Source organism: Microcaecilia unicolor, chromosome 3, assembly GCF_901765095.1.
Source record: "Microcaecilia unicolor chromosome 3, aMicUni1.1, whole genome shotgun sequence".
Classification (NCBI taxonomy): domain Eukaryota; kingdom Metazoa; phylum Chordata; class Amphibia; order Gymnophiona; family Siphonopidae; genus Microcaecilia; species Microcaecilia unicolor.
In genome coordinates, this window is record NC_044033.1 from 222670382 (window position 1) to 222814560 (window position 144179).

Here is a 144179-nt window from a genome sequence, read left to right on the forward strand (position 1 = left end):
TTTCCTGCCCGGAGCGCTGCCTGCCCTTGCCTACATCCTTCTCGGTCTCAGCTGGGGATTCAAAATGGCCGCCGAGAGTTGAAGTCTCGCGAGGCCGCTTCAACTCTCGGCGGCCATTTTGAATCCCCAGCTGAGACCGAGAAGGATGTAGGCAAAGGCAGGCAGCGTTCCGGGCAGGAAAGAGGGGGCTCTTTCCTGCCCCGAAGACGTCACTAGACCACCAGGGAAGATGGTAAGGAAGGGGAGGGGAGCATGTGATGGGGGGTGGGGAGTATGTGATGGGGGCGCGGGGGAGGGGACTATGTGACGGGGGAAAGGGGGTGGAATGAGGATCTGAAAGGGGTGTGGTAGTTGGCGTGGTGGGGGCAGGCAGGGGGCGTGCCATGTGTCCTCTTACAAAATGGTAACCCTACTTAATACCACCCACTGAGGTGGAAGTAAGGGCTCATGCACTAACCCAGCAGTAATCAAGTAGACAATTGTCCTTGGCAAATCTTTTTTTATATTCTTCCATTTCAATAATAGTAACTGGATGAGAAGTATCCCAATAACGATCACCAGGGACACCCTCAACTTCTGTTCTTTGTTTAAAAAATACTGCATCTCTCATGCTGATGGATTACTGGAATTTTTTCTATAATCTTTGAAATTTTACCCTGAAAAAAAGTTGTAAAAGTTTCAGCTGTAACATCTAGATCCAGTTGTTTAATAGGCAGAGTTGTTAGGTGTTTAACCGATCTATGCAAAATCTTTATTTATTTAGCAACTTATATTCCACTTAATATTCATTTATTGAGATTTATTAACTGCCTTTATGAAGAGATTCACCCAAGGTGGTTACAGCAGGTACAGTTTAACATAAAACTTACAATTTTGTTAACAACATAACAATATTAAAATGACCAAGTATAAATATAAATACAATGAATGAGATGAACATGAAAACAGTAAACTGAAAACTAATAACAGGACTACCATGAAACAGTATCAAAAATATACACATTTAACAGCAATGAAACTCAAATAACAGAGATATAATACAATGTCAGCATAATACTAATGAAATATCTAATACACTCACAATTAGAACTGTCAAATAACATTGCTATGATACTAATGTTTTTCTACTATACAGCTTATCATATAGCTGAGGAGCCAAGTGCAGATATATGGATGTGGGCAAGATGGGTGGTTCAGAGTCAGTTGGGATAAATAGATGGGTGGCTAAACTCGAGGCAAGTTCTTTGTACAGTTAAACAAGATATAAGGAACTGATTTAAGTTACAGTGAGTGTAGCAAGTTAGTCCAGGTGCAGAATGAACGTATAGCCAGTCCCCCTACGTATTAAAGGCTTGGAAGAAGAGCCAGAGTTTTACCTGATTTCTGAAGTAGAGGTAGTCTCAAGTTACATGTAGCCACTCAGAGTAAATTCCAGAGCGTGGGAGCTACTCCTGAGAAGGCTCACTGGCGGGTATCACATTGTACAATTTCTTTTAATGAGGGGACAGATAAAGATTATCATTAAGAGAATCTTACAAGTTAAATAGCTGCATAGGAATGGGGATAGCAGGAATCCCACATGGATCCTCTCCAGGATTATGGGACTCCCGCAGGGATCCTCTCCAGGTCCATGTGAATCTCACAGGCATTCCTTCCATGTATGTGGAGATCCCATGGGGATACAGTCCAGTAGAGTTTCATGGAAGTGTAGTGCCAGGCCAGCTTGCCTATCATTTCCTTGTTTTTCTAAGTTAGCTCAGCAATTATAATAGAACTAATAAATTAAGGAGTATGGTTGACAGCATTGAAATCTTCATATGCACTGAGAGGAGAAGTTCTCAACATGGGCTACTGCTAAGTTGGGTTATTTTATCATGTCATATTATTTTAGTACGGGGATGGGCGAGGATGGAGGAGATTACTTGTAGGCGGCAACTCCGGGGGGGGGGGAGGGGCGGCGGCGACCTATCCGGGGGGGGGGGGCTTTCAACCCCCCCCTTCCTTTACTAGCCCGTTTTTACGGGCTCAACGGCTAGTGATATTATGATCCACAGCTTCGAAGGCTGCTGAGAAATCCAGCAACTCTGGTATCAAGGCAGATCCTCAGTCACAGTTTTTGTGCAGATCATCAAGAAGAGACACAATAACTCTCTTTGCTCCGTACTCAAGTCTGAAGCCAGACTGACATGGGTCTAGCCAGTTACTTTCAATTAGCCAGCCATTGAGTTGAATGCAGATGATGTTATGGCTTCAGCAATCCTAGAATTAGCTATATGGACCACAAGCAGTTTCTGTGCTGATGTGCAGACTTTGGCCAATACAGACTAAATTTCATGCTGAATTGAAGTCTTGTCCAAAATGTGGATTATAAAAGGTTGTCAGCCAAGCTCAGTTTGTAGGCAGGAGTCTAACCCCCACATTATCTATCCCACCAGGATATCTATCCTATTGTATATTTTGGTATCATTCACAAAGAGGTAAACCTTACCAGACATTTGCTAAGCAGACTTTTAGGGTCTGTGTGCTGCAAATGTCAGGATGGATTCGGATAGGCTGGAGTGGCCTTCGATGGAACCTCCAGTAGCTGGAACGTAAGGACAGTGCCAAGTGACTTCTATGGTTTATGTCCCAGAATGAATTAATTGATGAGTGACTGTTGGGAAGGTTAGCTAGACCATTCAGGTCTTTACCTCTTGTCATTTACTACGTTACTATGTTTAACACTTCCTCTATATCACTCACAAAAAATGATAAAGAGAGCCAAACCAAGAGCCAATCCTTGCATCACACCACCAATGAAATGACTTGGAGTAGAGATTCAGAAGATAGAGGGGGATCCACTTGAATTTATTGCTATGTGATACAGATTTCATCACCACCTCAATTTTTGTCTATTGCTCATTTTTTGTTATTTCATTATTTTAATTGCACTTAAAATAATCTTCGGTATGGTAGACAAAAACATGTCACAAAAACACACTAGAACAATAATTTCACGCATCTAATGAACTTTGTAAGGGAGGGGTGATCATATTTTCAATCATCAATATAAAATGTATAACTATAAATGAACAATATCCAGCCAATGTATTACTTATCTAATGATATAGAGCAGGATTCAAATTCCTACATGGCACCAATTTTGCTCACCTGCCAAAAGCTCTTTTTGCCCAGCAACAATGTGTCTCAGGACTATCCACTTGCTTTCATGATGTTCTCAAATGGGGCAGCCCCTGTTCTCTTAGACCTTGTCTTTTATTTATTTGTTACATTTGTACCCCACATTTTCCCACCTATTTGCAGGCTCCATGTGGCTTGCACAGTACTGTCAAGGTGTTTGCCAAGTCGGTTAAGAACAAATACAAAGTTGTATAGTGATCGAATGAGGTAGTTGTGAAGGGTCAGGAGGGATGAAGATTGAATCCTCCCTCTCGCAAATGAGTCTTTGAGTTGGCATTAATGAAAGTGATCGCCGGGCATCTTCCGACATAAATCGGGAGATGGCCGGCGATCTCTCAAAAGTGGCAAAATCGGTATAATCGAAAGCTGCTTTTTTGACACCATCGCCGCTTTCCCGTCGCCGAGTCAGCAAAAGTTCAAGGGGGCATGTCGGCGGTGTAGTGAAGGCGGAACATAGGCGGGCATGGGCGTGGCTACCAGATGGCCGGCTTTCGCGGATAATGGAATAAAAAAAAGCGGTGTTAATCAGTATTTTGCTGAGTTTACTTGGTCCTTTTATTTTCATGACCAAGCCTCAAAAGGTGCCCCAACTCACCAGATGACCACCGGAGGGAATAGGGGATTACCTCCCTGTACTCCCCCAGTGGGAGTACAGGGAGGTAATCCCCTCCCTGTACTCCCACCAAGCCGCTCCCACACTAAAAAAATAAAAATAAAAACCTTTTTTGCCAACCTGTATGCCAGCCTCAAATGTCATACCCAGCTCCCTGACAGCAGTATGCAAGTCCCTGGAGCAGTTATTAATGGGTGCAGTGCACTTCAGGCAGGCAGATCCAGGTCCATCCCCCCCCCCTACCTGTTACACTTGTGGTGCTGTTGAGCCCTCCAACCCCCCCCCCCCAAAACCCACTGTACCCGCATGTAGGTGCCCCCCTTCACCTATAAGGGCTATGGTAATGGTTTAGAGTTGTATGGAGTAGGTTTGGGGGGATTTGGGGGGGCTCAGCACCCAAGGTAAGGGAGCTATGCACCTGGGAGCTATTTGTGTATTTTAAAAAATTTTTTGGAAGTGCTCCCTATGGTGCCCAGTTGGTGTCTTGGCATGTCAGGGGGACCAGTGTACTACAAATGCTGGCTCCTCCCATGACCAAATGCCTTGGATTTCGCCAGGTTTGAGATGGCCGGCATTTTTTTCCATTATCGCTGAAAAACAAAACCGACAATCTCAAACCCGGCGAACTCTGGCATTTGGCCGGGCCAAACCGTATTATCGAAAGAAAAGATGGCCGGCCATCTTTTTCGATAATACGGTTACAGCCAGCTGTTGCGTTGCCGCCAAAATAGATCGCCGGCGATCTATTTCGCTGGTGCCGTTCGATTATGCCCCTCCAAGCATCACAGCTAATAGTTATCTAGTGCATCTTGCCACAAAGAGAAGACCAAGGCACATTGCATACATCTCAGACTGGCTATAGAAGACAACATCAGTGAACTTTCGTCAGTACAATCAATACTAAGTCAGCAGAAGAAAGGGGGTGTTGATGCCCCTGTATAAGTCATTGGTGAGGCCCCACCTAGAGTATTGTGTTCAGTTTTGGAGGCCATACCTTGCGAAGGATGTAAAAAGAATTGAAGCGGTGCAAAGAAAAGCTACGAGAATGGTAAGGGATTTGCGTTACAAGACGTATGAGGAGAGGCTTGATGACCTGAACATGTATACTCTGGAAGAAAGGAGAAACAGGGGTGATATGATACAGACGTTCAAATATTTGAAAAGTATTAATCCGCAAACAAACTTTTTCCGGAGATGCGAAGGAGGTAGAATGAGAAGACATGAAATGAGAGTGAAGGGGGGCAGACTGAAGAAAAATGTCAGGAAGTATTTTTTCACGGGGAGAGTAGTGGATGCTTGGAATGCCCTCCTGCGGGAGGTGGTGGAAATTAAAACGGTAACAGAATTCAAGCACGCGTGGGATAAACATAAAGGAATCCTGTTCAGAAGGAATGGATCCTAATGAGCTTAGCCGAGATTGGGTGGCAGAGCCGGTGGTGGGAGGCGGGGCTGGTGGTTGGGAGGCGGGGATAGTGCTGGGTAGACTTACATGGTCTGAGCCCTGAAAAGGACAGGTACAAATCAAGGTAAGGTATACACAAAAAGTAGTACATATGAGTTTATCTTGTTGGGCAGACTGTATGGACCATGAAGGTCGTTTTCTGCCGTCATCTACTATGTTACTATATGTTACACTGGTTCTGCCACAAAACAGGTTTCTCATAGCCATACAAACCCTGAAAAGCATCAGTAAAAGAATACACTATAACAACCTTCAGGGAGGTCTGAAACTCTACTGCAATTATGCCTACATGCACATCTGTAATGTCATCAACTGGTGAGTTGTGGGGACATGTAAGTTGCTATGCCAAGGGGAACCATCAACCCTTCCTACAACAGCCTGCACAACATTCAGCCAATGAATCAATTATCCAATGATATTAAGCAGGCAGAGTGCACACTCATGTACAGCATCACTGTTGCTCACCTGCCAAGGAACAAGGTGTATTCTTCAGACCAAAAGCTCTCTTTGTACAGCAGTCAGGGTGACCCTGGATGGTCCACCTCCTTGCAGGTGTTCAGATCATGGCAGTCCCAGTTCTTTTGGATTTTGTCATTTTAATTCTGTCTCTCATAAATACATTGTTGGATCTGCATTATTTTATTTATTTATTTAGGATTTATTTACCGCCTTTTTGAATGAATTCACTCAAGGCGGTGTACAGTAAGAATAGATCAAACAGGAGAAGGAGGCAATTAGAGCATCACATATAATATGTGACTCAGCATCACATATAATACCAATCTAGTGCACCTTACCACAGTTAACAGACCAAAGCATACCTCTAAGACTGGCTACATAAGACAAAATTAGTGAAATGTCAATCTGCGATAATCCATACCAATAAAGTTGATATTGAGGGGCATAATCGAACGGGGCGCCCAAGTTTTCCTGAGGGCGTCCTCCCAGGACGTCTCTGTGAAGGGGCAGGGAAACCCGTATTATCGAAATAAGGTGAGCGTCCATCTTTCGTTTCGATAATACGGTCGGGGATGCCCAAATCTCAGCATTTAGGTTGACCTTAGAGATGGTTGTCCTTAGAGATGGTCGTTCCCGGTTTTCAGCGATCATGGAAACCGAGGACGCCCATCTCAGAAACGACCAAATCCAAGCCATTTGGTTGTGGGAGGAGCCAACATTCATAGTGCACTGATCCCCCTCACATGCCAGGACACCAACCAGTCACCCTATGGGGCACTGCAGTTTACTTCAGAAATTGCTCAGAGGTGCATAGCTCCCTTACCTTGTGTTCTGAGCCCCCCCAAACCCCACTCCCCACAACTGTACAACACTACTATAGCCCTAAGGGGTTAAGGGGGGGCACCTACATGTGGGTACAGTGGGTTTCGGGTGGGTTTCGAAGGGCTCAAATTTACCACCACAAGTGTAAGAGGTGTGGGGGGGGGGGGGGGATGGATGGGCCTTGGTCCACCTGCCTGAAGTGCACTGCAGTACCCACTAAAATTGCTCCAGGGACCTGCATACTGCTGTCAGGGAGCTGGGTAAGACATTTGAGGCTGGCAAAAATATTTTTAAAGGTTTTTTTTTTTTTAAGGGTGGGAGGAGGTTAGTGGCCACTGGGGGAGTAAGGGGAGGTCATCACCTATTCCCTCTGGTGGTCATCTGGTCAGTTCGGGCACCTTTTTGAGGCTTGGTCGTAAGAAAAAATGAACCAAGTAAAGTTGGCCAAGTGTTCATCAGGGATGCCCATCGTTTTTCCATTATCGGCCGAGGACACCCATGTGTTAAGCATGTCCCAGTCCCGCCTTCGCTATGCTTCCAACATGCCTCCGGGAACTTTGGTCATCCCCGCGATGGAAAGCAGTTAGGGCAGCCCAAAATTGTTTTTTGATTATGCCAATTTGGGCGACTCTGTGAGAATGATGCCCATCTTGATTTGTGTCGAAAGATGGGCATCCTTCTCTTTTGAAAATAAGCCTGATTATGACAGCGACTCTGGCCCCATCACAACACTACTTCCTTATGGCCATGGTGCTGAAACAAACCTGAAGAGGTGCCTAGCCTTCACAAGCAGAATGCAGCTATACAACCTTCAGGGGTCACGTGGAGGGGCATAATCGAACGGGGACGACCATCTCTTAGGGCGCCCATCTCTGAGGACATCCAGGGAAAGGGGCGGGGAAACCCGTATTATTGAAACAAGATGGGCGTCCATCTTTCGTTTTGATAATACGTTTGGGGACGCCCAAATCCCAACATTTAGGTTGACCTTAGAGATAGTTGTCCTTAGGTCGTCCTAAGAGATGGTCGTTCCCGGTTTTCGGCGATAATGGAAACCGAGGACGCCCATCTCAGGAACGACCAAATCCAAGCCATTTGGTCGTGGGAGGAGCCGGCATTCGTAGTGCACTGGTACCCCTCACATGCCAGGGCACCAACCGGGCACCTAGGGGGCACTGAAGTGGACTTCAGAAATTGCTCCCATGTGCATAGCTCCCTTAGCTTGGGTGCTGAGCCCCCCCCCCCAAAACCCACTCCCCACTACTGTACAACACTACCATAGCCCTAAGGGGTGAAGGGGGCACCTACATGTGGGTACAGTGGATTTCAGGTGGGTTTTGAAGGGCTCCCATTTACCACCACAAGTGTAGCAGGTAGGGGGGGATGGGCCTGGGTCCACCTGGCTGAAGTGCAGTGCCCCCACTTAAACTGCTCCATGGACCTGCATACTGCTGTCAGGGAGCTGGGTATGACTTTGAGGCTGGAATAGAGGCTGGCAAAAAAAAAATTAAGTTTTTTTGAGGGTGGGAGGTGGTTGGTGACTACTGGGGGAGTAAGGGGAGGTCATCCCCGATTCCATCCGTTGGTCATCTGGTCAGTTCGGGCATCTTTTTGAGGCTTGGTTGTGAAAAAATATGGACCAAGTAAAGTCGGCCAAGTGTTCGTCAGGGACGCCCTTCTTTTTTCCATTATCGGCCGAGGACACCCATCTGTCAAGCACGCCCCAGTCCCGCCTTCACTACGCCTCCAACACCCCCCCAAGAACTTTGGTCATCCCTGTGATGGAAAGCAGTTGTGGGCGCCCAAAATCGGCTTTCGATTATGCCGATTTGGGTGACCCTCAGAGAAGGACGCCCATCTCCCAATTTGTGTTGGAAGATGGGCGCCCTTCTCTTTTGAAAATAAGCCTGATAGTCAACCTTCTATTGGGGGAGGAGATTGGTGGCCATGTAGATAATGAGGGAATTGAAGGGGTTGGCATGAACAGGGAGACCTCAGGCCTTATCACAATTGGTCCCATATGCACATCCTTGGTAGATACTGTCTGAATCTAGAGCTTTCCTCACACCTATTAATGGTTGCAAGTATCTATACCTACTCTGGAAGAACACATTTTAGCAACAACGGTCAAGGCAGCCACCTTACCACTCATTATGTTTGCTAAACAAGCACCTACTCAGATACCAATGACATCAAAGATTATGTCCAAGCAGAACGGCGGAATGGAACCACCACTAGGGCATCCTCCTTGGATGGGCTGTGTGGGCTGCTATGGTCTGACTGTAGCTTCCTCCATCCTCGAAGCACAACGCTGACTGCTGACTTTGACCCCAGGATTACAATACAGTCCTGCCATTCCTGAAACCTACTTACAACTGTTATTGCCCAGGACGACGAACTCGCCAGGCAGAACGGCGGAGTGAAACCATCACGAGGACATCCTCTTTTGGACGGGTCATGTGAGTCGCTATGATCTGACCGTAGCTTCTCCCGTCCTCGAAGCACAACGCTGACCGCTTGACTTTGACCCCAGGATTACAATACTGGCCTACCAGTCCTGAATCCCACTTGCATCCAGATCGTCGGCAGCCTCCAATTAGCACCGAGAGGAAAGCTTGATGGCTGGATGAGAGGCAGGTGCCGTGCACGCGTTCGAGGTGTGAGGTAATACAACTGAACAGTGTGGTCGACCGACGGCGACTTTTGGGGTGTGCGGTGAACTGGGAAGGGAGACAGGAATACCGAACCGAAGAAGAACAGCTGAGGGAGCACCGAAGAGCAAGGCTGCGGAGTAGTAAAGATTTAAAACAGCTGAACAGTGTGGCTCGACTGGCGGCGACTCTTGCAGCGTGCGGCGAACTGAGAAAGGAGCCGGGAGCACCGAAACGAGTAAGAACAGCTGAAGAAGCACTGAAGAGCGAGGCTGCGGAGCATCAAAGGTTTGTTAAGCGGAGCAGGCTCGGACCAGCTACGGTAACGATACCTAGAGCGTGCAATCCTTAGCCTGAATGACTCGTGCCAGATAACACATTCACGCGTTCCTTAACCAATATAAACTCCTTGTCATTTTATACTGTAAAATTTAGCACCAACGTAAACTACATCTAAACATCTATTTTGTTTTCTATTGCCATTATCATTATCATGGATTCCTGTTATATTCCACTATAATGATGTTATGCTTTCTACATGTCACTGTTCTTAACTACATCATTGCAGCCTCGTAGCAGCCATCTTAGATAATAACACAGCTTAATTACACTTTATTTCAATCGTATTACCAGCAGTATTACCATCAGAAGTACTAATTTGGTACTATACAGCACTGTTTTCATCTTAAAGCCAAACTTAAAAACTGCCGATTGGGTACATCCAAAATTATTATTTGCTTTAATTACAGACATCTACACTTAGCTGATGTAACTTCTAGGCAATCATCTCACAGTTAAACTTAAAGACTGCTGATTAAATATATCTAAAAATTGTCATTTGCTTTAACTGCAGACTGCATTTAGCTGAAGTACTTTCTAGGCAGTCAATTTATTGGATTTCATAACACTGCTGATTGTGTACATCTAAAAAAAATTGTTGTTTTAACTGCAGCAACTACATTTAGTTGATGAAATTTTAGGCAGTCAATATACTGCTTTTATAATTACTGTTAAAGGCTTAGTAGTGTCACTATTATAGACCCTCTACAAGAAAACTATCGGTATTATTAGATACTGTCTAATCTGAACAACTATTTCTACGACTGTGTCGAATATGACACCCCATTGCACCTATTTAATGGTACTGCAGTATTAAGTGAACGTGAGTGAGTCAATATCCTGAAGATCAATTATGAAATAATCCTCCTCGTTAAATCATTCTTCGCTACTAATTTGTCTTCATTAACATTAAAGTTCAACAAATATTAACCTCTACTCTTTGAAATTTTTTTTTTCTCAATCGCCCATTTTTGTGCAATATTACTGTTTGAATTATAATGGACCCAATATTCACAAGAAATAATATCAAGATGAATATTACAAATCTATTCTTCATTATCTACTCACTCACCCTAATTCACCACATGCTTTCCACCCCCCTACCAGAAACTAACAGTATTCCTACAATTTCCATGCCTTACCGACCATCCAAATACAATACTCACCGCCATAATAATAATAACAACCAAAACAATGGAATCATCACCTCACCTGAACAACATCAAAACAAAGGAAATAATGATCATAGTAAACCTCTACAACAAGTCAATAGACAACTAAAAATCAACATAATCCCTAACTTATCTGATCCCTTTCAAAAAATCCAAATTGGATACACAAACACTAGATCAGCTGTTAACAAGTCAACAATATTATCAGATTGGATCATTGATGATAACCTGGATTTTTTAATTATTAATGAAACCTGGATTCATTTCCAAAATGATCCAATATTAAAAGATCTTTGCCTCCAGGTTTCTCTCTCTCTCTCCTGTGACCTTGTCCACTGTACTTTGTACTGTTGTTTGCTTATTAATTATTGTACATCACATTGAGCCTGCCCATGGGCGGGAATATTGTGGGATATAAATGTCATAAATAAATAAATAAATAAAAATAACCCACTGGCCTAGAATTGGAAAGAGAGGAGGAGGCATTGCACTAAAATATATAAACCCCACTTCATAGTAACAACTATAGCAGAATCCATTACTCCTCAACTCGAAATTGCCTCACTTAATATCAACCATCCTACATTACTCGACCATCTAAACATTATTCTGTTTTATAGACCTCCAGGAAACCGGCAAGAATGTCAACAACATCTTATGGATTTCATCTCAAATGCTTGCTTATCTAATTCTAATCTGCTCATACTAGGAGACATACACTTGCACCTAGAAGACTACAATGCAAAGAACACACAAAAATGCAAAGAATTTTTCCAACTCTGGGATTTCAATTGGATAAATACTCAAACAACCCATATCAAAGGTCATGCGCTTGACCTCATCACACACAAATTCTCCCCTGATCAAATCCTTACAATAACAGATATAATTTGGACACAAGTACCTTGGTCAGATCATTTTAAACTAAAGATATCCATGCAATGGAGGAAGAAAAACTAGATTCCAATCAATACCTTTTAAACTGGGACATGAGATGCAAGAGCATACTTGATACAATAGAACCAATACAAACAAGAACATCGCGAAGAAATAACTCACTCCCTTGGTTTAACGACGACCTGAAAAAACTAAAAACCCAGACAAGGAGACTTGAACATGCATGGAATAAAAAGAAAGATGAACAAACATTCACTGCATGGAAACTAATGTTAAGAAAATATAAATATACCATCAGACAATCTAAAAGGTCATATTATAATTCCAAAATAGGACAAAACTATAAAGATTTACACAAGTTATTCCAATTTGTACATAATCTTTTAGACACCACATCAGTCACCTTAACTAATATGGATACCCCATCAGCAGATGATCTAGCTACTTACTTTAATGAGAAAATTGTCAAACTAAGATCCACCTTACCAACTAACTCCTCCGACTATGTAAAATTCATTGACTGCTTAGACCCAACAATCAATGAATATCCAGCAGACTGAATATGGACACATTTTTATTCACTAACGGAAGATACTGTCGCTCAAGTGATCAACAAACTCACCAAATCCCACTGCAAACTGGATGCATGCCCCAACTATTTAATAAAATCTGCCCCCGGCGTTTGATAGCAGATCTCACCTCCTACCTATATCATATGCTTCAACATGGATCCTTTCCTACGGATAAAGGCAATATCCTACTCACACCAATTCCCAAAGACCAGAAGAAAAAACTAAATGATATAACTAATTACCGACCAGTGGCATCCATCCCTCTGGTAGTCAAGTTAATGGAAAGTCTGGTACCTAAACAACTTACCAACTACTTGAGCAATTTCTCAGTATTACACCCATCCCAATCTGGATTCCATAATAATCACAGCACCGAAACAGTTCTTACAACACTCATGACCAAATTCAAACAAATTATTGCAACTGGTAATAATGTTCTTCTTTTACAATTCGACATGTCCAGCACGTTTGACATGGTTAACCATGGTATTCTATTAAACATTCTAGAATATTTTGGAATTGGAGGAAATATACTAAATTGGTTTCATAGTTTCCTAACGACAAGAACATACCGGGTTATATCTAAATCGATCATATCAGCGCCATGGAGACCTGAATGTGGTGTGCCTCAAGGATCTCCACTTTCACCGATTCTCTTTAAGCTAATGATGTTACCATTGGCCAGATCACTAAATCCAAATATCTATGCTGATGATGTGACGATATACATTTTGTTCAAAAACAACATCAGAAATTGCAGACAAAATTAATCTCATCTTCCAAATTATGAACTCATGGGCGGATGCTTTCCAACTAAAGCTCAACGCAGAAAAGACACAATGCCTTATACTATCATCACAGTATAATAAAATTAACTATACCAATATAAATACACCAAACCATATTCTTCCTGTTGCGGACACCCTGAAACTCCTAGGCGTAACAATTGACCGAAATCTTAACCTAGATAACCATGCGAAAAATGTTATAAAGAAAATGTTCTATGCAATGTGGAGACATAGAGGAGTGAAACCTTTCTTTCCAAGGGAGACATTCCGCAAACTAGTGCAATCATTGGTACTGAGTAATTTGGACTATTGTAATTCCTTATATGCAGGATGCAAGGCACAAACCATTAAGAAACTCCAGACTGCCCAGAACACCGCAGCCAGACTGATATTCGGAAAGGCGAAACATGAAAGTGCCAGACCCCTTAGAGAAAAATTGCATTGGCTCTCACTAAAAGATTGAATTGCATTCAAAATTTGCACCTTAGTTCGTAAAATTATTTATGGAGACGCCCTATCTTACATGTCAGACCTAATAGACTTACCAGAGAGAAACAACAAAAGTTCATCACGTACTCTCTTAAACCTCCATTACCCCAACTGCAGAGGACTTAAATACAAATCTATACATACATCTAGCTTCTCATACATTTGCACACAACTATGGAATGAATTACCGATCACCATAAAAACAACACGCGACTTGACAACCTTCCGGAAATTACTGAAGACTTACTTGTTCAAAAAGACGTACAAAAAAGATCCTCCATAATGAATTGACTCCTAAACTACATCAGATACAACTATTATGGAACTCTTCTAAATTGTTTATTTTAATTACATCCTCATTACTGAATATTATATCTTGTCCTGATATCATTATGTTATGTTTTATCTAATTACCCACTTCTAATCCTTTATGATATTCTTATTTGTAACAATTCTAAAACTCTTACTCCGTTTATTTGATTGCCATGATATTCTTATGGACCTTATCTGTATCTATATTCTATTGTAAGCCACATTGAGCCTGCAAATAAGTGGGGAAATGTGGGATACAAATGTAGCAAAATAAATAAATAAATAAAAAATGCTGTGGCTACCCGTGCCCATATAAAGACTGAGTAGGGGTCTAATTTGTCAGACCACACACCACCATGATGTAGGCTAAATGACTTACTACAATAATAAGTAACAGATAATCACACTCTATTTATGAAATGAGCCATTCACATCACAGAATTCCTATGAGTAAACCTGAGCCTGACTTAACACATGTAGGCTAGTAGCAAACTGTGAAAAATACCTACTGACCAGGTAAACCAAGATTTCTCCAGTGATTCTGCTGCATACTAACCATGGAGGCCAAAAGTCCAAAAGAGATTTCACTACTTACTGACCAAGAATCCTGAAGTGATTCCACCATTTACCGACAATATAGGCTGAAGGTTTCTCCAACAACAAGCCTCTAATGGTCCGGTTGCATCCTCAAAACCTCTCTCCTCCCAGGAAGAGAAATTTAACTTACTGGGTTCCCTGGCTCCTGTAAATAACTGTCACAAATTGAATGCAGTGAAAAACAGGTTCAGGCTTTCTAAGTAAACTAGGCCTGTAAAATCATAGCATCTCTCAGTACTGATACTTCACTGAAGAAATGTGACAGTCTGATTAAGTTAATGAAGCTTGGCAGAGTTACAAAGTTGGGAAGGATTGTGTACAGCTGGACATAGGCATTCTGAGAAACTATAAAAAATAATTGGGCCAGGTGCAGAAAAGTTAAATTTAAGGATGAGCGAAGCTTGGAGATAAGCAAACTTGCTAAGATTGAAACTTGGTCCTAATTGGATGAGAGATAAGAAAACTTACTAAGGTTGAAACTTGGTCATAATTAGATGAGAGATAAGAAAGTTGGAACTTGGGCATAATTGGATGTATGTGGCAAATTTGATGAAATTGCAGGTGGCTCATAGAGATCTATGGGACCAAAAAAAGTATGAAAGGTCTGCTACCTAAGCAGTGCCTCGGAGAAGCCAGTAACCCGTGAAGGCACATGCCATGTGTCACGAAGTGCTGCTCTCCCCACCTCTGAATGCCTGCATACTAGCTGTACTGTGATGTCTTCCTATGTTGTTAAGCTTGCCTTTGGTAAGTATGAAGTAAACTTAAGAAAACCAATCTAGTGTGTCTTTCTGATTATGGAGCTCGAGGTCAGAGTAATTAGTGGGAACACGCTAATTATTTACACTCCATCACACCAACCCATACTGACAGATTTATTAAACAGACACATGTCATAAGAATCTCTCTCTTCTTCTCAACTCTTACCATATCTCTAAAACTCTGGTGCTAAAATCAGAAATTCAATACCAGGCCTTGAGTAGGCTTTGTCATTGAATTTCCTGTTTTTGTAATGCCAGCAAGCAAATGACCAGTTAAGACAATATTCAGACTAAACCGGTCATGGGTTAGCAGATAAAGATAGGACTGCTATTTATGCGGTACTATTTATCCACTTATCCTAGTTAGTTTAGTTCTGAATATTCTACTTTAACCAGTCACACCCACAAAACTACCCCAGAATGCCCATGACATAGCCTTCTTTAAGATCACTAAACAGACATTTTCAGCGGTGACAAGCACTTAAGTGCTGCTGAAAATGACCAGTTAGCCACCAACAAGTGAGTTAACCAGTTGGCAGCCGTTCCCGGCCAGTTAACTTGTTTTGAATATCTGTTTGTCTATGTCCAATGTTTTCCAGTTTATTGTTTTGTCCATCTTGAAGGCTGAAATACATATTCTTTTGTTTAAAACTGTAGGAACATGTAAAGGAAGATAAATACAACCCAAAAGAATACTTTCACTGATTACCATTATTTTCTTCCTCACTAAGACATCCTATAAGTCTTTGCTTGCAATGGGGTAAAACCCAGGACAGGATCAACCCTGTCGGGCAAATCTGGATCCAGTTGGCCACCCTAAACTAGTGTAAGGGCTCATACCTAAGAGTACACACACTCACCATTAGAGACAAAGAAAGAATGCATTGGCTGTTCTATAGAATGGCACTATAACAAATGCATTATCCTCACCCTTATCATTCCATATAAGTGGAGGCGTAGCCTTGTGGTTAGTGCAGTGGACTTTGATCCTGGAGAAATGAGTTTGATTCCCACTGCAGTTCCTTGTGACTCTGGGCAAGTCACTTAACCCTCCATTGCCCCTGGTACAAAATAAGTACCTGAATATATGTAAACCACTGTGAATGTAGTTGCAAAGACCTCAGAAAGGCAGTATATCAAGTCCCCTTTCCCCTTCCCTTTTGGGGTTCAAATTGGCTTCCATTTTGGCAAGCACATCTGTGCATTGGATTTGGATTGCATTTTCAGCAAGTGGGACTGGGATTGAAATCAGTATTAATTCTGCAAGCAGAACTGTGGACATGGTATTCCTCTGCCTACACTTTTAAGTAGGCAGTGCAGGACAACATACAATATGCCCCCTGGTATATTGCAATCCCTCAATATCTTTAATTTTGGATGTAAAAGAGCAATATGTAATAACAATCTGTTACCTATTGAACTGAACTATAGTCAGTAATTTTTTTTTAGAACTACTTTTATCAGTTTTACCTGAGCTGATCTTTAACTCATCCTTGGAGTTCTTTTTTTTCCATTTTCCACTGCTAACTCCCGGCTCCGTTCCTTCTATCTCGCTGCTCCCTATGCCTGGAATAGACTCCCTGAGCCAGTACGTCAGGCTCAGTCTCTGGCTGTCTTCAAGTCTAGGCTTAAAGCCCACCTCTTTGCTACTGCTTTCAACTCCTAACCATGACTCTCTTACTCAACACCCTCACTTATCACCCCTACCACTGCAATTCCCCACCCCTAGCTGTCTGTTCATCTGTCCAATTTAGATTGTAAGCTCTGGTGAGCAAGGACTGTCTTTTCATGTTAATTTGTACAGTGCTGCATAAGTCTAGTAGCACTATAGAAATGTTTAATAGTAGTAGTAGAACAGCTTTTATCAGTTTTACCTGAACTGATCTTTAACTCATCCTTGGAGTTCTTTTTTTTTCCATTTGGAGTTATATTGGCTAACTTCCAGCAATTAGATATTGCAACTGTTTTAAATAATTTATTTATTTGTTACATTTGTATCCCACATTTTCCCACCTATTTGCAGGCTCAATGTGGCTTACATATTATTGGAAAGGTGATTGCCGATTCCGGTAAGACAAATCCGGTGAGAAAAACAAATACAAAGTAATGTTGGGTAGTATAGATTGGAGTGGAACAAACACAGTTATGGCATCCTTGAGTGGAAGAGTTATGTTTTGTCGATTTCGTGCTTTGGGTTCGTTGTGTTGCAAAGTCCGGGCTTTGGGTTCGTTGTGTTGCAGAATCCGGGCAATTAGGTTGGGTCGGTAGGGTAGGCCTTTTTGAACAGGTTGCTACTAATATATTTAAATTCTTTTAGAACTTTGAAGTCAATACCATCTGGTCCTGATGATGTACACTTATATAGAGGTGTATTTTCAGAGCACATTGACTTACAAGTTACATGGAGAGGCATTTTTGAAAGAAACCTCCACGTTGCGATTTGGATGTCTTTGTAAAATGTCCAAATCCGGGGGAGGGGAAAACCATATTGTCGAAAAAAGATGGACATCCATCTTTCATTTTGAAAATACCGTCAAAGATATCCAAATCCAAGGACGTCCTTAAATTTCGACGTCTCTAGATTTGGATGTCCTTGGATTTGGACATCTTTGACTTTCGGTGATTTTTTAAACTAAAGACGTCCAAGCCATTTGGACATGGGAGGAGCCAGCATTTCTAGAGCACTGGTACCCCTGACATGCCAGGGCACCCTAGGGGTCACTGCAGTGGACTTAATAAAATGCTTCCAGGAACATAGCTCCCTTAATTTGTGTGCGGAGCACCCCAAACCCACTACCCACAACTGTACACCACTACCACAGCGCTTACGGGTGAAGGGGGCACCTATATGTGGGTACAGTGGGTTAGTGGTGGATTTTGGAGAGCTCGCTGTTTCTTCCACAAATGTAACAGGTTGGGTGGGGGGGTATGGGCCTGGGTCCGCCTGTCTGAAGTACACTGCAGTACCCACTAAAACTGCTCCTGGGACCTTCATGCGCTGTCATGGATCTGAGTATGACATCTGAGGCTGGCATGAAATATTTTTACAGATGTTTTTTTGAGGGTGGGAGGGGGTTAGTGACCACTGGGGGAGTAACGGGAGGTCATCCCCGATTCTCTCCAGTTGTCACCTGGTCATTTCGGGCACCTACTTGTGCCTTCCTCGTAATAAAAACAGATCCGGGTGAAAACATCCAAGTGCTCGTCAGGGACGTCCTTGTTTTTTTGATTATGGGTAAAGGACATCCAAATATTAGGCATACCCAAGTCCCGCCTTCACTACGCCTCTGACACGCCCCCTTGAACTTTGGCCGTCCTTGCAACGGAGTGCAGTTGGGGATGTCCAAAATCGGCTTTTGAATACACCGATTTGGACGTTTCTGGGAGAAGGAAGGTCATCTTCCGATTTATGTCGAAATATGGGCGTCCTTCTCTTTCGAAAATGGGCCCAATAGAGGCTGTAAAGGGGTTCTAATATGTCAGACTACATGCCAATTTGATGCTGACTAAGGGACCTGACACTATAAAGGTAAGTAAAAGATAAACAGTTTATTCAAGAGATGAACCATTAAAAGAATAGAGACCTCTTGTGATCAGATCTGAACCTAACTTAACACTTATCTGGTCAATAGCAAGCCCATGCTGACAACCTCCTTAGTCTGGCCCAAGACCAGACGGGCACAAGGTTGTTTTGGTTTGGTTTGCAGAAAAGTTGTGATTTCTATTTCTGTCTGAATCTCTCTTTGTAGTTGTCAAGTATATTGTTTTATCCATCATGAAGTTTACATGACAACCACACTACTTTATAAAAACAATATGAAGGAATATGTAAAGGAAGAAAAATGCCAAAAAACCCACAAAGATTGATTATAATTATTTCTTCTAAGACTTTGTATATAATTAATAATTTTCTAATGAATGTGCAATTTATATAGACTATATTAAGAAAGCAAAAACCACAAATCACAACCTACATTTAATGCTAAACACACATAGCTGGAGAAGACATCCCTAGAGGCTGATCTTTCAGGAGCTGGACTCTATAAAGATTTAACAGTGCCTTCACCACCTGCTGAATCACAGCTAACAATACAGACTTTGCTGTTTTTCCTCAACCTCATATGTGTCTTTCACAGATTTACTGGTGTGCAGTTTGAAAATTCTTTTTCATAATATGACTTTTTCTGCACTTTATTTTAATATCCAAGACCTCTGAAACTTCCTCCCTAATACCTCAACTGTAGAGAAGGGCAAGCAGGAGTTTGTTTCATAAGAAAAGGTGAATTACGACCTCAAAGATGGCAGCAATTCTGGTCTTGATTTTGATACCTTGCTACATCCAATGGAAGACCACTGAGGGCCAGTATACACCAATGAAATATGGACATGTAAAACCAGGATACCACAAGGATGGAGACATCAGTGATTGGGGGAATTGTTACAATAAGCAATTTAATAATCTCAGTACCCCTGTCCTATACAGCTTTTCCCACATGGAGAAATACGTATGTGTAAGTAGCAGAGTGGCTTAGTTTACATGGCGACACAGTAACATAGTAAATGACGGCAGATAAAGACCTGTGCTGTCCATCCAGTCTGCCCAACAAGATAAACTCATTTTACATGGTATGTGATATTTTATACCCGAGTTTGATTTGTCCTTGCTATCTCAGGGCACAGACCGTAGACGTCTACCCAGCAGAACTACTTGTACTAAGTTCTGAAGCTAACATCGAAACCCCATAAAATTTACACTCCAGCCCATCCTTATCTATTCAGTCACAATCAGGGAGTAGACCGTAGAAGTCTGCCCAGCACCGGTTTTGATTCCCAATTACCGGAGTCACCACCTAATTTCTGCTAAGATTCCATGGATCCATTCCTTCTAAACAGGATTCCTTTATGTTTATCCCACGCACGTTTGAATTCCATTACCATTTTCATCTCATGATTCATATGTTTAGGATGGACTCTGACTTGAATTGCAAATTTGATTTGTATCTTAATGAAGGATCTTTAGATAAGGGAGTCCTTCTTGGGATTTTACATTTGTCTATCTGTATTCAATGCGATGCTAAGAATTTAATCATGATCTGAGGGTTTGCAGTTATAACTCAGGGTCTGTCAGAAAATTAATTGCCTTTTCCAAAACACACAGAAATAGATATTCAAAATGATTTAAACAGCTAATGTCTGGTTTAACCACATTAGTTTTTTTTCTTTAATTTGGGGCTAGCAAACTGGTAAATTAGGTCAGATATCAAGATATCTTCTCTGAATTATATGTATGAAAGGAGATGACAACAGAATTCTTCCCAGGGCTTAGCTTCAATTCAGCTGGACAGTAGCGATATTCATCCCCTTTAGATGCATACAGATAAAAACCACTGACGTTTAGGACTACATATAGATAGTGTGATTGAAACAAGTGGAAAGGGAAAGGTGATGGGACATGATATACTGCATACCTCTACCTTCATTCATACATTTTGTACCTCTAGAGTTAGCAGTAAAATTACCCATCTTAATGGTAGCCCACATTGATAACTTCCTCCATTAGTATCCATGTAGCCATTGAGTGGGTTATTTACTTGCTGAAGAGAGAGAAAGTAAAAGACATCTATTTTGAACTATATAGAGAGTAACATTTCATAAGTACATAAGTATTGCCATACTGGGACAGACTGAAGGTCCATCAAGCCCAGCATCCTGTTTCTAACAGTGGCAAATCCAGGTCACAACTAACTGGCAAGATCCCAAAAAATGCTTCTTATCCTAGAAATAAGCAGTGGATTTTCCTCAAGTCCATTTTAATAATGATATTTGGACTTTTCCTTTAGGAAGTCATCCAAACCTTTTATAAACGCCACTAAGTTAACTGCTTTTACTACATTCTCTGGCAACAAATTCCAGAGTTCAGTGAAGAAATATTTTCTCCGATTCATTTACTACTTTGTAGCTTCATTGTGTACCCCCTAGTCCTAGTATTTTCAGAAAGAGCAAACAAGCGATTCACAACCTTTTACTTGTTATCAGATGGAAGTACAGTATCTACATATTTCTCTAAAGACTTGTAGATCAATTTTCAGAAGGATTTATGTGATTTCCAACAGTAGGCAACCACATAAATTCTCTCTCCGTATAATTTCAATACAGCATACAGATAGTAGGTGTTGAATATCTGCCTGATCGGCCTCATGACATCTATATAACCTGGGGGCGAGAGAAAGACTGAGGCAGGGCAGTTATAATACTTATCCTTATGCTGGAAAATTCTATAAACAAAGCGCCAAGTTTAGGTAACAAATATGCATGTAAGTGATTAGCGTATTGGCATATTCAGTCATATGTTCATACATAAATGCCAATATTCTTTAATAGTGCATTGTTTAAAAGTAGCACATGAGTGGAGTCTGGGTGGTTCACAGGCAGGGCTCACATTTATACATAGGGATAGGTTCAATATATGATGGGTATTCTATAAGCTGGGTCTAAGGTTAGGTGTGGTTAATAGAATTTGTGCTTATAGCCGGGAATCATGCCTATTTTAAGGCGTGGCCATTTACACCAAATGAAATGTGGTGCCAATCATCACACTTAAATTAGGCATGCATACCCCTTATTATATAAATTTCACATGGATCCTGTGCCTAAATTTATGCATGAACGTTTTAATTAAAACTACTACTAATTGCTTGCTTGTTAGCATGCCAATTATCTGCACTAATTGGATCATTATTCAGGTAAAATGTGTGTCCAAATTGGATGGATGAATGATTTTTAGCACTTTTTACAGAATTAGAGAGATAACTTATAAACTACTACTTCTATTATAAATCATTTCTATAGCGCTACCAGTCGTATGCAGCGTTTCACAATTGAACATGAAGAAAAGACAGTCCCTGCTCAAAAGAGCTTGCAATCTAAACCAGGACAGACAGACAGGACCAATAAGGATAAGGGTAGGACAGACAGAAGGACACATAGAAGGGAATAATCGAACGTCGCCGGCGAAATAGGTTGCCGGCGATCTATTTTGGCGGCGGCGCAACAGCTGGCCGGAACCGTACTTTCAAAAAAGATGGCCGGCCATCTTTTTTTTTGATAATACGGTGTGGGCCGACGAAATGCCTTGGATTTCGCCGGGTTTGAGATCGCCAGATTTGTTTTTCCGCGATAATGGAAAAAAACTGCCGGCGAAATTCAAGGCATTTGGCCGTGGGAGGAGCCAGCATTTGTAGTGCAATGGTCCCCATCACATGCCAGGACACCAACCGGGCACCCTAGGGGGCACTTCAAACATCTTTTATATCAACCAAATTAGCTTCCAGGTGCATAGCACCCTTCCCTTGTGTGCTGAGTCCCCCAAAATCCCCCCCAAAACCCACTGTCGACAAGTGTGCACCATTACCCTAGCCCTAAGGGCTGAAGGGGGGCACCTACATGTGGGTACAGTGGGTTTTGGGGGGTTTGGGAGGGCTCAACATTACCCACCACAAGTGGAACAAGTAGGGGGGATGGGTCTGGCTCTGCCTTTCTGCAGTCCACTGCAACCAACAACAACTGTTCCAGGGACCTGCATACTGCTGTCAGGGTGCTGGGTATGACATTTGAGGCTGGCATACAGGCTGGCAAAAAAGGTTTGTATTTTAATAATTTTAGTGTGGGAGGGGGTTGGCGACCGCTGGGGGAGTAAGGGGATGTCATCCCCCATTCCATCCGTTGGTCATCTGGTCAGTTGGGGCACCTTTTTGAGGCTTGGTCGTGAAAATAAAAGGACCAAGTAAACCCGGCGAAATACTGCTTATCTCCGGGTTTTATTTTTCCATTATCTATAAAAGCCGGCCATCTGGTAGCCACGCCCAAGCCTGCCCATGTACCGCCTTCGCTTTGCCGCCAACATGCCCCTTTGAACTTTCGCCGGCAAGGCGAAGGGAAAGCAGCGAAGCTATCACAAATGTGGCTTTCGATTAAACGCTTTTCGCCGCTTTTGCTAAATCGCCGGCCATATCCCGATTTGTGTCGGGAAATAGCCGGCGATTACTTTCGATTATAAGCTGGATAGGGAAAGGGACTATTTTGAAGAGAGGAAGACAAAATAAAAGTTACGAGCAAGTGACAAGTTAGAAGTCAAAAGCAGCATCAAACAGGTAGGCCTTTAGCCCGGATTTGAAGGCAGCCAGGGATGGAGCTAGACGTAACGGCTAAGGAAGCCCATTCCAGGCATAAGGTGCGGCGAGACAAAAGGAACGGAGTCTGGAACTAAAGGAGAGTTTTCCCTCAGATTTAAAATATGCAGCACTTTGTCCTATTCTTAAGAAACCCACTTTTAACTTCCATAGGGCAGAGAATTAGCAGCCAATTTCTAAGCATCCTTTCATAGGGAAGATAATCAAGAAAGTGGTGGCTACTCAATTATTGGAGTTTTTTGATACGGGTTTTGATGACAAATGATTGCTGGCTAGACAGAGGATTTTGTGTTATTAAATACATTTATTTACAACATCAAGGCTATCAACCATTCTATACTGTTGCAAGTGCTAGATGAAGTGTGTCCATAAAAGGAGAGCAGCATGGAGTCAGTTTTGCTGTTTTTAATGTGGAGGTTGCAGTGGGTATGGCTTGTTCCCATGCACGGCCGTTATTGTGTAGGGTTATGCAAAGCTCATTGTTGTCCCTTTGTTTAATCTGTATTTGGCTCCACTATGCTTATGCATTTTTATATGCATGATGACAATATTCAGGTACTTGCTCTAGATGCTAAGGGAAGTGCTGTTTTACATGAGGTAGTTAGGTCAAGGATGTCTTTGGTGCAGGGCTGGGTTTCTGATTTACAACTTAAACACTGAATATCGGGAGGTCCGGATTTTTATAGTTCAGTAATCCAGAGCCAGTACCTGCCTTGACACAAGTAGTTGGAACTCAGGGAACGTTTAAGCAACTGGGCCATAGATATTTGGGATCTAGGTCTTTCAAAAATACAAAGAATGATTCAACATTCTTTTGCCACCTTGTAAATGATTTGTCGGCTAAAGTTGTTTTTAGATCATGATGATTTGGAGTCAGTAATATATGCCTTTTCAGTTCAAGGAGCTAGATCAGTGGTTCCCAAACCTGGTCCTGGAGGCACACCAGCCAGTCTTCCGTATATCCACAATGAAACTACAGTGCATATCTCCAGAGGCGTAGCTAGGTTTTGACGTCTGGGGGAGCAGACTTTTGTAAAATAGGCGCCAGAAGGGTAGGCCGGCCATAGCATCCCACAGTAGAGAAGGTACAACTAGACATTCCTAGAAATGTCAAGGCACTGCTAATGCGCCCCAAGCCTAGGGTCACTGGTGGCTGCTTTAGAGTCTGCTGCTAGTGTTGTCAGTTTCATGAATGAAGAGTGCAGCATTGGGGCCACTGGAGCTGACCCCTCTGCTGTGTTTCAGCAGCAGACCTGTGCTCATCAACCACGATTCTAGCAACACCAGCAGCAGGAGTGCATGCTGCTGGTCCACAACACACTTCCTTGGTTAAGAACCATTGGTCTAGGCACATGCAGAAACACACACACCCAAAATGATGGAAACAAACTTCTTGAGTGGCTAAAATCACTTTTGTGTGGGCCCTTTTCTGTATATACTTCCCATAGTCTCACAGGCTGCACAAAATTAAATAGTAGATTACTACTGCTACTATTTAGCATTTCTATAGTGCTACAAGGCGTACGCAGCGCTACACAAACATAGAAGAAAGACAGTCCCTGCTCAAAGAGCTTACAATCTAATAGACAAAAATAAAGTAAGCAACTCAAATCAATTAATGTGTACAGGAAGGAGGAGAGGAGGGTAGGTGGAGGCGAGTGGTTACAATTGGTTATGGGTCAAAAGCAATGTTAAAGAGGTGGGCTTTTAGTCTTGATTTAAAGGTGGCCAAGGATGGGGCAAGACGTAGGGGCTCAGGAAGTTTATTCCAGGCGTAGGGTGCAGTGAGACAGAAGGCGCGAAGTCTGGAGTTGGCAGTAGTGGAGAAGGGAACAGATAAGAAGGATTTATCCATGGAGCGGAGTGCACAGGAAGGGGTGTAGGGAAGGACGAGTGTGGAGAGATACTGGGGAGCAGCAGAGTGAGTAAATTTATAGGTTAGTAGAAGAAGTTTGAACAGGATACAAAAACGGATAGGGAGCCAGTGAAGCGACCTCAGGAGAGGGGTAGTATGAGTAAAGCGACCCTGGCGGAAGACGAGACGGGCAGCAGAGTTTTGAACTGATTGGAGAGGGGAGAGGTGACTAAGTGGGAGGCCAGCAAGAAGCAGATTGCAGTAGTCTAAACGAGAGGTGACAAGGGTGTAGATGAGGGTTTTGGTAGAGTGCTCGGAAAGAAAGGGGCGGATTTTACGGATGTTGTAAAGAAAGAAACGACAGGTCTTGGCGATCTACTGGATATGAGCAGAGAAGGAGAGAGAAGAGTCAAAGATGACCCCAAGGTTTCGAGCTGAGGAGACAGGGAGAATGAGACTGCCATCAACAGAAATAGAAAACGGAGGGAGCGGGGAGGTGGGTATGGGGGGAAAAATGAGAAGCTCGGTTTTGGTCATGTTTAATTTCAGGTGGCGTTGAGACATCCAGACAGCAATGTCAGACAAGCACGCTGAAACTTTGGTTTGGATGCAAGGTGAGATATCAGGGGTAGAAAGGCAGATTTGGGAGTCATCAGGTTGCCCACCCTGGGATAGTAACGCAATATAAACCTCAGATTCTTTTCCACTTTATTGTGCAATGTGTCAGTTTGAGTCTTCTCCAAAATATTGTCCAGGTTGCCCCACCTATGCAGACTCCTTGTTTCCCTTGCCTCCTCCTAGGAGTCCTATCCCCTCAAGTCCGACATCAAGAAGGCTGTAGGGACTCCCCCTCACACCCTGTATTTGTGCAGAGATGTTTTCACCTAGTAAAGAGTCACCAAAACAGACTTCAGATGCAGATATGATTCCATGTGTCACAATGAAAGAAGAGTTTAATTTTACTTTCATTTAATTTCAGCATATTCCATCTTTATAGCACTGGGCGTCCCAAAGGCAGATTACAGCAACAGTTAAGATCAAGAAACAGGATATTATCACTGAAATTTTGCCATCTCTGTATAGTATAGAACAGTGTAGAAAAATTAGCACAAAATACAGATATTATAACTGCGGTTTCTACCAGCTATAATAATTTTTAAAATGTTTTAGTGATGTTCAATTTTTATTTCATGATTATATCTAAATATGGGAAGCTTTCAAATAAATTAAAAAGCTATCAAATAAGTAAAAAACAAACAAAGTCTTTGCCCTCCATCTTTTAAGGCACTGCCTATCCAACTGGAACTAGATAGGAACGCCAGACACGTCAGAATTGTAGCATAGCGAGTGGATTTGAATCATTTGATATGTTCTGAGAATATATCAAATGATTCATTCTGGGTTGCCATGTGAAGCGGGGGAATTGGGATATCTTTAACAAAACAAACAACAGCTAGTGCCACGGAGGAAGAACCAAATTCCTTCCATCCCCAGGCTGACAGAGGCCCAGTCCAGAATGATGATGGTCATTGTCCCTCACAAAGACGAAGAGCTCAGCTGAAGCTGAGGCCGAGAGAGGCAGGCTCCGTGTGAGTGTCGTCGACAGCTGGGCTCAGACTCTCTGCTCTGCTCACTGCCTGGTGCCTGCCAAACACCGCGCCAACCTGCACAACTGCACTGTGTGCGTGGAGGGGGGGGGGGGGAGTGGACGAACCGGCTGAGGAGGAAGACGTAGGATCATACGACGTGATGTCGACAGCTTTCTCCCTCCCTGCGTCCTCCTCTGCGGTTTGCTGTGTTGTTCCCTACTTCCCTTCCCGGCGGACGGACGGCGCTCACAGCGGAACAGAGGCAGCTGAGCAGCAGCAGGGCAGGCACTGACTCTAAGCATCAGTCTACCGTCTGGCAGCGGCGCAGACTCCTCAGAGTCAGCATCGGACTCTGCGCGGGAAGGAAGGCAGGACTCAGAGCAGAAGCATTCATGCGCATAGGCGCCATATTTCTAGAAATCCACTTGGGGGAGCGACCGCTCCCCCTGCGCTCCACCTAGCTAGGCTTCTGCATATCTCCACAATTTAGGTGTGAGTATTTTCCCCGGCTCTGTGAATGAAGTATGTGCACATAAAAGTAAATACTCACTTATGCTAGTTTTCTATAAAGGAGGGCAGGCGACTACCAGTAGCCCTCCAGTCATCTATGTTCAGGGTCTGCTTTATAGAATTGCTCCTATAGTGGTGATATTCATCCTGTATACAGATAGTCTGTGCATTTAAGTTTAGGCCTAAAAGTATAAGGATAATGGCTGACAGCCTGAGATTAATCTGTATATTCAGTGTCACTGCCTATCCATATAGCAGTACTTAATATATTTATTTTTCAAACTCTGCAGCTGGCTTTTAAAAACACACACTGACCACTGGCTTTGAAAATAGCTCCACAGCTTTCTTTCCATCTTTCAGTGAGTGATTAATTGTCTGATCTTTGTTGTCCTTACAGTTATTATGAAGAAAACTATTTTGACTACCTGGCATTTGTTTCTGCAGTGGAGGAGATTAACAATAGCTCAGAGCTCTTACCCAACATCACCCTAGGGTTTCATCTTTATGAATCTTACCGCAATTCATTCTTTGCTTTGGGGGCTGCCATAAATATATTTACTGGTATGGACATATGGGTTCCTAATTATCGCTGCAAAACATCTGGCACATTGGCCGCTATCATTGAAGGTCTTCAATCAGAGGAATCAAGACAGATGTCCAATATGTTCAGGATGTACCACTATCCACAGGTAAAGGGCCTGTTCTGTTTTCTTTTACTGTAAAATCCATTAGGAAAGAGTGAAGGATGGTGAACCTGTGATGCATCAGTTTGAATTAAAAAGACCATTGGGAGGAGGCAGTGTGGCTAATTGCATTTAGGTCTTCTTTTCAGTGCCTACGTTTGGCTTACCAAGGGGCCCTTTACTAAGCTGTGTTACAAAGTGGCGTTAAAATGCTCTTGCATGAATTTTTCCTGTGTGCTAAGGTCAATTCTGGTCACCGCATCTCAAAAAAGATATGGTGGAATTAGAGAAGGTGCAGAGAAGGGCGACAAAAATGATAAAGGATGACTTTCCTACGAGGAAAGGCTAAAGCGGCTAGGGCTGTTCAGCTTGGAGAAAAGGCAGCTGAGGGGAGATATGATATACATAGTAGATGACGGCAGAAAAAGACCTGCACAGTCCATCCAGTCTGCCCAACAAGATAACTCATATTTGCTGCTTTTTGTGTATACCCTACTTTGATTTGTACCTATGCTCTTCAGGGCACAGCCCGTATAAGTCTGCCCCGCACTATCCCCGCCTCCCAACCACCAGCCCCACCTCCCACCCACTGGCTCTGGCACAGGCACAGACCGCATAAGTCTGCCCAGCACTATCCTCACCTCCCCAGCCCTGCCTCCCAACCCCGGCTCTGGCACAGACCGTACAAGTCTGTCCAGCACTATCCCCACCTCCCAACCACCAGTCCCGCTTCCCACCACCGGCTCTGGCACAGACCGTATAAGTCTGCCCAGCCCTATCCCCGCCTCCCAACCTCCAGCCCCGCCTCCCGATCATGACTAAGCTCCTGAGGATCCATTCCTTCGGCACAGGATTCCTTTATGCTTATCCCACGCATGTTTGAATTCCGTTACCATTTTCATTTCCACCACCTCCCGCGGGAGGGCATTCCAAGCATCCACTACTCTCTCCGTGAAAAAATACTTCCTGACATTTTTCTTGAGTCTGCCCCCCTTCAATCTCATTTCATGTCCTCTCGTTCTACCACCTTCCCATCTCCGGAAAAGATTCGTTTGCGGATTAATACCTTTCAAATATTTGAACGTCTGTATCATATCACCCCTGTTTCTCCTTTCCTCCAGGGTATACATGTTTAGTTCAGCAAGTCTCTCCTCATACGTCTTGTAACGCAAATCCCATACCATTCTCATAGCTTTTCTTTGCACCGCTTCAATTCTTTTTACATCCTTAACAAGATACGGCCTCCAAAACTGATCACAATACTCCAGGTGGGGTCTCACCAACGACTTATACAGGGGCATCAACACCCCCTTTCTTCTGCTGGTCACACCTCTCTTTATATAGCCTAACAACCTTCTAGCTACTGCCACCGCCTTGTCACACTGTTTCGTCGCCTTCAAATCCTCAGATACTATCACCCCAAGATCCCTCTCTCCGCCCGTACCTATCAGACTCTCCCCACCTAACACATAGAGGTCTAGGGGGCATGCGATGAAGCTACAATGTAGTAAATTTAAAACAAATAGCAGAAAATGTTTATTCACTCAATGTGTAATTAAACTCTGGAATTCGTTGCCAGAGAATGTGGTAAAGGCGGTCAGCTTTGCAGTGTTTAAAAAAGGTGTGGACGGCTTCCTAAAGGAAAAGTCTTTAGACCATTATTAAATGGACTTGGGGAAAATCCACTATTTCTGGCATAAGCAGTATAAAATATTTTGTACTTTTTTGGGATCTTGCCAGGTATTTGTGACCTGGATTGGCTACTGGTGGAAACAGGATGCTGGGCTTGATGGACTTTTACCACAGTCATAAAATGGCCTTTTTCTAATTTTTGCATTAATGACCATGCATTGATGTTGTCATTAGTGTGCAGCGTTTAAAAAATTAGGATTTAAGAACTCACATGCAACTGGCTTGGCCACTGTTTGGAAAACAGGATACTGGGCTAGATGGACCATTGATCTGACCCAGTATGGCTACTCTTATGTTCTTATGCTATTCCTGCGCTAATCAATAAGGAGGTAATACAAAAAATAGCACTAAAATTTTGGGGGTGATAAAAGTGAGAACTATGCACAGACAGTGGATAAAGCGGTCTCTCAGATTCTCAAACCAGATGTATCCAGGATGCAGGACCCCACACTGGGGCAAGCTGGAACAGGCATCCACATCAATGTATGATGTCAGAAGGCAGTGTATAAAGCGGTCTCACAGGTTCTCCCTAATTTGCAGGTCCTTTTACCAGCACTAGAGGCGGGCTCCAGGTAAAAAAGGCTGAAGATAGCCATGACCATGTGTTAAGACTGCTCTTACTGTGTGGCCATGCGAGGGGAATCATTTCCTGCCACCCACTGAAGTGGCAGTAAGGGCCCTCGCGCTATCCCAGCAGTAACCAAGTACCATGTGGCACTGCCCAATTTCTTCTGGGTTAGCGCTGCTAAAAAATACTGCCCTATTTTCCCCAGCGTGGGAAATGGCATACGCTGGGCTAGAGCTATTGCTGCTGCTCCCGTTGGGCCGGCAGTAGCTCCAAATTTGCATGGGGTAAGGCCATGGTGGGCTTTCTGCCGCTTTGTGAAAGGACTCATTAGGTTCGTAACATTTTAACCTAGTTTTAGTGAAATATAGAATCCTAATGTTTCTGCTGAAAAGTCACCTAAATATAGGAGCTTAAAAACTTATAGAAATTATTTAAAATGCGATCTCAACGTGGTAAAGATGATGTTGCATTAAGTATTCTCTTTCCTATTTATATGTTCCATCTTTACTTATATCCTACGATGTCAATTTTAATGTTCTATTTCATATTATGTTGACATTGTAAGTAGTATACCACTCCATACTTTGTTATATGAATATTTTACTGCTGTAATTGTCTATTACTTATGTTTGATTTATTCTTACTGTACACTGCCTTGAATGAATTCTTTCAAAAAGGCGGAAAAGAAATCCTAATAAATAAATAAATAAATATTATTATTAATTTATTTTTATTTACAGATCAGTTTCATCTCACAGAGTCTTTTAATGAGTGACACATTTAAGTTTCCTTTTTTCTACCGAACTGTCCCCAGTGAACTGCACATTTGTGCTGGGATTGTCAGCTTATTGAAGCATTTTGGTTGGACCTGGGTTGGTATCATTGCATCTGAGGATGAAAACAACCTGAGGATGATTCAAATCCTGAGAGAAGAGATTGAGCAAAATGGTGGCTGTACTGCGTTCATTGAAACCTTCAGTCAGAGCAATTCAATGACATTGAAGAAAATACATAAAATAGTAATGGACATGCCATCAATGAATGTGATCATTCTCTGTTCTAATGAAGAAAATATATTCTATCTACCCCTTCTTGTGTTGAACCCTGGGAAGATATGGATCACCAAAACTGAACTGAATTTTCTCTTGAAAGGTATAGAAAAAGTTAATATAACCATCTTATCATTTGCAATTGTAAAGAAAAAGATACCAAGCTTTACAAAATTTATCCAGGAGGTGAACTTTACCCTGCTTCCAAGTGATCATCACACTAAGATGTGGTGGACAGGCCTATGTGACAGCCAGTGTTCAAAAGACATAAAAAGATCCTGCAGTCCTGATGTAAAATTGTCATTTGTCCGACCCTGTAACACCAACTACACTGGGAAGAGCATTAGTGTATATAACGCTGTGTACGCCCTGGCACACGCACTGCATGACATGCTCATGTCTGGCTCTAGAAACACCACCTCAAGGACTACAGAAATGTGGAAATTACCTGATTACTTGCCATGGAAGGTAACATCATTTGTTGTGTTGTTCAGAAGAAAGAAAAAGTGAGACAAAACAAAATGTGAAAGGAAAGACTTTGATGAAAAGGAGACTGTATGATCTCAGAAAGGCACTGAAACCCCACGATCACAGAATGTTTTTTCATGATACGGTTCTTTATAAGAAGAATAGATAAAGAAGTGGGGAAAGTATACAAAGCATGGCTAACGGAATTCTTTTCACCTTTTCTACACATATATTCCTAATTCTATAAAAGGAGTGCACATCTCTGCCAATTTGCACCAAGAATGGGCTTTTTAACATGCAATTATTGGTGCTAATTGGAATCAATCAAGATGTATGCTCATGAATTTAGGTGCATGATCTCTGCCTAAATTTTATGCATGTCCTGGAAAAGGGGTCACAAAAATGGGAGGTTAATGGGAGGTTCAGGGTAGAGTGTGGGTGTAGATTTGGGTTATGCGTTTAATTATAGAAAACTAGTAAAAAAGGCCCGTTTCTGACACAAATGAAACGGGCGCTAGCAAGGTTTTCCTCGGAGTGTGTATGTTTGGGAGAGTGTATGTGAGAGTGACTGTGTGAGAGACAGAGTGAAAGTGTGAGTGTGTGTGTGTGAGAGAGAGAGTGAGTCTGGGTGTGAATGTGTTTGTGAGAGTGTGTGTGTGAGAATGAGAGTGTGTGCAAGTGTGTATGTGAGACACAGTGTGAGAGAGTGTGTGTGTGTGTGTGTGTGTGTGTGCGAGAGAGAGTGTGTGTGAGACACAGATTCTCTGTGAGAGTGAGTATATGAGACCAAGCGAGTGTGTGAGTGACTGTGTGGCACATAGAGAGTGAATGTGATACAGTGTGAGACAGAGTGTGTGAGAGTGTGAGTCAGAAAGACATTGTATATGAGAGAGAGTGTGAGCCCTGCCCTCCCAATCCATGCCCATCTGTCCCCTACCCCCTCCATTCATCCTTTTCCAGCAATTCCCCTCTCTCCCTGAGCCCTGCCCTCCCAATCCATGCCCATCCATGCTCCTCTGTCACCTGCCCCCTCCATTCATCCCTATCCAGCAATTCCCCTCTGTCCCGGAGCCCTGCCCTGCAATCCATATCCATCCATGCCCATCTGTCCCCTCCATTCATCCCTATCCAGCAATTCCCCTCTCTCCCTGAGGCCTGCCCTCCCAATCCATGCCCATCCATGCTCCTCTGTCCCCTGCCCCCTCCATTCATCCCTTTCCAGCAATTCCCCTCTCTCCCTGAGCCCTGCCCTCCCAATCCATGGCCATCCATGCTCCTATGTCCCCTGCCCCCTCCATTCATCCCTTTCCAGCAATTCCCCTCTCTCCCTGAGCCCTGCCCTCCCAATCCATGCCCATCCATGCTCCTCTGTCCCCTGCCCCCTCCATTCATCCTTTTCCAGCAATTCCCCTGTCTCCCTTCCATGTCCCCCCCCTCGCATCCATGCTCCTCTCTCTCCCATGTCCCAGCCTGGCCCGGCCTCTTCTCCCCCCCCCTTCACATCCATGCCCCCCCCCTTCGCATCCATGCTGTCGTTTCTCCCCTGCCCTCCCGCTCCCATTGTTCAACTTTACTGCCCACCCTCTTCTCTCCCCCCAACATCGCTTTTTTTTTTTTTTTTCTTTTTAAATTTACCTCCGTGGCGGTTCCGGCAGCGCAGCGTCAGGGAAGGAGGCGGCGCTCCCGACGTCTAGCCTTCCCTTCGCTGTGTTCCGCCTTCTTCTGACGTCATCCTTGACGTCAGAAGAAGGCGGAACACAGCGAAGGGAAGGCTAGAGACGTCAGGAGCGCCGCCTCCTTCCCTGACGCTCTGCCCTCGACGTCAAGTTTGACGCGTGGGCGGGGCAGACACAAAGCGATCTCACCCCCTTCACTTTTGGAACGTTGGGTAAGTGAGGCTTCATTCGAACGTTGGAGGTGCGTTTTATATAGAGAGATGCTATGAATTGGACAGACCTCTCACACACAGACACACTAGGAAACATGTCTTCCTTCATCAGGATCTTCCGTTGCTCTCCTCTAACTGTCACTAAGCAGATCTCTAACAAAAACAGTGCAACCAATCAGAAAGCTATATTCTAGCTCAGATTTCCATACAGAGATTCTATTAGATATTTTAGAATAAAAACCATATATAAAACCTTTGTTTTGGATTCAAACTTCACAGTATAGATTATAGTCATGCCCTGATGTTTACTCTATAAAATTTTTCATGAAAATTGAACCTCAACTGCCCAAACTAGAACCTTTCAAAAATGGACTGATTTGCATGCCAACTAAGCTTCATTAACCTTATAGCAAACAAGTATCAGTATCAGGCAGCTAACTTCCACCACTAAAACCCATGCAAATAATTTTAAAATGTATTTTCAGTAGTTTTAAACTTGCTAGTGTCAGTGCAGGTCTCCATTGACACTACTGCGCATGTGTCCGAATTCGCGCCATTTTCCCCATTACCATGGCAACTAAGGACACTTCAAACACGCCCCTGCACTCCCAGCGTTTTTTAGGACATTTTTAATTAAAATTGCTCAACATGCACGAGCGTTGCTCGTGCGCAATTACAAACATCCCCCAATTCCATCCGCTGTTTTGATTTTTATATCTGACCCTTTTTAAGGGATATCCCAAACTTCACAACACTATTTTAATTAAAACATTTGTGGCTAAGTGTTTCCCATTTCTCCAAATTATAAACGGGACCATTGGTATACAACGGAACTTCACTCCTATGCGATTGACGTCAATGATGATGTCATTGCGCATCCACACGCTGCAGACCCGATTTCAGCGGCCTCCTACGTCCCCAAGGATCTCAGAGCTTTTCCTTCAGGCCTGTCCTGTTGCTGACTCACCAAAGGCGATCCCGGAATGATGTGGATTGCGGCGAAATCGCAATCCTGTGACGGACCCGCCCTCTGGCAGAAAATGCAGCCCAGAGCCTTTCCCCAGCTCAATGGCTCTAATGCTAGGTAAAAATAACTTTTTTTCCATACTGGTTACATTAAGTCTCCTGTTTTGTATAATTGGCTAACTCTATCATTGCTGCCATTGACTCATCAATTGTTCTACTTTATATTCCGTTTCATCGATACAATTAAAAGGATACTGTAAGAATCATATACATATTTCATAACTGAATACAATCAAGCTTCACATGTTTTCATCTTCTATCTACTGGCCACTATGATGGACTACACTGTGTTAGACTCAGTAATCTGTTACTATGTTAACACTAAATAAATAGAGAGGACTATAAAAGAAACAGAGAGAATTAACGAAAAAGAAAAACAGAGAAATGAGAAAGAAAGGGAAAGAAAAAGAGGGATCAATCTGGAGATATTGATGGTGATTGTCAAAGCAATTTACCAGGTTAAATAGTAATTTACTTTGGTATAATAGCTCAACAAAAAATCAATCTACTCTGCTTTGCTAGGGAGCTTGACCCAGACATCATTATGAGATCCTCTGAACAGACAATTATCCTAGAAAAATTGCTGGATTTTTTTCACAAAACATACTAACAAATAAGATCCCTTCTTTTCTATCATGATTGAGTCCAAGAACTCTAAATCTGAAGATCCAGTCCTTATTGAGATACAGCTGCTTAAGGACATTCTTAAATGTAGTTAGAGCTCACCAGAGATATTTATTTATTTATTTATTGCATTTGTATCCCACCTCTTTGCAGGCTCAATGTGGCTTACACTACATCATGGGTACTGGAAATAGGAGTGCATATACATTAGGTTTACAAAAGATTTGTGTTGCATGGTGGTGAATTATAGAATGGTGTTAAAGCAAAAGACATTATAAGATACAAAAAGAGCTAAAAACATAAACAAAAACTAAATATTTCTCATCATAAATTAGATGATCTGGAACACAAAACTGCCAAGTTCAGCATGCAACTCATTAAGAAATAAAAGAACATTGATCAGAAAATTACAACTAGACCTGGAAGAGCTTTCAATCAGATGCAGAAGAAGTAGTATGAGAATCTTGAGTTTACCAGCAATATCTGAGGGAAATGATATGATTACATTTCTAATCACATGGTTACCGAAAATTCTGGAACTCTCCTTTGAACCTGAACTGGAAATAGAAAGAGCACATTTAGTTCCCTCTAGGTTGCTTACAGGAAATAGATATCGAAGATCCATAGTGAAAAAAGTCCTGCAATACCAGCACACTTGAAGGATTTTAACAATGGCTAAAAATAAAAAAAAAACAAAAATCTGTTGCTGTTTCAAGATAAGACGATATTGATTGCACCTGATCTTGCTAAGACAATCACTCTGAATCGGAAATCTTTTTTATATATGAGAGCTAATCTAAGGGATCTGGGTGCAAATTTTGGGTTGCTTTATCCAACGAGAATGCTTGTGACTACTTTATATTCGGTTTCATTGATACAATCAATAGGATATTATAAGAACCATCGATGAATTTCATAACTGAATACAATCAAGCTTTTCACGTTTCCATCTTCTAACTACTGCACACTATGCTGGATTGCACTGCAATAGACTCGGCATTCTGATACTCTCTATGTTAACACTAGACTTAAATCTGGGCCTTAGAAAAAACAAATCTAGTCTAATTTATGTTCTAATACTTCTCTCCCGTTTACTAAGCTGTTTTACATGAATTGGCTGTGTCAGCATTAGCATAGTACCAGCCACTAGATCAGCTTAATAAACAGGGGGGTACTGTTTTCTATATAAATTTAGCGTATAAATGACGGGGATTACAGAGAATGCAATAGCCAGGGAGCTAAATAAGGAGAAAACAAAACAAAACCAACTGCAAGCAGGTTTCGCAGTCAAACAACAGACCATAATCTCTTCCAGCCTTATACAGCAGAGGCAGTGGATAGTGGAGCTATTCCCTCAGAAGCAAATTTCTTAACATTCAGAAACGATCTAAGTCTTCTGAGGGATGAAAAAAATATTGTATATAATCATATTTCACCAAACATTTTCAAGGAAATCGAAATTGAAACACTGCACTATAGGCACATAAGGGCCTACACATGTGTAGCGCATGTCAAATCGACATTACCACCTGGCTAGCCCGTACGCCTGACGTTAATTCTGCATTTGGTGCATGCCAAAAACCCATCTATAGTATACTTATAGTATGTTACATAAGTCAGTTTCAAAGCAAGGTAGATATTACACATAAACATTCACAGTGACCTCCAGTTTGAGTTGACAGTATTGAGGGTCATATATCACTGAAAATTAAAGTCCAGCTATTCAACAAAGAAAATCATTAAAGTCTTCCAACAGAGTGTATAGATGTGGGCATAAAATATTGTTTGGATAATAAACACAGACCACATATTGAGTACATGCTCTTCTTAAAGTGCTAGGAAGGTATATAGTGTATATTGAAATGATTCATCTTTGTCTCCTGAGGTAGTTGCACATGTTGGTTCATCTTAATGGCAGCGAAAATGATGCCAGAAAACCAGATTTAGTAGTAAAAGAGGAAAACAATAGAATGGCAATGATTTAGAGGTGCCGGTCCCAAGTGATTACTTGGTGAATGTTGGAGAGAGAGGGGAGATCCTCAAGTATCAAGAAATGCAGTCTGAAAAGAAGAAAACGTGGCAGAAAGATACAGACGTATTTCCCATTGTTTTGGGTGCCTACGGCTTGATCAAAAAGAACTTCTAAGTGCACTTGGATAAGTTGCCTATACATGCTACGTCTTATAAGCTCCAGAAAGAAGGTTTCTTTGGTTTAGTATTGAGGTTCATTCCTGTCTTGGTATGCGCAAAACTAATCCACTTGGAGAAATTGCTGCAGAGAAAGTAGACAAAGCATTGCAATATAGATGTAGCACATTACATCTATACATTTTTGTAGTTCTTCTGGATCTACTGTACATACAAGGTAGTTTTGTTAACATAAGTCACAAGCATTCCAAATCCAGCAATTTTCTAGCAAAATTGTCTCTGTGAACTTTTAGTAAGGCAGAAACTGACTGTTTATCCTGGTAAATTGCTTTGACAATCACCCTCAATATCACTAGCTTTTATCCCTCTCTTTCTTTCCCTTTCTTTCTGTTTTTCTTTTTTCTTTCATTCTCTCCATTTTTTCAGACTATGAAATCTAATCAGATTTTAAATATATATTTCTTCTATAGCCCTCTCTCATTAGTTTTTAAAAAATATTTTCGTAATAATCATACGGTTACCCGGTATCAATAGGTAGGTGATTCATGCCTGCCTGTCCTATTTTTCAAACATTGTTCAGTCTGGTATATTATGTGCTAAGGGATTTAACAATACAAATGGACAAGTTCCTAGCACATATAAAACAAGATTTAACAGTGGTTTTAAGATAAGAAAAAGCAGGTATGAATCGCTGAGTGACAGAAGAGCTGAAGAGAAATGTCTGTAGAGGAAAAAGGCAACAGTAATGGCAGTAGTAATCAACACCTTTGGTGCAACCCCCAATAATCTGGACCAGTATCTAAACACATTAGGCTAGGGGTGGGCAACCACATTCCTCGAGGACCACAACCCAGTCGGGTTTTCATGAATTCCACAACAAATATACATATGATCTATTTGCATACAGTGGAACCAGTGGACTGGTTTGTGGACCTCAAGGACTGTGGTTGTCCTCCCTTGTGTTATTTATTAATATATTTATTTATGCATTCTTGTATCCCACTATTTTCCAAAAACTGGTTTCAGTTCAAAGTGGCTCTCAGTTTTACGGTTAGATGAAGTTACAGTAGTGTCAACTTCAAACAGCAGCACTACTGATGATACCTAAGAACTAGGTCAGACCAATGGTCCATCTAGTCCAGTATCCTGTTTCCAACAGTGGTCAATTCAGTTCACAAGTACAAGGCAAAAACACAAATAGTAGCAACATTCCATGTTACCATTCCTGGGGCAAGCAGTGGCTTCCCCATGTCTGTCTCAGTAGCAGAGTATGAACTTTTCCAAACTTTTTTTAAACCCAGATATCTAACCACTATGACCACATTCTCTAGCAATGAGTACCAGAGCTTAACTATTTGCCAAGTGAAAAAATATGTTGTTGGAAGTTAACAACAATTAAGTTCACTATTGAAATTCTAATTTTTAGCTTCATCATTATCTGAAGAACGTCCACTTTAAGAACAATCTGGATGAAGAGATCTTTTTTAATGAGAATAGAGAACTGAACACTGACTACAATATTATAAATCTGGTCCATCTACCCAATGGAGAGCAGCATCGTGAAATTGTTGGAAGTTATAATCCTTATGCTTCCCAAGGGCAGGATTTCATCATCAATGAGAAGGCAATTGTATGGGACAGTACATTCACCCAGGTCAGATTGAAGAAATATTAGAGCATGAAGGAAGACGCTGGACCATGTTGCATCATATTTGTTGTTAACTGTATTATCACAATTTTACCTGGTGCAAAAATAATAGAGCATTAGACCTTGCAATTAGTTTTTGAATTGATAAAGAACAATTCTGGATGAGGATATTAGAAAAGTTCAAAAAGAGACTAGATTAGAGAGGAGAAGATCAGTTTTCAACGGATTTATTTGTCTAAGATTTAGCTAGATAGACAAAAGTCTATGAAAATTGCATCAGATATGGCGGTCTTTTATGGATCTAAGGGGTAAGGTTCTGAATGGTTAAAGTGGTATAGAAAGATGGTCTGGACTAAAGGGGATAGATTTACAAAGTGTTGCTTTAACTCATTTTTAATATCCAAGCAATGGGTTTCACTCCAGGTATTAACATTTAAAAATATGCTAATGTGGTCATTTGGTATTCTCCGGCCAAGGGAAACTTTTCACCAGGTCTGGGGCAGCATAGAAGAGTTGGTTGAGAAGATCATTGTCTAACAGCACCCCTTCTTTCTGTACAACCTGACTACCATTCTCTGGACTGCTTCATGTACCAGTCAAAACCCTATCTAAACAATCCCCTTCCCCAGCTTAACAATGACTCCAACCTGACCTAACCCTCCTTCCAATAGCATTAAAAAATTGCCCTGGTGATCTAATGGCCCCTATCCCTCCCATCCTCCACCTCCTCACACACAAATTCCCTGGTAGTCTAGTAGTCCGTGAGAGAGTAGCCCATTGTGCTGTGGCAGCTGCAGTGGCTAGTTGACCTCTTAGAAAGATTGCACATTTTTTTCCAATAGCATGGACATGAATGAAACATGGTGCATGTGTCAACCATTGCACATGTAAAACATTTTCAGGCGTGTACATTCTTTCTGAAATACTATGCCATCTTTGCATTTTGTGCCCATTCTTTGGAAAGAAGGTACACTATTTAAAAAAACATACACACAAACAATATGTTTTGAGCTGTCCATCCCTACAGACAGTTGAAGGGGAGGAGGAGAATATCATTTAAATAGGCAGTTGCTCTTGGCCTCTGCCTAATTCTTGTCACTATTATAAGTACTGAAATGTCAAGTAAACTTGCCAGTTCAGAACTAACTTGGGACTGTTCTGAATTATTGAAAGGAATAAGGGTGCAGCATGAGTGGATGTGAGGAGGGGCTTCAATTTTAAATGTAACTGTCACAAAATGCCTAGCCACCCACCTGGGGTTACAACACTGCCACTTACATACACAAGTACCTGGCAGAAACCCAAATGGTGGCAACACTCCATACTACAAATCCCAGGGCAAGCAGATGCTTTCCCATATCTGTCTCAATAGCAGACTATGGACTTTTTCTCCAGGAATTTGTCCAAACCTTTTTCAAACCCAGGTAAGCTAACCACACATGGCATTTCTATTCATAATGATTCCATGCTGCTGACTGCATCATTTGGAATGTTTACTTTATTTGACTTAATTCCCTCTTTAACATATTGTGCAATCCCCCTCCAATTTGATCCTCTCTATCATTGTGACACAATTTGTACCCTGTTAACACAGTGTGCCATTGATTGTCCTCTTTCCACCAAGTCTCTGAGATGCCTATTATATCTACCTCAGCATTTAGTGTTATATATTCTATCTCTCCCATCTTATTTTTTTGGCTTCTAGCATTTGTATTCAGGCACTCCAAATTGTGTTTTTTCCTTTGATCTACAAGCTGCTTAGGAGTTGAAAGGGACAATGTGCATATTTTTTTCCTGCTCTCTCATTATGCTCAAGTCCACCTGCAGCTGTCACTTATACTCTAAACTAGCACCCTCCTTCCACCAACTGTCTCACAACCACATTTGGGCGAGTCTCCCACTCTCAAATTATCCCCAGTGATTTATAGGTTCCTGAAGCGTCACTCCTAGTGGTTCCACAGTTCCCAGAAAACACTCACAGATCCAAAACACAAACCAAAAGGATTCATTATCAGTACAGGCAAGCAGGGTGAACAAACAATTGTGTTTATTCTATAAAAAATATATATTTAGGAAGTACTTGGGGAGATCAGGATATATAGCTGCTCACCAGTTATCAAATATAGCAGTTTTACAGGGCTTCAGCAAAGAGCCTTCTCTCTCTCGTCTCCTGAGTTGAGACTGGGGGAAAAACTGTTGCAGGAATTGATGCATGAATTTATGATACTTCAGGAGTCAGACAGCACACCAGAATGAGAGAGAAATCTTCTTTATTTGCCAGCAAACAAAGTAGAACATCAGCATTAAGTCTCTTCTTCTCTTTCTCAGCTCTCTTTGTCTCTCTCTCAGCTCTCTTTGTCTTTCTCTCAGCTCTCTGTCTCAGCTGCTTCTCTTCTTATGCTGTCTTCTCCTTCTTCTGTCTGTTCCTTCTGTCCTTCTTTCTCTTCTGAGCTCCTTCTGACGTAAACTGCTTCTTCTCCCACTTAAATACAGTTCTATCTAGCCTAGCCTAGCCCCCTTACTCTCCAATTGGTTAAGGAATAGATTGATTACCTTGCCTCAACCAATCAGCTCCATACAAATATCAGTTACATAGGTTCCAGACATCCTAAACTGACCTGTGACCTGGGGCCCCTTACACCAGACATTTGGGCTCCAGTCTCTTACATGTTATTATGATTGATTTCTCATATTCCTAGTACTAACTGCTAACTAAACTCTGGTATTCATTAAAGGGGTCAAGGGCCAATCTTACTTAATAGCATACATATCAGGTTATTACTTTCAAGACCATTTCTACATTTTACCTATAATTAATCAAGGAGAAGAGAGCTGACTAGTCCTGACCTCTTTCACCTATCAGCTTATACATTGAACCAGCCAGAACTGCAGATAACTTAAAACACATGTTGGCCTCTTCACTGCAGTCCTTGCTTGACCTCTTAAACAGCAGACAAAGAGTAATACAGAATTTAACAGACATTCTACACAGAAACAAAACTTATTAATTTACACAGAATACAGCATATTCTAAAGTAAGCATCCTTATAAGACATATTCTACATACTTATAATGGTCTCTATATATATATCTAAGCTATCTCCTTATAACAAAATCTACATATCAAGAACTTCTGAAATTATTTCAGCCTATTCTACAATATGTCATATGTCTGGCTCATGCCTGCTTACAAAACTACAGTATGCCTAACAGTATACAGATGTTGAGCTAGCATTCATCATTCACAAGGGTGAAAGAAATTCCTGTCTCTGACCTTTCTAACCTTTGGCTTAGCCAAGCTAGACATTGAGTAATTAACCTGAACCATCTGGCATTCCTTCACTGTACTTGCAAAACTGAGAATTTAAAATAGTATTTGAGCACCTTTAACCAAAATTAACCCTTAATATGATTTCTCAGAATTAATCAATTTCTTTGTCCACTGCCTCAAAACCACTACAATCCAAATGAAAAAAGCTTCTGGGCCAGTCAGAGCCCAGTCTGGAAGTTTTAAAAATATACTGCAGACTACCTTTCCAAAAGGCTTAAACAAAGAGATTAGCCATGGATCTGTAGCAGCTTCGAAATATAAACATGCACCACCTGCTGGACAAAATAGAGAAATACACTGCAGGAAATACCCTGTACATTTTACAAGCATTTTACACACTGCTCTGTCACAGTAACCTGTAAAATAAGAAAGATCAATACACATGACACTTCCACTTCAAGCTAAATTTCAGATTCCAGATGCTTGAAAGCATGAATTGTTCCATAGGTGGGCAGATATAGCAACCTGCATTTTAACAATCATTGGTGAAGGTTATGTCAAATTACCCAGAATTTCTTTCAATATTCAGACACCTCCTGAAGCAAAATGCAGTGAGAGCTGCCCTCCTGGCTTCATGAAATTAACCAGGAAAGGAGAGCCCATCTGCTGCTTTGACTGTATTCCATGTCCACAGGGAGAAATCTCAAACCAAAGTGGTGAGTGATATCATGTGGCATGTCAGTGACTGTGGATTATTTGCTATGGTGTTCATTTTCAAAAGAGAAAAACTTCTCAAAAGTGGCACAAAGTGGTAGATGGACCATTTTCTCATCAAAATATCTAAATCATGATTTTCAATGTTTCATTCTGCAGTTCATCTAAATTGCATGGGGGCATCTTGGAGGTGTGCTTTAGCTGAGACTTGGGTTGGCTTTACATCTGGATATTTTTCTTCTATAATAGAACAGAAAAAAAGGTCCAGGGCAGAATAGAAATACGTTATTATCTAGACTTTTTCTAGTCATGAATAAGTCTGAAAAAGTTGCCTTAAATGATCAACTGAACATTGTAGGGATGAAAGCTTGACTCCCCCTAAATCCTCCAATAGTCACTCCCATCCCCCAAATATGTGACAGTAACAGTAAATACATGGCTCTGTGACAGCTGTGTGATATATATATAGTAGGGACACCCATTGATTAAAATTCTCAATCGCACGATTTGGATTTAGTTGGCATCTTTCTCAGTAGTAGCTGTAGGTGAGCTACATTCATGTACACTACGTATTTCCCTATCCCCTGGCAGCTCTGAGTGGCAGCACTAATTGTGCAGCCCTGCCAAAATAATATGTATTTTTTAGTACCTTTATTATCTGGTGATTTTATTTTATCATCTTCCTTTCCTTGCCGTCCTCTCCTCTCCATTCTATGGGCACCATGTCCTCCCTTCCCATGAACTAAGTCCAGATTTAATGTGTCAGTAATTAGAGCTTTTAAATGTATATTTAGGACTGTACATCAATTAAAAGTTTCAATCGTATAATTTAGTGCAAATAATTTTTTTCTTTGCACAATTTATCGCATCATATGAATGGGCACCATCTCCCTTCCTCCCTTCTCCCTCCCTGGGCACCATCTCATCCTTTCCCTTGCCTTCCATTCCATAGGCATCATCTCCTTCCCCGCCCCTCCAAGGGCACCAAATCATCCCTTCCCTTACACTCCCCTCACTTAAATGGGCGCCATCTCCTCCCTTATCTCCTTTCATGATCACCATTGTTTCCCTTCCATTTCCTTCCCTCCCCTATTTCCAGCATCCTTCCCTGCCCCCCACATCTCTCTCTTTCCTATTCTCCCGCCCCCTCCCCGGTTCATATATTTCTCTCTGTCATCTTTTTCTGCTTCCTCTTTATCCCATGGCACCTGATGTGGTCCCCATCTTTCTGTCTTTTATCTGCTTCCTCTTTCTTCCGTACCCCTCCCCACCCTGTCTGAATCTTTCTTTGTCTTCTTTTCTTTTTCTGCTTCCTCTTTCTCCCATGTCCCCCGCCCTGGTCTTAATATTTCTATCTGTCTTTTATCTGCTTCCTCATTCTTCTATGCCCCCCCCCCCCCCCCGCTGTGGTCGCATTCTGTCTTTGGCACCACTTATTACGTCTCCCAGCAAGGCACTCCAACAGGCCCCCCTCTCCTCTGCGGCTCCTTCTCCCTCCTCCTCACCCTTGCAGGCTGCTCAGATAACAGTGCTGCTTCTCACAGTGGCGTACCAAGGGGGGGGGGGCGGTGGGGGCAGTCCGCCCCGCGTGTCAGTGGGTGGGGGGGTGCTCCGCTGACGCTGGCGGCGCTGCAGTCAGCAGCACTCATCTCCTGCAAGCAAGCGGCGTGGCAGGCAGCCTGCCCTGCTTGTAAACGAACGAAGTAAATCTCCTCGTCATCGACTCGTCGGGCCTTCCCTCACTGGGTTCCGCCCTCCGCAATGGCTGGACCCAGTGAGGGAAGGCCCGACGAGTCAACGACTAAGAGAGATTTTCTTTGTTCGTTTACAAGCAGCGCACTGGGCACAGACGTGAGGCGTGGCCGCGGGACAACTGTGAGGGAAGGGCCTGAAGGTTGTGACCTTGGTCTTTGGGAAATGCAGCCTGTGTGAAGTGAACCGAGCCGTACTGGAATTTTTTTCCCCCCTGAATTTGAATAGATGGCTTGCAGGGGGGAAAAAAAAGTATTGTGTGTTAACCGTTTCTGAACTTTACACTTTCTTAGCGTGTACTGCACAGCCTATTCTTTCGTATGTTTGCGTCAGTGCTCTGTTGTATTAGTGTGTAATTAAACGGCACTGATGAAACTTAGGTGATGGGTGAATGGAAGTGATTTATACGCTGAAGAGCATAACGTGTTTTAATCTTTGCAAACACGCCTGTCTCTGAAAATCATAATATGAGGGCAGGTGGTGCTCCACTGAATTGAAAGTTTAAATGTATAAACAGTGATATAGGTACTAAACCAGTGTTACCCAATTTTTGCTGTTCAATTTGAAAAGGCATGGGATAAGCATGTGGTGTTGCTTAGCGAAAGGAAGAGTAAGGGTTTACAGGGGATGGACAGACTGGATGGGTCATATGGCCTTTATCTGCCTGCATGTTTCTATGTAGATGGGAGAGGGAGGGAAGGAGTTTCAGATGGGAGAGGGGGGTTTCAGATGGGAGGGGGGAAGGGGTTTCAGATGGGAGGGGGGTTTCTGATGGGAGAGGGAAGGAGTTTCAGATGGGAGAGGGAGGAAAAGAGTTTCAGATGGGAGAGGGGGGTTCAGTGGAGCTGAAACTGGAGGCTGAAAGGGGGGGCAGGTGGGAGATGTGGGCTGGGGCTAGAACTAGGGGCAGGTGGGATAAGGGGGCTGGAACTGGGGGCTGAAAAAAGGGGCAGAGAGAGATCCTGGATGGATGGATGGATGGATGGATGGATGGGGGGAAGGGAGGGAGGGCAGACCCTGGATGGATGGATGGGGGGGAGAGGGAGGGCAAATTTTGGATTGAAGCGGGGGAGAGGGAATACAGACTGTGGATGGATGGATGGATGGAGGGCAAATGGTGGATTGAAGGGGCAGAGAGAAAGGGCAGACAGTGGATGGAAGGAATAGAAAGGGCAGACGGTGAATGGAAGGGGGAGACAGGGCAGATGGTGGATTGAAGGGGCAGAGAGAAAGGGCAGACAGTGGATGGAAGGGATAGAAAGGGCAGGCATGAATGGAAGGGGGAGAGAGAGAGAGGTTAGACAGGGGCAGATGGTGGATGGAAGGGGCAGAGAGACAGGGCAGACATTGGATGGAGGGATCAGCAGAGAGGGCAGACACTGGATGGCAGAGAGAGACCGGAGACTGATGCTGGATGGAAGGAAGACAATAAAAAGAAGATGAGGAAAGCAGAAGCCAGAGACAACAAACTGTAAATAAAATATATTTTTACCTTTTTTTTCTTTAGGATAAAGTAGTATTGTAGCTGTGTTAATAAATGTTTGTAATAGAACATGTAAATAAGGTAATCTTTTTATTGGACTAATTTTAATAAATTTTGACTAACTTTCGGAGAGCAAAACCCCCTTCCTCAGGTCAGGATAGGATACTGTAACAGCACTATACTGTATTGACCTGAGGAAGAAGGCTTTGGCCTCTGACAGCTAAATGTATTAGTCCAATAAAATGGTATTTTATTTTCTATATTTGTTTTATTTCTATTTGTTAATTTGTAAAGTGGTGATTGGTATTTGTTAGTTTTTTTCAAATTTACATCTGCTGTCTTTATATTTTACACAGTACTAGGGGACATTTTCTGTTTCTGTGGTGTTGTATTGCATGCAGAGTCTGGCATCTTGGGGGTTCAGTTTAATTTTTCTCTAAATAGAAAGTTTATGATTACTTATTCTATAGTGGATTAGGGTGTATCTGTGTTTGTGAAAAAGACATGGCTTTCAGTTGGCATTGACTGTGCAGGATCGAGGATCTGTACTATTCTGTCTGGTTTCGTTTTACAATAGGTGATTTGATGTTCTGGTGCTCACTGTAGTGTTTAAGATGCTTTCGTTTTCCTTGCGTGACTCGTAGAAATGACTGCTAATGGTATGGTAGAATTGCTCTATAGGTCCTGAGTGTTTTGTATTCTCGGTATGCCTAGTAGTGGATTTTGGAGGGGGATGTTAAAAAATGACCGGCCCCGGGTGTCATCTACCCTAGGTATGCCACTGGCTTCTCACCCATCCCAAAGCATCTCTCTGCAACAGGAAGAGCTGGGGCGGAACTTCCTATTACAGAGAGACACTGCGGGCAGGGTGAGAAGCAGCACTATTTTTACTGTAGTGGTGAGGAAGTGGTGGACCTTTAAGTACAGTAGGTTTTCTCTGTTCCTGGAAGGTTCACTATACAATATGAAAAGGCTTATGTGGGAATTGTACCTGGATCCCTTTATGTGAAGTTCACTGCACTGACCACTAGGCTGCCTCTCTGCACTGCTGGGATGTCTGTGTGGTCAGTTCAGTGGGAATGCTGCCGGACAGACCTCCCTATGGCTTGTTTTTCTATGTTTTTTCCTGGAACATTTTTTTTTTTTTTTCAAAAATGGTGTTTACAGATGGATGTATTGAGACTGAAAACATCAAAGCCATAATCGAACCAGAAATTTAGATGCTTTTCTCATTTATGCCTGTGTGTTAGACATTAATTGAAATATTTTCAGAAAAACGTCTGGATGTTACATCGAAAATGACGCTCCTTCAGCTCCTGCTGTGTGAAACTCAGAAGTATGCAAAAAATTATGAAAAATAAGAAATCTGTATAAGCCATACTCATCCATTTTTCTTGTTGAGATCATTCTTATTTTGTAGTTTGAGGAAAATTGCCCTAGATAATAATTCCCACAGCACAGGACTTAACAAAGATCTGTTTTTTAAAAATCCCATTATAAACCATGAAATTCTTATGCTATGTTACCCTCCTATCAACCATCCATCTCTCCTTGTCTCTCTCGATGGGAATGAAAATGAATGTCTGCATCAGAGGATTAAAAGCAGGCAAATGCTAACAAATCTGAAACCCTGTCAACAATAGCAAGAGGCAGTCGTATATTGTTTAGTAATATTGAATGGTGCAGTTTAAAATCATTACCAATGCTCAGTTTAGTAAAAGACCCCCCCCCCCCCTTCAAACCCACTTATCATCACTAATTGGACTTAATTAATTCTAATAGGTGCAGCCAACATGGGGGGTGTGGTCAGAGAAGGAGCTTTGGGTGTCTCTGTTCCATCAATTAAATTTACGTGTGTTGTTATATTATTCAGGCCTATGCACGTAGATTTAAGCGCAGGCATTTACACCAGCTTTGCACTAGCGTAAAAGCCACACATAAATCTATACACATCCACCCAGCCTAAGCGTATTCTATAAACCGCATCTGAATTTAAGACGTGCCTAGATATAATGTGTCACATATAGAATCGGGTCCAGTGCTTAGTTAGGTGCCATTTAGAGAATAGCGCTTTGTGGAAAGATATGTAACTACATTTAGGCGTGACCATTTACACCAATAAAAACTTGTTATAAATCCCTGTGCCTAAATTAAGTATGGACCCTCTTTAATGCATAATAATGCATATAAATTAAAGGAACACCCCTGATCCTCCCATGACCCTCCTATAGCCGTGCCCCCTTTTTGGAGCCACTAATTAGCCAGTGCCACTGAATATTAGCAGATAGCCCTGCACAAATGAATTAACCATCCAGAAGCCTTTTACGGCTGGTTAAATCATTTTGGATATCAATCTTACAGTGTTAATGTTGCTCACTTTCTAGAAAATAGATGAAAAACAAAAGAAAAAAAGGAGTAAGATATAGAGGAAACAATAGCAGCTATGTATTTTTTATTTAGTGAGATGAGTTGAATTAGCAAAGTGTCTGTCTACTGTACATACCGATTCCAATTTGTAACTGGTTCATAGGCAGTCGGTGGCCCAACTGTTTGGGGAGGCTAAAGGGGGCGGGGTTAGGATGGGGCCAGGGGTGGAGCTTAAATCCATAATTGTCTGATAACACACAGAAAAAATAAATAAATAAAAATAAAAGTCACAATTAATACCTTTTATTAAATTTAGATATTAGATATGTCAAAGAATAAAGTGGTTGCTCAAAGCATATTCTAAGCACAATCGCTCAACTGCAAAACACTATGCACAACTTTGTGCAAAAACACACTCAGAACCTTACTGTACCATAAATATTACACTGGGCAGAACCTAATACACCAATATACCACCTATACGGAAAATGCAGACCGTCAACAATATGAAACAAGGGATCATATCATCAAAATTCTCATGTAGAGCCACAAAACACCCTAATTCATGTTTAATGTGGGATAAAATGCCATAAATAAGTAAATAAATATAAACTTTTAATGTTGAGCACCTGATTCTCAAAGTGGACATATTCCAAACACTATAATGAAAATACAATGATCTTTTCTACCTTTGTTGTCTGGTGACTTTTTCTGATCATGCTGGCCCAGTATCCGATTCTACTGCTATCTGTCCTCAGTGCAGGTCAGGAAGTCATCCTCATTAAATATCTCCCTGGCAACCCAGGACACCTCCAGCCAAACCCCCCTGCTCTCCCAGCAGTAAAGTAAACAAATTAAACCATAAACCAATTTCTACAGCTGGTTAAACAAGGCTAGAGGACTTTCACTGCAGCTCCTGCTGTGAGGATAGAGGTAAATCCAGGGCCATGCTAACACGGTAACCGAGGTAAGCATGGCAGGGGGGCGCTTCCCTCTGGGGGGCGCCGCCGCACCATGCTCACCTCGCTCGCCCTCCCGCAACGTCCCTTTTCCTTTTTTTCTTTTTAAATTTACCTCCGTGGTGGCGGTTCCGGCAGCGCAGCGTGAGGGAAGGAGGCGGTGCTCCCGATGTCTCTAGCCTTCCCTTCGCTGTGTTCCGCCTTCTTCTGACATCAAGGATAACGTCAGAAGAAGGCGGAACACAGCGAAGGGAAGGCTAGACTTCGGGAGCGCCGCCTCCTTCCCTGTCGCTGCGCTGCCGGAAACGCCACCATGGAGGTAAATTTAAAAAGAAAAAAAAGAAAAGGGATGTTGGGGGGAGAGAAGAGGGTGGGCAGTTGAACAATGGGAGCGAGAGGGCCGGGAGAAACAAGAGCATGGATGCGAAGAGGGGGGCATGGATGCGAAGGGGGGGGGGAGAAGAGGGTGGGCCAGGCTGGGACATGGGAGAGAGAGGAGCATGGATGCGAGGGGGGGTCATGGAAGGGAGAGAGGGGAATTGCTGGATAGGGATTAATGGAGGGGGCAGGGGGCAGAGGAGCACGGATGGGCATGGATTGGGAGGGCAGGGCTCAGGGAGAGAGGGGAATTGCTGGAAAGGGATGAATGGAGGGGGCAGGGGACAGAGGCGCATGGATGGGCATGATTGGGAGGGCAGGGCTCAGGGAGAGAGGGGACTTGCTGAATAGGGATGAATGGAGGGGACAGAGGCGCATGGATGGGCATGGATTGGGAGGGCAGGGCTCAGGGAGAGAGGGGAATTGCTGGATAGGGATGAATGGAGGGGACAGATGGGCATGGATGGATATGGATTGCAGGGCAGGGCTCAGGGAGAGAGGGGAATTGCTGGATAGGGATGAATGGAGGGGGCAGGGGACAGAGGAGCATGGATGGGCATGGATTGGGAGGGCAGGGCTCAGGGAGAGAGGGGAATTGCTGGATAGGGATGAATGGAGGGGACAGATGGGCATGGATGGATATGGATTGCAGGGCAGGGCTCAGGGAGAGAGGGGAATTGCTGGATAGGGATGAATGGAGGGGGCAGGTGACAGAGGAGCATGGATGGGCATGGATTGGGAGGGCAGGGCTCAGGGAGAGAGGGGAATTGCTGGAATGGGATGAATGGAGGGGGCAGGGGACAGAGGAGCATGGATGGGCATGGATTGGGAGGGCAGGGCTCAGGGAGAGAGGGGAATTGCTGGAAAGGGGTGAATGGAGGGGGCAGGGGACAGAGGAGCATGGATGGGCATGGATTGGGAGGGCAGGGCTCAGGGAAAGAGGAGAAATTGCTGGACATAGAGGGGAGGGAAGAGAGATGAAGGAGATGAAATGAGGGAAAAGGAAGAGAGAAGAAAAACTGCACATGGATGAAGAAAATAGGCAGAAGCTGAGGACCTGAAATGAAGAAGAAAGGAGGAAAGGAAAGAAATAAATGGAAAGGAAGCCCTGGAAACGGAGTTAAGAGGACAGATAGCAGCAGAATCAGATACTGGGCCAGCATGATCAGAAAAAGAAAGTCACCAGACAACAAAGGTAGAAAAAAAATCATTTTATTTTCATTTTAGTGTTTGGAATATGTCCACTTTGATAATTTACATCTGCTATCTTATTTTGCAATGTATAGCAATTTGTTTCTAAGAATATTGCTGACAATTCCTGTCAGTGTGGTAAGTGGTGAGCGATCATTTTCACGGGGGGGGGGCCCTCCGCCGCCGCCAACTGATAGTCTGCAGGGGGGGCGCCAACTGATAGTCTGCAGGGGCCGCCAGAGACCCTAGGCACGGCCCTGGGTAATCAACAATTTAAACCCCTCAGAGCACAGCAGGGGAGGCTTAGCCTCTCCAAGCCTCTTATACCGGGCGCCTATGAACTGGTTGATGTGCATCAAAACTGCTTCACCATTTTAAACATTAAGATATTATAGGACAACATTATCTGCTGTAGTCTGAAGTATAGAGTATTAATTTAATGGTCATGCACTATCCATAAACCAATGCTGTTTATGAGATATTAAAACAATATTCATCTTCCTCAGATATGGACAACTGTATGAAATGTCAAGAAGACCATTGGTCCAATCACAAGAGAGATACCTGTATCCCTAAATTGATAATTTTCCTGTCCGATGAAGAAGCTCTGGGGATGGCTTTGACTACCAGCAGCATTTTCTTCTCCCTTATCAATGCAATTATTCTGGGAATCCTCATTCATTACAGAGACACACCTATTGTGAGAGCCAATAACCGAGGCATCAGCTATATCCTCCTCATCTCCCTTATGATCTGCTTTCTATGCTCTTTGATTTTCATTGGCCGTCCTGAACCCGTGACCTGCATTCTCCGTCAGACTACCTTTGGGATGATTTTCTCTATCTCACTGTCTTCCATACTGGCAAAAACCATCACTGTGGTTATGGCCTTTCATGCAACAAAGCCTGGAAGCAAGCTCCGGAAATTGATGGGTTCCAGGATCTCATATACTATAATACTTTCCTGCTCTCTTTTTCAATTTACTCTCTGTCTCATCTGGTTGTTTACTGCTCCCCCATTCCCATATCATAACATGCAATCAGAAACTGGGGCAATAGTAATTGAATGTAATGAAGGATCAATTATTGCATTTTACTGTGTTCTGGGTTTCCTGGGATTTCTGGCTGGTATCTGCTTCATCACTGCGTTCTTATCAAGAAATCTACCTGACAGTTTCAATGAGGCCAAGTACATTACTTTCAGCATGTTGGTGTTCTGCAGTGTTTGGTTGACTTTTATCCCAACATATTTGAGCACAAGAGGAAAATACATGGTAGCAGTGGAGATATTTGCCATACAAGCTTCCAGTGCTGGACTGTTGGGATGTATCTTTATGCCCAAATGTTGCATTATCCTATTGAGGCCCGATATGAATAGCAGGAAATATCTTACAAAAAACAACTGAAATGAATGTTTTTTTGAAATTCTATGGAAGATAAAGCTGTGTTCATTCAAATTTGTAATCAATAGAAATAAAGCAAAATAAAACATGGAAAAGAAAATAAGATGATACATTTCTTGATTAGCTTTCGAAGGTTGTATTAAGTTATGTCCATTAAAAAAGGTATCATCTTATTTTCTTGTCCATGTTTTATTTTGTTTTATTTCTATTGATTACCTTTAAAAGTGGACTAACACGGCTACCACACCTCTCTATTCAAATTTGTGGAACTGTCTTTGATTTAGATCTTTAATTCATATGATAATTAATGCTATCCCTTAGTCCTGCATTCACTCCTAGATCCCTACTACTCAAAGAGCCCGATATTCAAAGCAATTTAAATGGGTTGAAGAATCTCCTGCCCTCTTAAATCCCTTTGGACCACATATCACCCGAAATTCAGTGGCACTAAACCAGAAAGTACCGCTGATTATTTCCTCTGATTGTCAATAAAACAAGTTACAGGTCAAGGATAGTATGGGAGGAGGAATTAGGCGGCAGCCCGGTGTTATGTGGGTGCCTTTAATAGTCAATTCTATCACCCTCATTGCTCAGTGGCCTAATTTAGGCCAACTCAAAAGCTGTCATATATTAGGCCACTAAGAGATGAAGGTGCCAGCGCTGAATATTGGCCAGCGATTAGATTAATTTTTTTCACTATGTTGTGATGAACCAATATCTCCATATTTTCTTAAACGTCATTCATTATCTGTGGTAACGAGGTCTTATTTTAAATTGTGCTCTACTGTCTTTTAGTCCTTTTATGAGGTACTCCATCCCACTTTATTGGGTTGTTTGCTCTTTTAAATAGGCAACTAGTATGAGGTCAAGTTAAAATTTCCTTCAGTTGGTTCAGTTAAGTCTATTAGACAGTTATGTGCATCCATGTCTTATAAAGCTACCTAAGTTTGGAATTCCTTTCCTATTTCAGTTCATGCTCTTAAGGACTACTTAAGTTTTTTAAAACATCTACAAACTTCAAATGTATATCTCTCATTATGATGTAGATTGTAATTCCTGGATTATTGTTTGGGTTATTGTTATTGTGATCCACACAGAACTATACAGACTTTTGAGGAGAATAAATCTGATATATAATGCAATGTAATGTAAACTCTCCTGGAAGGGATTTCCATAATTCAGCCCCGATACCCAATAATGTCTATTGTTCTGTTCCTACCATTCGACAGACATTTCTTGATGGTCTAATTAGTTTGAAATCATGAACTGAGCATAAATTTCTGTGAGGGGTATATATTACCATAAAAACTTTCAGTTAGCCCTGATTTAAACCATAAAGAATTTTAAAAATAAAAATTAAAACTTTAATTTCAGTTTTGGCTAGTTATGGCAACTAGTAAGTTGAATCAGACAAGGCATCCCATGGTCATACTTTGTTCCCACCCACCCTAAAATCAACTTGGTCACTGCATTTTGAACTGCTTTATCCTATCTAGTTGCTTTTGAGGAAGATCAATAACAATTACAATTGAAGTAATCTAGAATAGCAAGAATTAGTGAACTGTTGTTGAAAATGATTCACTTCTAAGTATCGTTTCAGCCTTCGTCACATCTTCAATTTAAAAAACATTTCTGCTCTGTACTACTGAAGTGAGACCCCATAGTTAACCCAGAATGAAGAGACATTCCTAGAACTTTTATTTCTGATTTAATTAATACCTCAGAACCGGATAATATTGGATTCAGTAGGGGCATAGGCAGTTTGCTATTCTCCATCCACAAGATATTTGTTTTATCTGTTAACTTTAAGAGGATCCTTTTACCAAGCTGCGGTAAAAGGGGCCTTATGGTATCAGTTGCAGCCATTTTTGACATTCGCTGAGGGCCTTTTTACTATAGCGGGTAAAAAGGCTGAAAAAAGACATGGTCATGTGGTAAAAGTTCACTTACCATATTGGCTAGCTGGGGATTTCCCTGGATATGTCCTCTTTTTGAGGGCATGTCCGAGGCGTCTGGCGGGTTTTGCCCGCATGCACGTTTGTCTGGATTTCTGGACAAACGTGCGTGCGGGAGGGCATCCGTGCGGTTGCGCGATCCATCAGCCCTGTGGCTCTCCCCTCCCCTTCCTTATCATCTTCCCTGGTAGTCTAGTGACGTCTGCGGGGCAGGAAAGAGCCCCCTCTTTCCTGCCCGGAGCGCTGCCTTGCCCATCCTCCTTCTCGGTCTTGGCTGGGGATTCAATATGGCCACCGAGAGCTGAAGTCTCGCGAGGCCGCTTCAACTCTTGGTGGCCATTTTGAATCCCCAGCCGAGACCGAGAAGGATGTAGGCAAGGGCAGGCAGCGCTCTGGGCAGGAAAGAGGGGGCTCTTTCCTGCCCCGAAGACGTCACTAGACCACCAGGGAAGATGGTAAGGAAGGGGAGGGGAGTATGTGATGGGGGGTCGTGGGGGAGGGGACTATGTGACAGGGGAGGGGAAGGAGTGGAATGAGGATCTGAAAGGGGTGTGGCAGTGGGCGTGGCGGGGGCATGACATGTGTCCTCTTTTTCAGAAGACACAAAATGGTAACCCTACTTAATACCACCCACTGAGGTGGCGGTAAGGGCTCATGCACTAACCCAGCAGTAATCAAGTAGACAATTGTCCTTGGCAAATCTTTTTTTATATTCTTCCATTTCAATAATAGTAACTGGATAAGAAGTATCCCAATAACGATCACCAGGGACACCCTCAACTTCTGTTCTTTGTTTAAAAAATACTGCAGCTCTGATGCTGATGGATTACTGGAATTTTTTCTAAAATCTTTGAAATTTTACCCTGAAAAAAAGTTGTAAAAGTTTCAGCTGTAACATCTAGATCCAGTTGTTTAATAGGCAGAGTTGTTAGGTGTTTAACCAATCTATGCAAATCTTTATTTATTTAGCAACTTATATTCCACTTAATATTCATTTATTGAGATTTATTAACTGCCTTTATGAAGAGATTCACCCAAGGTGGTTACAGCAGGTACAGTTTAACATAAAACTTATAATTTTGTTAACAACATAACAATAGTAAAATGACCAAGTATAAATATAAATACAGTGAATGAGATGAACATAAAAACAGTAAACTGAAACCTAATAACAGGACTACCATGAAAAAGTATCAAAAATATACACATTTAACAGCAATGAAATTCAAATAACAGAGATATAATACAATGTCAGCATAATACTAATGAAATATCTAATAAACTCACAATTAGAACTGTCAAATAACATTGCTATGATACTAATGTTTTTCTACTATACAGCTTATCATATAGCTGAGGAGCCAAGTGCAGATATATGGATGTGGGCAAGATGGGTGGTTCAGAGTCAGTTGGGATAAATAGATGGGTGGCTAAACTCGAGGCAAGTTCTTTGTACAGTTAAAAAAGATATAAGGAACTGATTTAAGTTACAGTGAGTGTAGCAAGCTAGTCCAGGTGCAGAATGAACGTATAGCCAGTCCCCCTACGAATTAAAGGCTTGGAAGAAGAGCCTGAGTTTTACCTGATTTCTGAAGTAGAGGTAGTCTCAAGTTACATGTAGCCACTCAGAGTAAATTCCAGAGCATGGGGGCTACTCCTGAGAAGGCTCACTGGCGGGTATCACATTGTACAATTTCTTTTAACGAGGGGACAGTATGGTTGACAGCATTGAAATCTTCATATGCACTGAGAGGAGAAGTTCTCAACATGGACTACTGCTAAGTTGGGTTATTTTATCACATCATATTATTTTAGTACGGGGATGGGCGAGGATGGAGGAGATTACTTGTAGGAACGGGAGGGAATGGAGGTGATTCCAGTGGGGATGGGCGGAGATGGGTTAGTGTGGACAGGTGGAGAAGGGTCAAATTTCTGTCCTGTACAACTCTCTATTAGAGGTCTCAAAGGTGTCTGAGGGCCTTGAAAACCAAACAGAATTTTAAATTTAGCCCTGAAAAGTACTGTTAGCCAGTGTAGTTTTTGCAGGAAAGATGTGACGTGGTCATGCTTCTTGCAGCCTTCTAGCAGTCGTGCTGCAGAATCCTTGAATTAGTTGGAGCTGATGCAAACTCTTTTTGGTTTGACCAGTGTATAGGACATTACAGTAGTCTAGTCGTGATATTATCATGGCATGGACCAGACATTAGAGTAGTCTAGTCGTGATATTATCATGGCATGGACCAGACATTACAGTAGTCTAGTCGTGATGTTATCATGGCATGGACCACTTTGGTCAGATTTGTCTTTTCAATATATGGAGAGAGATTTTGTAGCTGCCATAGTTGGTAGAATAGAGACAATTTTTCAAGGTTGCTTGAATTTGCGGGATCAAAGTGAGTGATGAGTCTGGCAGTATTATGAGATTCCTGATTTTAGGGGTAGTTCATATTTCCAAAAAGGTATTTTGAAGTCAGGTGTTTGTCCTCGTGTGATAGATAACCAAAGAATCTCTTTTTTTGCTTGAGTTCAGACAGAGTTTATTGTTTGCCCATTCCTGAGTTGCAGTTAGGCAGGCGGACAGTTTACTCAGAGCTGTAGGTAGATCTAGTTCAATGGGTATGAGTAGTTGCACATCATCTGCACAGATGTACAATTTTGTGTCTATTGACTGAAGCAGATCAGCCAGAGACTTGAGGTAGATACTAAATAAAATGGGAGACAATATGGATCCCTGTGGCACCCCACAGCTTAGTGCCCAAGTTAATGATGTGCTGTTGCTGAACAGAATTGATTGTTGTCTGTCTGACAAATAGGATTTGAACCACATGAGTACTTTACCACTGTTACTTGTTTCTGCCAGTCTTGTAAGCATGATATTATGATCCAGAGCTTCGAAGGCTGCTGAGAAATCCTGCAACTCTGATATAGAGGCAGATCCTCTGTCACAGTTTTTGTGCAGATCATCAAGAACAGACACAATAACTCTCTTTGTTTCGTACTTAAGACTGAAGCCAGACTGACATGGGTCTAGCCAGTTACTTTCAATTAGCCAGCCACTGAGTTGAATGCAGATGATGTTATGGCTTCAGCAATCCTAGCATTAGCTATGTGGACCACAAGTAGTTTCTGTGCTGATGTGCAGACTTTGGCCAATATAGACTAAATTTTATGCTGAATTGAAGTCTTGTCCAAAATGTGGATTATAAAAGGTTGTCAGCCAAGCTCGGTTTGTAGGCAGGAGTCTAACCCCCACATTATTTATCCCACCAGGATATCTATCCTATTGTATATTTTGGTATCATTCACAAAGAGGTAAACCTTACCAGACATTTGCTAAGCAGACTTTTAGGGTCTGTGTGCTGCAAATGTCAGGATGGATTCGGACGGATAGGCTGGAGTGGCCTTTGATGGAACCTCCAGTAGTTGGAATGTAAGGACAGTGCCAAGTGACTTCTATGGTCTATGTCCCAGAAATGCCAAAAAAAGACCACATAGACATCACATTTAATCATGAATTAATTGATTAGAGTGACTGTTGGGAAGGTTGGCTAGACCATTCAGGTCTTTATCTGTTGTCATTTACTACGTTACTATGTTTAACACTTCCTCAATATCACTCACAAAAAGTGATAAAGAGAGTCAAACCAAGAGTCAATCCTTGCATCACACCACCAATGAAATGACTTGGAGTAGAGATGCGGAAGATGGAGGGGGATCCACTTGAATTTATTGCTATGTGATACAGATTTCATCATCACCTCAATTTTTGTCTATTGCTCATTTTTTAAATTTTATTATTTTAATTGCACTTTAAAAATCTTCAGTATGGTAGACAAAAACATGTCACAAAAAACAGAACACAATAATAATTTCACGTATCTAATGAACTTTGTAAGGGAGGGGTGATCATATTTTCAACCATCAATATAAAATGTATAACTATAATAAACAATATCCAGCCGATGTATTACTTATCTAATGATATAGAGCAGGATTCAAATTCCTATATGGCACCACTTTTGCTCACCTGTCAAAAGCTCTTTTTGCCCAGCAACAATGTGTCTCAGGATTGTCCACTTGCTTTCATGATGCTCTACAATGAGGCAGCCCCTGTTCTCTTAGATCTTGTCTTTTGAATCCTCCCTCTCTCAAATGAGTCTTTGAGTTGGCATTAGTGACCAAGCATCACAGCTAATAGCTATCTAGTGCATCTTGCCACAAAGAGAAGACCAAGGCACATTGCATACATCTCAGACTGGCTATAGAAGACAACATCAGTGAAATTTTATCAGTACAATCAATAGTGAGTCAGCTACACTGGTTCTACCACAATACAGGTTTCTCATAGCTATTGTGCTCATACAATCCCTGACAGGCATCACTAAAAGAATACACTATAGTGACCTTCAGGGAGGTATGAAGCCCTATTGCAATTATGCCTACAAGCACATCTGTAATGTCATCACCTGGTGAGTTGTGGGGACATGTAAGATGCTATGCCAAGGGGATCCATTAACTCTCCCTACAACAGCCTGCACAGCATTCAGCCAATGTATCAATTATCCAATGACATTCAGCAGGCAGAGTGCACACTCATGTACAGCAGCACTGTTGCTCACCTGCCAAGGAACAAGGTGTATTCTTCAGACCAAAAGCTTGCTTTGTACAGCAGTCAGGGTGACCCTGGATGGTCCACCTCCTTGCAGGTGTTCAGATCATGGCAGCCCCAGTTCTCTTGGACTTTGTCATTTTTAATTCACTCTCTCATAAATACATCGTTGGATCTGCATTAGTGACCCAGCATCACATATAATAGCAATCTACTGCACCTTACCACAATTAACAGACCAAAGCATACCTCCAAGACTGGCTACATAAGACAAAATTAGTGAAATGTCAATCTGCGATAATCCATACCAATAAAGTTGATATTGTGACAGCGACTCTGGCACCATCACAACACTGCTTCCTTATGGCCATGGTGCTGAAACAAACCTAAAGAGGTGCCTCGCCTTCACAAGCAGAATGCAGCTATACAACCTTCACGGGTCACATGGAGGGGCATAATCAAATGGGATGCCCAAGTTTTCCTGAGGGCGTCCTCGCAGGACGTCCCCATGAAGGGATGGGGAAACCCGTATTATCAAAAAGATGGGCGGCTATCTTTCATTTCAATAATACGGTCGGGACAGCCCAAATCTCAACATTTAGGTCAACCTTAGAGATGGTCGTCCCCGATTTTCGGCGATAATGTAAACCGAGAACGCCCATCTCAGAAATGACCAACTCCAAGCCATTTGGTCGTGGGAGGAGCCAGCATTCGTAGTGCACTGGTCCCCCTGACATGCCAGGACAGTAACTGGGCACCCTAATGGGACACTGCAGTGGACTTCAGAAAAAGCTCCCAGGTGCATAGCTCCCTTACCTTGTGTGCTGAGCCCCCTAAAACCCACTCCCAACAACTGTACACCACTAACATAGCCCTTAGGGATGAAGGGGGGCACCTAGATGTGGGTACAGTGGGTTTGTGGTGGGTTTTGGAGGGCTCACAGTTACCACCACAAGTTTAACAGGCAGCCACCTTACCACTCATTATGTTTGCTAAACAAGCACCTACTCAAATACCAATGACATCAAAGATTATAATGCTGTAGCTACCTGTGCCCATATAAAGACTGAAAAGGGGTCTAATTTGTCTGACCACACACCAACGTGATGTAGGCTATCCAGCTTATAATCGAACGAGAAAAACGCCCAAGGTCCGACCTAAATCGGGAGATGGGCGTTTATCTCACAAAAACGAATAACGCGGTATAATCAAAAGCCGAATTTGGGACGCTTTCAACTGCACTCCGTCGCGGATGCGGACAAAGTGGACGGGGGCGTGTCGAAGGCGTGTCGAAGGCGGAACTGGGGCGTGGTTATCACCCGGACAGAGATGGGCGCCCTTCGCCGATAATGGATGCGTTTGTAGCTAGAATTTAGGGCACTTTTCCTGGACCCTGTTTTTTGACGAATAAGGCCCCCAAAAGTGCCCTAAATGACCAGATTACCCCCAGAGGGAATCGGGGATGACCTCCCCTGACTCCCCCAGTGGTCACTAACCCCCTCCCACCACACAAAAATGATGTTTCACAACTTTTTATTTTCACCCTCAAATGTCATACCCTCCTCCCAGGCAGCAGTATGCAGGTCCCTGGAGCAGTTGTTAGGGGGTGCAGTGGACGTCAGGCAGGTGGACCCAGGCCCATCCCCCCTACCTGTTACAATTGTGCTGCTTAATGCTTATTAGTCGTCCAACCCCCCCAAACCCACTGTACCCACATGTAGGTGCCCCCCTTCACCCCTTAGGGTTATAGTAATGGTGTAGACTTGTGGGCAGTGGGTTTTGAGGGGGATTTGGGGGGGCTCAACACACAATGGAAGGGTGCTATGCACCTGGGAGCTCTTTTACCTGTTTTTTTGTTTTTGTAAAAGTGCCCCCTAGGGTGCCCGGTTGGTGTCCTGGCATGTGAGGGGGACCAGTGCACTACGAATCCTGGCCCCTCCCACGAACAAATGCCTTGGAGTTATTCGTTTTTGAGCTGGGCGCTTTCATTTTCCGTTATCGCTGAAAAGCAAAAACGCCCAGCTCACACATTGGCGAATAAAACATGGGCGTCTATTTTTTTCGTAAATACAGTTTGGTCCGCCCCTTCACGGACCCGTTCTCGGAGATTAACGCCCATGGAGATAGGCGTTTCTGTTCCATTATGCCCCTCTATATGACTTAACACAATAATATGTAAAAGATAATCACACTCTATTTATGAAATGAGCCATTCACATCACAGAACTCCTATGAGTAAACCTGAACCTGACTTAACACATGAAGGCCAGTAGCAAACTGTGAAAAATACCTACTGACCAGGTAAACCAAAATTTCTCCAGTGATTCTGCTGCATACTGACCATGGAGGCCAAAAGTCCAAAAGAGATTTCACTGCTTACTGACCACGTAGGCCAAGAATCCTGAAGTGATTCCACCATCTACCGAAAATATAGGCTGAAAGTTTCTCCAACAACAAGCCTCTAAAGGTCTGGTTGCATCCCCAAAACCTCTCTCCTCCCAGGAAGAGAAATTGGACTTTAACTTACTAGGTTCCCTGGCTCCATCACACCAACCCATACTGGCAGATTTATTAAACAGACACATGTCATAAAAATCTCTCTTTTCTTCTAAACTCTCACCATGTCTCTAAAACTCTGGTGGTAAAATCAGAAATTCAATTCCAGCAGGCCTTGAGTAGGCCACGTCATTGAGTTTCCTGCTTTTGTAATGCCAGCAAGCAAATGACCAGTTAAGACAATATTCAGACTTAACTGGTCATGGGTTAGCAGATAAAGATAGGACTGCTATTTATGTGGTACTATTTATCCACTTATCCTAGTTAGTTAAGTTCTGAATATTCTACTTCAACCAGTCACACCCACAAAACTACCCCAGAGTGCCCATGACATAGCCTTCTTTAAGATCACTAAACAGACATTTTCAGCGGTGATAAGCAGTTAAGTGCTGCTGAAAATGACCAGTTAGCCACCAACAAGTGAGTTAACCAGTCGGCAGCCGTTCCCGGCCAGTTAACTTGTTTTGAATATCGGTTTGTCTATGTCCAATGTTTTCCAGTTTATTGTTTTGTCCATCTTGAAGACTGAAATATATATTCTTTTGTTTACAACTGAGGAATATGTAAAGGAAGATACATACAACCCAAAAGAACACTTTCACTGATTACCATTATTTTCTTCCTCACTAAGACATCCTATAAGCCTCTGCATGCAATGGGGTAAACCCAGGACAGGATCAACTCTGTCGGGCAAATCTGGATCCAGTTGGCAACCCTAAACTAGTGTAAGGGCTCATACCTAAGAGTACACACACTCACTATTTGTCACTAATGCATTTGTTATACTGCCATTCTGTAGAACAACCAATGCATTCTTTCTTTGGTTGTTCTACAGAATGGCAGTATAACAAATGCATTATTCTCACCCTTATCATTCCATATGAGTGTAGGAGTAGCCTAGTGGTTAGTGCAGTGGACTCTGATCCTGAGGAACTGAGTTTGATTCTCACTGCAGCTTCTTGTGACTCTGGGCAAGTCACTTAACCCTCCATTGCCCCTGGTACAAAGTAAGTACCTGAATATTTGTAAACCACTTTGAATGTAGTTGCAAAAACCTCAGAAAGGCAGTATATCAAGTCCCATTTCCCTTTTCCTTTCCCTATATACCTGGTTCAGCTATATTCAGTTTGGAAGCTGTATTCTGCAACAACTGTAGTTTGGATAAAAATTTAACCTAAATCCCACTGCACAACAAATTACAATAATTGAAAGGGGGATAGGAACAGCCTGAGCCACAATTCTAAAGTTGTCTTGGGTCAGAAATGATCGAATACTGTGTGACTGACACAGCTTAAATCTTCTTAAGACTATTTTGGCCTCAGAAGTCAAATTAGAATCTAGTATAATACTAAGCACCCTCGATTGGAAGTCTATTGAAAGAATCTTATCTGTTCCTAATACATTATTATTCAAATTTGCCATGACCTAACTACTTTCCCTGATCTGCTCATAATTTGGCCAACTAAATTTAGCTAGGAAAAATAGATGCAAGTGCACCACAGGAAAACATGATTAAAACAGAGTGCAAACAGAAGAAATCAACTGAGCTCTGTGTTTCTATAGTGAAAACCATTTATTCAGGGACAAACAACATAACATGTTTCGCAAAGAGTCTGATTCAGGGGTTATTGAATTATACACAAAAGCTGTGTGGCAGTTCTTTTGATAATAGAACATTGCTGTTGATTTTATAGAATTTTTTGTACATGTTTGAAAGGACAATTATATAATTTATTGATTTATGTTACAAGAACCCCTGAAGCAGCCTAGATTCATTTGCATGAGATCTGCATGGACAACTTATATGAGGAACTTTGAGGGTTGACAAAAGAATCTGGGAGTTTCTGAGAAAGATGCTGGAAGTCAGAGAAACTGTTGGTACCCTTGGGGGTTTCTCTCCTGGCCAGTAGATGAGGAACATTTGGATTGTATCTCCCTCACCCTGAGAGGAAAGGCAGTGGTGATAGAGGACTCTGTCCACAGGAAGCCAAAAGAGAGGAATAGCCAAGTGGTTAGTGCAGTGGACTTTGATCCTGGGGAAATGAGTTTGATTCCCACTGCAGTTCCTTGTGACTCTGGGCAAGTCATTTAATCCTCCATTGTTCCTGGTATAAAATAAGTACCTAAATATACATAAACCACTGTGAATGTAGTTGCAAAGACCTCAGAAAGGCGGTATATCAAGTCCCCTTTTGCGGTTCAAATTGGCTTGCATTTTGGCAAGCACATCTGTGGATTGGATTTGGATTGCATTTTCAGCAAGTGGGACTGGGATTGAAATCAGTATTAATTCTGCAAGCAGAACTGAGGACATGGTATTCTTCTGCCTACACTTTCAAGTAGGCAGTGCAGGACAACATACAATATGCCCCCTGGTATATTACAATCCCTCAATATCTTTAATTTTGGATGTAAAAGAGCAATATGTAATAACAATCTGTTACCTATTGAACTTAACTATAAACAGTAATTTATTTTTTTTAGAACAGCTTTTATCAGTTTTACCTGAGCTGATCTTTAACTCATCCTTGGAGTTCTTTTTTTTTCCATTTGGGGTTATATTGGCTAACTTCCAGCAATTAGATATTGTGACTGTTTTAAATAATTTATTTATTTATTACATTTCTATCCCACATTTTCCCACCTATTTGCAGGCTCAATGTGGCTTTCGTATTATTGGAAAGGCGATTGCCGATTCCAGTAAGAAAGACAAATCCGGTAAGAAAAACAAATACAAAGTAATGTTGGGTAGTATAGATTGGAGTGGAACATACACAGTTATGGCATCTTTGAGCGGAAGAGTTATGTTATGTCCATTTCGTGCTTTGGGTTCGTTGTGTTGCAGAGTCCGGGCTTTGTTTTTTTTTTTTTTTTGTTACATTTGTACCCCGCGCTTTCCCACTCATGGCAGGCTCAATGCGGCTTACATGTTGTGTTGCAGAGTCCGGGCAATTAGGTTGGGTCAGTAGGGTAGGCCTTTTTGAACAGGTTGCTACTAATATATTTGAATTCTTTTAGAACTCTGAAGTCAATACCATCTGGTCCTGATGATATACACTTATACAGAGGTGTATTTTCAGAGCACCTTGACTTACAAAGTTACGTGGAGAGGCATTTTCAAAAGAAACATCCAAGTTACGATTTGGATGTCTTTGTAAAATGTCCAAATCCGCGGGGAAAACTGTATTGTCGAAAAAAGATGGACATCCATCTTTCATTTCAAAAATACCATCAAAGACGTCCAAATCCAAGGACGTCCTTAAATTTGGACGTCCCTAGATTTGGATGTCCTTGGATTGGACATCTTTGACTTTCGGTGATTTTTTAAACCAAAGACGTCCAAGTCAAAAACGTCCAAATGCAAGCCATTTGGACATGGGAGGAGACAGCATTTCTAGTGCACTGGTGGTACCCCTGACATGCCAGGGCACCCTAGGGGGCACTGCAGTGGACTTAATAGTTCCCTTACCTTGTGTGCAGAGCACCCCAAAACTCACTACCCATAACTGTACACTACTACCACAGCCCTTATGTGTGAAGGGGGCACTTATATGTGGGTACAGTGGGTTAGTGGTGGATTTTGGAGAGCTCGCTGTTTCTTCCACAAATGTAACAGGTGGGGGGGGGGGGGGTATGAGCCTGGGTCTGCCTGTCTGAAGTACACTGCAGTACCCACTAAAACTGCTCCTGGGACATTCTTGCTCTGTCATGGACCTGAGTATGACATCTGAGGCTGGCATGAAATATTTTTACAGATTTTTTTTAAGGGTGGGAGGGGGTTAGTGACCACTTGGGGAGTAACAGGAGGTCATCCTTGATTCTCTCCGGTGGTCATCTGGTCATTTCGGGCACCTATTTGTGCCTTCATCGTAATAAAAACAGGTCCGGGTGAAAACGTCCAAGTGCTCATCAGGGACGTCCTTGTTTTTTCGATTATGGGTAAAGGACGTCCAAAAATGTTAGGTATACCCAAGTCCCGCCTTTGCTACACCTCCGACACGCCCCCTTGAACTTTGGCCGTCCTTGCAACGGAGTGCAGCTGGGGATGTCCAAAATTGGCTTTTGATTACACCGATTTGGACGTTTCTGGGAGAAGGAAGTCCATCTTCCGATATGTCGAAAGATGGGCATCCTACTCTTTCGAAAATGAGCCCAATAGAGGCTGTAATTGGGTTCTAATATGTCAGACTACATGTCAATTTGATGCTGACTAAGGGACCTGACACTATAAAGATAAGTAAAAGATAACCAGTTTATTCATGAGATGAACCATTAAAAGAATAGAGACCTCCTGTAATCAGATCTGAACCTACCTTAACACTTATCTGGTCAATAGCAAGCCCATGCTGGCAACCTGCTTAGTCTGGCCCAAGACCAGACGGGCACAAGGTTGTTTTGGTTTGGTTTGCAGAAAAGTTGTGATTTCTATTTCTGTCTGAATCTCTCTTTGTAGTTGTCAAGTATATTGTTTTATTCATCATGAAGTTTACATGATGTGGATACTGAAAAGAGTAAAACCATTCCTCCCACAGAAAACTTTCCGCAATCTAGTACAATCCACAGTGCTCACCCATGCCGACTACTGCAACAACATCTTCATAGGTTGCACAGCCCAAATTATGAAAAAACTCCAAACTGCCCAAAACACAGCAGCTAGACTCATTTTTGGCAAATCACGATTCGAAAGCGCAGCACCACTACATGAAAAACTTTACTGGCTCCCCATCAAGGAACGCTTAAACTTCAAAGCCCACACAATGATCCACAAGATCCTCCATGGCGAATCTCCAAGCTACATGTCCAACCTAATCGATCTACCACCCAGGAACTGGCTCAAATCTTCACAAACATATCTCAATCTTCATCTTCCCAACTGCAAAGGCTTCAAATACAAAACCTACTACGCATCCAACTTTTCTGTTATAGGTAGCCAACTCTGGAATGCCATACCTCGACACATCAGGAAAACCAGCGAACACCTACCCTTCCAGAAACTGCTGAAGACTTACCTCTTCAAACAAGCCTACCCAAATGAACCATCCTAACTCTCGAACCTAACTCCACAACACTAGTATTACCCAATCACCAATCCTTTCCCCACATCTCTCATTATTGTTCTACTCTATGTAATAATGTCATTTCTGATACTTTGTTTCATACATTGTATTAGTTCTGTGATACTTGTACCATACTCTATGTAACTATCCAGCTTATAATCGAAACTTTTCCCTGGCGATCTTCCGACACAAATTGGGAGATTGCCGGCAATTTCACAAAAGCGGCGAAAAGCGTATAATCGAAAGCTGGCTTTTTAACAGCATCGCCGCTTTCCCTTCGCATCGCCGGCGAAAGTTCAAGGGGGCATGTCGCCAGCGAAGCGAAGGCGGGACATGGGCGGGCATGGGCGTGGCTACCAGATGGCCGGCTTTCGTGGATAATGGAAAAATAAAACCCGGCGATAATCAGCATTTCGCCGGGTTTACTTGGTCCTTTCATTTTCACGACCAAGCCTCAAAAAGATGCCCCAACTGACCAATGACCACCGGAGGGAATAGGGAATGACCTCCCTGTACTCCCCCAGTGGTCACCAAACCCCTCCCACACAAAAAAAATAAAAAGAAACACCTTTTTTGCCTGATGGTATGCCAGCCTCAAATGTCATACCCAGCACCCTGACAGCAGTATGAAGGTCCCTAGAACAGTGTTTGGTGGGTGCAGTGCACTTCAGGCAGGCGGACCCAGGGCCATCCCCCCCTACCTGTTACACTTGAAGTGGTAAATGTGAGCCCTCCAACCCCCCCCCCCAAAACCCACTGTACCTACATGTAGGTGCCCCCCTTCATCCCTAAGGGCTATGGTAGTGGTGTATAGTTGTGGGGAGTGGGTTTTGGGGGAGATTTGGGGAGCTCAGCACAGAAGGTAAGGGAGCTATGTACCTGGGAGCAATTTATGAAGGCCACTGCAGTGCCCCCTAGGGTACCTGGTTGGTGTTCTGGCATGTGAGGGGGACCAGTGCACTACAAATGCTGGCTCCTCCCACGGCCAAATGCCTTGGATTTCGCCGGGTTTGAGATCGCCGGCAGATTTTCCATTATCGCGGAAAAACACATCCGGCGATCTCAAACCTGGTGAAATCCAAGGTATTTCGCCGGGCCAAACCGTATTATCGAAAAAAAAGATGGTCGGCCATCTTTTTTGATAATACGGTTCCGGCCAGCTGTTGCGCCGCCGCCAAAATAGATTGCCGGCGATCTATTTCGCCGGCGACGTTCGATTATGCCCCTCTATGTCATCTCTGACACTTTGTTCCATACTTTGTATTAACTCTGTGTTACTTTGTACCATACCATGTAAGCCGCACTGAACCTGCTATCGAGCAGGAAAGAGTGGGGTATAAATGCTACAAATAAATATAAATAAATAAATACATGACAACCACACTACTTTATAAAAACAATATGAAGGAATATGTAAAGGAAGAAAAATGCCAAAAAATACTATGATTGATTATAATTATTTGTTCTCACTAAGACTTTGTATATAATTAATAATTGTTTTCTAATGAATGTGCAATTTATATAGATTATATTAAGAAAGCAAAAGCCACAAAACACAACCTATATTTAATGTCAAACACACATAGCTGGAGATGACATCCCTTGAGGCTAAATCTTTCAGGAGACTCTATAAAGATTTAACAGTGCCTTCACCGCCTTCTGAATCACAGCTAATACAGAGATCTGTGCAACATCAGTATAAGACTTTGCTGTCTTTCCTCAACCTCATATGTGTCTTTCACAGATTTACTGGTGTGCAGTTTGAAAATTCTTGGTCATAATATCACTTTTTCTGCACATTATTTTAATATCCAAAACCTCTGAAACTTCCTCCCTCATACCACAACTGCAGAGAAGGGCAAGCAGGAGTTTGTTTCATAAGAAAAGCTGCTTTACAACCTGAAAGATGGCAGCAACTCTGGTCTTGATTTTGATACCTTGCTACATCCTATGGAAGATCACTGAGGGCCAGTATACACCAATGAAATATGGACACGTAAAACCAGGATACCATATGGATGGAGACTTCATGATTGGGGGAATTGTTACAATAAGCAATTTAATGATCTCAGAACCATTGTCCTATACAGCTTTTCCCACTTGGAATCAGGATTGCATGTAAGTAGCAGAGTGGCTTAGTTTGTATAGCTCTCTTCTCTACCTGAGGTTTCCAGTTTATTACCAGAGTACAGGCTCTAGAACTAATTATATAAAGTACTCCTTACACCTTGGCTTTATAAGGCTTTAAATGGTCTTTTCAATGAGGAGTTAATGTTGGTGACTTGTGTCCCTCCCTAGTGATAGCCTTTGTCACGCAGCCAGCGGGGTTCCGCAGCTATTTGGGAGTACAAAGATGTTTGGACTTTGAACCTAAGGAACTGAACTGATAAAATCAGCATAAACATTAGTAGGCACTTTAACCGGTGCTTAAGAAGGATGCCCCATGTAGATCTGGAGGCATTGATTTGAAATGTTTTGAAACAAGGTAGTGAAACAATTGTATAGCTAGTGCATTGTACTAGAAAGTGAATGTAGAAGTAAAACGGTTGATTAATTGACAAGGCAATATACAAAGGTACTGTGAGCTATGTGTGAATGGGACCTGAGAATGTGAGTTTGGAGGGTAGAGGTATTAAGCATTTGTAATACAATAAAGAAATAAGTTTAAGATATTTAAGGTGTAAGGAGTACTTTATATAATTAGTTTATATAGCGACATAGTAACATAGTAAATGATGGCAGATAAAGACCTGTATTGTCCATTCAGTCTGCCCAACAAGATAAACTCATTTTACATGGTATGTGATATTTTATACCTGAGTTTGATTTGTCCTTGCTATCTCAGGGCACAGACAGTAGAAGTCTACCCAGCAGAACTACTTGTACTAAGTTCTGAAGCTAACGTCGAAACCCCTTAAAATTTACACTCCAGCCCATCCTTATCTATTCAGTCACGATCATGGTGTAGACCGTAGAAGTCTGCCCAGCACCGGTTTTGCTTCCCAATTACTGGCGTCATCACCTAATTTCCGCTAAGATTCCATGGATCCATTCCTTCTAAACAGGATTCCTTTGTGTTTATTCCACGCACATTTGAATTCCATTACCGTTTTCATCTCATGATTCCTATGTTTAGGATGGACTATGACTTGATTTGCAAATTTGACTTGTAGCTTAATGAAGGATCTTTAGATAAGGGAGTCCTTCTTGGGATTTTACATTTGTCTATCTGTATTCAATGGGATGCTAGGAATTTAATCATAATCTGAGGGTTTCCAGTTATAAATCAGGGTCTGTCAGAAAATTAATTGCCTTTTCCAAAACACACAGAAGTAGATATTCAAAATGATTTTAGCAGCTAATGTCTGGTTTAACCACATTAGTCTTTCTGTTTTTTTAATTTGGGGCTAGCAAACTGGTAAATTAGGTCAGATATCAAGATATCTTCTCTGAGTTATATGTAGAAAAGGAGATGACAACAGAATTCTTCCCATGGCTTAGCTTAAATTCAACTGGACAGTAGCGATATTCATCCTCTTTAGAACAAATTTAGCTATTTTAGTAGGATAATAAATAGCTGTCCTAATGTATACAGATAAAAACCATTTAAGTTTAGGACTACATATGGATAGTGTGATTGAAACAAGTGGAAAGGGAAAGGTGATGGGACTTGAAATACTGCTTTTCTGTGGTTACTATCAAAATGGTTTACTATTATATACAGGTCCTCACTTTGTACCTGGGACAACAGAGGGTTAAGTGACTTGCCCAGATTTACAAGGAGCTGCAGTGGGAATTAAACCCAGTTTCCCAGGTTCTCAGACCTGCACTAACCACTAGGCTACTCCTCATCAAGGCAAGTGGGTCAGTCATTTACGTATCTTTATCCAGAGACCACCCTGCTGAATGTCAACTTCACACTGTCCAGGTAGACAGAGGAAAAACTGCTCATTTGAATTCTTACTTAGCTCAAGGTGTGAAATGTGCAAAACTAGTGACCTTGAAAATATCATATAAGCAAATTTTGTCAACACCATAAAAATCTAAGAGGTCGGTAATCAAAGTGATTTAAATGGTCATAAAATGGCTCTTGGCCCTTTAATATCTTGTAATGGGAAATGTGCTGATATTCAGTGGCATCTAACCTTGTTTCTTAGGTACATTGTACAGATATGTACACAGAAAATTGTCAGTATGATTTCCTCTTTCATTTTCTTTTGAATCGTGAAAGTTCATTTGGTTCCATCTAGGGTTACCATATTTTGTCCCCCAAAAAGGAGGACACATGCCCCGCCCCACCACACACCCGCCCTGCCCCCTTTCACACCCCACCCCACCCCCTTTCACACCCTTGCTCCGCCCCTGTCACGTTTTCCCCTCCCCCTGTCACACACACCGTCACCCCCTCCCCTTACCTTACTATTGCCCCCTCTTTCCTGCCCAGAGCACTGCCTTGCATGCATCCTTCCTGTTGCTGATGCTCGGCACCGAATCAAAATGGCCACCGAGAGTTGAAGTCTCGCGAGGTCACTTCAACTCTCGGCGGCCATTTTGAATTGCGCCGAGATCACAACAGGAAGGATGCATGCAGGGCAGCGCTCCGAGCAGGAAAGAGGGGGCTCTTTCCTGCCCCGAAGGCGAAAGAGGTCACTAGACCACCAGGGCAGTAGTAAGCAAGGGGAGGGGAGGCTAGCAATCTGCTAGCAATCCATTTGTCCAGATTTCTGGACAAACAGGCAGATTGACAAAACCCACCCGGTTGCCCGGACATGTCCTCAAGAAGAGAACATGTCTGGGTAAATCCGGACATATGGTAACCCAAGTTCCATCAGTGTCCTGGTTAATCCCCTTTTGAAGAAGCTTTCACTTGACCTTTCAATTCCAGCAAATTATAGGCCTTCTAAACTGATAGAGAAGTTTTCTACCAACTCCTATGCCATGCTGAAGCCACAAATATTTTCCATCCATGCCTATTTGTCTTTTGTGCAGACCATATCATGGAGTCAATTCTGACTGGTTCTTGAGTGAAATTTACTCTGTCCTTGATAAGGGTCAAATTATATGCCTCATCTCTTTAGATTTATCATTGGCTTTTGATCTCATGGATCACAAGCTTCTTCTCTGCCATCTTGTGAATTATGAGCTCTCTGGCAGGATATTAAAGTGGTTCAACTCTTTTCTTAGTGATCGTTCTTCTCGGTCTGTGCCCATTCTACTCTGTCCACTCTTCTCTCTCACCTGTGGTGTCCCTTGGGGTCACCCCTTCTTTTCAACATATTTCTTAATCCTCTCTTTTGAAGCTCAGATCTCTCATGTTATTTATATCTGCTCATGAGCATTGCAGCAGTTTAGATAAATCAGGTCTTATCTTGACCAGGAATCTCAGATTATGTTTCCGCGTGCTCACATCATATCTCATCTGGATTACTATAATACTGAGTATGTCAGCTTACCACAATTACTCCTTCAATCAGTACAAAATACCATAATCTAACTTCTTTTTCATACAGATAGGTATGTTCACATCTCACCACTCCTCTGTGGCTATCTCTGGTTTCCACTCATTTTTCAAACTCTTGACTCTGGCCCATACAGCTGCCTATACCAGTATCCCTCCCTATTTGGCTGAATTCATCATCCCATACTCTTCTTCACATCTTTTATATTCATCATATTCCTTGTGGCTTTTCATACCTCTACCTTCATTCATGCATTTTGATACCACTAGACATGTAACACTTTTCTTTTTTGCTTTTACTTTGTGGAATTTAAGTAAACGGTATTAATAGGGGCTACCATTAAGACAGGTTCTTTTACTGTTAAACCAGGTTTTTTGTTTCTGTTGTATAAAATGGGACAATTGCTCAAAGAACAGGAGTTAGCAGTAAAATTACCCATTTTAAGGGTAGCCCACATTGATAACTTCCTGCATTAGTATCCATGTAGCCATTGAGTGGGGTATTTACTTGGTGACGAGAGAGAAAGTAAAAGACATCTATTTTGAACTATATAGAGAGTAACATTTCATAAGTACATAAGTATTGCCATACTGGGACAGACTGAAGGTCCATCAAGCCCAGCATCCTGTTTCTAATAGTGGCCAATCCAGGTCACAAGTACCTGGCAAGATCCCAAAAAAGTAGAATGCATTTTATGCTTCTTATCCTAGAAATAAGCAGTGGATTTTCCTCAAGTCCATTTTAATAATGATATATGGACTTTTCCTTTAGGAAGTCATCCAAACCTTTTTTAAATGCCACTAAGCTAACTGCTTTTACTACATTCTCTGGCAACGAATTCCAGAGTTCAGTTACCAGTGGCGTAGCAAGGGCGGGGCGGTGGGGGCGGTCCACCCCGGGTGTCCGCGGGTGGGGGGTGCTCCGTCGCGTCTCTTTCCTGCCACTGCCTGCCTTTTTTTTTTTAATCCGTGCAGCCACGCAGGCAGCGCTTCGGCTCTGTCCTGTATGTGCTGCTGTGAAAGAAGTAAATCGTCAGCGCTGGCTTCGGGGCTTCCCTCGATGTCCCGCCCTCGAGGAAATAGGAAGTTACCTCACAAGAGGGCGGGACATCGAGGGAAGCCCCGAAGCCAGCGCTGATGATTTACTTCTTTCACAGCAGCACACACAGGGCAGAGCCGAAGCGCTGCCTGCGTGGCTGCACGGATTTAAAAAAAAAAGAAAAAGGCAGGCGGTGGCAGGAGAAGAGGGCTCTGTGGCTTCAATGGAGGGGGGACGGGACTAGGTCAGGGGGGGAGTTCAGAGGGGAGAAGGGGATTGGAGAGGGTGGGGATGCTCAGAGGGGAGAATGGGGATTGGAGAGGGTGGGGGTGCTCAGAGGGGAGAATGGGGATTGGAGAGGGTGGGGGTGCTCAGATGGGAGAAGGGGATTGGAGAGGGTGGGGGTGCTCAGAGGGGAGAATGGGGATTGGAGAGGGTGGGGGTGCTCAGAGGGGAGAAGGGGTTTGGAGAGGGTGGGGGTGCTCAGAGGGGAGAAGGGGACTGGGGAGGGAAGTGCTCATGGGAGAAGGGGTCTGGAACTGGGGGCTGAAAAGGGGCAGGGGCTGAAACTGTGGGGACTGGGGGCTTTAAAGGGGACAGGGAGAACTGGCTGGGGCTGAAGCTCAGGACTGGTGAGAGAAAAGGGCTGGGGTTGAAACTAGGGGCTGAAAAGGGGACAGGGAGAAGTGGCTGGGGGCTGGGAGAAAAGGGCTGTGGACTGGTGGGATAGTGGGGCTGAAAAGGGTGGCAGGTGGGAGATGTGGGCTGGAACTGGAACTAGGTGCAGGTGGAAAGAGGGGGCTGAAAAGAGGGGGCAGAGAGAGGGGACAGACCCTGGATGGAAGGGGGGGAGCGTGAGGGAGGGCAGACCCTGGATGGATGGATGGGAGAGGGAGGGCAGACCCTGGATGGATGGGAGAGGGAGGGCAGACGGATCGAAGGGGCAGAGAGAAAGAGGGCAGATGGTGGGTGGAAGGGGGAGAGAGAAAGAGGGCAGATGGTGGATGGAAGGGGCAGAGAGAGAAGGCAGACACTGGATGGAAGGCACATTAGAGAGGGCAGACACTGGATTTCAGAGAAAGAGCGAAGACAGATGCTGGATAGAAGGAAGACAGTGAAAAGAAGATGAGGAAAGCAGAAACCAGAGACAACAAACTGTAAATAAAATATATTTTTTAAATTTTTTTGCTTTAGGGTATAGTATTGTATCTGTGTTTGTGTTAATAAATGTTTATAAATAGAACATATAAATAAGGTAATCATTTTATTGGACTAATTTTTAATACATTTTGACTTAACTTTCAGAGAACAAAACCCCCTTCCTCAGGACAGGATAGGATACTATAACAGCACTATACTGTATTGACCTGAGGAAGGAGGTTTTGGCCTCTGAAAGCTAAATGTATTAGTCCAATAAAATGGTATTTTATTTTCTATATTTGTTTTATTTCTATTTGTTAATTTGTAAAGTGATCGGATTTGTTAGTTTTTTCAAATTTTATATTTTGCACAGTACTAGGGGACATTTTCTGTTTCTGTGGTGTTGCATTGTATGCAGAGTCTGGCATCGGGGGTTCAGTTTAATTTTTGTCTAAATAGAAAGTTTATGATTACTTATTCTATAGTGGATTAGGGTGTATCTGTGTTTGTGAAAAAGACATGACTTTCGGTTGGCATTGACTGTGCAGGATCGACGAACTGTACTAATCTGTCTGTTTTCGTTTTACAATAGGTGAATTGATGTTCTAGTGCTCACTGTAGCGTTTAAGATGCTTGTGTGACTTGTAGAAATGACTGCTTATGGTATGGTAGAATTGCGCTATAGGTCCTGAGTGTTTTGTATTCTCGGTATGCCTAGAACTGGATTTGGGGGGGGGGGGGGGTTGTTAAAAAATGACCGGCCCCGGGTGTCAACTACCCTAGCTACGCCACTGTCAGTTACACACTGAGTGAAGAAAAATTTTTTCCGATTCATTTTAAATTTATTACTTTGTAGCTTCATTGTGTGCCCCCTAGTCCTAGTATTTTCGGAAAGAGAAAAGAAATGATTCACAACCTGTTACTTGTTATGAGATGGAAGGATCTACATATTTCTCTAAAGACTACAATTAATGACTTGTAGATCAATTTTCAGAAGGATTTATGTGATTTCCAACAGCAGGCAACCACATAAATTCTCTCTCAATATAATTTAAATACAGCATACAGATAGTAGGTGTTGAATTTTTGACTGACCGGCCTTATGACATCTATATAACCTGGGGGCGAGAGAAGGACTGTGCCAGGGCAGTAATAATACTTATCCCTATGCTGGACAATTCTATATACAAAGCGCCAAGATTTAGGTAACAAATATGCATGTAAATGATTAGTGTATTTTTTTTTGTTACATTTGTACCCTGCGCTTTCCCACTCATGGCAGGCTCAATGCGGCTTACATGGGGCAATGGAGGGTTAAGTGACTTGCCCAGAGTCACAAGGAGCTGCCTGTGCATGAAGTGGGAATTGAACTCAGTTCCTCAGGACCAAAGTCCACCACCCTAACCAATAGGCCACTCCTCCACTAAGTGCCACTCCTCCACTAAGGCATATTCAGTCGTATGTTCATACATAAATGCCAATATTCAGCTAATTCACTGTTCTATAACTAAATGAATATTTTTAATAGTGCATTGTTTAAAGGTAGCACATGAGTGGAGTCTGGGTGGGTCACAGGCAGGACTCACATTTATACATAGGGATAGATTCAATATATGATGGATATTCTATAAGCTGGGTCTAAGGTTAGGTGTGTTTAATAGAATTAGTGCTTATAGCCGGGAATCACGTCTATTTTTAGGCATGGCCATTTACACCAACTAGAATACGTAGCCCTTATTATATATTTTACGTGTACATTTTTGGAACGCCCCAGAACCACCTATGACCCTCCTATTTCCATACCTCCATTTTAACATTGCATGTTAAATTTAGGCATGGATTCGGGGCCTAAATTATGCATGAAAATGTTAATTAAAACCAACTAGCACTACTAATTGATTGTTAGCATGCCAATTATCCGCGATAATTAGTCAGGTAAAATGTGTGTCCAAATTGGATGGATGAATGATTTTTAGCACTTTTTACAGAATTAGGGGGATAACGTATAAACTACAGTGCATATCTCATCTTCAAATCCTTGCTCAAAGCCCACCTCTTCAATGTCGCCTTCGGCACCTAACCATTATACCTCTATTCAGGAAATCTAGACTGCCCAATTTGATTGACTGCACATTTTGTCCATTAGATTGTAAGCTCCTTTGAGCAGGGACTGTCCTTCTTTGTTAAACTGTACAGCGCTGCGTAACCCTAGTAGCGCTTTAGAAGTGTTAAGTAGTGGTAATAGTAATATCTCCACAATTTAGGTGTGAGCATTTACCCCAGCTCTGTCACTGATGTATGTGCACAAATAGGTAAATTCCCACTTGTACTAGTTTTCTATAAAGGAGGGCAGGCGACTACCAGTAGCCCTCCAGTAATCTATGTTCAGGGTCTGCTTTATAGAATTGCTCCTATAGTGGTGATATTCATCCTGTATACAGATAGTCTGTGCATTTAAGTTTAGGCCTAAAACTATAAGGATAATGGCTGACAGCCTGAGATTAATCTGTATATTCAGTGTCACTGCCTATCCATATAGCAGTACTTAATATATTTATTTTTCAAACTCTGCAGCTGGCTTTTAAAAACACACACTGACCACTGGCTTTGAAAATAGTTCCACAGGTTTCTTTCCATCTTTCAGTGAGTGATTAACTGTCTGATCTTCATTGTCCTTACAGTTATTATGCAGAAAACTATTTTGACTACCTGGCATTTGTTTCTGCAGTGGAGGAGATTAACAATAGCTCAGAGCTTTTATCCAACATCACCCTAGGGTTTCATCTTTATGAATCTTACCGCAATTCATTCTTTGCGTTTGGGGCTGCCATGAGTATAATTACTGGTATGGACATATGGGTTCCTAATTATCGCTGCAAAACATCTGGCACATTGGCTGCTATCATTGAAGGCCTTCAATCAGAGGAATCAAGACAGATGTCCAATATGTTCAGGATGTACCACTATCCACAGGTAAAGGGCCTGTTCTGTTTTCTTTTACTGTAAAATCCATTAGGAAAGAGTGAAGGATGGTGAACCTGTGATGCATCAGTTTGAATTAAAAAGACCATTGGGAGGAGGCAGTGTGGCTAATTGCATTTAGGTCTTCTTTTCAGTGCCTACATTTGGCTTACCAAGGGGCCCTTTACTAAGCTGTGTTACAAAGTGGCGTTAGAATGCTCTTGCATGGATTTTTCCTGTGTGCTAAGGTCAATTCTGGTCACCGCATCTCAAAAAAGATATAGTGGAATTAGAAAAGGTGCAGAGAAGGGCGATAAGAATGATAAAGGGGATGGGACAACTTCCCTATGAGGAAAGGCTAAAGCAACTAGGGCTCTTCAGCTTGGAGAAAAGGCGACTGAGGGGAGATATGATAGAGGTCTTTAAAATAATGAGTGGAGTTGAACGGGTAGATGTGTAGCGTCTGTTTATGCCTTCCAAAAATACTAGGACTAGGGGGCATGCGATGAAGCTACAATGTAGTAAATTGAAAATGAAAAGCAGAAAATTTTGCTTCACTCAACATGTAATTCAACTCTGGAATTCGTTGCCAGAGAATGTGGTAAAGGCGGTCAGCTTTGCGGTGTATAAAAAAGGTGTGGATGGCTTCCTAAAGGAAAAGTCTATAGACCATTATCAAATGGACTTGGGGAAAATCCACTATTTCTGGCATAAGCAGTATAAAATATTTTGTACTTTTTTGGGATCTTGCAAGGTATTTGTGACCTAGACTGGCTACTGGTGGAAACAGGATGCTGGGCTTGATGGACGTTTACCACAGTCATAACATGGCCTTTTTCTAATTTTTGCATTAATGACCATGTGTTGATGTTGTCATTAGTGTGCAGCATTTAAAAAATTAGGATTTAAGAATTCACATACAACTAGCTTGGCCACTGTTTGGAAAACAGGATACTGGGCTAGATGGACCATTGATCTGACCCAGAATGGCTACTCTTATGTTCTTATGCTATTCCTGCGCTAATCAATAAGGAGGGAATTAAAAAAATAGCACTAAAAATTTGGGGCTGATATAAGTGAGAACTATGCACAGACAGTGGATAAAGCGGTCTCTCAGATTCTCAAACCAGTAAGGGCTCCCACGCTATCCCAGCAGTAACTGAGTACCATGTGGAACTGCCCAATTACTTCTGGGTTAGCGCTGCTAAAATACTGCCCTATTTTCCCCAGCGTGTGAAATGGCATGCACTGGGGCTGGAGCTATTGCCACTGCTCCTGTTGGGCCGGTGGTAGCTCCAGATTTGCATGGGGTATTCTTACTGTACACTGCCTTGAGTGAATTCTTTGAAAAAGGCGGAAAATAAATCCTACTAAATAAATAAATAAATATTATTATTAATTTATTTTTTTTTTTTTTTTTTACAGATCAGTTTCATCTCACAGAGTCTTTTAATGAGTGACACATTTAAGTTTCCTTTTTTCTACCGAACTGTCCCCAGTGAACTGCACCTTTGTGCTGGGATCGTCAGCTTATTGAAGCATTTTCATTGGACCTGGATTGGTATCATTGCACCTGATGATGAAAGCAGCCTGAGGATGCTTCAAATCCTGAGAGAAGAGATTGAGCAAAATGGTGGCTGCACTGCATTCATAGAAACCTTCAGTGGGAGCAATGTAATGACAATGGGGAAAATACATAAAATAGTAATGGGACATGCCATCTATTAAAGTGATCATTCTCTGTTCTAATGAAGAAAATGTATTCTATCTACCCCTTCTTGTGTTGAACCCTGGGAAGATATGGATCATCAAAACTGAACTGAATTTTCTCTTGAAAGTTACAGAAAATTTTAATATAATGAACACCATCTTCTCATTTGCAATTGTAAAGAAAAAGATACCAAGCTTTACAAAATTTATCCAGGAGGTGAACTTTACCCTGCTTCCAAGTGATCATCACACTAAGATGTGGTGGACAGGCCTATGTGACAGCCAGTGTCCAAAAAACATCAAAAGATCCTGCAGTTCTGATGTAAAATTGTCATTTGTCCGACCCTGTAACACCAACTACACTGGGAAGAGCAATAGTGTATATAACGCTGTGTACGCCCTGGCACACGCACTGCATGACATGCTCATGTCTAGCTCTAGAAACACCACCACAAGGACTACAGAAATGTGGAAATTATCTGATTACTTGCCATGGAAGGTAACATCATTTGTTGTGTTGTTCAGAAGAAAGAAAAAGTGAGACAAAACAAAATGTTTTTCATGATATGGTTCTTTATAAGAAGAATAGATAAAGAAGTGGGAAAAGTATACAAAGCATGGCTAATGGAATTCTTTTCACCTTTTCTACACATATATCCCTAATTCTATAAAAGGAGTGCACATCTCAGCCAATTTGCACCAAGAATTGGCTTTTTAACATGCAATTATTGGGGCTAATTGGAATTAATCAAGATGTACGTTCATGAATTTAGGTGCATGATCTCTGCATAAATTTTATGCACGTCCTGGAAAAGGGGTCACAAACATGGGAGGTTAATGGGAGGTTCAGGGTAGAGCGCGGGTGTGGATTTGGGTTATGCGTTTAATTATAGAAAATGCTATGAATTGGACAGACCGCTCTCACACAGACACACTAGGAAACAGGTCTTCCTTCATCAGGATCTTCCGTTGCTCTCCTCTATCTGTCACTAAGCAGATCTCTAACAAAAACAGTGCAACCAATCAGAAAGCTCTATTGTAGCTCAGATTTCCATACAGAGATTCTATTAGGTATTTTAGGATAAAAACCATATATAAAATCGTTGTTTTGGATTCAGACTTCACAGTATAGATTATAGTCATGCCCTGATGTTTACTCTATAAAACTTTTCATGAAAATTGAACCTCAACTGCCCAAACTAGAACCTTTCAAAAACGGACTGATTTGCATGCCAACTAAGCTTCATTAACCTTATAGCAAACAAGTATCAGTATCAGGCAGCTAACTTCCACCACTAAAACCCATGCAAATAATTTTAAAATGTATTTTCAGTAGTTTTAAACTTGCTAGTGTCAGTGCAGGTCTCCATTGACACTACTGCGCATGTGTCCGAATTCGCGCCATTTTCCCCATTACCATGGCAACTAAGGGTGCTTCAAACACCCCCCTGCACTCCCAGCGTTGTTTAGGACATTTTTAATTAAAATTGCGCAACATGCACAAAATGCAGCTCAGAGCCTTTCCCCAGCTCTGTGGCTCTACTGCCAGGTAAAAATAACTTTTTTTTTCCATACTGGTTACATTAAGTCTCCTGTTTTGTATAATTGGCTAACTCTATCATTGCTGCCATTGACTCTTCAGTTGTTCTACTTTATATTTCATTTCATCGATACAATTAAAAGGATACTGTAAGAACCATCTATATATTTCATAACTGAATACAATCAAGCTTCTTATGGTTTCATCTTCTATCTACTGGCCACTATGATGGACTGCACTGTGTGAGACTCAGCAATCTGATACTATCTATGTTAACACTAGACTTAAAGCTGGACCTTAGGAAAAACAAATCTAGTCTAATTATGTTCTAATACTTCTCTTTATATTGTGTTTTAAATTAATGTAGCTTGCTATTTGTATTACATAGACAACTTTATAGTTATGTTTCAACAGTTCACTTAACTTTTCTCATAACTTGTTCCTTTCTACTAACAAATGAGAAAAGACATATGGAGGGGCATAATCAAACGTGAACGCCCATCTCCATGGGTGACTATTTCCGAAAATGGGTACGTGAAGGGGCGGACCAGACCCTAATTCAAAATACGGTTTGTATGGACCAAATGCGCCATGGATTTAGTCGTTTGTGAGCTGGGCGTTTGTTTTTTTTAGCGATGATGGAAACTAAAAACGTTTAGCTCACAAACGTCCTAATCCAAGACATTTGGTCATGGGAGGGGCCAGGATTCGTAGTACACTGGCCCCCCTGTCATGCCAGGACACCACCTGGGCACCCTAGAGGTCAGTGCGGTGGACTTCAGAAACTGCTCCCACATGCATAGCTCCCTTACCACGGGTGCAGAGCCCCCAACCCCCTCCCCCAAAACCCACTACCCACAAATGTACAACACTACCATAGCTCTTAGGGGTGAAGGGAGCACCTACATGTGGGTACAGTGGGTTTTGGAGGGCTCCCATTTACCAGCACAAGTGTTACAGGTGGGAGGGGGATGGACCTGGGTCCGCCTGCCTGAAGTGCACTGCGTTACCCACTAAAAGTGCTCCAGGGACCTGCATACACGCAGGCCTCCAGGACTTGTTGCTGCTGTATAACCTTGGCACACCAGTTGACACCTGAAGACTAATCGCTCCAAAAACGTCCTTTATTGAAATAAGCACGTTTACTCACAGTTAACTGTAGATCAGAGGTTGTGCAGTAGGTCAGAGCTGGCAGAATGCTGTACAATGCCCTCTTTCAGCAACATTCAAAGTAAGAACTAGGTTCTGTAACGTGGCTAACACATGAAAGGGATCTAAAACTGGCTTGCAAAAATGGCCGCTACCTCATGGACTACCGGAAACAAAACAGGGCACACTCTGACCCAGTAGGCAGGGGGGAAAAGCACCATGGGAGTAGAGCCTACCACCTACCAACATCGTGAGCATTTAACACAAGCTAGTGGAATCACGGAGCCCAATACCCTACACCCACCACAATGCATTGCTGATGTGACTCTGCAGTGCACATAACAGAAAAGGTGTCACACTCACCCGAGAGCCACATCAGAACCAGGGAAAGGCTGTCAGAGGATAGAACACATTCTGCTGTCATGGAGGTGGGTATGGCATTTGAGGCTGTTATACAGGCTGGCAAAAAAGGTTTTTCAAGTGGGTTTTTTTTGGTGGGAGGGGTTAGTCACCACTGGGGGAGTCCGTGGAGGTCATCCTCGATTCCCTCCGGTGGTCATCTGGGCAGTTGGGCCACTCTTTGGGGACTTGTTAGTGAAAAAAAAGGGTCCAAAAAAAGTGACCCAAAATTGCGCTAAAAACGCCTTTCTTTTTTCGATTATCAGCCGAGGACGCCCATCCTGCTTATAATCAAAATAGAAAAACGCCTATATTGTGACCCAAATCGGGAGATAGACGTTTATCTCACAAAAGCGAATAAAGCTGTATAATCGAAAGCTGAATTTGGACGTTTTCAACTGCACTCCGTCGCGGATGCGGACAAAGTTGATGGGGGGCGTGTCGAAGGCATGGTGAAGGCGGAACTGGGGCGTGGTTATCGGCCGATCAGAGATGGGCGCCTTTCGCCGATAATGGAAAACAAATATGCGTTTTTAGCGAGAATTTAGGGAACTTTTCCTGGACCCTGTTTTTCCACGAATAAGGCCCCAAAAAGTGCCTTAAATGACCAGATGACCACTGGAGGGAATCGGGGATGACCTCCCCTGATTCCCCCAGTGGTCACAAACCCCCTCCCACCATAAAATATGCTGTTTCACAACTTTTTATTTTCACCCTCAAATGTCATACCCACCTCCCTGGCAGCAGTTGCAGGTCACTGGAGCAGTTATTAGGGGGTGCAGTGGACTTCAGTCAGGTGGACCCAGGCCCATCCCTCCCCTACCTGTTACAATTGTGCTGCTTAATGCTTATTAGTCGTCCAACCTCCCAAACCCACTGTACCCACATGTAGGTGCCCCCCTTCACCCCTTAGGGCTATAATAATGGTGTAGACTTGTGGGCAGTGGGTTTTGAGGGGGATTTGGGGGGCTCAACACACAAGGGAAGGGTGCTATGCACCTGGGAGCTCTTTTACCTTTTTTTTTTGTTTTTGTAAAAGTGCCCCCTAGGGTGCCCGGTTGGTGTCCTGGCATGTGAGGGGGGACAGTGCACTACGAATCCTGGCCCCTCCTACGAACAAATGCCTTGGATTTATTAGTTTTTGAGCTGGGCGCTTTCATTTTCCATTATCGCTGAAAAACAAAAACGCCCAGCTCACAAATTGTCGAATAAAACATGGACGTCTATTTTTTTCAAAAATACGGTTTGGTCCGCCCCTTCACGGACCCGTTCTCGGAGATAAACGCCCATGGAGATAGACGTTTTCATTCAATTATGCCCCTCCATCTCTCCTCGGCTGATATCCATGCCCCACACCTCCGACACCCCCCCGTCAACTTTGGTCGTTTCTGCGACAGATTGCAGTTGAAGCCGCCCAAAATCGGCTTTCGATTATACCGATGTGGGCACCCACGGGAGAAAGACGCCTATCTCCCAATTTGGTTCGAAATATGGGCGTGTTTCTCTTTCGAAAATAAGCTGGATAGCTATTTGCAACTGAGAACAGCCTGTATGATAGGCTGCTGCTGCTTGGAAAAGAGAACTCGCTGAGAGTGAGTTTTATTCTTTGTGCTACACTGCAGTAACCAGACATGGAAAACATTGGACTACACCTGACGCAGCCCTTGTGAAGGTGAAACATGGCCATGTTGGGCAATTAGAGGAAATTTATTGGCTGTTTTAATGTATCTGCATTGAGTACATTTTTCTTCATGGGTCAGCTCCTATTTTTTGCTGTTCTGGATTTTGCAGACCGCTTGCTTGTGTGCTTTTTGGGTCTTGCTACTTGTATTATGTGGAGGGACATAATCGAAAGAGATGCCCAAGTTTTTCTGAGGATGACCTCACAGGACGTTCCCGTGAAGGGGCGGGGAAACCCGTATTATTGAAACAAGATGGACGTCCATCTTTCGTTTCGATAATACGGTTGGGGACGCCCAAATCTGGAAATTTAGGTCAACCTTAGAGATGCTCGTCCTTAGACTTGGTCGTTTCTGATTTTTGGCTATAATGGAAACTGAGGACGCCCATCTCAGAAATGACCAAATGCAAGCCCTTTGGTCATGGGAGGAGCCAGCATTCATAGTCACTGGTCCCCCTCACATGCCAGGACACCAACTGGGCACCCTAGGGGGCACTGCAGTGGACTTCAGAAATTGCTCCCAGGTGCATAGCTCCCTTACCTTATGTGCTGAGCCCCCCAAAACCCACTACCCACAACTGTACACCACTACCATAGCCCTTATGGGTGAAGGGAGGTACCTAGATGTGGGTACAGTGGGTTTGTGGTGGGTTTTGGAGGGCTCACATTTACCACCACAAGTGTAACAGGTAGGGAGGGATGGGCCTGGGTCCGTCTGTCCGTCTGTCCGAAGTGCACTGCACCAACTAAAACTGCTCCAGGGACCTGCATACTGCTGCGATGGACCTGAGTATGACATTTGAGACTGGCATAGAGGCTGACATAAAATATTTTTAAATAATTTTTTGAGGGTGGGAGGGGATTAGTGACCACTGGGGGAGTCAGGGGAGGTCATCCCTGATTCCCTCCGGTGGTCATCTGGTCAGTTCAGGCACCTTTCTGTGGCTTGGTCGTACCAAAAAAAGGACCAAGTAAAGTCATCCAAATGCTCATCAGGGATATCCTTATTTTTTTGATTATGGGTCGAGGACACTCATGTGTTAGGCACGCCCATGTCCTGCACTCACTACGCCACCGACACCCCCCCGGGAACTTTGGTAGTCCCCGCGATGGAAAGCAGTTGGGGACGCCTAAAATCGGCTTTTGATTATGCCGATTCAGGTGACCCTGGGAGAAGAACGGCCATCTTCCGATTTGTGTCGAAAGATGGGTGTCCTCTTTCGAAAATAAGCCTGATAGACAACTTTATGGTTATGTTTACTAAGCTGTGCTAGTGGCTGGTGGTATGTTAATGCTTACACATCCCATTTACCTTGAATGGGCTGTGTCGTCGCTACAGGGCAGTCAATAGTGCGCCTTAGTAACCAGGGGGGGGGGGGGGGTTAATTTTTTCATAACTAGTTCCTTTCTACCAACAAATGAGAAAAGGATTATTTACTAAGAATATAAGTGAACTGGTAGTTTTGATTAAGTAATCTATTGCTACATTTTCTTTCATGGACCTCTTTCTATGATCTCTACTATTTATTTATTTATGATGACATCTCTACCCCGCATTTTCCCAAGAAAGCTTTAGTTCAATGCGGCATACATATCAAATTAAGACAAAGCATTACAAAACAATTAATATTAATACAAGGATACAACTATTATGGAAAAATTAATTTAAGAATAAATTTTTCCTATTAGCTATACACAGATCTAAAGACATGGGCTTTAAGTAAACTTCTAAATGACATATACTTGACTGATTGGCTGGTATACTTGAGTTATGAGTTCCAGAGTTTGGTAAGAAAAATATGCCTTATGGATAGATTTGTAGGTTAAGTTTTAACAACTTGGGAAATGTAATATGCAATATTCTCTAGATGATGAGCTGGCAATCTATATTGATACTGGACTGCCACATTACTGTTGCCTTCCTCCCCCCCTCCCCCCCAGACATTTCTCTTCAACTCTGTCACTCAGCGATTCATACCTGATTTTTCTTATCTTAAAACTACTAAATCACGTTTAATATGTGCAAGGTGCTTGTCTGTTTGTATCTTAAAATCCATCAGCAGATAATATACTGCTTTTAAATTGTGAAACATTACTGTAATTTCTCCTGTTAATTGTAAGCCACATTGAACTGAAACTTGTTATTTGGATAGTTTTGGGATATAAAAATGAATGAATGAATGAATAAAGAAATATATCAGACTGAACAATGGTTGAAAAAAAGGACAAGCGGGTATAAATCACTGACCTATCAACACCAGGTGACTTGTAACACTTGTAAGCTCTCGCTTCTACCTACCCTCCTCTCCTCTTTCCTCTACACATTAAATGATTTGCTTGCTTTATTTTTTGTCTATTAGATTGTAAGCTCTTTGAGCAGGGACTGTCTTTCTTCTATGTTTGTGCAGCGCTGCTTACGCTTTGTAGCACTATATAAATGCTAAACAGTAGTAGTAGTAGGTGACAGTATGATTATTATTATAAAAATATTTAAAAAATAAAGAGAGAGGGCTACAGAAGAATCAGATATTTAAAATTTAATTTCTAATGCATGCTTATTTAGATTTTATAGTCTGTTAAAAACAGAGAATTAAAGAAAAAGAAAAACAGATAAATGAGAAAGAAAGGGAAAGAAAAAGAGAGATCAATCTGGAGATATTGATGATGATTGTCAAAGCAATTTACCAGGATAAATAGTCATTTACTTTGGTATAATAACTGAACAAAAAATCACTCTACTCTGCCTTGCTAGGGAGCTTGACCCAGACATTGTTGTGAGAGATCCTCTGAACAGAGATAATTGTCCTAGAAAAATTGCTGGATTTTTTTTCAGCAAACGTACAAACAAATAAGGTCCCTTCTTTTCTATCATGATTGAGTCCATGAACTCTAAATCTGAAGATCCAGTCCTTATTGAGATAAAGATGCTTAAGGACATTCTTAAATGTTAGAGCTCACCAGAGATATACAAAAAGAGCTAAAAAATAAACAAAAAAATAGTTTAATGCAAAACTAAATAATTCTCATCATAAATTAGATGATCTGAAAAACAAAACTGCCAACGTGGAGTTCAGCATGCAACTCATTAAGAAAGAAAAGAACATTGATCAGAAAATTACAACTAGACCTGGAAGGGCTTTCAATCAGATGCAGAAGAGGTAGCATCAGAATCCTGAGTTTACCAGCATTATCTGTGGGAAATGATATGATTACATTTCTAATCGCATGGTTACCAAAAATTCTGGAACTCTCCTTTGAACCTGAACTGGAAATAAAAAGAGCACATTTAGTTCCCTCTAGGTTGCTTACAGGAAATAGACATCGAAGATCCATAGTGAAAAACGTTCTGCAATACCAGCACACTTGAAGGATTTTAACAATGGCTAAAAATAAAAAAAACAAAAAATCTGTTGCTGTTTCAAGATAAGACGATATTGATTATAGTTGTGTCAACAGCTCACTTAACTTTTCTCATAACTTGTTCCTTTCTACCAACAAATGAGAAAAGGCAAATGTAAGTGAACTTGGTGGTTTTGGTAAAGTAACCTACTGCTACAATTCTTTCATGGGCTTCTTTCTATGATCTCTAATATTGATACTGAACTGCCACATTTGATTATATTTCTTGACAGATTTAAAGTTAACTTTAGTTCCAATTTCAGGAACATGGTATTTTTCATGTTATCCAGCACCTTGTTTCTCTTTATAATTTAGAGTCTCTTTTCATAACTATTCATTCACATTGGGGCAAATTGTATAAGGAACACCTAAAAATCAGTGCCAATAATGTGACACACTTAACGCGATTATTTTTGTATTTATTAATAATTACAAGGCAACTCATGCACAAGAAATATAGGGGTCCTTTTACTAAGGTGTGCCGAAAAATGGGCTGCGCTAATGTAGGCGAGTGTTTCAGGCATGCGCAGATTCATTTTTCAGCACACCTGTTAAAAAGGCCTTTTTGGTTTTGTTGAAAATTGACGTGTGGCAAAATAAAAATTGGCGTGCTTCCATTTTGGGTCTGAGACCTTACCACCAGCTATAAGGTAAGGTCTCATACGTTAACTGTCCAGTAATCATCTATGTGTGTAGAATGCCATTTACCACCTGGTTTCTGCCACATGCCAGAAAATTATTTTCCTGTGCGCATAGCGAATGCGCATCAAAAATAAAATTACCGCAAGGGCCACATGGTAGTCGAGTGGTAAGTCCAAATTGACGCGTGTTGGATGTGCTTAGGTGCCTATGGTCAGCTTAGTAAAAGGGGCCCTTAGTGAAGAAAAAACATATTAGAAATATATAAAAAAAATGAAAACGTATATAATATTATAAACAAAAACAATACTATCCCCCCTCTCCCATTTACTAAGCTGCGTTACATGAATGGGCTGTGTCAGCATTAGCATACCACCAGCAACTAGCACAGCTTAATGAACAGGGAGTACTGTTTTCTATATAAATTTAGTGCATAAATAATGGGGAGTACAGAGACTGCAATAGCCAGGGAGCTAAGTAAGGAGGAAAAAAAAAACAAAACCAACTGTAAGCAGGTTTCGTAGTCAAACTTAACAGACCATAATCTTTTCCAGCCTTATACAGCAGAGGCAGTGGGTACTGGAGCTACTCCCTCAGAAGCCTTCTGAGGGATGAAAAAAATATTGTACATTATCATATTTCAACAAACATTTTCAAGGAAATCAAAATTGAAACACTGCACTATAGGCACGTAAGGGCCTACGCATGTGCAGTGCATGTCAAATCGACATTACCACCTGGCTAGCCCGTACGCCCGGACCTCGAGGACTGTGCTTGTCCTCCATTGTGTTAGGTATTAATTAATGTATTTATTTATGCATTCTTGTGTCCCACTATTTTCCAAAAACTGGTTTTGGTTCAAAGTGGCTCTCAATTTTACATTTAGATTAAGTTACAGTAGTGTGAACTTCAAACAGCAGCACTACTTGGCACAAACCATATCCTATGATGATACCTAAGAGCATAAGAATAGCCATACAGGGTCAGACCAATGGTCCATCTAGCCCAGTATCCGGTTTCCAACAGTGGTCAATTCAGGTCACAAGTACAAGGCAAAAACACAAATAGTAGCAACATTCCATGCTACCATTCCTGGGGCAAGCAGTGGCTTCCCCATGTCTGTCTCAGTAGTAGACTATGAACTTTTCCAAACTTTTTTTTAAACCCAGATATCTAACCACTGTGACCACATTCTCTAGCAATGAGTACCCCTAACCAGAGCTTAACTATTTACCAAGTGAAAAAAATATTTCCTCCTGTTTTTAAAAGTATTTCCATGTAATTTCATTGCGTGTCCCCTAGTCTTTGTATTTTTTGAGTAAAAAAATCAATTCACTTCTACTAGATCAACACCACTCACGATTTTGTAGACCTCAATCATATCTTCCCTCAGCTGTCTCTTTTCCAAACTGAAGAGTCCTAACCTTTGTAGCCTTTCCTCATATGAGAGGGTTCTATCCCCTTTATCATTTTCGTTGCACTTCTTTGAACCAATACCTAGAGATCTACATCCAATCTCTAAAATCTGGTAGACAGTGTATATAATTATATAATAATAATAATATTAGTAATAATAGCAATAAAGTTCAGCAGAAATATGTTGAAGCTGGAAGTTAACTTGACAAGTTCTCTATTGAAATTCTAATTTTTAGCTTCATCATTATCTGAAGAATATCCATTTTAAGAACAATCTGGATGAAGAGATCTTTTTTAATGAGAATAGAGAACTGAACACTGACTACAATATTATAAATGTGGCCTGTCTACCCAATGGAGAGCAGCATCGTGAAATTGTTGGAAGTTATAATCCTTATGTTTCCCAAGGGCAGGATTTCATCATCAATGAGAAGGCAATTGTATGGGACAGTACATTCTCCCAGGTCAGATTTAAGAAATATTAGAGAATGAAGGAAGACACTGGACCATGTTGCATCATACATGTTGTTAATTGTATTATCACAATTTTACCTGGTGCAAAAATAATAGAGCATTAGACCTTGATAAAGAACAATTCTGGATGAGGATATTAGAAAAGTTCAAAAAGAGACTAGATTAGAGAGGAGAAGATCAGTTTTTAACTGATTTATTTGTCTAAGTAAAGATTTAGCTAGATAGACAAATGGCCCCCATCGCTCCCATTCTCCACCTCCTCACATACAAATTCCCTGGTAGTCTAGTAGTCCGTGAGAGAGTAGCCCATTGTGTTGTGGCAGCTGCAGTGGCTAGTTGACCTCTTAGAAAGATTGCATGAAGATGGACATGCATGAAACATGATGCATGTGTCAGCCATTGCACATGTACAACATTTTCAGGAGTGTACATTCTTTCTGAAATGCTATGTCATCTTTGCAGTTTGTGCCCATTCTTTGGAAAGAAGGTACACTACTTAAAAAAAACACACACAACATGTTTTGAGGTGCCCATCCCTACAGACAGTTGAAGGGGAGAAGGAGAACATCATGTAAATGGGCAGTTGCTGTTGGCCTCTGCCTAATTCTTGTCACTGTTATAAGTACTGAAATTTCAAGTTAACTTGCCAGTTCAGAACTCTAACTTGGGACTGTTCTGAATTATTGAAAGGAAGAAGGATGCAGCATGAGTGAATGTGAACAGCTTAGTAAGGAGGGGCTTCAATTTTAAATGTAACTGTCACAAAATGCCTAGCCACCCACCTGGGGTTACAACACTGCCACTTGCATACACAACAACACTCCATACTACAAATACCAGGGCAAGCAGTTGCTTTCCCATGTCTGTCTCAATAGCAGACTATGGACTTTTTCTCCAGGAATTTGTCCAAACCTTTTTCAAACTCAGATAAGCTAACCACTGTTACCACCTCCTCTGGCAAAGAGTTCCAGAGCTTAACTATTCCTATTTGTTATAAAAGTATTTCCATGTAACTGCCTTGCATGTCCCCTAGCCTTCGAACTTTTGGAACAAGTGAAAAAAAATCAATTTACTTCTCGTTCTACACCACTCAGGATTTTATAGACCTCAATCAAATCTCCACTTAGCCTTCTCTTTTCCAAGCTGTAGAGCCCTAACCTAACTCGAGAGGAGTTCCATCCCCTTTATCATTTTAGTCACTCTTTGAACCTTTTCTAATTTTGCTATATATGTTTTTTGAGATACGGGGACCAGAACTGAACGCACCATGGAGGAATATAAAGGCATTCTAGTATTTTTGGTCTTATTTATGATCCCTTTCCTAATAATTCCTAGCATCCTGTTTGCTTTTTTGGCCGTCGCTGCACACGGAGCAGATTTCAGCGTATTATCTACAATGAAACTCAGATCTTTTTCCTAAGCACTGACCCCCAAGGTGGACCCTAGCATCAGGTAACTGTAATTCGGATTATTATTTCCAATGTGCATCACCTTGCATTTGTCCACATTAAATTTCATCTGCCATTTATACGCCCAGTCTTCCAGTTTCCTAAGGTCTTCCTGCAATATTTCACAGTCCGCACATGTTTTAACAACATTGAATAGTTTTGTATCATCTGTAAATTTGATCACCTCATTCGTCGCTCCAATTTCCATATCATTTATAAATATGTTAAATAGTACCGGTCCCAGTACAGATCCCTGCTGCACTCCACTCTCCTTCTTTGAAATAAATGACCATTTAACCCTATCCTCTGTTTTCTGTCCAACAACCAATTGCTAATCCACACCAGAATCTTGCCTCCTACCCCATGAATCTAATTTTCTCAGGAGTCTCTCATGAGGAACTTTATCAATAGCTTTATGAAAATCGAGATACACTACATCAACTGGCTCACCTTAATCCACATGTTTATTCATGCCTTTAAAGAAGTGAAGCAAATTGGTGAGGCAAGACTTCCCTTGGCTGAACTCATTTATTTATTTGTTGCATTTGTACCCCACATTTTCCCACCTCTTTGCAAGCTCATGCTGACTCTGTCCCATTAAACCAAGTTTGTCTATGTGTTCTATAATTTTATTCTTTATAATGGTTTTCACTATATTGCCAGGCTCTAATGTCAGACTTACCGGTCTATAATTTCCCGGATCACCCCTAGAACCCGTTTTAAAAATTGGTGCAACATTGTCCACCCTCCAATCTTCAGGTACTATGGATGATTTTAACGAGAGGTTACATATTACTAACAGGAAAGCAGCAATTTCATGCTTGAGTTCTTTGATTACCCTTGGATGTATGAGAACCTGTCCAGATGATTTACTACTCTTTAATTTGTCAATTTGGCTCAGTACATCGTCAAAGTTTCACTGACATTTCTTTCAATTCCTCCACATCATCACCCCTGAGAACCATTTCCGGTACAGGCAGATCTCTTACATCTTCTCCATAAAGACAGAAGGACCTTGTCTTCCCTGAGCGCCCCTTTTGTTCCTTCATTATGTAACGGTCACACAGATTTCCTCATAGACTTTCTCCTTCTGATGTACCTGAAAAAGTTGTTACTGTGAGTTTTAGCCTCTGTAGCAAGTTGCTCTTCATATTCTCTTTTAGCCTTGTTTATTAATGCTTTGCATCTGACTTCCCAGAGCTTATGTTGCTTCTTATTTTCTTTGTTTAGGTCCTTTTTCCATTCTTTCAAGGACAATATTTTGGCTGTAATGTACTCTTTTACTTCACCTTTTAACCATGCAGGCTGACATTTTCTCTTCTTTCCACCTCTGCCTGTTTAGTGTCCTAACCTTTGCAGCCAATCCTTTTAGTTTCTTATTAACCATTTTCCTAATTTTATTATAGCCATCCTTTCGAAAATTAAATGCAGCTACAGTAGATTTATTTTGCGGGTTCATACCAGATAGTACTTAAACTTTATCATGTTATGATCACTGTTTCCCAGGAGACCCAACACCGCCACCTCTCACACTATGCACTGCACGTCACCAAGGACTAGATGCAAAATGGCTCCTCCTTTCATCGGTTCCTGGACCAGTTGCTCCAAAAAGTAGTCATTTATTACATCTAGAAATATTATATCCCTGGCACTCCCTGATGTAACATTTATCTAGTCAATATCAGGGTAATTGAAATCACCCATTATTATAGAATTGCCCAATTTGCCAACTTTCCTAATCTCCTTAAACAGTTCATCATCCGTCTGTTCATTGTGTCTCGGTGGACTGTACTACAGCCCTAGAAGAATACTCTTTCCCTTCACACATGGAATTTGTATCCATAATGATTCCACGCTGCTATCTTCATCAAATGGAATGTTTATTTTATTTGACTCAATTCCCTCTTTAACATATAGTGCAACCCCCCTCCAATTTGATCCTCTCTATCATTGCAATACAATTTGTACCCTGTTAACACAGTGTCTCATTGATTGTCCTCTTTCCACCAAGTCTCTGAGATGCCTATTATATCTACCTCAGCATTTAGTGCTATATATTCTATCTCTCCCATCTTATTTTTTCGACTTCTAGCATTTGAATACAGGCACTCCAAATTGTATTTTTCCATTGATCTACAAGCTGCTTAGGAGTTGAAGGGGATAATGTGCATTTTTTGTCCTGCTCTCTCATTAAGCTCAGGTCCACCTGCATCTGTCACTTATGCACTACATTAGCACCCTCCTTCCACTGACTAGGCCACAACCACATTTGGGCGAGTCTCCCACCCTCAAATTATTCCCAGTGTTCCTGAAGCCTCACTCCTAGTGGTCCCACAGTTCCCATAAAGCACCACAGATCCAACACACAAACCAGCAGAATTCTTTATCAGTCCAGGCAAGCAGGGTGAACAAACAAAAAATATTTTTAGAAAGTACTTGGGGAGATCAGAATATATAGCTGCTCACCAGTTATCAAATATAGCAGTTTTACAGGGCTACAGCAAAGAGCCTTCTCTCTCCCTTCTTTCGAGTTGAGACTGGGGGAAAAAACACTAGAATCCAAATGAAAAAAGCTTCTGGGCCAGTCAGAGCCCAGTCAAGAAGTTTTAAAAGTATACTGCAGACTGCCTTTCCAAAAGGCTTAAACAAAGAGAATAGCTGTGGATCTTCAGCAGCTTCGAAATGTAAACACGCACCACCTGCTGGACAAACTAGAGAAATACACTTCAGGAAGCACCCAGTACATTTTACAGGCATTTTACACACTGTTCTCTCACAGTAACCTGTAAAATAAGAAAGATCAGTACACATGACATTGCCATTTCAAGCTAAATTTCAGATTCCAGATGCTTGAAAGAATGAATTGTTCCATAGGTGGATAGATATAGCAACCTGCATTTTAACAATCATTGTTGAAGGTTATGTCAAATTACCCAGATTTTCTTTCAATATTCAGACACCTCCACAAGCCAAATGCAGTGAGAGTTGTCCTCCTGGCTTCATGAAATTAACCAGGAAAGGAAAGCCCATCTGCTGCTTTGACTGTATTCCTTGTCCACAGGGAGAAATCTCAAACCAAAGTGGTGAGTGATATCATGTGACATGTCAGTGACTGTGGGTTATTTGCTATGGTGCTCATTTTCAAAGGAGAAAAAATTCTCAAAAGTGGCACAAAGTGGTAGATGGACCCTTTTCTCACCAAAATATCTAAATCAGGATTTTCAAAACTCAGAATTGGGATGTTTCATTCTGCAGTTCATCTAAATTGCATGGGGGCATCTTGGACGTATGCTTTAGGTGAGACTTGGGTTGGCTTTACATTTGGATGTTTTTCTGCTATAATGGAACAGAAAAAAAGGTCCAGGGCAGAAAATAAATACCTTTTTACCTAGACTTTTTCTAGTCATGAAGAAGTCTGAAAATGTTGCCTTAAATGATCAACTGAACATTGTAGGGATGAACGCATGACTTCCCCTAAATCTTCTAATAGTCACCACACAATTTGGATTTAGCTGGCATCTTTCTCAGTAGTAGCTGTAGGTGAGCTACATTCAGGTACACTAGGTATTTCCCTGTCCCCTGGCAGCTCTGAGTAGCAGCACTAATTGTGTAGCCCTACCAAAATAATATATACAGTGGTGGAAATAAGTATTTGATCCCTTGCTGATTTTGTAAGTTTGCCCACTGACAAAGACATGAGCAGCCCATAATTGAAGGGTAGGTTATTGGTAACAGTGAGAGATAGCACATCACAAATTAAATCCGGAAAATCACATTGTGGAAAGTATATGAATTTATTTGCATTCTGCAGAGGGAAATAAGTATTTGATCCCCCACCAACCAGTAAGAGATCTGGCCCCTACAGACCAGGTAGATGCTCCAAATCAACTCGTTACCTGCATGACAGACAGCAGTCGGCAATGGTCACCTGTATGAAAGACACCTGTCCACAGACTCAGTGAATCAGTCAGACTCTAACCTCTACAAAATGGCCAAGAGCAAGGAGCTGTCTAAGGATGTCAGGGACAAGATCATACACCTGCACAAGGCTGGAATGGGCTACAAAACCATCAGTAAGACGCTGGGCGAGAAGGAGACAACTGTTGGTGCCATAGTAAGAAAATGGAAGAAGTACAAAATGACTGTCAATCGACAAAGATCTGGGGCTCCACGCAAAATCTCACCTCGTGGGGTATCCTTGATCATGAGGAAGGTTAGAAATCAGCCTACAACTACAAGGGGGGAACTTGTCAATGATCTCAAGGCAGCTGGGACCACTGTCACCACGAAAACCATTGGTAACACATTACGACATAACGGATTGCAATCCTGCAGTGCCCGCAAGGTCCCCCTGCTCCGGAAGGCACATGTGACGGCCCGTCTGAAGTTTGCCAGTGAACACCTGGATGATGCCGAGAGTGATTGGGAGAAGGTGCTGTGGTCAGATGAGACAAAAATTGAGCTCTTTGGCATGAACTCAACTCGCCGTGTTTGGAGGAAGAGAAATGCTGCCTATGACCCAAAGAACACCGTCCCCACTGTCAAGCATGGAGGTGGAAATGTTATGTTTTGGGGGTGTTTCTCTGCTAAGGGCACAGGACTACTTCACCGCATCAATGGAAGAATGGATGGGGCCATGTACCGTACAATTCTGAGTGACAACCTCCTTCCCTCTGCCAGGGCCTTAAAAATGGGTCGTGGCTGGGTCTTCCAGCACGACAATGACCCAAAACATACAGCCAAGGCAACAAAGGAGTGGCTCAGGAAGAAGCACATTAGGGTCATGGAGTGGCCTAGCCAGTCACCAGACCTTAATCCCATTGAAAACTTATGGAGGGAGCTGAAGCTGCGAGTTGCCAAGCGACAGCCCAGAACTCTTAATGATTTAGAGATGATCTGCAAAGAGGAGTGGACCAAAATTCCTCCTGACATGTGTGCAAACCTCATCATCAACTACAGAAGACGTCTGACCGCTGTGCTTGCCAACAAGGGTTTTGCCACCAAGTATTAGGTCTTGTTTGCCAGAGGGATTAAATACTTATTTCCCTCTGCAGAATGCAAATAAATTCATATACTTTCCACAATGTGATTTTCCGGATTTAATTTGTGATGTGCTATCTCTCACTGTTACCAATAACCTACCCTTCAATTATGGGCTGCTCATGTCTTTGTCAGTGGGCAAACTTACAAAATCAGCAAGGGATCAAATACTTATTTCCACCACTGTATATATTTTTAGTACCTTTATTATCTGGTGATTTTATTTTATCATCTTCCTTTCCTTGCCCTCCTCTCCTCTCCATTCAATGGGCACCATGTCCTCCCTTCCCATGAACTAAGTCCAGATTTAATGTGTCAGTAATTAGAGCTTTTAAATATATATTAGGGCTGTACATCAATTAAAAGTTTCATTCACACAATTTTTATTTTACATTTGTACCCCATGCTTTCCCACTCATGGCAGGCTCAATGCAGCAGGCAATGAAGGGTTAAGTGATTTGCCCAGAGTCACAAGGAGCTGCCTGTGCTGGGAATCGAGCTCAGTTTCTCATTTCGCCAGGACCAAAGTCCACCACCCTAACCACTAGGCCACTCCTCCACTCTGAGTGCACCATCTCATCCCTTCCCTCCCCCTTCACTTCATAGGCATCATCTCCTTCCCCTCCCCTCCATGGGCACCAAATCATCCCTTCCCTTACCCTCCCCTCACCTAAATGGGCGCTGTCTCCTCTTTTCCCTCCTTTCATGATCACCATTGTTTTCCTTCCCTATTTCCAGCATCCTTCCCTGACCCCACATCTCTCCCCCCCCCAGTTTACATATTTGTCTCTGTCATCTTTCATCTTTTTTCTGCTTCCTCTTTCTCCCATGGCACCTGCTGTGGTCCACATCTTTCTGTCTGTCTTTTCTTTTTTCTGCTTCCTCTTTCTTCCGTGCCCCCTCCCCACCCTGTCTGAATCTTTCTCTTTCTTCTTTTCTTTTTCTGCTTCCTCTTTCTCCCATGCCCCCCCCCCCCCCACCCCCCAGCCCCGGTCTGCAAATTTCTCTCTGTCTTTTATTTGCTTCCTCTTTCTTCTATGCCCCCCCGCTGTGGTCGCATTCTGTCTCTCCCAGCACGGCACTCCAGTGGGAACCCCTCTCCTCTGCAGCTCTTCTCCCTGCTCCTCACCATTGCAGGCTGCACTGAAAACAGTGCTGCTTCTCACCTGGCCCAAACCATCTCTCTGCAACAGGAAGAGGTGGGGCAGAACTTCCTAATACAGAGAGACACTGTGGGCAGGGTGAGAAGCAGCACTATTTTCACTGCAGCGGTGAGGAAGTGGTTGACCTTTAAGTACAGTAGGTTTTCTCTGTTCCTGGAAGGTTCACTATACAATATGAAAAGGCTTATGTGGGAATTGTACCCGGATCCCTTTATGTGAAGTTCACTGCACTGACCACTAGGCTGCCTCTCTGCACTGCTGAGAAGTCTGTGTGTGGTCAGTTCAGTGGGAATGCTGCCAGACAGACCTCCCTATAGCTTGTTTTTCTATGTTTTTTCCTGGGACCTATCAAAAATAGCAAGAGGCAGTCACTGTCTTTTGAGTCGTATATTGTTTACTCATAGAAGCTCCTAATGCCAGAGAACTCAAACAGTAATATTGAACGGTGCAGTTTAAAATCATTAGCAATGCTCAGTTTTATTTATTTTTAATTTATGTATTTATAATCATATTACTTCATACTATACAAATTTTACCACTCCAGTTATAATTAAGTATACTTCTACCCTTCTCCTACTCTGTATTGCTCACTAGAAGCTGTAGTCCCATCCCCGGAGACTTATCAGCCTCATTGGGATTACTTCTCTCTATATGCTACTATATATTTGTTCCACAGTTGTATTCTCTTTTCCGGAACCTTATCAGCTTCTTGCACCTACTGTTTCCACTCTGTATATATTCCCGGAGTTGGCACTCTCCTCTCCTGAACCTGTAAGTCACATTGAGCCTACTGCTATGCAGGAAAATATGGGATACAAATGTAATAAATAAAATAAATAAAACTAGAAATACCTCTGTTCCATGGAAAGGTCAATGTAATTTACATCCAAAAACATGAGCAGTCATCAATTTAAATCATTCCACTATGAATATCCCTTCACATTTAGCCTCAATATACTTAATAAACCCCAAACTCCCTGAATTTACAAAAAAGGCCTTATCCGCCAAAACCTCAATAACTGAATGATAGGATCAAAATGCCTTCTGGCTAATCAAATGATTTTGTTCCTAGAAAAGCTCCAGTGGAACGTTTTCTAATTGCACAGCAACCACACAATTGAAGGCCCTTTATACTCCAGCTGAATCACCGGGAGGAATGGTTCAGCTAGATGCTAGAGATGCCCATAGGAATATATGGGTGTCTCTAGTATTTAGCACATGTTAATCATTAGCGTGTGCTAAAAACACTGCCACAGTTTAGTAAAAGATCCCCCTCAAACCCTTCCAGCCAAAAACTAAAAGTTAAAACTGTTTCCTGCATTTTTTTCTAAAGCCAATTCAAATCCTCAGCCTTCTTGCCCACCAACATTTTTTGGTTGAATTCTGCAACAGCTGCTCAATAGTAATCCTTGGTACAAAGAATTACAGTAATCCAGCCTGGTGGTAATTGACACTTCAAAACCGCAGCTACATTTTTCTAAATAGAACAAGACAGGGGTGCTAAATCAATCCTAGGCTTCCATAAGTTGTCTGAACTACAGAGAAGATCGGGGTTGTACCGCCAAATCATGCTGTACTTCTTTGGGAACCAAAGCTGATTATCAATGTGAGAGGCCACTGAAAACACTTTATCACTTCTGCTCATATTTAACATTTCCAATTTATCTGGATTCAGTTTTTGTCTAGCTTTAGCCAATCATACTGCAGTGATATGTAGCAGAAGTGACAGGCAGAAGCAGACAAACAAATTACCATGCCCATACTTTATGGAGTTAATTTAATAAAGTTATTTTATATGCGTATGCCAATATATGACCAAATTCTATAAATGGTGTTTAAAAAATCAGTGCTGAAAGAAATAGCACTTACTGCCAGATTTTATATATGGTGTGCAGAGTAGCATGTGTAAATTTGTGCAAGCGTCCAATTTACACTTGCTACTACATTTTTTAACGAGGCACTTTATCATAAGTGGCCGACGATGACCACTTATCATCACTAATTGGACTTAATTGGAATGTACGCATGCTTCTCTCTAGGCATCTTCTATAAAAAGGCATGCATAAATTCTAATAGGTGCAGCCAACATGGGGGGTGTGGTCATAGAAGGAGCTTTGGGTATCTCTGTTCCATCAATTAAATTTACGTGTGTTGTTATATTATTCAGGCCTATGCACGTAGATTTAAGCAAAGGCATTTACACCATCTTTGCACTAGCATAAAAGCCACACATAAATCTATACACATCCACCCAGCTTAAGTATATTCTATAAACTGCATCTGAATTCAAGAGGTGCCTAGATATAATGTGTCACATATAGAATCGGGTCCCGTGCTTAGTTAGGTGTCATTTAGAGAACAGCGCTTTGTGGAAAGATACGCAACTACATTTAGGCGTGATAACTTGTTATAAATCCCTGTGCCTAAATTAGGTATGGACCCCCTTTAATGCATAATAATGCATATAAATTAAAGGAACACCCCTGATCCTCCCATGACCCTCCTATAGCCGTGCCCCCTTTTTGGACCCACTAACCAGCCAGTGCCACTGAATATCAGCAGATAGCCATGCACAAATGAATTAACCATCCAGAAGCCTTTTTCGGCTGGTTAAATCATTTTGGATATCAATCTTACAGTGTTAATGTTGCTCACTTTCTAGAAAATAGATGAAAAACAAAAGGGAGTAAGATATAGAGGAAGCAATAGCAGCTATGTATTTTTTTATTTAGTGAGATGAGTTGAAATTATTCTTAGCAAAGTGTCTGTCTACTGTACATACCGATTCCGATTGTAACTGGTCGATGTGCATCAAAACTGCTTCACCATTCTAAACATCAGGATATTAAAGAACAACATTATCTGCTATAGCCTGAAGTATAGAGAATTAATTTAATGTTCATGCACTATCCCAAAACCAATGCTGTTTATGAGATATTGAGACAATATTTATCTTCCTCAGATATGGACAACTGTATGAAATGTCAAGAAGACCATTGGTCCAATCACAAGAGAGATACCTGTATCCCAAAATTGATAATTTTCCTGTCCTATGAAGAAGCTCTGGGGATGGCTTTAACTACCAGCAGCATTTTCTTCTCTTTTATCAATGCAATCATTCTGGGAATCCTCATTCATTACAGAGACACACCTATTGTGAGAGCCAATAACCGAGACATCAGCTATATCCTCCTCATCTCCCTTATGATCTGCTTTCTATGCTCTTTGATTTTCATTGGCCGTCCTGAACCCGTGACCTGCATTCTCCGTCAGACTACCTTTGGGATGATTTTCTCTATCTCACTCTCTTCCATACTGGCAAAAACAATCACAGTGGTTATGGCCTTTCATGCAACCAAGCCTGGAAGTAAGCTCCGGAAATGGATGGGTTCTAGGATCTCATATACTATAATACTTTCCTGCTCTCTTTTTCAATTTACTCTCTGTCTCATCTGGTTGTTTACTGCTCCCCCATTCCCATATCATAACATGCAATCAGAAACTGGGGCAATAGTAATTGAATGTAATGAAGGATCAATGATTGCATTTTACTGTGTTCTGGGTTTCCTGGGATTTCTGGCTGGTATCAGTTTCATTACTGCGTTCTTATCAAGAAATCTACCTGACAGTTTCAATGAGGCCAAGTACATTACTTTCAGCATGCTGGTGTTCTGCATTGTTTGGATAACTTTTATCCCAACATATCTGAGCACAAGAGGAAAATACATGGTAGCAGTGGAGATATTTGCCATACAAGCTTCCAGTGCTGGACTGTTGGGATGTATCTTTATGCCCAAATGTTGCATTATCCTATTGAGGCCCGATATGAATAGCAGGAAATATCTTACAAAAAAAGAACTGAAATGAATGTTTTTTTGAAATTCTATAGAAGATAAAGCTGTGTTCATTCAAATTTGTAGAACTGTCTTTGATTTAGATCTTTAATTCATATGATAATTAATGCTTATGTTTTTCTATCCCTTAGTCTTGCATTCACTCCTAGAACCCTACTACTCAAAGAGCCCGATATTCTAAGCAATTTAAATGGGTAGAAGAATCTCCTGCCCTCTTAAATCCCTTTGGACCACATATCACCCGATATTCAGTGGCACTAAACCAGAAAGTACCCCTGATTATTTCCTCTGATTGTCATTAAAACAATTCACAGGTCAAGGACAGTATGGGAGGAGGAATTAGGGGGCAGCCCGGTGTTATGTTGTGATGAACCAATATCTCCAGTGCTATTACCCTCATTGCTCAGTGGCCTAATTTAGGCCAGCTCAAAAGCTATCATATATTAGGCCACTAAGGGGCTCATTTTCAAAGCACTTAGACTTACAAAGTTCTATAGGTTACTATTGTAACTTTGTAAGTCTAAGTATTTTGAAAGTACGCCTCCCTGAGATGAAGGCGCCAGCACTGAATATTGGCCAGCACCCAATTAAATTTTTTAATGTGCTTTTATTGCCATGATCCCCCTCCCAGCCTCCCTCTCCCTGTAGCCCAAGCCATGTAGAAACCAAGTGCTCCCCTCCGAGCAGCCACGACGGATCATGGCAGGTGGGAGCAGACCTTTATATATTTAACTTATAAAATGACATGTATATTGTCTGTATTTAGTTATAGATCATTAAATAAAGTTGTAAAGAGTTCTTTTTGTTGACAAAATTATGAGCAGTCCAAAGATATTTTCAGTTATTCTGTTTCAGACTTGTAGTAGAATCTTTGTTTCTTTCCAAGTTAGATTATTGCAACATTGTATGTATATATATAGGATGCACAGTATGGTTTTGAAAAAACTTCAGACAGTTCAAAATTTAACGATTAGATTAATTTTTTTCGCTATCTTGTGATGAAGCAATATCACCATATTTTCTTAAACGTCATTCATTATCTGTGGTAGCGAGGTCTTATTTTAAATTGTACTCTACGGTCTTTGTTCTTTTATGAGGTACTTCATCCCACTTTATTGGGTTCTTCTCTCTTTTAAATATACAACTAGTATAAAATCAAGTTGGAGTGGAGGAGTAGCCTAGTGGTTAGTGCAGTAGACCTTGATCCTGAGAAACTGAGTTCAATTCCCACTGCAGCCCAGAGTCTTGTGACTCTGGGCAAGTCACTTAACTCTCCTTGGCATCTGGTATAAAATAAGTATCTGAATATATGTAAACTGCTTTGAATGTAGTTGCAAAAACCTCAGAAAGGCAGTGTATCATTTCCCTTTCCCTTAAAATTTCCTTCAGTTGGTTCATTTAAGTCTATTAAACAGTTAGGCAGCTTTATAAGACATGGATGCACATAAGTTTGGAATTCCTTTCCTATTTCAGTCCATGCTCTTAGAGACTACTTAAGTTTTTTAAAAGATCTACAAGCTTTTAAATTTAAGAATGATGTGGGCTAATGTATATCTCTCATTATGATGTAGATTGTAATTCCTGGAGAATAAATCTGATATTTATTTATTTATTTATTTATTTACTTGTTGCACTTGTATCCCACATTTTCCCACCTTTTTGCAGGCTCAATGTGGCTTACATTATGCCGTAATGGTGATCACCATTTCCGGAATGAAAAATACAAAGTGGTATTGCATTAAAGTACATAAATGATAGAGTAAATTATAGAGTAAGTTAGATAATGCAATGTAATGTAAACTCTCCTGGAAGGGATTTCCATAATTCAGCCTCTATACCAATAATGTCCATTGTTCTGTACCTACCAATCGACAGGCATTTCTTGATGGTCTAATTAGTTTCAAATCATGAACCGAGCATACATTTCTGTGAGTGGTATATATTGCCATAAAATCTTTCAGTTAGCCCTGACTTAAACTATAAAGAATTTTAAAAATTAAAATTAAAACTTTAAATTCATAGGAGTTCGGTGATGCCAGGCCTTGAGTAGGCTTTGTCACTGAATTTCCTGTTTTTGTAATGCCAGCAAGCAAATGACCAGTTAAGACAATATTCAGACTTCACTGGTCATGGGTTAGCAGATAAAGATAGGACTACTATTTATCCACTTATCCTAGTTAGTTAAGTTCTGAATATGCTACTTTAACCAGTCACACCCACAAAACTACCCCAGAATGCCCATGACATAGCCTTCTTTAAGATCGCTAAACAGACATTTTCAGCGGTAAGTGCTGCTGAAAATGACCAGTTAGCCACCGACAAGAAGGGGCGTATCTGGCCTCCGGCGGTAGGGGGGGCCAGAGCCAGAGGGAGGGGGCACATTTTAGCCCCCCCCCACCACTGCCGCCGCCGCCGACCCCCCCCCCCCCCCCCCCCGCCATTACCGGACCCCATCACCGCCACCAACGACTCTTCACCCCCTCCCACCGCCAGCCCTCCCCCGCTGCCGTTTCTTACTTTTGCGCCGAGGTCCGCTTCTTCCTGGGTCTTTAAAAATATTTCTTCAGCTGGAGGGGGACCCCAACCCCCGCCAGCCAACCCGAGGTGACGTCTTTCAAGTTCTTCGTCCGCCGTGGCCGACGTGCTGGTGTTGAGTGGCTGAATCCAGTGCATTGGTTGTTCTACAGAATAGCAGTATAATGAATGCATTATCCTCACCCTTATCATTCCATATACCTGATTCAACTATAGTCAGTTTGGAAGCTGTATTCTGCAACAACTGTAGTTTGGATAAAAATTTAACCTAAATCTCACTACACAACAAATTACAATAATTGAAAGGGAGATAGGAACAGCCTGAGTCACAATTCTAAAGTTGTCTTGGGTCAAAGATGATCGAATACTGCTTGATTGACACAGCTTAAATCTGCTTAAGGTTATTTTGGCCCCAGAAGTCAAATTAGAATCTAGTATAATACCAAGGACCCTCGATTGGGAGTCTATTGAAAGAATCTTAACTGTTCCTAATACATTATTATTCAAATTTGCCATGAGCTAACCACTTTCCCTGATCTGCTCATAATTTGGCCAACTAAATTTAGCTAGGAAAAATAGATGCAAGTGCACCACAGGAAAATATGATTAAAACAGAGTGCAAACAGAAGAAATCAACTGCGCTCTGTGTTTCTATAGTGAAAACCATTTATTCGGGGACAAACAACATAACAGTCTGATTCAGAGGTTATTGAATTATACACAAAAGCTGTAGAAACATAGAAACATGACGGCAGATAAAGTCCATATGACCCATCCAGTCTGCCCATCCTCTATAACCCCTAATTCTTCCTATTCCTAAGCAATCCCACATGCTTATCCCATGCCTTTTTAAATTCTGGAACAGTCCTCAACTCCACCACCTCCACCGGGAGGCCATTCCATGCCTCCACCACCCTTTCCGTGAAATAATACTTCCTTAGGTTACTCCTAAGCCTATTCCCTCTTAACTTTGTCATATGCCCCCTCATTCCAGAGCTCTCCTTCATTTGAAAAAGGCTTTCAGTACCCTTCTCCACCACCGCCAACTCCAGGCTCCGCCCTTTCTGCCTTGCCTCACCCCACGCGTGGAACAAACTCCCCGAGCCCATACGTCAGGCCCCCTCCCTGCCCATCTTCAAATCTTTGCTTAAAGCCCACCTCTTCAATGTCGCCTTCGGCACCTAACCTCTACACCTCTACCCAGGAAATCTAGACTGCCCAACTTGACATTTTGTTCTTTAGATTGTAAGCTCATTTGAGCAGGGACCATCCTTCTTTGTTTATTTTGTACAGCGCTGCGTAACCCTAGTAGCGCTCTAGAAATGTTAAGTAGTAGTAGTAGTAGTGAGTGGAGTGGAGGAGTGGCCTAGTGGTTAGGGTGGTGGACTTTGGTCCTGAGGAACTGAGTTTGATTCCCGGCACAAGCAGCTCCTGGTGACTCTGGGCAAATCACTTAACCCTCCATTGCCCCATGAGTGGGAAAGGGCGGGGTACAAATGTAACAAAAATAAATAGTAGTAGTACATAAACACCATTGAGATATTTAAACATTTCTATCGTCCTTCCTCTCTTCCAGCATATACATGTTGAGATTCATAAGCCTGTCCCTATAATCTTTGCATTCAAGACCGCTTACTAATTTCATAGCCGCCCTCTGGACTGACTCCATCCTGTTTATATCTTTCCGTAGGTGCGGCCTGCAGAACTGCATGCAGTACTCCAAATGAGGCCTCACCAGAGAGTTATACAACGGCACTATCACCTCTTTTTTCCTGCTGGCCATGCCTCTCTTTATGCACCCAAGCATCCTTCTGGCTTTGGCCGTCACTTTTTCTACCTGTTTGAAAGCTTTAGGCAATCACCCCCAACTCCCGCTCTTCCTTCGCACACTGACGCACGACACCCCCTATACTGTACCGTTCCCTTGGATTTTTGCGACCTAAGAGAATGACCCTGCATTTTTGGGGATTAAACCTTAGTTGCCAAATATTGGTCCATTCCTCCAGCTTCGCTAGTTCCTTCCTCATGTCATTCACACCCTGTTGCAGAGTTTAGTATCATCTGTAAAGAGACAAACCTTACCATACAGCCTTTCCACAATATCGCTCACAAAGACGTTAAAAAGAGCTGGCCCTAGGAGCGATCCCTGCGGTACTCCACTGACGACCTCCTTTTCCTTAGAGCAAGCTCCATTTACCATCACCCTCTGTCTCCTACCATTCAACCATTTTTTTACCCAATCAGTTACTCTAGGTCCTGCAACGAGGGCACTCAATGCATTTATCAGTCGCCTGTGCGGAACAGTGTCAAAGACTTTGCTGAAATCCAAGTATACCACATCAAGCACCCCTCCCACATCCAACTCTTTGGTCACCCAGTCCAAGAAGACAGTCAGATTCATCTGACATGACCTGCCACTAGTGAAGCCATGCTGTCTCGGGTCTCGCATTCCATGTAGTTCAAGAAATGTCACAATCCTCCTTTTTAGAAGCATTTCCATTAGCTTACTCATCACCTAGGTCGGACTGACAGGTCTGTAATTCCCAACCTCTTCCTTACTTCCACTCTTGAGCAAAGGAACCACATCTGCCCTTCTCCAATCCACCGATTTTTGAAACCAAAGACGTCCAAGTCAAAAACGTCCAAGTACAAAAACAGTACAATCCAAATAAAAAAAAATGTCTGTGCCAATCAGAGCTCAGTCAGGAACTTTTAAAAGTATACTGCAGACTGCCTTTCCAAAAGGCTTAAACAAAGAGAACAGCCGTGGATCTGCAGCAGCTTTGAAGTATAAACATGCACCACCTGCTGGACAAACTAGAGAAATACACTTCAGGAAGCATCCAGTACATTTTATAGGCATTTTAGACACTGTTCTCTCACAGTTACCTGTAAAATAAGAAAGATCAGTACACATGACATTTCCACTTTAACCTAAATTAAAGATTTCAGATGCTTGAAAGCATGAATTGTTCCATAGGTGGGCAGATATAGCAACCTGCATTTTAACAATCATTGGTGAAAGTTATGTGAAATTAACTAGATTTTCTTTCAATATTCAGACACCTCCACAAGCCAAGTGCAGTGAGAGTTGCCCTCCTGGCTTCATGAAATTAACCAGGAAAGGAGAGTCCATCTGTTGCTTTGACTGTATTCCATGTCCACAGGGAGAAATCTCAAACCAAAGTGGTGAGTGATATCATGTGACATGTCAGTGACTGTGGATTATTTGCTATGGTGCTCATTTTCAAAAGAGAAAAATTTCTCAAAAGTGGTACAAAGTGGTAGATGGACCCTTTTCTCACAAAAACTCAGAATTAGGATTGTTCATTCTACAGTTCATCTAAATTGCAAGGGGGCATCTTGAAGGTATTCTTTAGGTGAGACTCGGGTTGGCTTTACATTTGGATGTTTTTCTGCTCTAATGGAATAGAAAAAAAGATCCAGGGCAGAAAAGAAATACATTTTTACCGAGACTTTTTCTAGTCATGAATAAGTCTGAAAAAGTTACCTTAAATGATCAACTGAACATTGTAGGGATGAAGGCATGACTCCCCCTAAATCATCTAATAGTCAATGACCCCCTCCCATCCCCCAAAGATGTGACAGTGACGACAATGACAGTAAATACATGGTTCTATGACAGCTGCAGATATTATAGTCATTCCTAAGACAACAGGAAGCAAGTGTATGGAATAAGCGAGTGGTCAGTGCAGTAGACAGTGAATAATGGGACCCAAGTTCAATTCCCAGTTTAACTCTTTAATTTCAGTACATGTGTCAGTTCTCCTGGAACATAGAAATACTATATAAATATATCTATCTTTAGATATTATTATTATTTATTGCATTTGTATCCCACTTTTTCCCACCAATTTGCAGCCTCAATGTGGCTTACATTATGCCGTAGTGGCAATCGCCATTCATGGAAAGAAAATTACAAGTGGTATTGCATTAAAGGCGTATAAATATTAATGTAGAATACAAAGTGGTATTGCATTGAAGTTCCTGAGTGATAGAGAGAATTATAGAATAAGTTAATCAATGATAGAAAGTTCATTTCTGGCATGAGAAATAAAGTGGCAGTGCGTATTGCGTAGCTTTTGTTACTGGCAGCGAAGTTTATCTGTCTAGTGTGAAGAGTTTGGTTATGTCTAGTTCATGTAAAGTCTAGTTGTCTAGTCTTTAGGATGGATCGTTATGGTATACCTTCTTGAACAAGTTGGTTTTCAATAGTTTTCAGAAGATTGTTAGGTCGTGCATTGTTTTTATGGCCTTTGGTAGAGCGTTCCATAGTTGCGCACTTATGTTGGAGAAGCTAGATGCATATGTGGATTTATATTTAATTCCTTTGCTGGGGTAGTGGAGATTCAAGAATGTGCATGCTGATCTTTTTGGTGTTTCTAGTTGGCAAGTCTATAAGGTCTGACATGTAGATCGGGGCTTCGCTGTCAACAATTTTGTGGACCAGAGTGCAGACTTTGAACGCAATTTGTTCTTTTAGGGGGAGCCAGTGTAGGTTCTCTCTTAATGGTTTGGCACTTTTTTTTTTGTTACATTTGTACCCTGCGCTTTCCCACTCATGGCAGGCTCAATGCAGCTTACATGGGGCAATGGAAGGTTAAGTGACTTGCCCAGAGTCACAAGGAGTTGCCTGTTCCTGAAGTGGGAATCAAACTCAGTTCCTCAGGATCAAAGTCTTCCACCCTATCCACTAGGCCACTCCTCCACTCCTTTCATATTTCGTTTTTTGGGCAGTTTGGAGTTTCTTAATGATTTGTTCTTTGCATCCGGCATAGATGGCATTGCAGTAATCTAGGTGACTTAGCACCATTGATTGCTCCAGGCTGCGGAATATTTCCCTTGGGAAGAAACGTTTAATTCTTTTGAGTTTCCACATTGAATGGAACATTTTCTTTGCTGTATTTTTCACATAGCTTTTGAGTGTGAGATTTCGGTCAATTGTAACTCCAAGAATTTTCAGATTGTCTGAAACAGGAAGTGTGTGGTCTGAGGTGTTTATGGTGGTGGGTTTGTTCGTATTATATTGTGAGGAGAGAATGAGACATTCCAGCTTATTTTCAAAAGAGAAAGATGCCCATATTTCGACCCAAATCGGGAGATGGGCGTCTTTCTCCCTTGGGTGCCCAAATCAGTATAATCGAAAGCCGATTTTGGGCGTCTCCAACTGCAATCTGTCGCGGGAATGGGCAAAGTTGACGGGGGGGGGGGGGGGTGTCAGAGGCATGGTGAAGGCGGGACTGCGGCGTGTTTATTGGTTGAAGAGAGAGGGGCGCCCTTGGCCGATAAATGAAAAAAGAAGGGCGGCAGAAGCGAGAATTTGGGCCGCTTTTTGTGAACCCCTTTTCTCACTTACAAGTCTCCAAAAAGTGCCCCAACTGCCCAGATGACCACCGGAGGGAATTGGGGATGACCTCCCCTGACTTCCCCAGTGGTGATTAATCACCTATCACCCTGAAAAAAATCTTTACAAACTTTTTTTTTTTTAAGATTATATCCTTCACTATGCCTCTGTCCCTGCCATGGCAGTTGAGAACATTCAAAATGCTTCCAACACCCTCTTTATTTATTTATTTGGATTGTAACATAGTAACATAGTAGATGACGGCAGAAAAAGACCTGCACAGTCCATCCAGTCTGCCCAATAAGATAAATTCATATGTGCTACTTTTTATTTGTACCTGTCCTCTTCAGGGCACGGACCATATAAGTCTGGCCAGCACTATCCCCGCCTCCCAACCACCAGCCCCACCTCCCACCACCAGCTCTGGCACAGACCGTATAAGTCTGCCCAGCACTATCTCCGCCTCCCAACCACCAGCCCCGCCTCCCACCACCGGCTCTGGCACAGACCGTATAAGTCTGCCCAGCACTATCCCCGCCTCCCAACCACTAGCCCTGCCTCCCACCACCGGCTCTGCCACCTAAACTCGGTTAAGCTCCCAAGGATACATTCCTTCTGAACAGGATTCCTTTATGTTTATCCCACGCATGTTTGAATTCTGTTACCGTTTTCATCTCCAAAACCTCCCGCGGGAGGGCATTCCAAGTATCCACCACGAAGCACACGAAGCACAGATGTAGTTTTGGAACTTTCTGGTTCTGCTTCTCAAACAGACCACTGAATCTCTTCCTTTTTTTGCTGGATGGATCAGCTGACTCATTAAATTTTAACATGTGGCCAACGGCAGAAACAGACATGCCGGAATGGAGCATATCCAACACACCTATTTTGTCACTAAGACACATCACATGTTTCTTTCTCTTACGATCGGTACATGAAAATTGTAACTCACCCCCTGGATGCTTAGTGGCCATTTCCAGAAGCAGACAATCATTCAGATGGAAACAGTTTACTAAGGTGCGTTAGCATTTTTAACGAGCCCACAATTAGCGTGTAAGCGCATATAGGGATATTATAGGCACATAGACGGTTAATGCTCGTACATATTAACACACATTAAAAACGCTAACGCACCTAACCTCTTGGCCGCTCTAGGAAACTTGGTGGTTTGGTATAATTATTGTATATCAGATTCAATATGTGGATCATAAGTATCAACAGTGGGATTTGAACCAGCCATCTCTGGATTTGCCAGACCAGTGCTCTAACCACTAGGCCAGTCTGTCACTTCCTTGAAATTTGGCGATCACTGTGGGGGGGGGGGGGGGGGCAGTATGTAGGTCCCTGGGAGGGGGAGGTATGTGTGTGTCAGCAGAGGCATAACGAAGGCATGAACATCCTTCTTTCAAACATTTTGGACATCCTGAACTGCCCCTCTACAGGGACAGCCAAATTTCAAGGAAGTGGTGTGGAGGAGTGGCAGACTGGCCTAGTGGTTAGAGCACTGGTCTGGCAATCCAGAGGTGGCTGGTTCAAATCCCACTGCTACTACTTGTGATCCACAATCCAAATAAATAAATAAAGAGGGTGTTGGAGGCATTTTGGATGTTCTCAACTGTTATCGTAGGGACCAACGCATAGCAAAGGACATACTCTTAAAAAAAATAAGTTTGAAACATTGTTTTTTTCTGGGTGGGAGGTGGTTAATCACCACTGGGGAAGTCAGGGGTGGTCATCCCCGATTCCCTCCGGTGGTCATCTGGGCAGTTCGGGCACCCTCCTTAGGAAGGAAATCGTGTGCAAATGAGCTAACAGCGAGCAGCTCATTTGCATTCAATTTCCTTCATGCATGCCTGTTCCTTTCCAGATTAGTAAGGGAAGGGTTTTTCCCATTCAGTTAGTGGGACCAGTGCACTACGAATCCTGGCCCCTCCCACAACCAAATGCCTTGGAGTTATTCGTTTTTGAGCTGGGCGCCTTCGGTTTCCATTATCACTGAAAAACGATTCCACCCAGCTCAAATCCGCCCAAATCCGATGCATTTGCCCGGCACCAACCATATTATCGAAACAAAAGATGGACGCCCATCTTTTTCGAAAATACGGTCTGTCCCGCCCCTTCATGTATCCGTCCTCAGAGATAGACGCCCATGGAGATGGGCATTCGTGTTCGATTATGCCCCTCATTGTGTCTTTTCTGCGTTGAGCTTTAGTTGGAATGCATCCACCCATGAATTCATTATTTGGAGGCTGTGATTGATTTCAGTTGTGATTTCAGTTATATCGTGTTTGAACGGGATGTAGATCATGACATCGTCTGCGAAGATGTAAGGATTAAGTCCTTCGTTGTATAGTGATTTGGCTAAAGGTGTCATCATCATTAAGATAAAAAGGGTTTGTGAGAGCGGTGATCCTTGGGGAACTCCGCATTCAAGTTTCCATGGTGATGATGTTTTTGAGTTTGATATCACTTGATACGTTCTTGCGGTTAGGAAGCCATTAATCCATCTAAGTACATTTCCGCCAATCCCGAAGTACTCTAGGATGTTTGATAGTATTTGAAGAAAGGAAGTTTTAATGCCCCTGTATAAGACGTTGGTGAGGCCCCACCTGGAGTATTGTGTTCAGTTTTGGAGGCCGTATCTTGCGAAGGATGTTAAAAAAATGGAAGCAGTGCAAAGAAAAGCTACGAGGATGGTATGGGATTTACGTTCCAAGACGTATAAAGAAAGGCTTGCTGACCTGAACATGTACACCCTGGAGGAAAGGAGGAACAGGGGTGATATGATACAGACGTTCAAATATTTGAAAGGTATTAATCCGCAAACGCACCTTTTCCGGAGATGGGAAGGCGGTAGAACGAGAGGACATGAAATGAGATTGAAGGGGGGCAGACTCAGGAAAGATGTCAGGAAGTATTTTTTCACAGAGAGGGTGGTGGATGCTTGGAATGCCCTCCCGCGGGAGGTGGTGGAGATGAAAACGGTAACGGAGTTCAAACATGCGTGGGATATGCATAGAGGAATCCTGTGCAGAGGGAATAGATCCTCAGAAGCTTAGCTGAAATTGGGTGGCGGAGCAGTTGAGGGGAAGAGGGGGTGGTGGTTGGGAGGCGAGGATAGGGGTGGGCAGACTTATACGGTCTGTACCAGAGCCGGTGATGGGAGGCGGGACTGGTGGCTGGGAGGCGGGAAATACTGCTGGGCAGACTTATATGGTCTGTGCCCTGAAAAGGACAGGTACAAATTCAAGGTAAGGTATACACATATGAGTTTGTCATGGGCAGACTGGATGGACCATGCAGGTCTTTATCTGCCGTCATCTACTATGTTACTATGTTACTATGTTTGATGGCTAACCATGTGAAAAGCGCTGGACATGTCAAATTGTAGGAGAAATACACTATTGACGGTTGCAATTGTTTGTTTGAATTTGGTTAGGAGAATGATTAGTACTATTTCGGTGCTGTGGTTGGATCTAAATCCTGACTGTGATTCATGTAGTATTGAGAATTTGTTTGATAAGGTGTGTTGTATCCGATCAATCTTTGGTGTGTGTGTAGTATGGGTAACATGTTGCTTTCAGTGAGTGGGGTGGTTAGAGTTATATGGGTCAGTGTTATGGAATAAATTGTAATTAGCAGTTTGAAGGAATTCATTTCGATTTTGGGTCACTGTGGATTCCTGAAGGCAGTGTTCAGGTGGGGGGATGTGCAATAGGTGGTCAGACTCACAGAAATAGAACAAAGGAAGAAGAGGACCTCAGCTGGCGGGGGTTGGGGTCCCTCGCCAGCAAAGGTAGGCGACGGCGGGTTGGTGGCGAGAGAGAGGGTTGAGAGGGTCGTCAGCAGGGGGGTCCAGGGACAAATATAGGGGGGGCCCAGACCCCCGTGGCCCCACGCAGCTACGCCCCTGGTCTGTCTTATTGCATATTTGTAATTCCTTTGTAGTTGTTTCCATGCGTTAAGTGTGTGTTCGTCTTCTGTTTTTTTCCATGCACGTTCCAGTTTCCTAGACTGTGTTTTTAGTTTTTTCAGTTCTTCGTTGAATCACAGTGCCAAGTAATGTCTACTGTGAAGATGAGGCTATTGTGAAGATGAAGCTCCCACCTCAGGATCCCACGTCCCTCTTTCACTCAGGATGAGCTGGTTCTCAGTATGCAGATTTTATGCAAATTATTCTACTACCCCTTTCTGCTCAGGGTGACCTGCTTCTCAAAGGCAAACACAGTCAGGTCTCACCAACAGGATATTCTCTTACAAATCTTTTATTCCCCCTTCCTGGGGCACACTTTTTCCAGCTTAAAACACTTTTACAAGCTTAAACAGTCCTTCCAGCTTAAACATTTCTTCCTACTCAGTTCAATCTTCCAGCTTAAGCACCTGGACACTCAGTTCTTCCTTGTAACATGGACACCCAGTCCTTCCTTGTAACCTGGACACACAGTCCCTCCTTGTAACACACAGTTCTTATACCTGACAATCTAGGGCCTTCTTACCCCAGTCAGCTTCCTTGCTTTGCACACAGTTCACCACCAGTCCAAAGGGCTCAGCCAGTACTTCTCATGGGGATCCTCCTGCTTCAGTTACCAGCTCTCTTCTTCCGCTGCTAGCTCTCCTCTTCCCTCACACTCAGGTGGGGTATTAAGTGGTTAATGACCAAACAGGACCCAGCCCATAACCTGCTGCACCTGTTTCCACCTCCAGGACTCTCCCCGGTCCTAGCGATCTCCAGCTATACCTCCCCTTACTGGCTCCCTTCAGCGACTCACCCAGCCCTTCTCCCTGGACATTTTAGGGGAACAGCGCCCTCTAGGGGCCTAACCAGGGTAGGACAGCCTCTCCCTTCTCACATTACGTGAAATTCTTATTTGTAAGGGTGCTATTTCGTCTAGTATGTGTCTGCATCTTTTGTCCCATTCTGAGAGGTAGTATATGGATTCCGTTTGTGCTGTCCAGTCGTATATCTGTTGCCAGAAAGTAACTGGGTTTATTTGGCCTCTCGTGGTATAAGTTATGTGTTCTCATGTGTGGAGAGAGCCCCTTTTTCACCATTTTAGGGATAGGTTTAGCTTGTAATGGTCGGTTCATGGTGTTTTTGTCCATCTAGTTTGTGTTATGGTTAGGTTCTGATCAGTGGACAGTTTGTATGAGATTAGGTCGAGTGTGTGACCCTTCGCGTGGGTTGTTTGCATGTGTGGCCAGGTAAGGTTACATAGATGAAGGAAGTCCTTGCAATCTTCAGCATTGGTAGAGTCTGGGTCATCAAGGTAAAGGTTACTGTCTCCTAATACTAGTGTATTGGAGTTAGATACACATGTATTTGAAACGAAGTCCATGAAGTCCGCCTGGCTTTCATTCCAGTTACATGGTGGTCTGTAGAATAGGCCGCAATTTAGGTGGTCGAGCAGGGTTTTATGCTGGATTCTGATTAAGGCTATTTCAAGGTGGGTTGTTCTAGATTCCGCAGTGGTTTCAATCATGAGGTGAGATCGGCAAATCAGTGCTATGCCCCCTCCTCTTTTTTCTTTTCTGGTCCAGTGAGTGATTTTGTATCCTGGAGGACATAGGTTTAAGATGATAGAGTCCTTCAGATCATGGATCCATGTTTCAAAGATGAAGAGTAGATCAAGTTTTGCTGACGTGATCCAACCTGTTATTATTGTTGTTTTGTTTACTGCGGATCTGGTGTTGACATAGCCTATTTGAATTTTTTGGTATGGTTCTTCTACGTTCGGTGATATGTGGGCTTTTGTTAGTTGTCGTTTCTTGGGTTGTTTGGATTTTTCATGATCTATCTTTTCATTTTGTTGAGGTTGTACAATTGTTGGTTCTTTTTCTTTGTTTTGGTTTATATCGGTTTGGTGTGATGTGGTGTGTCTGATCCGTGTTCGGTCATTGATTAGTACGGGTATATTGTTGATTTCTGCGACTGGGATGGTCATTGTTAGGTGGATCAGAGATAAAGAATTGCTTGTAAGGAGCAGTTTGGCGGTGTTCATTATGGTATCATAGCATGGTTAATCTTTGTTTCCAGTGCCTCGTGCAGCCGTCATTGGCGTTCACTCAAAGCAGAGCAGTGAACCTGTAAGCTTGCAAGTCTTGTAGGAGGTATAGTAGATTGTAGTGGAAGTGAGCCTTGCTAGACCATTATAAGTAAGGAAGCTATGTTATTAGTTTTTATTTCCACTGTCCCATGCAGCCGTCATTGGTGTTCCCTCAAAGCATAGCTAGTGAGCCTATGCATGCTGCATCCACTTTGTTGTTCTTAATTGTTTGATCATCTGCCGAGCTGTGATCTGCTGAGACGCTCAAACTGTGGACACCAGGGACAGGAGGTTGTCTGCCCGCGTGTTGGGGAGATAAGCTCGAGCTGTCTTTGTGTCCACCAGTGCTCCAATGAACTCCCATTTTTGAACAGGAGAGAGATGGGACTTGGAGTAATTTATTACGAACCCCAGTACTCTAGCACTTGAATAATCATTTGCATGGACTGCAGAGCACCGTCCTCCGAGGTGCTCTTCACCAGTCAATCGTCGCAATAAGGAAAGACATGCACTCCCAGTCAGCATAGCGATGCTGCGACCACCACTAGACACTTTGTAAATACTCTGGGCGCAGATGCCAGGCCAAAGAGCAGTACACGGTACTGAAAGTGCTATGTTCCCAACCAAAACTGAAGATACTTTCTGTGGTCTGGAAGTATCGGGATGTGAGTGTAAGCATCCTTTAAGTCCAGAGAGCATAGCCAATCATTTTCCTGAATCATGGGAAGAAGGGTGCCTAGGGAAACCAGGAGGTTATGAGAGGCCACCTTTGGTGAAAAAATATTAACCTCCCTCCAACCGGCAAGTCATCCGGCAAGGACACTTTTACTGAGGCTATGCTTAACTGGAGCCAGTCAAAAGCAAACCCCTTGCTTTTTCTGGGAAGCAACAGGGGCCTTAGGTGCAAGCTGTTGACGAGAACGAGCACGCTGGGGTTGAGCCTGGGTAGGCTGCCGAGAAGTCGGAGTGTACCTACACCTAGCATAGAAATAGGGGGCACTCCGCTTCCCTCCAAAATACCTCCTAGCTGAGGAGGATGTAACAGAAGGCGCTCATCAGGAGAGAGAATTCATAGCACAATTGTGTTTCTTGATCTGGTCAACAAGATCTTCACTTTTTCACCAAAAAGATTATCCTCCCAGCAAGGAACATCCGCCATTCGCTGCTGGACCGAATGATCTAGGTCAAAGACATGCAGCCATGAGAGTCTGCGCATCACTATACCCTGAGCAGTGATTCTGGAACACACATCAATAGAGTTGTAAGAGCCCCTGGCCAGGAATTTACAACACGCCTTCTGCTGCCTGACTACCTGGTGAAAAGGCTCGGCCTGCTGTGGTGGGAGGGCATCGACCAAACTAGACAGCTGCCTCACCGAGTTCCACAAGTGTATGCTCGTGAAGAGCTGGTAGGACTGAATTCGGGTAGCAAGCATAGCGGCCTGATACATCTTACTCCCAAAAGAGTCCAAGGTCCTAGCTTCTCTGTCTAGGGGCACCGAGGCATAGTCCCTAGTACTCTTGGCTCTCTTGAGGGCGGAGTCCACCACCATGGAATTGTGTGGTAACTGAAACCTCAACAACCCAAGTTCACCGTGGATCCAATACTGAGAATCAGTTTTCTTCAGGATCACGAGGCCAGATAGAGGGAACGACTAGTTCCGCATAAGGACTTCCTTCAGTACCTTATGTAGAGGAGCCATCACAGCCTCCTTAGGTGGAGAGGGATAGACCAAGACCTCGAGCATCTCATTCCTGGGCCCATCCTCCACTTCCATAGGGAAAGGAATAGCTGTAGCCATTTCCCAGACAAAAGATGTAGAGGTGTTGCAAGAAATTATTTATTTTGGGGAAAAGAGCTCTACAGCACTGGCTACTGTTTATAATTTAAGAGCAGGCGCTGTATTTATAAGTTTTAGGATATCAATTTCTCCACCAATCACCAAAGGTGATAATTGCATTAAATTAAATAAATTAAGTATATATCTCTGTTGAAATGCAGTATTCTGTACTGCAAGATTTGAAAGCATGTACTCAGAGCACAAAGAGACTATACTTTTAGCTTCAGAAAAGGTTTATTTTATGTTTAAATCTGTTTATTGACGTATTGCATAAAACATACATACATAATGTCCAGCAGATAACCTTACTAATGCAACAGACAACTTGTAATCCGTCCACATACAACAAATCATTTTCTTCTTTTATCCCTAGACACCCCCTCCCCCCACCCTCCCTTCCTTTTAGTTTAAGGTTCAACAGTTTTTATTGATGACAATTCAAAGGGAACACCTTTAACCTGGTGCTTATACAGAAATTCAAAGTGTATAGGCAAACTCTTTTTTTAACCGTATGATATAACTCGTCATCAAACTTTTAACATATTATTTCTACCCCTCCCCCCCTCTAAATGTTGGTCAACCTGTGCATGCTTTGACTTTCCATGTTGAGCTAGCTCCCTCCCGTCCCGGAGGAGGTCCTGGGTCCTTTACTCTGATGACCCCCTCCCCCGTTCTGGAAGGTAGCACTCTTATTATGCCGACTTAGTCTACTATACCAAGCTACCAAGTGTTATGATTTGCTCTGTTTACCATGTTTGTTCTTTAGGCATAGCTACTAATCCACCTTAACCGCTCTCCCATACACTTTGAAATTTAATAACCCCACCTACTCCCTTTGCCCACCCACTCCCCCCAACCTGATATTCAAAGAAGAACAAAAAAAAAAAAAGAGGATATGGCCGCTTCATAGTCGGTTCAGAATAAAACTTCTCGCCCTAGGCGCCAGGGACTGGATATAAGGTTCCCAGATCCTCAGGAATGCCTTCTTTCCTTTAGGGGAGGATCCCACCTCTCTCCTCTCCATCATCAGCAGTTCATATAAACTATTTCTCCAATGCCAATACTCTGGCGGTTCAGAATGTACCCAAGCCTGCAAGATCAGTTTCTTACCTACTAAACTGGCTTTCCTGATGAACTGCCGGGCTCCCCCCGTGTGCAAAACAAAGAACTCATACTGATCTAAAAGGAGACCCTGCGGATTAAGCGGAATCTTGCTCTTTAGTATCGATTCTAGAAATCCCACAATTTGCCTCCAATAGTTCTCGATCTTATAACATTCTCAAAGGTAATGATATAATGTGCCTTCCCTCTGCCCACACTTAGAGCATAAAGGATCAATTCCTCCTCCAAATTTGGATACTTGATACTTTGACATGTATGCCCTATATAAAATCCTGTATTGACATTCCCTCATGGCCGCGTTTCTCGATAAGGTAGGAATCCTAGTCGATAACTTCTGAAAGTCTAGCTTCAGGTTTGGACGCTTTAGATCATGAGCCCATTTCCCTAAAATATGGTCTGTATCTCTACCCCTGCTCATCTCTCCCAACGCTTTTTGTAATCCAGAAACCGATAAACGCTCCCCTCGCATGGAACTAAAGAATGCCCTTATTTGGCGCCCATGTCCACTACTCAATTTCCTTTGCTCAAAGATCTGACATAATGTGTTATCTGATAATATGCAAATTGATGATTTTGAGTAATACCTACCCCCAGAGCTCCAAGCTCCAACAATCGTCCCTTAGAATCTAGTACATGTTCTAGTCTGGTGATCCCCATCTCTGCCCACCTACAAAGTACTTTATTCTCTGTACCTGGTGAAAACTGTGGGTTACCCTGCAAAGGCAGAAGATCTGTTACGTCCGCCGCTTGCCCCCAGATCTCATTTAACTCTCTCCACATTTGTCTCAAAGGTCTTACCAAAATGCTATTGCTTACCCATGACGGGAGTTGTCGGCTCGGGCATTGTAACATGAAATATAAGTGGTATGGTTTGAAACATTCCTGCTCCAAGCTACGGGGGGTGTAGTCTTGCCTATCTAATAACCAATCACCCAGGTGCCGGAGTAGACTAGCCTGATTGTAGCGGCGGAGGTTTGGTAATCCGATGCCTCCCTCTCTCCATGACCCCATCATTAACTTTAAAGGGAGTTTTGGCTTTGACCCTCTCCAAATAAATTTCCTGACATATTTAAGGATTTGATTTATATCTTTAGCCCGTAATCGTATAGGGAGTACCTGAAATAAGTATAACCATCGTGGAAATTCCACCATACGAAACAGATGTACTCTCCCATGCAGATTGAGTGGCAGGGCTCCCCATCCGTCTAATCGGTCCTTCAAAGCTGCAATCCTATTACCGATATTCATCAGATGTATGTCCAATGTTTTTTTGGGAATCTGTACTCCTAAGTATTGGAGTGACTCTGATGCCCATCGTAATGGGAACTCTGCTCCCCACATCTGCCTCACACTATTGTCTGTGGCTAGCGCTAATGATTTTGAATAGTTTATTTTAAAACTGGCGAAGTCCCCATATTCCCTAAAAAGTTCTAATAAGGCTGCCAACGAACTTTTTGGTTGTGTTAGGTGGACCAATAAATCATCTGCAAAAGCAGAAATCTTAAACCCTTCAGATCCCCAATTTACCCCCTCTATTTCTGGGTGGTCCATAATTTCCCTGATCAATGGGTCTAAGACCAAGACGAATAGTAGGGGCGAGAGAGGACACCCTTGTCTCGTTCCCCTCCTGATCGGGAATAGAGGCGACTGTTCCCCGTTGATCCATAAGTATGCCTGAGGGTTTACATATAGTGCACCTATCGCATCCTGGAAAGCCCCTTCTATGCCCATCTTTGTCAGTACCGCAAATAGAAAGCCCCACACCACCCTATCAAAGGCCTTCTCTGCGTCAAAACTGACAACCAGAGAAGGCCTTTTCTGTCTTTCCACTGTCTCCAGGGATGCCAGTAGAGCCCTCACGTTCTTTGCCACTGCTCTCCCTTGTACAAACCCAGCTTGAGGGGGTGCTATTAACCCAGGCAAAAGCTTTGCTAGTCGATTAGCCAGGATCTTCGCATATAATTTAAGATCACTATTTAATAGGGAGATTGGTCTGTAGGAACTTACTTCAGTGTCTTCCTTCCCAGGCTTTCGTAATAATATAATTTTTGCTATGTTAAGGGAGTCTGGCATTGTCCCAGTTGAGATCATGTGGTTATATAAATCCAATAGAGGAGGTGTGACCTGCTCTTGTAAGATCTTATAAAATGCTATACTGAATCCGTCTGGCCCTGGCGCCTTATGCAAGTCACTTTGCTGTAGGGCCAGCATCAATTCCCCTTCCTCAATAGGATTGTTCAGAGTCTCCCTCTGCTCCTCAGTGATCTTGGGCAAATTTTGGTTTATTAAATATAGGTTACTGTCTTCTACAGTATCAGTAGGTTGTGCATATAGGGCCATAAAAAATTCCCTAAATCTCCCTATTATATCTCCGGTTTCCCTTATGAGATTCCCTCTTCCATCCTTCACTTGTAGTATCCTTGAGGGCCCTTTCTTCCCTTGCACTAACCTGCCCAATAGTGCGCCTGCTTTATTTCCATATTGAAATAATTGGTATTTATAATACATTTGCGTTTTTTGTGCTCTTTGATGAAGGAGCTCGTTTAGGTTCTTCTGAGTTATGAGCAACTCCTTCTTGTTCTCATCCGTTACTTCCTCCCTTAATCTCTTCCTTCTCACTCGAGCCTCTCTTTCCAAGCGTAGGATCTCTCTATCCCTCATTCTCCTAGCTCTAGCTCTGTAGGCTATCACCTCCCCCCTCATTACTGCTTTGGCTGCTTCCCAGTATAGTACCACCTCATGTCTGTGACCTCCGTTAAATTGCTGGAATTCCTGCCATTTTTCACTGATAAATGACTTAAAATTTGGATCTCTATACAGTTCAAACGGGAATCTCCACCCTCCCTTCCCAAGCCCTCTTCCAGTACCCTGTAGTTCAAACCATACCATCGCATGGTCCGATATCTCGCATGGACCTATCTCTGATTTTGGCACTTGGGAAAACAGTGCTGGGGATATGAGAAAATAATCTATACGGGATTGGGTCAAGTGCGCTCTGGAGGTATGCGTGTAGTCCCTCTGCGAAGGATGCAATATTCTCCACACATCTATCAGGTTGAGGGCTGAGCAGAGGAAAGGCACACCTCTTGATTGAAATCTATGCTGTGGACCTGATTTGCCACATCTATCTATCTCAGGATCTATCACCATATTGAAATCCCCTCCAAGTATAACATTGCCCCCCTGGTAGAAGCCCAGCAGTTCCAACAATTTGTTGTAGAATTTCTTGTCATACACATTGGGTGCATATATATTGCACAGAATATATGAAGATGCACCTATTTCTACTTCCATTATCACTATTCCTCCTTCCTCATCTCGTTTTATTGTTTTAGTTTGCATCTGCAGTCCCCTCCGAATTAATATCAACACTCCTCCTTTTTTCCCCTGTGCTGGTGAGCCTACTGCCAGTTCCACCCAACCCTTCTGAAATTTACTGTGCTCGTTATTGGAGAGATGGGTCTCCTGGAGGAATGCTATGTCAGCTTTGTGTCTCTGCAAAGCCTGCAGTACTTTAGTACGTTTCACAGGCGAGGAGATCCCCCCCCCCACATTCCAGGTTATCAACCTAATTGAGTTCAGCCTCTTGTTTTATAACCATAACAGTGTCTGATAACTTTCGCACTCTGAAGAGCGCCCCCCAGCCCCTGGGCACCCTCCTTTCTTTGATCTGCAGTTGAGAGCCATATGAAACTATCCAAACCGACAGGGAAAAGAAAAAGAAAAAAAAAAAACCCCTTGCTCCCATAACTCCTTTCCACAGTTCCCCTTCCCCCCTCCCCTCCCTTCTCATTCCCCCCTCCCACCACCTCCTTCCTTTCCTGTCCTGTAGTTCTCACTAGAGAACGAGTCATGCCCCCCCCTTTTTCCCCCCAGCCCTGACCTCCAGATTTTGTATGTTTCACCCCTTGTCAATTATGAACTTCTAACTTTTATACAGTCCTGTTTCCTAGTATATATAGTATTGGCCTTAAATTTACATCTGTTATACTTAAACTTAGATACAGCCTTTGATACAGGAAACTTTAGTGTAGATCCCTCCATGGGCCGAGAAAATACCTGCATGTATTCAAGAATTCTACATTTCTGTACAGTCCTTACTTTACAGTCCTGCCAGCATTGCAGGTGTTCAATGTCCCCTCTATCTTCCTCTGCTTTCATGTCTCTTTGCTTTCTCTGAGCTTACTCCGACCAAGCCTTTATCACCTCCTTAGCACTGATCTCGTGGGCTGCTGTTCCTTGTGGCCTCGCTCCCTTCCTCCGGTCCCTGCTCCATTTTATTAGCAAAGTGCATGGCCTCCACGTGTGAGCTGAAGAAGTGTTGTTTGCCCTTGTACTGAATTCTTAGTTTGGTAGGAAACATCAGAGCGAAGTTCGCTCGTTTTTCATACAGGCTCTTGCACACTTCTACAAATTGCCTGCGTTGGGCTGCCACTGCAGTTAAAAAGTCTTGAAAACAAAGGACAGTGTGGGCCTCATACTGCAACTTGCCTCTCGCTCTCCATGCTCGCAATATTTCTTGCTTGTGGGTGTAGTTGAGGATTTTACATATTATCACACGAGGTCTTTCTAAGTCTTGTCCAGCACGGCCCAACCGGTGTGCTCGTTCGATTTTTAACTCCTTCTCCAACCCAGGTAAATTTAGTGTCTTAGGCAGCCATGTTTCAAGGAAGTCCCGCAGCTCTACCTCGCGTATTGACTTCGGGAGCCCCACCAGCCTTAGATTGTTCCAGCGTGATCTGTTTTCAAGATCTTCTATTTTAGCTTCCAGTTTATTCAATTGCTCCTTCATTTGTTCTTGCTTACTATCGCTTTGCTGGCACTGATCTTCCACGTCCGACAGTCTCTGCTGAAACCCAGTCAAATCTGTGCGTAAGCTTTCTAATTTGCCGTCCATTTGCACTATTTGATCTGAGATTTTCTGTAATTTTTTGTCGACGGATGCCTCCAACAAAGTGGAGACTTCCGCGGCTATCTCTGCTGCCCAGGCGGAACTCACCGATTCGCTTGATGCGCCAATCTCTGCCATTTTGTTTTCGCCCGTGCGGCTCCGTGCGCTGTCTTTCCGGCTGATTTTTGTGGCCATTCCGACCCGAATCTCAGCTCGCCAGCCGTTGCTCACACCGGGGGAGTTTCCTGTGCCTTTCCAGCTCAATTTTGTGGGTTCTCTGCAGATGCGTGCAGCGCTAGGGGAAGTTGTTCTACGAGGGGTCTCGGAGCTCTATCAAGCGGCGACCTTCCCTTCGCCTAGCATCACGTGACTCTGCAGAAAAGGTTTATTTTAAAATACAATTGCACACGAGAGGTAGGTTTTTTAAGAGATCTTTACAGATAATCTGTACTTAAGTAAAGTAAAGTAGCAGGTCTAGATCAAAAGTTATGTTACTTACAAGTCCTTGCTACATAGTATGAACAGCATGAGGTAAGCACATGTTTGCAGAAGAGGTCCTCATAGCAGGCAGGTGGGCTACAGGTCCCAGGAAGAGAGAATCTGCTTCTTGGGGAAACAGCTTTTGCTTTTATATCTTGCAAGCTGCAGGAGGATATGATCACAGAGTCCCAGCACCTGCTTCCTGGTTTGCACTGGATAACTTGCAAGGCATTATGGTTATTGTAGTCTGTTATAAGTCTTTCCTTTCTGCAGATGTCCTGGCATCCATTTGTCTGATAGGTGATGGGAGGGGGCAGGTATACCTCTGATGACAGGCAAAGGTCGGTTCTCCAGACTTTCTGTCTCTTGGGTCTTTGGTTTTCGGAGATGTCTTGGTGACCCTCCCAGCCAGCTTTTGTCTCTCTTAAGTGTTTGTAATTGACTAGCCCTGCAATCAAAAGTCCCCAAGAAAAAGGGAGGGGGAGAGAGGGGCTTGAAATGAAACTATTTTCTCTGCTGTAGTTTAAAACTGTATTTTTAAAGCTGTATGTTTGTATTGCTATATATGATCATGCTACATATTTCAATAATAAACTGTTACCATTACAGAGAAAAGACTCTCAGGAGGAGACAGTCTCCTTATAGGTGGAGGGCAAGGTTCAGAAGGAATCCCATATGACTCATCGGAAGAAAAGTATCTAGGATCTCCTTCTGACTCCCATGAATGCTCCTCCTCAGTATCAGATAGTACCTCTCTAAGAGAACTCCGAGACTGAGCCTGCTTCAACGCCGAGTATCGACGTCCTCGATGGCGATGTCGAGAGGCCGACGCCCGCATGGACGTCGAAGGGGAGTCAACCTGGGTGGCAGCCGACACCAGTGCCATAAACGGTACCGAGGACGGGGACCTCACCTCTGGTGAAGGGCCAGACGCCGCTGCAGCAGACAGCATGGAAGGGGCAAGCATCACTGACACCAAAGCAGACTGGCGCCGCTGTCCTTCCAGAAGCTCTGGAAACAGGGCATGGATGCACTCGTCGAGAGCTGCCATCAGAGAAGGCTGAGGGGCCGGTGGAGCAGCTGGTGACAGAACTGGCTGAGGCTCAGGAGCAGGTACTGGGCTGCTAAGAGGCCAGTGCATCGGCACCTCCTGTATGGAGGGGGAGCTGTCCTCGCAGCACCAATGCTTCTTGGGTGCTGAATCCTTCGACATCCCGGAGCTCCTGGAAACCTGTGTGTTGAAGGAGGTGACGGTGCTTCTTCGCCTTCGCTCGATGCATCACTACTCCCAGCATGTCTGGGCATCTCAGCAGCCATTACCTCTGCTCTCCAAGTCAATGCCTCCCTTGATGCAGCCGACCTCGGTACTAATGCCGATGTCGAAGGACCGAACCGAACCCCAAAAAGGTTTTCAAGTTGGGCTTCTCGAGCTAGATGTGCCCATTCCTTCATATGAAGACACAGAGCACAACGAGCTGGGCTATGGTCAGGCCCAAGGACCTGGATACACCAAGTATGGGTATTGGTACCTGAGATGGTCCAGTTGCACTGAGTACAACGTTTGAAACCGCTGGGTGTCCTCGATGACATGGAAGGAAAAACGGCTTTGGCGTAATCAAAAGACTCGATGGTGCCAAATAAAGGACACAAAAATGAGAGGAAACCCGACTGCGTGGCCTAAAGGCAGCTGCGTTGAAAACAAAGAAAACTTTAAAAGGGAGAAAAAAAGCTAAAAATAAATAAAAGGAAACTGTACCGTTTTTTAAGAACAAGAATACAAGAAGAAAAAACAAGCCAAAAAATAGTGAAAAAAAATCGCTGAAGCTAATTTCCGGGTCAAAAACGAGAAGCGTGGAAGAAACCTGTCACACCTCGACATGGAAAAAAATCAATTGAGGTACGCGCTCATGCGACGGGCGGGAAGTCAGTCCACGCACGCCTGCCAGAAGACTCTAGCAAAAGTTTTTTGTTTTGCTATGACAAAATGCTGGTTCCCGGGCTGACGCGGACGTTGACCCATGTGTGAGAATAAGCAGCCTGCTTGTCCTCAGAGAATGACCATTTACAAACCAAAAAAAAATGTCTATAAATCCCTGTGTCTAAATTAGGCACGGATCCCCTTTACTGCATAATAATGTGCATAAATTAATATCAGCAGATAGCCTCGCACAAATGAATTAACCATCCAGAAGCCTTTTATGGCTAGTCATTTTGTATATCAATTTTACAGTGTTAATGTTGCTCATTTTCTAGCAAATAGATGAAAAACAAAAGAAAGAAAAGGAGTTTTTCATTTAATAAGATGAGTTGAAATTATTCTTGGCAAAGTGTCTGTCTACTGTACATAGTGATTCTGATTTGTAACCGGTTGATGTGCATCAAAACTACTTCACCATTCTAAACATTATCTGCTGTAGTCTGAAGTATAGAGAAATTAATTTAATGTTAATGCACTATCCCAAAACCAATGCTGTTTATGAGATATTGAGACAATATTTATCTTCCTCAGATATGGACAACTGTATGAAATGTCAAGAAGACCATTGGTCCAATCACAAGAGAGATACCTGTATCCTAAAACTGATAATTTTCCTGTCCTATGAAGAAGCTCTAGGGATGGCTTTGACTTCCAGCAGCATTATCTTCTCTCTTTTCAATGCAATCATTCTGGGAATCTTCATTCATTACCGAAACACACCTATTGTGAGAGCCAATAACCGGGGCATCAGCTATATCCTCCTCATCTCCCTTATGATCTGCTTTCTATGCTCCTTGATTTTCATTGGCCGTCCTGAGCCAGTGACCTGCATTCTCCGTCACACCACCTTTGGGATGACTTTCTCAATCTCTCTCTCATCTATTTTGGCAAAAACCATCACTGTGGTTATGGCCTTTCATGCAACCAAGCCTGGAAGTAAGCTCCGGAAATGGATGGGTTCCAGGATCTCCTATACTATAATACTTTCCTGCTCTCTTTTTCAATTTATTCTCTGTCTCATCTGGTTGTTTTCTGCTCCCCCATTCCCATATCACAATATGCAATCAGAGATTGGGGCAATACTAATTGAATGTAATGAAGGGTCAATGATTGCATTTTACTGTGTTCTGGGTTTCCTAGGATTTCTGGCTTCTATCAGCTTCATCACTGCGTTCTTATCAAGAAATCTACCTGACAGTTTCAATGAGGCCAAGTACATTACTTTCAGCATGCTGGTGTTCTGCTGTGTTTGGGTAACTTTTATCCCAACATATCTGAGCACAAGAGGAAAATACATGGTAGCAGTGGAGATATTTGCCATACAAGCTTCCAGTGCTGGACTGCTGGGATGTATCTTTATGTCCAAATGTTGCATTATCCTATTGAGGCCCAATATAAATAGCAGGAAATATCTAACAAAAAGTAACTGAAATGAATGCTTATTTTTAATGTCGTGGAAGTTAAAACTGTGCTAATTCTAGTTTGCGTAGCAGCTGCCATACAACTATGCCTACACAATCCATTCAAAGTGAGTGGACTATGTCAGCATATTTCTTTCTCTCTCTCTCTCTCACTTCATATAAAGCAGTTACGCAAGCAATTCTTCAAACAAAGTAGCTCAAAAAGGGCTAAAACTCCCAGCAGTTCATGTATAGCAGGTATGCAAAGTAATTCTCCAAACACGGTAGCTCCAGGAAGGGTTAAAACCCTCCCCAGTAGTTCATGTCAGCAGTTAGGCAAAACAATTCCCCAACAACAGCAGTTCAGAAAGGGTTCAAACTCCCAGCAGTTTATGTATAATATTCCGCCAGTGTCGTTATGCTTAAATTAGCCCTCTCCTCAAGTCACTTCACTGGCTTCCTATCCATTTCCGCATACAGTTCAAACTCCTCTTATTGACCTATAAGTGTATTCACTCTGCAGCTCCTCAGTACCTCTCCACTCTCATCTCTCCCTACATTCCTCCCTGGGAACTCCGTTCACTGGGTAAATCTCTCTTATCTGCACCCTTCTCCTCCACTGCTAACTCCAGACTCCGTTCCTTTTATCTTGCTGCACCATATGCCTGGAATAGACTTCCTGAGCCGGTACGTCAAGCTCCATCTCTGACAGTCTTCAAATCTAAGCTAAAAGCTCACCTTTTTGATGCAACTTTTAACTCCTAACCCTTATTCACTTGTTCAGAACCCTTATTTTATCATCCTCACTTTGATATTCCCTTATCTCTTGTTTGTCCTGTTTGTCTGTCCTAATTAGATTGTAAGCTCTGTCGAGTAGGGACTGTCTCTTCATGTTCAAGCGTACAGCACTGTGTACGTCTAGTAGAAATGATAAGTAGTAGTAGTAGTATGTATAGCAGTTATGCCCAAAACCACCACTCCTCCTCTTTCCCTTTCAAAAGAAATCAACCTAGGGAGAGTGGCAAGTGTCCCTCCTCATCCACGCCAGCATTATACCCTGACCACCACCCGCAAGACCCTTCCATAATAAACCTGTTCTCTCAGCTCCCCTCGTGGGATAGGCACCTTTTCCCTTCTTCTACCAGGCTCTCCTCCCAAGCAGCCCTCTCCTGTTTCACCTCCTTTCCTTCCAGTTTAGTCAGAGCAACAATCTCCATCGGCTCATCTTGCTCTAGTTTCTCCCCCTTTTCTTCCCCTTGCCAGTCCATAGGTTCCTCCCCACACCCATTGCTCAGCTGCTCTCCATTTGCTTGATTGGGCAGGTTCAGAACTCCTTCCCTCATCCTGGCTCTCTGGGACAAGTTTTTCCAACTCCCTTCTCTTGCCCTTCTCCTGACCTCCTCTGGGGTCTGTTGGGGATTGAAGTCCCTGTTTCTACCATGGGACCTACTCAGGGGCTGCTGGGAATTATAGCCTTTTCCTTTTCTCTAATCCCCCAGGGGAAAAGACTCCTTCTTTTCTCTACCCAGTCTCCCTCCCTCTCGAGCCTCCTCGTTCCTCCATGTGCCTTCATTCTCCCTCTCACCCTCATATTCCTCACACAATGAAGAGAGAGAGACAGAGAAATACCAGAGAGATCAAGATCTATTATTCATCCCTTAGTCTTGCATTCGTTCTTATGTCCCAATATTCAAATCCCTTTTAAATCCCCTGGGGCCTCCTAATCTAGATATTAAGTGGCAGTAAACTGGAATGTGCCCCTGAATATCACATTTGACTGCTGCTAAAAAAAAACGGGTGGATTAGGAAAAATATGGGGGGGAAGGGGCAGCTTTAGGGAGAAGCCCTGGGTTATGAGGATGCATTTAATATTCAATTCCTGCACCTGCATCCCTCAGTGGCCTAATTTAGGACAGCTCAAAAGCTGTCTTAAATTGGCTGATGAGAGATGCAGATGCTGGCATGAAATATTGTCCGGCACCTGATTAACTTTTTTAATGCGTTTTTATTGTCATAATCCTCGTCCCAGCCCCCTTCCATCCTTCCCACTCTCCCTGCCTCCATCCCGAGCCATGTATAAACCAAGCATCCCCCCCCCTTCACAAACTGCCATGAGAGGCCACAAGCTGCCAAGAGAGGTCACAGCAGTCATTTTCTCAGCCCAGCTGAAAGGGATTAGAACAAGGGGGCTGCGCCACTAGGGAGCAGAGGTAGGCCTAAGGAGTTCCTAGGTAAACTGCCGGTATTGGAGGTGGGGGATGGGGAGTTGGGGGTCTGGTGTCCTTCCTGGTGGGTTGGCTTATAAATGGCTTGGACTGCAAGAGGGGAGGGTGGGAAGGAAGGAGGGTGCCAGGAGGGGGATGGTGGCATTAAAAGCACATTAAAAGTCATGTGGGGCCTATTCAATATTCAGCCGGGGTCTGCATAACTGCCTTATACAGGCCCTGGCTGAATATTAGCCGGAACTCGCATAAGCTCCAGCAGCCATCCCCACCATGGATAGCACTTCAAAAATGTTGCTCGCCACCAGCTAAATATCGAGGGGAAAATTTCTTCAAAGAAAGAAAGGAAATTCTTATTCTGAGTTCCCATTTTCCATTTAGGGAGTAAATCTCTTTTGAAGGTACCAATATTAGTAGTAGTTGAAAAGGTAAGGAAAAGAGATTAGCCTTCATAAACTACAAGATACTGAAAAGGAGGAAGACAGATGACAGCAACTGAACAAGCTAAGAGAAGCTGGTAAAGTAGTCAAGAAAGCAAAGATGCAAAGATATAAAACTGAGGGAAAAAAGCTAATACGGTAAATTGGGGACAAGACTTTTTTTTTTTTTTTTAGATATGTTAGTGATAGAGGAACTGCAAATGTGGCATTGTGTTCATGAGGAGCTAGCTAAACTAAAGGTGAAGAAAATGATGGGGCCAGTTGACATACATCCATGGGTGCCAAAGGAACTTAGGGAAGTTCTGGAGGAGATATGATAGAGATTTTTATATTTCATTATCTTTATTATTTTAACCATAATTAACAAGGATACCCTTGTATTGGAAATACAGGCAAGAAAAATAATACAAGAACATAACCATATCTTCAAGATTATATACAATGTAGTCGACTATTTGAAGCAACAAATAAAGAAGATAAATTCAAAATATACAGAAAAAATAATTTTAGCCTTTCTTAGACCCCTTATCTTTGGAAGGGGGAAAAGAATTTAGAGAAGTTATCAGGAATAACTATTTAAAGCAATCAAGGCTGTCTAAACTCCAAGTCTATTTATACATTATCTCAGTTGTTTCAATTCTAGGAACGATTTCAGATGTTCCGGCAAAAAATAAGTATATTTTGTTTGACCCAGCTTAACTACACACTTGCACGGATACGCCAAAAAGAAAGAACCCCCAATATCAATTGTCTTTTGTTTCAGAGCCAGAAAAGCTTTCCTTCTTTGTTGGGTTTGTTTAGTTACGTCTGGATAGATCCAGACTTTAGAGCCACAAAATTGAGCTTTAGCATTTCTGAAATATAGTCTTAAGATGGTGTTATAGTCTTGCTCAAAAACCAGTGATACAATCAATGTAGCTCTGTCAATTATTGTGTCAGTAGATTGTTCCAATATATCAGATATATTCTGTAAATCAGGAATAACTTTTTCTTCTACACCTCTTGGTTCTCCTCTAGGTCTAGGAATAAAGTATAACTTATTAACCGGGGAGATGGCCTCAAGAGGAATTCTTAATATTTCATTCAAATATCTCCGAAGTGTATCCATCGGAGTTACCCCAGTTAAAATAGGAAAACTTGATAGAGATTTTTAAATACCTCCATGGCATAAGTGCACAGGAGGCAAGTATCTTTCAACTGATAGCAAGGTCTTCAATGTGCATAAGTACATAAGTGTTGTCATACTAGGACAGACCAAAGGGCCATCAAGCCCAGCATCCTGTTTCCAACAGTGGCCAATCAAGTTTAGAAGTACCTGGCAAGGTCCCAAAACAATACAATACATTTTATGCTGCTTATCCTAGAAATAAGAAGTGGGTTTTCCCCAATTCCATCTTAATAATGGCTTATGGACTTTTCTTTTAGGAAGCTATCCAATGTGGTGGCATAGGAAGAACATGAAAGAGCATAGACCCAGAAGTAACCTGAGAAAATACTTCTTCATGGAAAGGGTGTTGAATTCATAGAATACATAAGTTCATTAGTACTGCCATACTGGGACAGACCAAAGATACATGAAGCCCAGCATCCTGTTTCCAACAGTGGCCAATCCAGGTCACAAATACCTGGAAAGATCCCAAAAAAGTACAAAACATGTTATGCTGCTTATCCCAGAAATAGTGGATTTTCCCCAAGTCCAATTTAATAATGGTCTATAGACTTTTCTTTTAGGAAGCTGTCCAAACCTTTTTAAAACTCTGCTAAGCTAACCGCCTTTACCACATTTTCTGGCAACGAATTCCAGAGTTGAATTACACGTTGAGTGAAGAAAAATATTCTCTGATTCGTTTTAAACTTACTACTTTGTTTTTTCATCGCATGCTCCATAATTCTAGTATTTTTAGAAAGTGTAAACAGATGCTTCACATCTACCCGTTCCACTTCACTCATTATTTTATAGATCTCTATCATATCTCCCGTCAGTCATCTTTTCTCCAAGCTGAAGAGCCCTAGCTGCTTTAGCCTTTCCTCATAGGGAAATTGTCCCAACCCCATTATCATTTCCATCACCATTCTTGGTACCTTTTCTGATTCCACTATATCTTTTTTGAGATGCGGTGACCAGAATTGAACACAATATTCGAAGTGTGGTCTCACCATGGAGCGATACAAAGGTATTATAACGTCCTCATTTTTGTTTTCCATTCCTTTCCTAATAATACCTATCATTCTAATTGTTTTCTTAGCTGCTGCAGCACACTGAGAAAAGGTTTCAATGTATTATCGACACCTAGATCCCTTTCTTGGTCGGTGACTCCTAAAGTGGAACCTTGCATATAATTCGGGTTCCTCTTTCCCGCATGCATCACTTTGCACTTGCTCACATTAAGCGTCATCTGCTAGTCTCCCAGTTTTGTAAGGTCCTCTTGTAATTTTTCACAAACCTCCTGCGATTTAACAACTTTGAAAAACTTTGTGTCGTCAGCAAATTTAATTACCGCACTAGTTACTCCCATCTCTAGGTCATTTATAAATATGTTAAAAAGCAGTGATCCCAGCACAGACCCCTGGGGAACCCCTCTAACTACCCTTCTCCATTGAGAATACTGACCATTTAACCCTACTCTCTGTTTTCTATCTTTTAGCCAGTTTTTAATCCACAATGGGACACCACCTCCTATCCCATGACTCTCCAATTTCCTCTGGAGTCTTTCATGAGGTACTTTGTCAAACACCTTCTGAAAATCCAGATACACAATATCAACCAGCTCACCTTTATCCACATGTTTGTTCACCCCTTCAAAGAAATGTAGTAGATTGGTAAGGCAAGTTTTCCCTTCACTAAATCCATGTTGACTTTGAGGGGCATAATCGAACGGGGCGCCCAAGTTGTCACGAGTACGTCCTCGCAGGATGGCCCCGTAAAGGGGTGGGGCAACCCGTATTATTGAAACAAGATGGGCGTCCATCTTTCGTTTCAATAATACGGTCGGGGACGCCCAAATTATGAAATTTAGGTCGACCTTAGAGATGGTCGTCCTTAGGTCATTTTTGAGATGGTCGTCCCCGGTTTTTGGCGATAATGGAAACTGAGGACGCCCATCTCAAAAACGACCAAATCCAAGCTATTTGGTCATGGGAGGAGCCAGCATTTGTAGTGCACTGGTCCCCCTTTGTCTTCCATGATCTCCCCTTTTACCTCCTGGTCATTTAGAAGGCCCAACAGATTCTTTTGCCGGCTTCCTGCTTTTAATATACCTAAATAAAATTTCTACTATGTGTTTTGCCTCCAACACAATCTTTTTTTCAAAGTCCCTCTTCGCCTTCCTTATCAGCGCTTTGCATTTGACTTGACATTCCTTATGCTCTTTCTTATTATTTTCAGTCGGTTCCTTCTTCCGTTTTCTGAAGGATTTTCTTTTAGCTGTAATAGCTTCCATCATCTCATTTTTTAACCATACCAGCTGTCGCTTGGTCTTCTGTTCTCCTTTTTAATACATGGAATATATTTGACCTGTGCTTCCAGGATGGTGTTTTTGAACAGCATCCACACCTGATGTAAATTTTTGACCCTCAAAGCCACTACACTGTTTTTTTTTTTCAACCGTTCTTCTCATTTTATCATAGTCTCCTTTTTTTGAAAGTTAAATGCTAACGTATTGGATTTCCTGTTTATAAATACTTTAAAGCTAAGACCAAATCTGATCATATTATGAGCACTGTTATCAAGCGGCCCCAGAACCATTACCACCTGCACCACATCATGCGCTCCACTAAGGACTAGGTCTAGAATTATTCCTTCTCTCGTCAGCTCCTGTACCAGCTACTCCATAAAGCAGTCCTTGATTTTGTCAAAGAATTTTACCTCCCTAGCATGCCCCAATGTTACATTTACCTAGTCAATATAGGGCTAATTGACATCACCCATTATTATCGTGTTGCCCAGTTTGTTTGCTTCCCTAATTTCCTTTAACATTTCTACATCTGTCTATTCATCCTGGCCAGGCGGACGGTAGTATACTCCTGTCACTATCCTTTTCCCCTTTACACATGGAATTTCAATCCATAGGGATAGAATGGCCTCTCACTGAATTCAAGAAAGTTTGGGACAGGTACACAGGATCTCTAGGTGAAAGGAAAGGATACTAGATGGTATGGATTGGCAGACTTAATAGGCCATATAGTCTTTATCTGCCTTCTTTTCTATGTTTCTATGTTTGTATTAGGGGTCATTTCTATAAATAGGTGTCTAAAGTAAGGATACAAAAAAAGCTAACTTTATTAACTGGTTTTCATAGTGTACAACCCTTGTCCCCATAGTTTTAAATTGAAACATTCTTCAGAGGAAGAAACTTAACTGCAACAGCCTAGAGCATTAAAAAGGACAGTAGTTCAGAAGGCTCAAACTTTGTCTTAAAAGAAAAGGTTATTTGTCTGTTCCTTGCCTTGAGGAGAGGTAGCATTGCTACTGACATGAATTACATGTTATTTAAGGTACTGTGAGGAAGGTAGAATAGCTGCAAAGGTCACTAGGGTAATTTGATTACTGTGTTACCTTCAAGGGTCTGTTTGATGCAGTGTCCTTAGAATCAAAACTATATAGACCACAAAGGTCCCAGGTAACCTTTTTCTGAGAAGTTCTGAGAGAAGACATTTCTCTGCGTATGTGATCATTATATTACTATGTGCTTTGGAGATTTAAAGATTAGGGATAAAAGAGGAATTGTAGTTTTATTGATAAAGACAGTTTGAACTTTTAAAAAAGCAAATTTTATTATCTAGTTTCCATAGTATAAACCCCTTTTCCCCGTAGTTTTAAACTTGAACTTTCTACCACAGCCTACAGCATTAAAAGATAGCTTCTAGAAGGCACAGCAGGGCCTAGTTCAAACTTCATACCCACTCACCTTCCCCATCACTAGCACATCTCTTCATTTACAGCCTTAATTTATAGTTATTCTAATTATGATAACTCTAGGGGAGTTTTCATTACAGAGTTTTACTACATTTCGTTAACTTCTGAGAAGCAAACACTAAATATCCCTAAATAGTCTAATATCCCTAGTACCTTAACAAGCTTTAATTAAACAGCTCAATAGTACTAAGATGCAGACAGCAGTCCAGCAGCAAGAGGGATGCTATCCAGTCTTTTGCACTGAGTGTCACATATATGATTATCTAGCAGTTGGTGAAAGCTTTTATGTGTGTGCTTGATGCAAAGAGCTGCTAACTCTCAGGGAATGAGTTTGTTCTCTTGAAGCTAGAATAGCAGACTTGGAGGAACTGAGGGAGACTGACAGGTACATAGAGGAGACTTGCAAGGATGTTATAGAGAAGTCCCACCTCATGTTTGGCAGCCCCTGTGCTGCCTTGGAGGAGGGAGGTCTCCTAAAAGGAGAGCATCAAACTGATAAAGTAGGAAGTAATCACCAGGACATGCCCACCGGGAATGCAATATCCTCTTGCACTGAGGATGTATCTCCAGGAGCTTCTGCTCAAAAGGCAAGGGTTAGGAAAGCTGTTGTACTTGGTGATTAGATTATTAAGCATGTAGATTGATGTAGCAATGAAGCATGTAGACAGCATCATCATCATGTCTAGTATCATTAACTTGCCGCCCAGGAACTCCCGTAAGTCAGCTTGCTCGTATCTCAATCTCCACTACCCAGCTTTCAGTATAAGACTGTCTATGCTTCCTCTTTTTCTTATCTAAGCACTCAATTCTGGAACGGACTGCCCCAAGTGGTCAAATTCACCCCAGATCACCCGACCTTTAAGAAGCGGCACAAGACCTTCCTTTTCGGTAGAGCATATGCCGTGAGCCCTCCTGGTGTTACATCCTTCTGAACCACGGCAGACTTATCGACAACTTGTCACCTTCCCCTCTCTCTCTCTCCCTCCTGCTGTTCCTCTTTCCCTTCTCTGACACAAATTACTGTATTTTGTATTAATGTTGTCTACTAGACTATTGTACGCCACATTGAGCCTGCCCATGGGTGGGAATAATGGGGGATAAAAATGCCATAAATAAATAAATAAATAAATAGCAATGAAACATGTAGACAGCAATCTTGTTAGTGGATGTGAGGATTGCCTGGTCACTTGCATGACTGATGTGAAGGTGGAGGACTTCACGTATCACCTAGATAGGATTTTATATAGTGCTAGGGAGGAGTCAGCTGTCTTGGTACATGTGGCTACCAGTGATATAGGATGTGGGAGGGAGGTTCTAGAAGCCAAATTTAGGTTCTTAGGTAGAAAAATGAAATCAAGATCCTTCAGGGTAACATTTCTGGAAATGTTCCCCATTCCACGTGCAGGACCCAAGAGGCAGGCAGATCTACGCATTCTCAATGTGGGTTGAAATGATGGTGCAGGGAATAGGGATTTAGATTTGTGAGGAACTGAGCAACCTTTTGGAAAAGGGGGAGATTATTCAAAAAGATGGACTCCACTTTAACTGGGATGGAACCAGGCTATTGGTGCTAACATTTAAAAAGAAGATAGAGCAGCTGTGGAATCTGGCAGTTGTCCTGAAGTGCATGGTTTGGCGTGGGGTATTATTGAAGGTTACTATTGAAACAGAACATTTAGGGAATTCCAATAGAGAGGTTTCAATAAAAGCATCTCAGAGACCTGGTTGAAGAAGGATAATCAATGGATGTGTTATCAGGGTAGAAATTATATCACAATGATAGAGTGGATCAAATTACAGATGGATATATATATATAAATCTTCTACATGAAACGGATAGTAGCATTGAATCCTTATGGTTAGAAATTCAATGTTTGAATGGAAGGAGTATACTAGTAGGGCTGTACTACCGTTCACCTGGACAGAACAAACAGACAGATGAAGAAATGTGTACAGAAATTAGGAAAGCTGGCAAATTGGGCAGAATTATAATATTGGGTGATTTCAATTACCCCATTATTGACTGGATAAATGTTACATCAAGGAGCACTAGGGAGGTAAAATTCCTAGATAATAATACATGACTGTTTTTTGGAGAAACTAATTCAAGAACTGACAAGAAAGGGAGTTATTTTAGATCAAGTCCTTAGTATAATGTAGGGCATAGTATGACAGGTAACGTATTGGGTAAGCTGGGAAACTGTGAACATAATATGATCAAATTTGAGCTATCTGGATCTAAGTCACTAAGAAAGTCTACTGTTGCAGTATTTAATTTTCAAAAGAGTGATTATGATAAAATTAGGAAAATGGATAGATTAGGACTTTAAATCAGGCATGAGTGTTGCTTACAAATACCATTATGAAAGCCCAAACCAGATGTATTCCATGTATAATCAAAGGTGGGAAGAACAGCAAATGATAGCCAGCATGTTTAAAAAGTGAGGTGAAAGAGGCTGTTAGAGCCAAAAGAACATCCTTCATCAAAGAATGGAAAAAGGATCCAAATGAAGAAAATAAGAAGCAATCTAAGGACTGGCATGCTAGATGCAAGCATTGGAAAAGAAGGCTAAGAGAAAATATGAAGAGAAACTTGTCACAGAAGCAAAAACTCATAGTAACAATTTTGTCAGGTACTTCAGAAACAGAAAGCCTGTGAGGGAATACATGGGACTGTTAGATTATGAAGGAGCAAAAAGGGCACTCAGGGAGGACAAAGCCATAGTGGACAGACTGAAGAAGATGTAAGAGATCTACCTGTACTAGAAATGTGTCACTGCTCGGGGTGAGTGAGGCCTTGGACTGCACTCAGAGCAAACTACCCAATCCAAAGGCTAGGAGGGACCTCAGCTGCCAACAGATAAGTCACAACCTGGCAAAGACTAGGCCCAAAGGATAGCTCTGAAAAGAGCTCCTGGGCACTGGCCTGATGGAGACAGGGCCAAGGATTAGCTCTGAGAAGAGCTCATGGGGGATGGCCTGACAGAATCAGACCAGAAATCACTGGAATAAGAAGGATAACAAAGAAGACAGGTACAAGGCTGGAACAAGTGGCAACAAGGCTGAGGCGGACTGGAGACAAGATAACAACAACTGAAGATGAGACAACTGGAGACAAAGCTGTAATGGACTAGAGACCAGGCAAAACAACCGGAGACAAAGCTGTAATGAACTGGAGACAGGGCAGGACACCTGGATACAAGGCTGGAGTGGACAAGAGACAAGGCAAAGACAATTAGAGACAAAGCTGAACTCACTGAAGACATGGCAGGAGACCTGGAGACCAGACTGAAACAGACTGGAAACAAGGAAGGAGACCAGGAAACAAGGCTGGAATGGACTGTAGACAAGGCAGGAGTGGAAACAGGAGTCCTGGTGCATACGTCTAAGGGAAGCAGCACTAAGTGGCATCAGCAGGCACCGGCATCAAGGGAAAGTTGCCTGGGCTGGCAAGGCAACCCAATGTGCCAGAACTGTAGCACAGCATCCAATCTTGACCTCTTCAGAGGCCACAAAGTGAGTTGGGACATGGGGCATGGAACGGTCATGACAGTACCCCCTCCTCTCCTGGGCCTGGGTTTATGGGGAAACATAAGATGGAACCTTCTAGTGTCGCATTTTACTTCTTCCATTTCTTGCTACGCGAACTTAGTGCAGGAGGGGAAGAGAAAGTGAGCAGAGCCGCTGATGCTTATGCCTATCCTAAATTATGCATATACTGCGGGAGGGGGGAGTGAAGGGGGTGAAATTCTTCACTAATTCAGCACTGCAGTTTCACAAAATTCTCCAAGGAGTAATGTATATAAAAAATTCACAAAAGAAAAAAAAATAAGAAACAAATCATTTAATTCCAAATCTACATCCACATTATCAACCTAAATCTATATACGGTTCTCAAAATTGTATGTGGAAATTTGTGCACATGCCCAATTTCTTTGCACAATTTAAGGAGGAGTGCGGGGAGGATTAATAGGGGTTAAGGGGATGTGGGAGAAACTGTTGATATGGAAAGTTGTGGATTGATTGTATATTGGTTGGAAAGAAAAATTTGAAGAGCCTGTGGCTCTGGATTGCTGTTACATTGTTTATTCAATAAAAATTACAAATTAAAAAAAAAAATAATGAACCAATTAAGCTGATAGTTGGGCACTATTAATCCATGTCTTTGGTAACAATCCATCACCAGCAGTAATTATCTATGGGCTCAGAAAGACAGCTCAAGAAGGAGAGACACCAGCCATTTTGTAAAAAGAGATTTTTATGTGGATGATAGGTTGAATTTCTTACCCACCACTGAAGAAGCTATTGACATGTTAAAGAGAACACAAGCATGCTAGCAGAGGCTAATCTGAGACTTCACAAAATTGCCTCCAAAAGGAAGCAATGAAAACATCTCCTAAAGAACATCATGTTAAAGACTTAAAAGATTTAGACCTGAGAGTAAATACACCTACACTATAATGAAGCCTTGGAATACACTGGAACCTAAAGAAAGACAACTTTACCTTTCGAGTCTCAATTCAAGATGAAACACACATGTCAAGGTGTCTTGTCTACAGTCAATACTCTGTACGACCCACTGGGGTTTGTGGCTCCAGTCACCATTCAAGGAACATCCCGTAGGAACTGTCCCAAAGTACTGATGTGTAGGATGACCTACTACCATAATAAATGAGACAAGAATGGGAAAAATGGAAAGATTCCCTAAAGACTCTTGAACAGCTCCAAATACCACTCACATGCATTCCTGAGCCACTCAGTACTGCCAGGTACAAGGAGACTTGCGTCTTCTCAGATGCTTCCGCAAAAGCCATAACTGCAGTGGCCTACTTGAGAGCAACAGATAGAGAAGAAATACCACATGTGGGCTTCATCCTTGGCAGGGCCAAGTTAACATCACAGCCCAATCACACATTTTTCCATGCCTAGAATTGTGTGGAGCAGTACTGACAACACAGAAGTAAAGTTGATACTGAGTGAAATGGACATTCAAATAGACGTGATCAATTTTACATCAATAGTAAAGTAGTCCTGGCTACATATATAACCAAAACAAGAGATTTTATATATATTATCCATTAACTTTCTGTTTGCTTCATGTTATATTTATGATACTGTATTGTAAAATTGGATTCTTACAACAAATTACTTTCTTATGCATTCTTCTTCGTTAAGTATCCTATTCTGTTTATTGTAAGCCACATTGAACTCAAACTTTTTTGGGATAATGTGGGATATAAATGTCACAAATAAATAAATATGTCAGCAACAGAGTTGAGCGTATAAGAAAGTCAACAAGACTAGAACAGTGGTATTATGTGCTTACTGACCAAAACCCAGCAGACTGTGCTACAAGAATTGTGCCAGCATCCTATTTGATGGAGATCATCAGCAACAACTGGGCACCACCAGGGAACTTTGATACCAGACTTCCACAGAAGACAATGAACTGTTTCAAAAGAATCACCACTGAACTAGTGATCTACATACCTGATAAAGAGAAATGAACTCCCTCACTCTCTTTTATGTTCTCTTGTTTCGAGTTGCCTGACTCTTATTTCAGCTCCTGTGAGACAGAATAGAAGAAGTCATCTGGAAGACAGTGAGTCAGTTACACACCAGAAGTTCTTTGAATGAGAAAGATCCAGTCATAAATGGACTTATGTGTCTAAAATTTTAAATTATCGATAAGTATAATCATGATATATATCAATACCAGGCAGGAAGTGTTCTACCCTCATTGTATGGGAGCAGATTGTGATGTTTGTGTATAACAGATTACAATGTCTATATGTATAAATAAGTATTGAGCTGTGTATGATGAACTACCTGAAGATTGCAATCTTTATGTGGTAGCTCTATTCCCAGTGTCTTATGGGAGTGTTCTTCTTTGCTTGGCTGCCCTATGCATGCTGAGAGGAGCAGGACCCCTCTCCCCCTTCCAGGGCTGCCGAGAGACTCTTGCAATCCTCTTGCAATTTAATAACTTTGAGTCATCAGCAAATTTAGGGGTTCTATTACTAAGTGGTGGTATGCACTAACGCATGCTTACCATGCAGGAAAATGCACTACCATGGGAATGCTCAGGTGTATTGGCATCTGTGCATGCTTCCCACAAGCTTTTTATTTTTTAGCACTGGGGTATATTTGGGGGGTGGAGAGTAGGCATGCCCAGTGCTAATCAGTTAGCGTAGCCATTTTACAGCTGTGCTAGAAGTGGCAGCACATGAGGAAACCCACAAGTCATAGCACAGGCCACCTTTTAGCACAGCTTAGTAAAAGGGTCTCTAAATTACCTCATTAATTATTTCCATTAGATCATTTATAAATATGTTACAAAGCAGCAGTCCCAGTATAGACCCCTGGAAAACCCCATTATCTACACTTCTCCATTAAGAACATTGACCATTTAACCCTACTCTATGTTTTCTATCTTTTAACCATTTCTTAATTCACAACAGGACTGCTTTCTATCCTAAGACTTTCTAATTTCCTCAGTAGTCATTCATGAGGTACTTTGTCCAACACCTTTTGAAAATCCAGGTGCACAATATCAACCAGCTCACCTTATGATATAATCTTTGAATGGGCTTTGTTGGCATTACCGCACCTCCAGCTGCCAGTGTGGCTTGATAAAAGGGGGCCTATATTTGCAAAACATGCACCTATGCAGATACCAATGACATCAAAGAAATAAAATGTCGTTGCTGTCTGTACCATGTACAGGAAGTAAGAGGGGTCTAATGAGTGAGACCACACATCAATTTCATGCATTCCAAGGGGCCTGGCACTAAAATGATAAGTAATAGATAACCACTTCATTCATGAGATGAGCCATTCAAAGAATAGAGAGCTCCTGTGAAAAGATCTGAACCTGCCTTAACCCATATCTGGTCAATAGCAAACCCATGCCGAGAACATTCTTAGTCTTGCCCAAGGCCAACATATCTCCTCCCACCCCCACACTCTGGAAATATAGCTGTTTTTATTTTGTTTTGCAGGAAAGTTATGATTTATACCTGTGTCTGAAACTCTTTTTGCAGTTGTCAAATTTATTCTTTTTTCCATTATGAAGTTTACTTATGTTTAAAATTATAAAGATGACAACCACACTACTTTAAAATATGAATAGAAAGTTTTCTCACTGATTATAATGATTTTCTTACCACTAAGATTTTCTATACAATTCATATTTGTTGGTTAATGAATGTGCAATTTCTATAAGATTATATTAAAAAAAGAAAAAAACTACAACCTCTATTTAACATCAAATACAGATATCTGGAGAAGACATCCGTTGAGGCTGAATCTTTGAAGAGCAGGATTCTATAAAGATTTAACAGTGTCCTCACCAGCTGCTGAATCAGAGCTATCAATACAGAGATCTGTGCAACATCAGAATGAGACTTGTGCTGTCTTTCCTCCACCTCCTGTGTGACTTTGCGCAGATATACTGGTCTGCAGTTTGAAAATTTTTGCTCATAACATTATTTTACTATCCAACACCTCTGAAACTTCCTCCCTCATACCACAATTGCAGAGCAGGACAAGCAGGTGTTTGTTTCATAGGAAAAGCTGATTCACAACCTGAAAGACGGCAGTAACTCTAGTCCTAATTTTGATACTTTGTTACATCCAATGGAAGACCATTGAGGGCCAGTGTCCACTAATGAAATATGGAAGCTTAAAACCAGGATACCACAAGGATGGACCTTTCACTGAACTGAGGACTCAACCACAGAATTCTATAGAAGTATAACTTAACGTTCAAAAAGTGGTTTACAAATATGTGGTAATAATCATTTATGTAGAATGGAGGAAAAAGCCTCTGTAACCCCGGTCAAAAAACTTCTAGTTGTGTTTATTTATTTGTTACATTTGTATCCCACATTTCCTCACCTATTTGCAGGCTCAATGTAGCTTACATAGTAACGGAGAGGCGTTCGCCGACTCCGGTGTGAACAAATACAAAGTGATGTTGTGGTAAGATTAGGTTCATGTGGTACAGTCACACTGGGGAATCGTAGAGCGGAAGAGTTGAGTTATGTCCATTACGTACTTTGGTTTTGTTGTGTTGCAGAGTTCAGGCATTTAAGTTGTATGACACACAGGGTGGAGTTCTTCATCGGCTGAAAAAACCTCCAAAATGTTTTCAACTTTAATTTAGATTTAAAGTCATGTACTTGTTATAGCAAAGCATAAAGCTTAGAGCACTTATCTTATGCGTCTGAAGGGGTCCCGTTTCGCCGTTTTGGCTTTGTCAAGGAACCAGACCTCTTGTCTTGCTTAGCTTATGCTGATATCTGTGAATTAGAACCACAAAGGTGAGCCAACCTCCAATCTACCAGTGACTGGTCTGTTACTGAAAGTACATATGTAAGCATAGGCGCCAACTCCGTGGGTGCTCGAGCACCCCCAATATTTTGAAAGCTGTCCTCCTTGCTTTCCTGCAGCTCAGCCAGCGCTTAAAACTGATTTTACCTGACCGAAGGGCAGTGAAAGCAGAGCAGGCTGGCTGCCTCTTCAGTCTTCTCAGTCCTTCCCTCTCTCAGCGTCCCGCCCTCATTTCCTGTTTATTTTACAACACTTTGACCGGTGCATACTTATTCAGCATTTCCTATCCTATCCTTGTGGACGACACAAATTAAACTTTTTTCTACCTCCTGTTAGTTTAAAATCAATCACTACTACAAGCAGGATGGTGACTATATCAAGGGCTATCAGGATAGTTTTGTATAATATGCAAGGATTAGTATAATGGTGCTATTCTGCAGTCTTAGGTAAAACTAGGTTTTATATTCAGAAGCATGGGACATGGAAAAATTTACCCATTTGAAAAGAGGCTGTTTGAGGTATGACTTTAAAAAAATGTAAGTGACTGTTTAAAGTTATAAGTGGGTAGACTTAGGTGGGTAACTGCCATTGAAAGTACATGTTATTTGAATTGTATAAGTTACACATTTTAAAGTTAAGCAACCAGCTGAACGTCTACCTCATGGTGTTCTCCTAACTACAGGCATACTCTTCTTGAGCCCTAAACCTTTCAGCCACAAACCTCTTCAGTTTGGCCTCCTTATGCCCACTTGCATTTGTGTTTTTTTTTTTTTTTACCTCAAATCCTCTGTCAGTTGCTGATGTTGCTGTAACACAGTAATTAAAGAGCTGTGAGAAAGAGAGAAAGATTTTGGTATGTAAATGGTACACATAATGGAAGATGCATGGAGAATAGCACTTCTTAAGAGTGCAGGCTCTTGGAGTGTAATCCTGACTTCTAATTCTGGCAAGTTACTTTGTCTCCTAATTGATATTGACAAGTTCTGGAAATTGTCCTAGTCACAGCACACTAGAAAGTAAAGCTGGCTAAGTCAAAGTGTGACTTGTAACCTCTGTCGAGCAGGGACTGTCTCTTCATGTTAAAGTGTACAGCGCTGCGTACATCTAGTAGCGCTATAGAAATGATAAGTAGTAGTAGTATGGATGGGAAGGCAAGGGAGAGAGGAGAATTACTGGATATGGATGGGGGGAGAGGGCAGGGGAGAGAGGAGAGTTGCTGTACATGGATGCAGGGGAGGGCAGGAGAAATGCTGGACATGGAGGAGAGGAAAGACAGGAAGGAGATGCACATGGACGGAGGGGAGGGGAGAGAGGAGAAATGCTGGACATGGAGTGGAGGAAAAACAGGAAATAGATGC

At 42.4% G+C, this 144179-nt stretch overlaps 3 protein-coding genes across 3 annotated transcripts; all 3 read left to right on the forward strand.

The window, feature by feature from the left end:
• Positions 1 to 1557: 1557 nt before the first annotated feature.
• On the forward strand, positions 1558 to 52571 carry LOC115464396 (vomeronasal type-2 receptor 26-like). The gene is made up of 6 exons (XM_030194779.1): positions 1558 to 1658; positions 27655 to 27946; positions 30941 to 31717; positions 38830 to 39057; positions 42912 to 43038; positions 51673 to 52571. Exons 1-6 carry the CDS (start codon positions 1558 to 1560, stop codon positions 52569 to 52571), a joined length of 2424 nt encoding a protein of 807 aa, XP_030050639.1.
• A 16080-nt stretch (positions 52572 to 68651) lies between these two features.
• Positions 68652 to 101268, forward strand: LOC115464397 (vomeronasal type-2 receptor 26-like). Its single transcript, XM_030194780.1, has 6 exons — positions 68652 to 68863; positions 77064 to 77355; positions 78769 to 79017; positions 89513 to 89740; positions 94155 to 94281; positions 100364 to 101268. Exons 1-6 carry the CDS (start codon positions 68652 to 68654, stop codon positions 101266 to 101268), a joined length of 2013 nt encoding a protein of 670 aa, XP_030050640.1.
• Positions 101269 to 126043: 24775 nt separating this feature from the next.
• LOC115464398 (vomeronasal type-2 receptor 26-like) lies at positions 126044 to 126940 on the forward strand. The gene has a single exon (XM_030194781.1). The coding sequence runs from the start codon at positions 126044 to 126046 to the stop codon at positions 126938 to 126940; it is 897 nt and encodes a 298-aa protein (XP_030050641.1).
• The last annotated feature ends 17239 nt before the right edge of the window (positions 126941 to 144179 follow it).

Coding starts and splice junctions, on each gene's coding strand:
- LOC115464396 (XM_030194779.1), top strand. CDS start 1,558: ATGGGGATAGCAGGAATCCCACATGGATCCTCTCCAGGATTATGGGAC. Junction 1,659..27,654: donor CTCACAGGCATTCCTTCCAT/GTATGTGGAGAT, acceptor TTGTCCTTACAG/TTATTATGAAGAAAACTATT. Junction 39,058..42,911: donor GGGACAGTACATTCACCCAG/GTCAGATTGAAG, acceptor TTCAATATTCAG/ACACCTCCTGAAGCAAAATG.
- LOC115464397 (XM_030194780.1), top strand. CDS start 68,652: ATGGCAGCAACTCTGGTCTTGATTTTGATACCTTGCTACATCCTATGG. Junction 68,864..77,063: donor ACTTGGAATCAGGATTGCAT/GTAAGTAGCAGA, acceptor TTGTCCTTACAG/TTATTATGCAGAAAACTATT. Junction 77,356..78,768: donor GGATGTACCACTATCCACAG/GTAAAGGGCCTG, acceptor TTTTTTTTACAG/ATCAGTTTCATCTCACAGAG.
- LOC115464398 (XM_030194781.1), top strand. CDS start 126,044: ATGGACAACTGTATGAAATGTCAAGAAGACCATTGGTCCAATCACAAG.